General features: G+C 41.1%; 1 protein-coding gene across 1 annotated transcript; it reads left to right on the top strand.

The window, feature by feature from the left end:
• The first annotated feature begins 13,769 nt into the window (after positions 1 to 13,769).
• stard8 (StAR-related lipid transfer (START) domain containing 8) lies at positions 13,770 to 75,864 on the top strand. Its single transcript, XM_043705304.1, has 13 exons — positions 13,770 to 13,857; positions 19,643 to 19,724; positions 28,819 to 28,882; positions 33,277 to 34,601; positions 40,753 to 40,926; positions 43,926 to 44,085; positions 46,572 to 46,770; positions 48,606 to 48,816; positions 53,895 to 54,009; positions 55,628 to 55,849; positions 60,659 to 60,876; positions 70,823 to 70,999; positions 72,236 to 75,864. The coding sequence occupies exons 1-13, from the start codon at positions 13,770 to 13,772 to the stop codon at positions 72,348 to 72,350; spliced, it is 3,150 nt and encodes a 1,049-aa protein (XP_043561239.1). The 3' UTR covers positions 72,351 to 75,864.
• Positions 75,865 to 135,112: the final 59,248 nt, after the last annotated feature.

Raw genomic sequence — 135,112 nt, 5'->3', positions numbered from 1 at the left:
GCATCCATGAACACCAACTAGCCACGAAACGACACGACCAGCTATCCTTAGTAGCCACACACGCAAATGACAAGCAACATGAGTTCGACTGGGACAACACTACTATTATAGGACAAGCCAAACAGAGAACAGCCAGGGAATTCCTAGAGGCATGGCACTCATCCACAGATTCAAATCAATAAGCACATCGACCTGGACCCAATATACCAGCCACTGCAACGGACAGCTGGAACTGACAACCGGAAGTGACAGATTCAAACCACTACAAATGCCGGAGGAAAGATCACAGAAGCACTTCACAGGAGGCTCCCCAGCACTGAGGATGTTACCTGGACAGGGGACGAAACGTCTGCAACACAAATTCCCAGCTCGGCGAACAGAACCACAACATTATAGGCAGACCGATCAAGGGCAACAAATATCTTGTCTGCTTTCTTGCATCTCTGCAGAAACTTGACGTCTGTGTTGGGATCTCTCTGCCTATAAATTGTCTGTGTGCTCTTTTCTCTCACATCACTTGATGAGAGGGCTGAGCTTTGAAAGCTTGTGATTTCACTTAAACCCCTGGTGTCATGTGGCTCCTGACTCTGCACCCCAATCCAACACTGGCTCCTCTACATCATGGTTCTCAAATGACAGCAAGCCTTGAAGCTGAATAAAAAATGCAAGATTCTAAACACTCCTCCCTTCCCCCATCAAACATTAAGGCCTGGCGCTGGGGTAATTGCTGTCTGTTGATGTCTGATGGGTTACCGGGGCGAATCTGTTCTGGGTGTGAGTGAGCTGCTGGAGGTAACTCCCACTGCTGCTGCTATTACAGAATCCACTGGGATTCCCTGAAATCTCCTTTCTCTCCATATCAGGGAAATCACTTGGTGTGCGGGTTGAACGGGATTAAAAGATCAGAACCAGGAGGGAAAGGGGCTTGTTCTCTGGGCTCTTGGCTGGTGAGATGATTTTGACCAGCTGTGGTAAGTCGGATCTGAGAGAACTGCCGAACTGTTCTTTAAGAGATTTATACCCAATGAGGGACTTGGCAAACAGAACTCTGGCAAAATCTTTCTCAGTGGGTTTAACACCCACCCGTGGATTCTTTATGGGGGACTGGGAATGGGGTAGACAGGTGTCAGTTTAAAAAAAAAGGATATCAAACGAGTGCAATTTGTGCAGCCAAGCTGTGACTGGTGAAGAGTGAATCCTCAGTGTGTCAGGGGGAGCAACAGATCTACAGCTCTAAGTCTTTCTTCTCACCCCTGCGCTCCGATATGACCCTGACCGCCTCGAGATGCATTCTCCTGGCTGATGATCAGAATTGAAAATCATGGCCACATTGTCTTGTTGGCTACACTAGACAGTGAGGCCAGTTATAGATCCCAAAATCCCTGACCCAGATCAGCTAGCTCAGTGCAGACATGGTGCCAGTCGTCATTTGGGTGCTGAGCTTTCTGCTGAATAACTGTCTTTTCGCTCAGCCACCAAACAAGCAGCATTTCATCTTCATAAATTATGATGCTTGTTTGTTTTAAATGATATTTGACCAGTAAAGAATTGCAGTAACAGAAACACATTACTCTGGATGTGGCTGACTGGCACTGTACATTAAACACATCTTTAAACACATCTGCTGACGATAAGACAGTCGTGGTTATAAATAGGAACTCGAGTCTCTCAGACAGTCAGACTGTGGTTTACAAAATGAATGTTGACCAGTTGTCATCTTCAGACGCTGAAATAAAAACAGCAAAGATTGGAAATTCAGAACAGATTTGTGTGATTACAAGAGGATGGGTTAACATGTGGGTAATAACTATTGATAAGAACTGGGCCAAAAGCAGAAATCTTGCAGATTCTGGAAATCTGAAACAAAACCAGAAAAGTCTGGGAAGACCCAGTACGCAGCATCTGGAGAGAGAGAGAGAGAGAGAGAGAGAGACAATATTGTAGGTTGTTGTCCTCTCAAAACCTATTTTATTAGCCCTCTTTATAAGGAGGGTGGGTGATAGTGAGGAAAAGTGTATCCTGGGTATTGGCCTCTGATCTGGCTGGGTGGGGTATTTTAGTCCACTAGACTTAAGTGAGCAGATAGAGGGGTATCTGGCTATCTTGCTGAAGTTATGGAGGCAGGATGCGCGCAGGTCTTAAATGCCTTCAGTATCTGACGTGTGATTAACAATCTGACATAGCATTTCTTTCAAGTTAGCAATCCCAATTGTACACAACCAGCAACAAATGGGAAATGTGAGTTTAATTCATGCTCTGAGCTGGTCATTCATAACATAAAGGAGAAATGGTCAAATGTTAGTACCCTTGCTATATTTAAAGAAGACACTGAGCAGTTGCAAGGATGAGGGTTGCTAAATTCAGTAGCATAGAGCATAAAATCAGCTAGGTGAAAATGAGGACTGCACATGCTGGAAATCAGAGTCAAGATTAAAGTGGTGCTGAAAAAGCACAGCAGGTCAGGCAGCATCTGAGGAGCAGGAGAATTGACGTTTCGGACAAAAGCCCTTCATCAGGAATGAGGTTGGGCGCCTCTGGGGTGGAGATTCTCCTCCTCGGATGCTGTCTGACCTGCTGTGCTTTTCCAGCACCACTCTAATCTTGACATAAAATCAGCTGTCTGGGGAGGATGTATTATCCTTTTTTGTGAATGATAATTCAGTCAGTTTGTGTGAACGTGTTGTGATATGCTCAAGTGGCAGCACAATAGAGATTGTCCCAGTTCTTGATATATCCTGCTTGCTGCACAGGGACTGGCTGTTCCCTAAAATTTCAAGTCAGGATGAATGGCAAATAAATTTACAATGAATTAGTGGTTTCAAGCTTCACGCTTAGTTCCTCCATCTCTGGAATTCTCTTCTGAGGCAATTATCCTATGTGCACAAGATTTTTGTGGGGTCATATGCAAGATGTGGTTGCAATGCAATATATGATTACAGAAATAGATGTAGACTAAGTTGAAGCTCTCTACCCATGCAGTGGATCTGTGCTGCTGAGATTGAAGAATGTTACTTGGAAGAAAGTATTCAGTAATGTGTATTTGTGCATAGACTGGAGTTTTACTTCAGGATTGTTTTGGGATTTCGGAGTATTTATGCAGAACTTTTTCTCCATGTGGATCAGGTAAACTTCATAATGGATTGCACATAATCTGTAGTAAGAATGGGACTGATGAGCTAGATGTTCTTTTAGCGCTAAGCTTCCTTATGTTTTGCATGTTTATTGAATTAAATCTGTTGGGCTGCACCTTTTTAAGTGTTGGGTAATTTAGCTTGCTTGTTTTGCCCAAAATACAATTTTTCCACATTCTTCTGTGTCCACAGTAGTTTCCAGATCTTGGATTGATGGGCACTGATCCTTGTTACAGTGTACGATGGCCGCAACATTCTATTACTGTACAAAACGTCCTAGTCTGTTTCTTTTCATAGCCTAAGCCTCCCTTTCACAAATCATATCAATTCTACTACACACCCCCATTTTGGAGGTGTATAAGACTGGTGGGAGGTTGCAGACTCCTTCCACCTGCCCCGGGATATGTTTGCATGAGTTGATATTCCTGGCATTAGAGAAAGCAAGTTAACGCACCCTTGATACCATTAAATTATAAACTGATTTAGTAGAGGCCTTTTTTATCTTTCACATGGATGTTGGACTATCTCTGTCCGTAAACATTGCCTTGATTTCTGTCAGTTCCATTGCTGGGTGAATGTGGAGAGAAAACTAAAACCAGTGAAAAGCTGGAAAAAATGATAAAACATAGATAAGATCAAGGAAAGAATATCTCTGATGCATTTTCTTTGTTATTTGAGCCCTTGGTTATATGTCATATAATGGAAAATGTAATGCTTGATACTCATCTATTATTGGCAGTTCAGTGATGTATGTACCTTGCATATGGGCCACTCCTATTTGTACGCCAACAATAACTTTTTATTTATTTATTTGAAAATAATGAGATTGATCACTGGATTCATTCTGCCTGCTTCAGATGGGGAAACCTTTCATACTGCAATTGTGTGTTGGGAAAGGGGCTAGAAAAGGTAATCTGAAGAATTTTGGAGTGGGAACCTGATGGTAGTGAGGATTTGCAAGCTTATTGTAATACTAAAGCCAAAATCTGTTCCTGCTGTGTGACTTGTTGGAATTCTGCAATATAAAAGTATACTAACCAGCATTGTGGTGTCCTCAGCTGCCTTCAACCATCCTTTGATAAAGACTTTGCATCCTTTTATAATCTTATAAAAACATGTGTGGCTTCCTTTCCCACGACATCGGTTTCTTGAATGTGAGACTTGAAGTGGGGGAGACAGGAAGCTAGCTCCTATTTCTGTTGCTGTAACATTACAAAAAATTTAAAATATAGGTGGCCATTGTTTGTTCATAACTAGTTTAATTTGAGTCTGTTCCTGCTCAAGTGTACTGATGGAGTTCATTGTTTTGATGCTTTGTTTTCTCCCCATGGTTCTTAAAGACCATTCTTGTAGCAACTCCCCACATTGTTTGAGAGCCTGTAGAATGAAGATTAGATTTTCCAATCTGTATTACTAACGTCAATTTTAAACTATCGCTGACTTGTGTTTCAGTGCAATGTTGAGATTTGCAACAGGCGGATAGCTAAGACTGATTATATACTCCTTGAACATCTTTTCTCACAATTCAGCACTAAATAATGAGGCTTAGTTGTCCTTCTCCCCATCTTATCCAAAGATCTCTCCCATTCCCTTTAGCTGACCCCTAGAGGATAGTAATATGACCACAAACTAGGAGTTGAATTTTTGACTTCCCTGGCTTGTAAAGCTCAAACTCTTTTTAACATAGCTAGTAATTAAGTTGTTTCCTGGGATTGGTTGAGTTCAGACTGTTGTAAAATTCCACTCTAATTAACTTTCATTAGAGCCTTTCCATTGGTAATGATCAAGCACAATTCTCAGTGAAGTTACCAGTATCAACTAGTAAATGGTGTATGCCAAGACTGCACCACAGTCCATCAGTTTTAGAGTGGCTGCTTGGCAGCAGCAGGACAGTTTGACATTGGTTCATTTTGTCAAGGTACAGGGAATAAAAGATTAATCTAGGTGGTCACAGTCAGTACCAGTGAGATACTGCCTGAAGGATAGGAGACAGGCACAGAAACCCAATATTCTCACTGTTGCATACAACTACTTCCCTCACTTGCTCTTACCCTCTCAATCACCCCCACACCATTAGCTCTGCAATGGTCTGCACATTGCCTACTCACTCACTGGGGGCACCTCTCTTGGTGCACTATGCTAGCAGTGACATCAGATGCCCACATTCATCTCATTCAATCCTGCCTTTCTCTCAATCCAGGAGAAAACACCATACTAAATGGCAGAACAAGCTAAGGGAGGTGCCCAACATTTGGCTCCTCAATCTCCATGAGGAGAGGATTCTAACCCTGAGCATGCCAAGTGGTCAACCAAGTGTTAGAGCTCTTGGACTGATGTTAGATGCAGCCCTTGACCATGTTGACACATTCTGACTGAAGGTTGTCTCCCTTGATTGAGGACTACTAGCCTTAGACTTTGAGAAGTGGCCATTTGTTTGAGGAACATGCAGTGTTTGCCATCAGTATTCCCAATAATTCTGTTTTCGTCTGCATTAGACCTTTGAGATCTGTCCGTGGCAGTGATTTCAGGAACTGGAAATCAATGCTGTGAATGGTGTCAGCACACTGATTGCTGTGCAGCTTTGAGGGAGTGTTGCTTGCCATTATGCTGCTGGCACGTAGTGCAAGTGTGAGATTGACTAGCATTGTATAGTACAGCAAAAAGTCCATCTCCTTGACTAATGACTACTGACAACCCTGACCAGCTGCTTGGGTTTGTGCTTGCATTGAAAAACAAGTTAAAAATTTAAAGTACTGTCAGCATACTATCTGTGGCTGAGGGAACAAAGTGCTAAAAAGCAAGGCAAAGAAGAGATGCCATCAGCATCCAAGTAAGGGCTAAGTAAGTTAGTGTGAAGAATGCAAGTAAGCAGCCTTAAAATATAACCTGGTCCAATCTATAAGGAGGATTCCTGTTCCTGCATGCAGTAGCATTCCTGTGGTAGTTGCTGGTGTGCCCTAAAGTGTAGTGTTTGTTGTGCAAATGTACAGTGGAAGTGGATTGGCAGTCTTCTATGATGGTGTGGATATACTGGCACATGTCCGATGTTATCAAAGGTGTGATGTGCGTGTGGTTGCTGCCTATGGAGCAGACTTGAAGGAACTTGTGCTGGGCATCCAAGACTGACATCTAAGGAAGAAGCAATGAGCTGGATTTGCCAGGCATCTACTCCATCTTTCATCCTTGGGAATTCTTATCACCAAACTAAACCAGCAGCCAAGTTGGGAACTTACACACTAGTGATCTGAGATTAGCTAGTGCTGAGGGTGATCATGATTGATAATCCTGTCAACAGGCCTTGCTGTTTGCTAGCAAGAATCTTGTCTTGATGCCCAAACTTCGTTTGGGAGCAACAAGTTGCATTTGCTATGTCAAGGAAAGCTTCACTCACTGACTCATGCAATTCATCCACACTTCTCCCCATGGCCCACGTTCTTCAGGATCTGGGATGATTCTTTTGGTGTCAAGTGACGTCTAGCTATGTATAACATCTGCATCTCAGTCTGTAAAAGTTCACATCATTTGCAACCTTTCAGCATTACAAGCTTGTTGAATTCTCAGCAGTCTGTCATGCTTTTACTTTAATGCTGATAGCTTTACCAATGGTATTTCCCCCAGATAAGGCAATCTTTATCTAGCTACCTGGTACCAAAGGATACTTGTGCATGCAAACTTTCTTCTATTAGTATCCTTATCAAATACACAGTAGCTTTGGGTGCCTAGATCATTCTGGAGAGGCTCTCTAATCCAATCCAGACAGTTTTATTGATAGTTGTGTATTTCATGAAGCATAGTTTTGCCCTCAGATAAGCTAGATTGTGGGAAACCCACAGGTAGGAAGATGTCTCAGTTGTGCTGCACCAAACACGCAGCAACAGCAGCGTGAAAGGTTATTTGTTACAGATTACAGGACATGCCAAATAATTAATATGACTTTATACGCTAACTAAATTGTTCATAGTCTGTACAGATGAATTTTGTGGATGGGTCCTTAAGGAATAAATTGAATTGGAGCTCACATATAATTTTTTAAACAAAAAGGCTTTGATAAATTAAGTGGTGTACACAAATCAGGTATGGACGTTCACACTGCTGAGTTGGTCATCCACCCTCCCTCTTTATGCTCATTAAACTCTAAAGTGATGGATGTCTTCCCCATGACATGTCTACATATTGTGCATACTATTAGTCACAAAAAGAAAACAGCACACTTGCTTCAGACCATAAGGCCATTTGGCCCATCAAGTCTGCTCTGCCATTCAATGTGATCATGACTGATTTGATCCTCAACTCTATATTCCTGCCTTTTCTCTAGACCTCAATTCCCTTACTGATTAAAAACCAATCTCTCAGCCTTGAATGTACTTAATGAGGCAGTCTTTACATGCCTCTGCCGTAACTAATTCCACAGTTTCATTACCCTTTTGAGAAAAGAAATTCCTCCTCCTCTTTCTCTTCAATGCTCAACCCCTTACTCTGAGATTATGCCCTTTGGTCTTTGACTCTCCTACATGAAGATACAATTTTTTTAAAAATTGAATCTGTCAAGTCCCCTGAGGATCTTGTACACTTCAATAAAGTCACCACTCATTCATCTAAATTCCAATGAATAGAGGTCCATTCTACTCAACCGCTGCTCATGAGACAGTTCCTTAATTACCAGAATCAACCACGTGAACCTTTTCTGGACTGTCTCTAATCCAGTATATCTTTTCTTAAATGAGGGGATCAAACCTGTTCACAGCATTCTAGGTATGGTCAGACTAATGCCTTGGATAGTTTTAGCAAGATTTGCTGCTGCATATGTTGAGATCCCATCATTAGGGAGTTCTGCGAAATTGTAATCTTTACGTCATTAATTGACTGTACGTTGCACTTTGGGGAATGAAATTGGATGAATGACTGCATTCTTGGTTGACTTGAGGTAACCTGTTTGCTTTACATGTAGGACTTGGAAAAAACTATGAATCCTCTTTCCATGGAATCCTTGCCAAGAGAAACCTGGGTTTCCTTTAATAAAATGCCACCTGGCTGATGCCATTTATTGAAATTGATTGCATCCGCAGTGGCAAGAGTGCTCAGCTATTGAGAAAATGAACTATTCTAAGCTCAACACCACAAATCCAGTCATGTATCTTAACAGAAAAATATCCTGGCTCAAAAATATATCAGGATGACTTACTCACTCCTCCATTTGTGATGACTTCTGACCTCACTCCATATTTCAGTGGAGTTGAAAATACTGCAAATAACATTGACCTGGAGTTTGGGTTTGAGGCACAACTCATTTTAACAGAAAGTTAGATGAATTAGAAAAGAAGTGATCCTGATATTGGTAAATTGTGCAAGCTGGAATTGTAAGAAAGCAGTGCTATTTATTTTGTTACTTTTTTAATTTAAGTAGATCAATATGCACCTCAAGATCAAACTACCAGGATTTGTTCTTAAAAGTGCTCAAGGCATCATTTAGTCACACATGGGGGCTTTCACTTAGAACTAGCATCAATCCCCAAAGGGTCAATTGTCTTTTTCAGGCTTTTGGTGATGTTGCATTTGGCCAATATGTTCCAATTCAGATATCCTATTTGCTGCACCGATATTAGAATCAAACTAGGCTTGTGATACTCCACTTAAGGGCTTCTATTAGAATATTATTTAGAATTTTAGCAAGAAAACATTGATCTTTCTTCATTCATCTTGTATTCGGCAGCTGTGCATAAAAAGATCGAAATAGTTTTCATACTTTCCCTCCCCAACACTAACAAATCTGGACATGATATGGAGATGCTGGTATTGGACTGGGGTGTACAAAGTTTAAAAAATCTCTCAACACCAGGTTATAGTCCAACAGGTTTAATTGGAAGCACTAGCTTTTGGCAAAATCACCTGATGAAGGAACGGCGCTCTGAAAGCTAGTGCTTCCAATTAAACCTGTTGGACTATAACCTGGTGTTGTGATTTTTAAATCAGGACATTACACTTCCTTTATAATATATTTAAATGAATAAAAATCAGAACAAATGTCTGTTTTTCAAGATGCATGTTTTATCACCTTTAAATTCTGTCAACACAGGTTAACACTGCTTTATTGTCTCATTTCCTCTTGAGTCTTCATTGTGTTGTAATCTTGCTCAATTTTCACTGTGACTGACCTCTCCCAGTTTATTATTGCACTCTAATCTAGGTGGTAGGCTTCATTTCATTACAACCTTGTTTCTGGCACAGTTTGATATGCTGTAGCCCCGTCTTCTTCTCGACCCACCCCCTTCCCTAGCTTGGAGCTGTTACAATGTTGTTTGAACACTCTTTCCCATCTCCTCCAAACGATTACTGATTTATGTTGTGAACTTCTCCATAATTTACACTTAACTATGCTCCTCACCCCCCTCCCCTAGTTTACACTATGTTGTCATTCTGGCTCTTTAGACTTCACTGTAACCGAGCGACCTTACTCCTTCGTATACTCTCAACGACTTTTTGTTCCTGATCTCCAGCATTGGGTTGCATCTTGAGGCAGGCCTGCCCATTCAGTTGATAACTGAAACCTGCTTCTGAATTTGAATAAACAGGAAACTCTCAGAGATTATGAATTCTAGACAGAGGCTGAAGTCAGGAAGTTAAAAATCACGCAACACCAGGTTACAGTCCAAGAGGTTTATTTGGAAGCTCTAGCTTTCGGAAATTCTGTGTCTTACAATCTTATTCTCCACAACCATCTGATGGAGGAGCGGCGCTCCAAAAGCAAGTCTTCAAAATAAATGTGTTGGACTATAACCTGGTGTTGTGATTTTTAAATTTGTACACCCAGTCCAACACCGGTTCCTCCAAATCGAAGTCAGGAAGGTTTCTGATTTTCCTACAAGGCAGACAAAGGACTGTTTTGTACAGCAGCTTGCATAGTATTTCCAGAATAAAAATTGCTGGAAGCACTCAGTATGTCTGGTATCTGGAGATACAGTAAAGACTAGATTCTTTTGCTTCCTGTTGGTAGGTTTGAAAATCAGCTTCCACCTCACTTGTACCAGCAGTGGAGGTAGTTATTGGTGGCTGACCCAACACTGGGATAATTTGAGGCACTTAAGTGGGTAATTAATGGGGTCAGTAAAGGGTCTCATCCTATGCAGTCAGGATTTCATCAGCCGTGGGAGAGACTCATTCCTACTGTTAGCCCTGCAGCTTTTCCTGCAGGGGCTAGGGTCAGAATGGGTTGTTTCTTAATAAGTCTGCTTGACCTATTGGAGGGTCTCCCCCCTCCAAAGTGTTACTACCCCCTAGTTTCATTACCTTCCATAATACCGCAAATCCTGGCCCCTCCAGCCACTGCCAGGAGCTGGCTAGATTTCCTGAAAACCCGGCAAGTTGAATGACATCATGGAGAGTGAAACTGTAAAAGTTTAAGTTAATGACCTAAGTTTTCCATTTGCTTTCATGAATCTGCTAGCAACTTTTCAGTATGAGTAGCTCAGAGACCTTTGCCAGTGTATACAAGTATACCTTTATTCATTAATCTTCAATGGGATGAATCTTTGGTTAATTTTTGGGGATATACTCTACAGTTCAGATCCTGTATGGAGTGTAGTGATTTTTATTTTGCAAAGGTTATTTAATTATTATAAAGGTTGAACTATATTGTTTCTAATCTAAGGTCAGTCTGAACAGCTGAAGTGATTTTATCTCATGGATTAATTTGAGACATCAGTTTGGGGTGAGCCTGTTTATCCATAGTGCTGTCAGTGATAGATCAAACGTTCTTTGTCTCCAGAGAAAGCGTTCATTGGAAAAGCCCAAATCCATGTTGGAGAGATTCTTTTTCCAACGAGAATGTTGGATGTGCACTGAGCACAAACCCTGGAGATACAGATGTTCTCTGGTTTTTAAAGTGAGTCAAGAAGGATTTGAGCAGAACTCCTGTGGTGCAGTAGTCATGTCCCTACCTCTGAGCCAAGAGGCCCAGGTAAAAATCACGCCTCCTCTAGAGGTGTGTAGTAATGTCTGTGCACAGGTTGGTTCCTTTTTGATAAGGATTAATCAAAAAAGCTTCAGTATTTGCTCAGTCTTGCTACCGATAATTGCTGTGACAAGTGATCATTGTGTCCACACAATGGGTATGTCATGTAGGTGGAGGAGGGTGGTTTGAGAGTTGGGGAAATGCAATTTGATGCAATATTTCAAAGAAATGAAAATATGAAGGGTGGATCAGTAAATTTGCAGACGATATGAAGATTGGTGGAGTTGTGGATAGTGAGGAGGGCTGTTGTCGGCTTTAAAGGGACTTAGATATGATGCAGAGTTGGGTTGAGGAATGGCAGATGGAGTTCAACCCTGTCAAGTGTGAGGTTGTCCATTTTGGAAGGACAAATAAGAATGCAGAATACAGGGTTAATGGTAGGGTTCTTAGTCAGGTGGAGGAGCAAAGGGATCTTGTCTATGTTCATAGCTCTTTGAAAGTTGCCATTCAGGTGGATAGAGCTTGTAAGAAGGCTATGGTGTATTCGCGTTCATTAGCAGAGGGATTGAATTCAAGAGTCGTGAGGTGATGTTGCAGCTGTACAGGACCTTGGTAAGGCCACATTTGGAGTACTGTGTGCAGTTCTGGTTGCCTCATTTTAGGAAAGAATTGGAAGCTTTGGAGCGGTGCAAAGGAGATTTACCAGGATGTTGCCTGGAATGGAGAATAGGTCATACGAGGATAGGTTGAGGTGACCTTTAAGTGGCAATTGGATAGGTACATGGATGGGTGCTTAATCTAGGACAAATGTTCGGCACAACATCGTGGGCTGAAGGGTCTGTTCTGTGCTGTATTGTTCTATGAAGGAGAAACTGAGCTACACAACAGAAATCTGTTTCATTCCTGCTCTGACCTAAACCAGGCTGGCATTTAGGCTGAAAAAGAAATCAATGAACAGTGGATGCTAGAATTCCGAAACAAACACAGAAACTGCTGGATAAACTTAGCAGGTCTAACCGCATTCTGGAGAAGGGTCACTGGACTTGAATGGTTAACTTTTTTCTCCACAGATGCTGTCAGACCTGCTGAATCTTTTCAGCGATTTCTGATTTTGTTTGTGGTACTTGGGCTTGATGGTTTGCTTCTGTGTTCCTGATCTTAGAAGAGAAACTCAGTCCTACAGCTTCACTGTTCAGTGAAGTTTTAAGAATATTCAGCTGACAATACCTTGGTAATATATATGTCAGTTTATTCATGCAAACCTATTTCAAGTGCAATTCTGGATGAGCAACAAATGCTGACCTTGTCAACAACACCCACGCTCGATCAAAAAAAAAAGGAATGTCTGGTGTGTTGAAACTACATCTCATATCAGTCAGCAGGTTCAGGAGGAGGAGGCAAAGCTGAAAAAAATTTTAAAATGCTGTAGTGCATTGACCAGACCATTGCCTTCTGCCTGCGTAATATTGTCTAGATTCTGATATCTCCAACTGTACTGCACATGCAATGATTCTCAGTGTTATTTTAGTATCGCAGTTACCATTTTGCACACTAATTTCACATTCTTTCAGTAATGTTCAATTTGTAGATATCAAGAGGACAATTTATTTTGTATATTCACAATGTTAAAACCTATAGAATTTTTGTCTCATTGAATGAAAGGTCGCTAAAGCTTTTCTCTGGCTATCTGATGCACACTTTGACCCTTCACAAACTTGGAGTAATGTAGAGGGAGCTTGATGCTGAACAGAAAGGATCCCATTCTCCAGAAACACAATTTGCTCAATTTGAGAAAACAATTTATTTTCTACTGCGAAAGTTGAACTGCTGATGTCTATTTTGCAAGATACCACCAGTATTGAAAAAAGGAGAGAAAATGACATAAGAAATTAGCAATTAAGTGATACTAAGTTTTGATTTTAAAAACTAATTCATTATTCAACAAAAACATTTTGATAAAGGTAATTATTCAGGTTCAGAAAAGATGGCATTAGAGTAACAGAAAATAATGATCTAACAGTACAGTAAGGAAACTATCGAACTATCCAAAAAGATTGAGGTTGGGGTAGTGGCGTCTTTGGAATCATCTGTATTTTATCCTGATAAATCCCCTCCTTCACTCTAAAGACTTAAGAGGTAACCAGTCACTCTTTAGAGTGAACTGGGGATTTGACAGGATAGACATACAGAAGATGTTTCCGACTGGAGTCGAGTGAAACAAACCACGAGCTGCTCATGTAAGATGGTTGCAAAAAAAGCCAAAAGGGAATTCCAGAGAAACTTCTGCACCAAAGTGTGTCAAGAATATGGAATATGCAACTATAAGGTATCAAATAACATGGATGCAATTAAGGAGGTTATGGATGAACTCATGGAAAACAAATTGAAAGCTATGTTTATGGGTTAATGAGAAAGAGTGGGAGGAAGTTGATGTCTGTCTGGCATAATTGTAGATGGAAATGTGTTGCTGGAAAAGCGCAGCAGGTCAGGCAGCATCTAGGGAACAGGAGAATCGACGTTTCGGGCATTAGCCCTTCTTCAGGAATGGCATAATTGTAGGCATGGACCAAATTGGGCAAAATGTTTCTGGGCTGTAGGTTCATGTTTTAAATCAAAAATATTTTTTTGTTTTGCTGTTTGTTCTCACATTGTGTAACTTTCAACTTCATGGCTTCGCAAGAGTTAATTGAATGAACTCTATTACAGAGCTGAAGGCTAAGGAAGTGTGTGATTGGCTGCGGGCAGCAGGATTTCCTCAGTATGCACAGCTCTATGAAGGTAGGTATGGTGTTTGTGCCTTATTTATTTGTTTTAATTTGGTTTTTATAAAGAATGTAGGAGTAGAGGCCAGCCAATGGGAAAAACTCTGAGAAATTTGCTTAGCTCTGCCATTATAACATGGGATGCACACTTGATTTTGTTCCCCTTTTAAAATTACCTACAAACAGGATCTTTCCCCTTTGTTGTCTGTCTTTATTTTTCCCTATGAGGATTTTCCTTAAGCTAAACAGTGTTATTTATTTGAATGTTATTCGCAACACCTTGGTAATTATGGATAAGGATGGTCACATAGCTTCAGTTAATCTGTCTAATTAAAGACCTTCTAACATTTTTCCCCCTGACCACCATACATTGCTCATTTTAAAAATATTTCCAAGTTTTTGCCTCCATCTGATGCGTTCTTTCAAATGTTGATTTACACTGTTAAGAAGAATTTCCTAAAAATGGTCCTAAAATCACATTTTACTGGTTTGAAACTGTGTCCTTTTGTTCCCCTCCGTGGTTTAATTTGGAGTAATATTCTGGCTTAATTTTTTCTATGCTGATAAGAACCTTGGGCAACCTTTATGTAAACAGTTCTTTCTTCACCGGAAATACCCTGTTTATCTAGTTCATATGTTGCAACATTTAAACAGGTATCCTGGGATTTTCCTGAGGGGCACTTCTGATCGATAACTTGAATTTTTGGATACACAAGACCCGCAAAAATTTTGGCAAATGCGGCTTTCAGTTAATTTTCCACTGCTATTACAGCTGTTCATTGAGCATCCACTGCATTAGCTTTTGTATAGATATCTGTGGAAGTCTTGTTGTAAATCTGCATCATGTTGTAAAATTCCTGACAGTCTTTGTTAGGCAGATGTTTGTCAGGCAGAATCTCTATTCCGAATCCATATTACTTTTTAAATGAGATGTTTCTTGTACAGTTGATCATCAGTTTAATCCAATTACTTAACAGCTTAAACTAAATAGGGGAATGGGGTTCAATTTCACGGAAAAGTAGGAATCAAAGTTAAAGGAAAAAGTAAGGCTGCAGGTTAGTCGTGGGGCTGATTATTAACAGAAAATATAAGGAAGGGACAAAATGTGTGGATATGATATTGCACCAAAACATCATCATAATGTAAGGGAATTTAATTATAGTACAACTTAAAGGTTTTGTACCTGAATGCATGCGGCATTCAGAACTAAATTAATGAGTAAACAGTGAATGGAAACAAATGGGGATGATTTGGTGATAATTATGTAGTTTCAGGCAGAACAGGTTTGGGAATGAATATGGAAGCATTTTGTGTTTCAGAAGAATAGACAAGAAAGAAAAGGTTGTGGAGCAGTTTTGTTAGTGAAGGAAGGGGAGTGCTGCAATGAGAAGTGATAGATACTGGAAATCAAGACGTAGAATCAGCCTGGTTAAAAATGAGAAATTTCAAACTGGAAAGGAGACCGCTGTGGTAGTAATCGATAGGTTCCCAAACAGTTGATTTGATTTGTTGTTGCATGCACTGAGATAGTGGGAAGTGTTGTTCTGGTGCCAGTACAGACAAATTGTACCATACAAAGTGTTTCAGGTTAGAGGAACAGAGTGCAGAATACAGTGTTACAGCCACAGAAAAGGTGCAGAGAGAGAGTGCTCAACATGAACCTTTTGAGAGGTCAATTGAAAAGTCTGATATCAGCAGAGAAGGCACTGTTCTTGGATCTGTTGATAAGTGTAAACAAAAATCTTTTATATCTTCTGCCTGATGGAAGAGAGTGTAACTGGGGTGAGAGGGGTCTTTGATTATGGTTGTTTTCTCAAGCAAGTGGAAAGTATAGATGGAGTTAATAGATGGAAGGCTCGCTTGTGTGAAGCACTGGGCTGTGTTCACAGCTCTGTAGCTTCTTGTGATCTTGAGAAGAGCAGTTGCCATACCACACTCTAGTGCATCCAGATATGATGCAGTATAGAAAGCATCCCATAAAAATTGGTAAAAGTCCTTATGCCACATTTCCTTAGCCTGCTGAGGAAGTAAAGACATTGCTGTGCTTTTTTTGACTGTCATGTTGACGTGGGTGGTTGAGGACAGATTGGTGATCATCATCACTGCATGTCGCTGTATCACACAGCGACATAAACAGGCTTCACGAGGTATCACTTAACTTGTTTTCAGAACATTCTACCATCTCTTTAAATCCCTGGTCATTCTCATTTCAGTCCACTGTTTTAAAACACAGAAAAATTGAGAGACCCAGTCTGTAAACAAATCTTAGTCCCACTGTTTTCTCTTTCAAACTGGATGTAAAATTCAATCCTATTACAATTGCTGTTGCCTAGAGGTGCCTTTAATTCTGAGGCTCTTAATTAATTTGGTCAGGTTACATAGTACTATGTCTATAGCTTCAGGCTACAGCATGCATATTGTCACAGTATCTCAGGAAGCCAGTCAGCTACTGAGAATCAGTTTGGGAATTTGCCAGCATTCTAGAGGGGAGATGATTCTCTACCTGTCTCCTTGTTAACCTGTGGGGCAGCTCTGTGGTTTGGACCTGCCTTCAGCAGAGGACTCCAAGGTAGACAGAGCAGAACTGATTCCGCTAGTGGTATGAGTCCAGAACAAAGGGGTGGAACTCTTATATTAGTGCTCGGCTGTGAGCACTTTTCACAAATGGTTCTGCAACTTTCACTCTGCAAAGCTCTTTAAAGCTTAATGGGGATATGGGATAATAAGTCATCCGGTGGGGTGGCGTGGTGGCTGAGTGGTTAGCACTGCTACCTCAGCATCAGGGAATTGGGTTCGATTCCAGTCTCTGGTGACTGTGTGGTGTTTGCACATTCTACCGGTGTCCGTGTGAGTTTCCGCCAGGTGCTCCACAGTTCGAAGACATGCAGGTTAGGTGGATTTGCCATGCTAAGTTACCCATAGTGTCCAGGGATGTACAAGCTAGGTAGATTAGCCATGGTAAATGTGGGGTTAAGAGCGATAGGATAGGGGGCTGTGACTAAGTGACGTACACTTCAGAGGGTAGGGATTCTGTGATTTTTGAGGTGAGAGAAATTACTTCTGTCAAAAGATCTCAAATCTGTAGACTTCAGCATGTGATAGATGTGGCACATTGAGTAAATTTAAGGGGTGGTAGATTTTTAATTACTAATGAGTTGAAGAATTATAGGGACCAAATAGGAAAGTGGAGTTGCAGTAGAGTTGAGATCAGCCATGATCGTACTGAATGGCAGAGCACACTCCAGGGGCTGAATTGCCTACTCCTAGTTCATGTTAAGAACATGGAAAATTATGAAGATTAATGGGTTTGGGTGCTTGACAAAACAAGAAGTTTGGTCTTTGTTTTTGATCTGGAAACCATTTTGGCCATTTTCCAATGTACTGCTATCTTCCCAGTGTCCATTATGAGCCAAGCTTTACTTGGTACTGCTGTAATCTAACTGACTCCTGGAGATTAAGCTCCTTACATTCAGCCACCCCAGCCTACAGTAACATTGGAGAACCTGTGTGCCTCACTCTTGCAGTCTGCATCCTCTGCAGCATGTGTGTGCATCTCCTTTTTAAGGTGTGCAGCATTCACTTGAGGTTTTAGAAACATCTGATTTCCTGCTATCACCTTCACTTGAGTCTGAATCTCCTCTCCGTACCAGTGTCATTTAAGCCTTGGGACTATCTGAACAGATAAACGCACACTGTTATATTTACATTATTGGAATTTATGAATTGTCAAAAATGGCTGAGTTCACAAAAGATTAACTTGTACAACTACTTTCACTTTAAGTATTTGTTATCTCCTGCAATGGAATTTCCTGCTTTAGCCTAAGTCTGTACAGTACTTGAAATGTTTAATTAAGGCAAAATGTTTGTAGCAATAAAGGTTTGACTGCAACTTTTAAATGATCCTGGAGGATTGACAGAACAATTACTGGAAGTAGAGCATATTGGGAAAATGATTTTCAGCCAAATGTCCTTTCCATTAATCCGTTTTCACCTTCAGACTAACAGCTTGGGCCCCATGTGAGCATACATTGACTGCTTCCTTCAGGAAAGTTGATTGCATCCCAAAAATATCCCAAATGTTTTAGCCTAGTTTTCGTGTGATACAGATTTCCTCTTTGAACTGGCTTGGAGTCACTGCTGGGAACACCAGATGTACTGAAATCATTGATAGAGTATTGTTGAGATGTTGGCAGGTGGGAGAAGGTGGCTTGCTGGCTGCCTCTCCAGGGAAGACCCAAAGCACTCACTATCAGCCAGCAGAGGGGTTACTAATGCACCTTCCTTTCGACATTGAGAGTCTTGACATGAAAATCCTAACCAGTGATAGCAGCTGGCCCATCAGAGGCTACTGTCTTTTCTGTTTAGCATTAGCACAGAGATGGCCATGGCTGCTTCGGGACATACGACTCCATCCTCAGAGGTCCAGGATTGCAGAGGACTTGAGGCAAAGTGTGAGCGATAGTTCTTGGGCTGGGGGACATAAGGAGAATAATACGTGGGAAGTAAGGATACAGTCACGCAGAGAGATGGTCAGTGGCTTCAAGTAGGAAAGTAACCTCCAAATCTAATGTCCAGTCCTTTGAGTTGACAGTTGATAACCACAGATAGTGGTTATCAAGAACACTGCATGATGATATGCCTATGTGCCACTGGGTTATTTCTCATTGGCAATCTGAACCCCTTTGATCTTTGCCCACATAAATACCTTATTTGCAGTGGGGCAGGAAGGTTAACTCTATGGCTTCATGCCCAGTGCTTAATTCTGGTGGAAGTGAGATGATAGCAAGGTTATATGTGCGACCACCTTGGTGAATACGCACCCTTGCCACCTCTAATCGTATCACCTACTTGCGCCGAAGATTCTCTCAAATGTTTTGTTTATTTTGGCCTCTGCTTTTCTTATTTCTTCTCTCCTGCCATACAAATGCATTTTTCATTATTTAGTTCCTTTGGACATTGCAGATGTAGTTCATCTAATGTCTTTAAGCTGACTGACTTGTTCAGGTGATCTGTGATACCAGTGTAGTCACAATTCTCCCTTTTATTTGCTGCATTTATTTTTTTCCAGATTTTGTTGAATTAATTCAATTGTTGCTAGAGGTCTAGCGCTCTGCAGCTAACTGACTCTCAGTAGTACAGTTCTGTCACAAAAGCTGAAGCTAGTTGAAATACTCAATAAATTGTGATGTCAGATGGCTTATTGAGTACTTCTAACATTTTCTGTTTTAATTTCAGATGTCCAGCATCCACCATATTTTACTTTTGTGGATTTTTTTTAACTGTATTGTTGAGATGTTGTGGTAGCAAAGTTCTATTGTTATACTTCTCTATTTGTAATCTGTCAACCTTCAATTCAGGGTAATTTTGTGACTTTTTGTCACTCACTTGCCAGAAGTGAATTGGGGATGTTCAGGTGTAGCTGTGGCTGGTCTTCTGACCATTTCTTGAATTAGTTGGAATTAGTTGGAATGAAATGGTGTTGCATTTTCACTTTAGTTTCCCAGTGGATGAGCTGCTCTTCTAAAGGTCCAAGTTCAGTAAATTCAGAATTGCCTGTGTTTAAATACAAAAGATGCCCATCAAAAGTGCTATTGGAGGGTTTCTTTTGTGGATGGAGCTGTATCTCTGAGATTCAGCACCTGAAGAAATGTTAAAATATTCAGGACCAGCAGAAACTCTGAAAGAATAAGAGTTTTGGTTTTAGTGATCCTTCAGTAGATTTGAGGAAAAAAAATGACTAATTTTCAGTGATAGATGGAGTATATGAGAAGGTGATTTGTAAATGTGTTTTTTTCTTGTAGATTCTCAGTTTCCTATCGACATTGCGGCTGTCAAGAAGGATCATGATTTTCTCGACAGTGATTCTGTGAAATCCCTGTGCAGGTAACTTTTTTTTTCTGAAATCGAGTGTTTACAATTTTAACCCCACCACCTCTCTTTGTGGTATAATTGTAACGTTTAAAAGGTGTTTGGATGGGTATATGAATAGGAAGGGTTTGGAGGAATGTGGGCCATCTGCTGGCAGGTGGGACTAGATTGGGTTGGGATATCTGGTCAGCATGGACGGGTTGGACCAAAGGGTCTGTTTCATGCTGTACGTCTCTATGACTCTATGTCAACTCTTTGGTATGTTGCCAGTAGTGTGGTTAATTGGGGCTGATAAGATTTAGCATGCTCCATCCATAAGTGGCTTTTCTAGATTATAGGGAAGTAATATCCAGATCAGAGACCATGTCAGTTTAATGCAGGATAGCAATACTATGTCTGGGTCAAGGTTGTTAAATGAATATTTTGACATCAGTAACTGAAAGTCTGCAATTGATGCATAGATTGCTCTTAGGGCAGTGTTATGTGACCTTTAGCAGTTAGTTCCAGTATGTGGTTTTTGGTTTGCAAGGTTATCTATCATGTAAGGAGAAAGTGAGGTCTGCAGATGCTGGAGATCAGAGCTGAAAATGTGTTGCTGGAAAAGCGCAGCAGCTCAGGCAGCATCCAGGGAACAGGAGAATCGACGTTTCGGGCATAAGACCATCTATCATGTAAACCGATTTAATATGGTAAATAACTTCTGTATCTGCAACAGACTTTCTGACATAGTCCCAAGTACCTGCACATACATTTGATGTAATCTTCTTTTAAAAACTGGTTGTGAGCCTTTTCAACTATTGATTTTATTATCTCTTTTTTGTCATTGACCGCTTCATTCTTAGGGTCTAACACTCCAGCTGCCCTTGCTTGCTTGGGTTCTGGGGATCACTGATTCAGTAGGAGCATCCATAATGCTGTTATGAAGGGAGCTCCAGGATTTTGACCCAGTGACACTGAATGGTGAGGTATTTCCAAATTAGATGGTGAATGGCTTAGAGGGAAATGCAGGTGGTGGTATTCCCTCCGTATCTGTTGCCCATGTCTTTATGGATAGTCTGTCTCAGTAGGTTTCTTGAATTTCTGTTGTGACTCTTGTAGAAAGTTGCAGCATTGTGCATGGAGTGTCTGGTGGAGGGGGTGTATGTACCAATCAAACGGGCTGCTTTGTTCTGGATGCTTCACACTTGTTGCACGATTTCTAGCATCTTTCCAGCTATTATCGCCACAGTATTCGCATGGGTAATTCAGTTCTATTTCTGGTCAGTGGTAACCTCCGAGGATGTTAGTGTATGAATAAGTGGTGGCAATGCCATTGAACAGGTGATGAATAGATTCTCTTGGTGGAAAGAATCATTTCCTCACACTTGTGTACCATGTGTTGCAACTTGCCACTTATCAGACCAAGGCCAGATACAAGCATGCTGCAATTGGGCATGGATTACTTCAGTATCTGAGGAGTCGTGAATATGCTGAACGTTGTGTTAACATAGGTGAACATTTCCACATCTGAATTTGTTTGAGGAAAGCTCATTGGAGCAGCCGAAGATATTATCCTGAGGAACTCCTGCAGACATCTGGAGCTGAGATAATTGACCTCCATTGCTTATCTTCCTTTGAGTTTGGAATGAGTCTAACCAGCAGAGACTCTTGCATATGATTCCCATTGGCTGTAATTTTTGCTAAAGTTCTTTTGTCAGGCTCTGTCAAATACAGCCTTGATGTCAAGGCAGTCACTCTCACCTCACATATAGAACTCAACTCTTGTCCATGTTTGAACCATGCCTGTAATGAAATCGTGGGCCTGGCAGAATCCATACAGTGTCTGTGAGCAGGTTGTTGCTGAGCAAGTGCTGCTTAATGACATTGGCCTCTTCTACCACTACTGCTGATCGAGAACAGATGGATAAGATGGTAATTTCCCAGGTTGGGTGCATCCTGCTTTTGTGTGAATGATATTATTGAGCAGTGTTCCACATTGTTAGATACTCGTGTTGTATCTGTACTAGACCAGCTTAGGTAGGGACATTGTTCCAAGTTCTGGAACACAAGCCTTCAGAACCTTGTGGTTTTGGTAGTACCTACCACCTTCAATCATTTCTTGACATCACATGGAGTGAATCAAATGGGCTAAAAATGGCATCTGAAGTAAATCTGTGGAAGGGGCTGAGATGAATCATTTACTTGGCACTTCTGGAGGAGGATTGTTGCAAATGTTTCAGCCTTATCTTTTGCATTAATATGCAAAATTATCATCATTTGAAGATAGGCATGTTTGTGAGCTGCTTTCTCCAATGAGTTTTGTAGTTGTTCACTATCATTCACGACTGGATGGAGCAGGACTGCAGAACTTAGATCTGATCTGTTGGTTGAGAAATGCTTAGCAAATGCAATAATTTGCTTTTTGGCGTACACACACTCCTGTGTTTGGCCTGCCCTGGTTTGAGTGGCTATATCTGTTGGAAATTCTGTCCCATTAAGCATGATGGCAGTGCTGCATAACACAATGGATGGTATTCTTAATTTGAAGACAAGATGTGTCCCCGTTATGACTGTATGACGGTCTCTCCTCCTGATACTGTCATGAGTAGATGGAGCAAATGAGTCAAGTATATTTTTCCCTCTTAGTCCCTTTGCCATCTATCACAGACAGAGTCTGGCAGCAAGGTCCTTTAGGACACTCCGCCTCATCAGTAGTGATGTTGCTAAGTCCCTTTTGATGATGAACATTGACGTGCCCCACCGAGGGTGTGTTCTCCATTCTTGCTGCCTTGGTGCTTCCTCATCATTCATCAGTTGGTGGAACAGGGATGGTGTTGTGTGGGAACTAGCTGTATACTCAGAATTATCATGCTGTAAGTTTGCTTGCTCAGCTGGTAGATTTGTTCTCCGATGTTTCATCACCATGCTTACATACCTTGCAGACAATGTCAGACTATTGCTTGAACAATTTTGGCACTCACCCACGCAGGTTAGTAAGGAGCAGTTTGTAGGGTCAGCAGGGCTGTGTTTTGCCTGTTCTAGTGCCTAGCTGTCCAGTTTCATGCCTTTTTTAAAGATACTTAGCCATTTAAATACAGCCTACCAGGGCATTTAAGAGTTAGCCTCATTGTTGTGGGTTGGGAAACATATGTAGGCTGGAACAAGTAAGAAAGCAGATTTATTTCCCTAAATGACATTAGTAAACAACATGGGGTTTTATGGCAATTGACTATGGTTTAATTGTCATTGTTAGACTTTTAATTCCAGATTTGAATTCCAATTTCAGCATCTGTTATGGTGCAATTTGAACCATGGTCCCTCTGGCCAGGTCTGAGTTTCTAATCTTGTGAAATTCTCACTATGCCATGTGTTTGGAAGGGCAAGGACTGATTTAGGGATAGAGAGCATGACTTTGTGCATGGGCAATCATGTCTCAGGAACTTGATTGAGTTTTTTTGAAGAAGTAACAAAGAGGATTGCTGAGGGCAGAGTAGTGAAATTGAAATGTATGGATTTCAGTAAGACATTCAATAAGGCTCCGCATGGGAGACTGATTAGATCTCACGGAATACAGGGAGAACTAGCCATTTGGATATACAACTGGCTTGACGGTAGAAGACAGAGGGTAGTGGTGGATGGTTGCTTTTCAAACGGGAGGCTTGTGACTAGTGGTGTGCCACAAGGATCGGTGCTGGGTCCACTACTTTTTTTTGTTTATACAAATGATTTACATGTCAACACAGGTAGAGTTAGTAAGTTTGCAGATGACACCAAAATTGGAGGTGTAGTAGGCTACAAAGAAGGTTACCTCAAAGTACATTGGCCCATCTGATCTAGATCCCAATGGGTTGAGGAGTGGTGGATGGAGTTTCATTTAGTTAAATGGGAAGTGATGCATTTTGGAAAAGAAAATCTTAGCAGGACTTATGCACTTAATGGTAAGTGCATGGGACATGTTGCTGAACAAAGAGACTTTGGAGTGCGGGTTCATACCTCCTTGAAAGTAGAGTTGTAGGTCGGATAGTGAAGAAGGCATTTGGTATGCCTTCCTTTATTGGTCAGAGTATTGAGTACAGGAATTGGGAGGTCATGTTGGGAGGTTTATAAAATCATGAGGGGCATGGATAGGATAGACATACTAAGTCTTTTCCCTGGGTTGGGGGGTCCAGAACGAGAGGGGATAGGTTTAGAGGGAGAGGGGAAACATTTAAAAGGATCTAAGGGGCAATGTTTTCACGCAGAGGGTGGTGCATGTATGGAATGAGCTGCCTGAGGAAGTGGTGGAAACTGGTACAATTACAGCATTTAAAAGGCATCTGGATGGATTTATGAATAGGAAGGGTTTGGAGGGATAAGGGCCAAGTGCTGGCAAATGGGACTAGATTTAGGTTAGGATGTTTGGTTGGCATGAATGAGTTGGACCGAAGGATCTGCTTCTGTGCTATACATCTCTGACTCTTTGACCTCCCAATTAATGTGGGGTTTGTTTTTTCTTCCTCTTATGGTGCATCTAGAAGATGAAATGAGAAATAGTGTTGATGTGTGACTTCCAACTGTAATGATGTGGTCCAATGCTTCCATGATATTTGCTGACAGTTTATGAACCAAGTGAAATATAATAGGAACTAGTAATTTGCAGCTGCTCTAGCAGTTCCCAATTTCTAACATTGTGTATGGCGTCCTTCCCTAGTATCTGTTCTCATTCTGGTCTTGTGGCTTGCCTTCTGCATCAGATGAACATGAAAAGTGAGAATGATCCTTGATTGTTGTGAGATAGCAATAACCCATAGTTGATGTCTGATTCCTCTAAAGGATATGTTGAAATACATATACCAAATAATTGAATTCCAAGTGAAGTCTAAAGTGGGATGATTTAATATAAGGCTGTAAATTATAAGCGACCAGTAATAAGTAAAATTTGAGAGCATGTGCTTTCTGGGCATTTTGAATAACTACTTCAGGGCAGATTGATCATTTATGGGCAGTCTTGTTCCAAGTATGTTCTTGGAAGATGTCACTAACTCTTCGTGTTGCATTCCTAGTCAGGGCACTAATATTTTTTGCACTGACTTGTTGGCTTAGGGACAGCTGAGTGCCCTTGCTTCCTGCACTGTTAGTAAATTGCTTTGTGAGCCATTGACACTGTTGCCCTTTGTCTAAGTGAATGCAAGGAAATTTCTATAATATTCATTGGTGAATCTAAGATCTCAAGAAAAGTATCTCAAATATTCTTGAAATTACTGAATTTCCAGCGTTGTTAGTACATCTGCCTCTCAGGACTGTGCTGTCAAACTGTCAATATCACAATTTCTGACCAATTTTTACTTACTTGCATTTGGGGTCATTAGCATTTGTGCAGTAGACTTAGAGGTATACCCATTGCTGTAAAGTGAGGTTAGTTTTAGAAAAGTTTTGTTTAATTGCAGAGAGTTGGTGTCTGTAACTAGTACTGCATAGCTTCTGTCATACTTGATTAAAGTCCCTTCTGTCCTCAATTTGAAGTTTGGAGTTGAAATGATGGGAGTCAGGATTAGGTAGTATGTTGACTCAACGGCTGGACTACTTCCAGTGACAACTAATCAATAACCAATAGCTAAACCAGCAAAATTTTTCTTCCTCTTATTTAATAGAATGTGTACCAAGCAGACTCTGGTTCAAAATTTGATGCTTCCAACCTAACTTTTTTTTTGTCTCTTCACCCACTTCAGGTGATAGTCTTTGCTGCCTAAACATTAATTAGAAGCAATCTCCATGCACAATGTGAATTATCCTGTTCAGGTAGTTCACAGATAAAGGGCCAAAGCTTCTGAGTAGTTGTGGTCACCAGTGGTTGCCACTCAGCACCTGCTTTTTAACCCAGTGACAGAGCTTCGTGCTTTTGGCCAGGATTTCTGAACCTGGCCTTTTCAGAAGTGCCAAGTTTTTGATTGGATTCCTTCTTTGTAATGCAGGCTCATTGGGTAAAGCCAATGCTTCCCCTGACAGGACTAGCTGCCATATTCTAGAAAGCCTCATTCACTAATGCACTGAATGGCTTTGGGACATTTAAGTAGCTTTTTAGTATGTGAGTAAATGGGTATGCAGTGAGAGAGTAGGATGGCAAGGTGACAGGGTAGTAGGATGGATAGGGATATTTTTACTGGTGCATTCATCTACAGGATAACTTACTGTGTTCATTAATCTGGTGTATCTGTTCCTTTTTTTTTGTGCAGGGGACCACATTTTGAATGTGAACTAAACATAGCTCACTTCCTGGAAAGGGCTGCAGACTTGTCACGTGAAACATTTGTGTGGTGTTGTTGTAGTCAGCAAGAGATTTACATTAATTATTGCAAAATTCAGTATCATCTGCTTTGTGGTGGCCTTTATGTTTCAAAGTTTATTCAAGGTTACTTCATCCCCACCCCTTTCCAAATCTGGTTGACTCAAAATCTGATTAATGGTCATCAGTGCTTCTGTGTGACTGAGAAATAAACTATTGTTCTTCTATCTTCCCCTACAGGATTTACTAATATGTGACACATGCAAGAGCACTTAATCATTTAAAAGAATTGACACAAACATCAGTAGTATGGTGAACTAGCGATATCAGTCGGTAAAATCCCAAGGTCAGCATTGTGCCCTTGGCTGGGAGCTTCACCAGTCACAATTTATTGACACAACACAAGTCCAAGCACACACATCTGGTAGCTACGGAGTTTTCTGCTGGACCTGACTCTGTGCGAGTTGTCAACCACTTCATTGAGAAAGAAATGTGCTCACTTGCCAATGGACAACTCATGACTACACTGTTCGTTTATTAGATTAGATTCCCTACAGTATGGAAACAGGCCCTTTTGACCCAACAAGTCCACACCGACCCTCCAAAGAGTAACCCACCCAAACCCATTCCCCTACATTTACCCCTGACTAATGTACCTAACACGATGGACAATTTAGATGGCTAATTCACCTGTTCTGCACATCTACGGATTGTGGGAAGAAACCGGAGCACCCAGAGGAAACCCACGCAGACACAGGGAGAATGTCTGTCTGGGTTTTGCACAGTCGCCTTAAGTAGGAATCTAACCTGACCCCCTGGCACTGTGGGGCGGCACTGTGGCTCAGTGGTTAGCACTGCTGCCTCACAGCACCAGGGTCCCGGGTTCGATTCCAGCCTCGGGCGACTGTCTGTGTGGAGTTTGTACATTCTCCCCGTGTCTGCGTGGTTTTCTTCCGGGTCCTCCGGTTTCCTCCCACAGTCCAAAAATGTGCAGTTCAGGCGAATTGGCCATGCTAAATTGCCCATCGTGTTAGGTGCATCATTCAGGGGGAAATGGGTTTGGGTGGGTTACTCTTTGAAGGGTCGGTGAGGACTGGTTGGGCCTGTTTCCACACTGTATTGAATCTAATCTAATCTGTGAGACAGCAGTGCTAACCACTGAGCCACTGTGCTGCCCATATTGCAGGTTACCTGCATCAAAGTAGGGTTTAGCATATTCCTGGTCTCCTGTAGTCCTCCAATTGTCACGTGCTCCATCAGCTGCTGCAATGCATTTGAGATTGTGAGCCACAACCTAATCATTCCCACTGAGATAACTGTTAGCGATTGTTTGAGAAGAGTTATAGCTCAGGTTGAGGTTCTGGATGTAAGCTTGCTTGCTGAGCTGGAAGGTTTGTTTTCAGATCTTTTGTTACTGTACTAGATAACATCAATGAGCCTCCGGTGACGCGTTGGTGTTATGTCCCACTTTCTATTTGTGTGTCTTGGTTTCTTAAGGTGGGTGATTATCATTTCTGGTTTTTCCCAGAGGATGGTAGATGGGGTCCAAAGCAATGTGTTTATTGATAGAGTTCTGGTTAGAATGCCAGGCCTCTAGGAATTCCTGTGCGTGTCCCTGTTTAGCTTGTGTTATAATGGATGTATTGTCCCAGTCGAACTGGTGTACTTCATCTGTATGTAAGAATACTAGTGATAGTGGGCCATAACTTTTGATGTCTCATTGGTGTTTGTTTATCCTGGTTACTCACTTTCTGCTTATTTGTTCGAATATAGTGTTTGTTACAGTCCTTGCATGTTATTTTGTAAATGACATTCGTTTTACAGTTTTTTTCCCCATTCATTCTTTAGGTTCACTAGTCACTCTTTAAGTGTATTGGTAGGTTTGTGGGCTACCATGATGCCAAGAGGTCTGAGTAGTCTGGAAGTCATTTCAGAGATGCCTTTTGATGTAAGGTAATGTGGCTGGAGTTTCTGGGTGCATTGTGTCAGCTTGTTTGGGTTTGATGTTGAGAAATCAGTGGACTGTGTTTATTGGATATCTGTTTTTCTTGAATATGTTGTATAGGTATTTCTCTTCTGTTTGTAGTTCTTGGGCACTGCAGTGTGTTGTGGCTCATTGAAACAATGTCCTGATGCAGCTTTGTTTGTGGGTGTTAAGATGATTGCTTCTGTGGTTAAGGTGTTGGAGAATATGGAGGAATAATGTACTAGTGCAAGCTTGTCACCTTCCTTGAAGATGTACTGCCAGTTTGCTATGGTCTGTGGTGTCTCTGAACTGTGGCACTTGTGCGATGGATCGGAAAAAAATCATTTATCTTATAATTTAAATGTTGACATGCCAGGATACCCAGTTCATTCCAAATTCCGGCTTCTGACAGTTTAACGCGCTGCATACTGCAGAGGAAACTTTGATTCTGGATCTGTGCTGAGTTATCCGATCTCAGTAGTTCGAGATGTTCCTGGGCTAGACTGGAAAAATGTGCTAAATGTTTCTGATCACAATCATGAGTCTTGGTGAAAATTAAACATCCGGGTGTAGACTGTAGGCTTCAGTTATGATCCAATTCAGTATTTGTCCATTATTTCCATTCTCAATCATAGGAAAGGTGCTGGCGGACAACTGGTACCTGTTGAATTGTACAGCAGCAAGAGTCAACGTCATCTAGAGAGGACAGGAAATTAAAGTGGAAAAAATCTCTGGGGAATTGCAATGCAGGAAATGTCAGCGTTACAGAAGTGAAGCTGCTGACTGACATTGTCAGCAATAAATCTCACTTTGAAGTGGATTTATAGATGAGGTCTTGTAGTTGATAATTTGCGAATCAGACGTGTGGATAAAATGGCTTAATTTAATTTTTTTCTCTTCAGGCGGCTGATGACTCTAAACAAATATGCTTATATAAAGCTTGATGTCAACATTAACAGGAAGTCGGTAAGCATTCTCGAATAATTGTACTGGCCACTTTTCTTTCTAGCCAAGCTTTCCTCATTTTTTTTTCAAGGTTGGAGGTCTAGTTGCCAGTTGCAAAGTTGTTTTTGAAAATGAGATGACTTTTTTTCATAATGCTTTGCATAATTTAGTAAAGCTGCATTGGCATTTTTTTCTTTAGAAAAAAGGAAAGGCTTTGATAGGAGTGTCTGGTGTAAATGAAACTAGATCTAGGTAGAATCATTGAGTCCAGAGACCAATTATTAAGACCATAAGATGTCACAGCAGAAATAGGCCCTTCAGTCCATCAGGTCTGCTCCACCATTCAATGAGATGATGCCTAATCTGATCATCATCAACTCCATTTCCCAGCCTTTTTCCATCTCCTGTGATTCCCTTACTGATTAAAAACCAATCTATGTTGACCTTGAATATACTTAACAGCCCAGTCTTACAGCTCTCTGGTTAAGAATTCTACAGATTCACTACTCTGAGAGAAGAGATTCCTCCTCATCTCTGCCTTTTAAAAAAAGGGCAACGCCTTACTCTGCGATTTTGCCCTTTGACCTGATATTCTCCCATAAGAGGGATCAACTTTTCTGCAACTACCCTGTGAAAGAGTTAGGGTTAAGGTGAGTCAGGTTTGCTAAGAATCTTGTATGTTTCAATAAGGTTGCTTCCATTCTTAGCTCCAGTGAGTACATGTCCAACTGACTTAATGTCTCCTTATAAGACAGTCCTTCCACACCCAGAATACATCTAGTGAACCTTCTCTGGGCTTCCTCCAATCCTAGTATATCTTTATTTAGATAACATGCCCAAAACTGTTCACTATATTCCAGCTGTGTTCTGGTGAGTGCTTTGTATAATTTTAGCAAGATCTCCCTACTTACTTTTAATATAAAGACCAATATTCCTTTTGCCTTACCTATTACCCTCTGATCTTGGATACGAGCTTTTTGTGATTTATGCATGTGGCATCCCAAATCCCTCTCTGATGTAGCTTTCTGTATTTATATAAATCATCTATTTTCCCTGCCAAAGTGCTGCATTACCTCCAATTTTCCCACTATATATTCCATTTGCCAAGTTTTTGCCCATTTGCTTAATTGATTTATGTTTTTCTGCAACCTTTGTTTCATTCACGCCACTTGTCTTCACCATTTTTGTCATCCACAAACTTGACTAGTAATTCCATTATCGAATAATTATAAATAATTGTGGCCACAGCAGGGCCTGGCACTTCTAGCTATAGCTTCCTTTCCTGAAAAGTACCTCCCTTATCCAACTTCTGTCATTAATTAGTTAGCCAAGCCTCCTTCCATGCTAATATACTACCTCCAGCACCATGGTGTTTTTGCATAGTCTCTCATGGAAAAACCATCTGAAAATCCAAACGCATTACCTTCACGGGTTCCCCTTTATTTATCCTGCTTGTTACCACCACAAAGAATCCTAATAAATTTCAGGCATAAATTCCTCATTATGAAGCTATGCTAACTCTGCTTGATCATCTTGTCTGTTTTTATTGTATAGCCACTCTTGGAGTCCTATAGACTACTATCAGTTTTGTCATCACCTTTTTACTTCCCTTCAGTTCCTCTCTATAACCCTAGTTATTTGATTTGCCAGGGTACAGGTCCCAGCATGGTTCAAGTAAAGTGTGTCCCACAGAAACTGCTCCCTTCTGCCCCAGTGCCAGGGCCCCATGAACCAAATCCTATTCTATCCACACCAAGCTTAGAACCACGTTTTTTTCATCAGCACGAAGTGATGCAAGTCTTATACACATTGAGCTATTTTTAAATAAATGGAAGAAAACCCTGGAATCTCATCACAAGCTAAAGACCCTTTACTTTGAAGGCTAGAAATATTAACCTGTTCTACTCCCCAGTCAGCTCCTTCCCTGAGCGGGCATCACTCTGTGGTACATGATGCTGCTCCATCACTGGCCTCACTGCCTCTCAATCCACCCTTTTATCTGCGCTCTCATTCAAGAGTTTGCTTTTTGTGCTAAATCTTGGTTAACACACTCCTGTCCCCTTGGAACTGAATTTCCAGCAGTATATTGATTTGGCTTCATCTCACTGCAGCCAAGGTCTCCTGTGCATTCACCATGCTCCTTCCTCACTGGTGCAAGCAATACCTTTTCTCATCTGGATCTAAGCAGTTGCTTCTTAGTTCCAGTGATCATTACTCCATTTAGAAATCGAACACTTAATTCTTTTTGTCTAACTCCCACAGTCAGGCAGTTACCTCGTTTATTTAGGCTACTTTAGCTTAACAGCTATTGTCTCCCTGTCTCTGAGCCAGAAGAAGGGTTTATGCCCGAAACGTCGATTCTCCTGTTCCCTGGATGCTGCCTGACCTGCGCTTTTCCAGCAAAACATTTTCAGCTCTGATCTCTAGCACCTGCAGACCTCACTTTCTCCTCTGAGCCAGAAGGCCTGGGCTGACGTTCCACTATGCTTCATGCATGTCATTACAAGTTGGTTGAAAAATAATCTAAAGGCTATTGTTTGGATCTAACTTTATTTCTAAAATTGAACTTGAAAAGGAAACACCATTGAATTTCTGCTTTGAACCAAAATTCTGGCAGTGCACTCATTCAGCCTTTGTCTCTCTCGAGCTATAGTGTTCTGTACTCTGACCATGCTCTCTTTGAGTCCTATACCAGTATAAAGAGCTCCTACTCCACGTCCTGTTTTCTAACCTAAAGTCACTGTTCCACTTTCTAATCCTTCTGGGATGTGCCTACGCAAAGGAAGTCTGGAGAGGAATGCAGTGGTGTTTGTCGAGGTTTGTCCCGAGCAGCTCCGTGACATGGGACTCCGTGCTCTACGGTCTATTCCCTGGGACGCACATAGAGACGAACATCAACTGTGCCTGGAGGATCAGCAACTCGGTCAAAGACGCTCTTTGGTCTGTCCGAAACCTGTTGATCTTCCAGCTGAAGGAGTTGACTCTGACTGAAGGATGTGCTGAAGCTTGGGGCAGCTGCCGCCAAGGCGCGGTGGGGAAAGACCAGCGTGTAAGGTCTGCCTGCCTAAGAAGAACAGGGGGCCCACCCAGTAATCGGGCCCCACTGACATCTCAGCAACATAACTGGATGGTCAATGTACAGACTTGTACATATGAATGATTAATTCTGATTTCTGTATGTAAAGAAATGGAATGTATACATATGTATGGCATCACAAATTGTATAGATATCAAAACAATTTTATGAATGAAGTATATTTTTGAAATTAAAAAAATCCCTTAACTATTTAAAGGCCCCCTCCGTCCCCTCCCTCTATTCCCTGGATTATGTAACCAGCTGTACACTCAATATCCACCTGCAGACCACAAGAAGTTCTTCCACCCAGACTAGTGTGTCAGTGTAAAAATGTTCCATTTAAGTTTAGCTTTGGCATAGAGTATAACTGCCCATAGAGGTTGAACTCCAGCAAAGATCATTGTTGAATGATAAAGTTGGAAGATCTGAAATAGAATATTTGGAAGGCTCAATGTTAATTTTATTGTCACTCTTCAGACCTAATCGAGCATTCCTTTGATTTGCTAGGTTGGGTGACTAAAAGTTTTCAACATTAACTGGCAGCATCACGAGTTCAGCACCTGCCTCAGTTTGTCCTGTAGTGAGTTGATGATGAGATGGCACTGTTGAGCCTAGCCATAGGGTGCAACAGAGGAAAACCACACGTGGGTGTGAAAATGTTGGCCTGAAAGTCAAAGTTCTGGTTTGACTGAGGCTGCTTTTTTTATTTATGGTATGGTGGCAGCCTGGAGGAGGGGAGCTTCCTGCTGTCTGGTAAAGAGAGATTTTTATTTTGGAGTGGTTCAGGAAAGAGAGGGACAAATATCCAAGGAGGACTTATGATAGTTTCCCCAATGTGTCACTAAATAAAACCCATTGCAAAAGACTATGGGGTGGAATGTAACAAGGTATTGAACATGTTCTGCAAAAGAAACATTTGAGGGAAAAAAAGCACTTGCATAGATTTTATAACCTCAGGACATGCTAAAATGTCTTTTAGTCACTGCAGTACAAAATATTAGAAACAATAAATTTTCTCAACTATACTTGTCTATTCCTTGAGTTAGTTGACACAAAATAGGTCAGAGCAGTTTGCACCTGTTACTATTCAAAGAAATGAGTGCAAAGGCCTCACTTTCATGGGATTTTCATTGCTGTTATCTCCCAAAATAGTCAGGTACAGATATTACTAAGCTGTGAGGTACGATTGTGTTCTCTGCTGCTGAAGAGTAAAGGGATAACATTTGTGTTTCAATTGGAATCTGGGACCAGGTAGAACACAATTAAAGGCTGGATTTTCTTCTCTCCTTTTCCCCTGATGCGACTATATATTGTAACTACTGTGGCATTATCTTTCTAGGGTAATGATTCTGAAGAAGATGATCTCTGCGCAATCAGTGATCGCTGGGCGTTTCAGCAAGAAAGCAAAAGATGGTCTCGGTTGACAACTGTTGACTTCCTGTCGAACCGTGCTGAGATCCTGAGCTCAACAATGAAGGAATCAGCCAGTCGGGAGAGTATGCTGTCTGACCTTAGTGATCCTGAGCCTTGTTCTGAGCATTGCAGTAACGGCAGTGCTGGGAGCATCCAAGAGGAGTTGTTAGGTCATTATTCAGGCAGTCAGCTGGAATCAAAGGAAAGTCCAGGGAGTGTTTTGATGGTTCATTCTCAAGCAGCACAAAAGAATAATGATTGCTCAAGTGACAACTTTGTTTCCACTGGAACACAAACTACTCTAGACATCTTGGAGAATCCCAGAAAACACAGGACTAAGAGTTTTTTGAGGCGAATTGAATCTCTTCGTTTTAGAACTCTTCGGGGTAAAGACAAAGCCCTTTCAAAGAGCAAAGAACGAAGAAGTGTCAAGATAGTATCACAACAGCACCATGAACCTTTACAGAACACCAGTCCTCTGAAAACACTTAATGAGCCAGCAAAAGGCTTGGCGAAGGATGTATCTCCATCAAATCTTGCAAAGCTTGTTGACTCTGGACACACAAAGGTCTTCAACTCCAGAAGCAGCCACAGCATAATGCATGGTGGACTATACTTAGAGGACTATGAAATGGGGCTTACGGCCTCCAACCATAATAGAAAAGATGAGCCTTATTCTCATGAAGACTATGTTGTCCGTGTCCCCACAAACCACAAAGTAGGGACCTTCCCCAAAGCCCTTTCCATAGAAAGCCTGTGTCCAGCTGCAGGTGATCATTTAGTGGACTGGAAATCAGAAAATTTGCCCTTTGGAATGTCTGCATGTAGTAGCATCAACAACTTTCAAGGGCTTCTGTTTCAGGGGCGAAGGGGTTCATGTAGCTCCATTGGGAGCAAGCGAAGTATTTATGATAATGTGCCCGAATCTCATCCATACAATGGTGCAGTTGGGCGTGAGGACTTCTTCAAACAATTAGATGATGTTATAAAGCATGTCAATGGGTTACAGGAGTCTGTGGGCCTCTGGTCAAAAACTGTATGCACAGAATTTAATGACACAGAATCTGATTCCACTGGTGAGACCGTTTTTCCTTCGCAAGGTCTGAATTTTGAAGACCGCTCTATGTCTGATGTGGGGACCTCTGCAAGTGATTTTGACAGTACTGGGAATTCATTAATTGAAACTGAAGAGATAGAGATCAGGGAACGGAGAGATTCTGGAGTAGGGGCTTCATTAACCAGAACAAACAGGTTAGTGATCTCTGACGCTTTGTTGATTTATCATCTGGATCATCAGTAAAATAGCCTTTTTCAATATGTTTTGATTTTCTTCACCCACTTGTAATAATGAGCCCTAAAGATTGGGGAAGTTTATTGCTCAACACTGGTTTGTCCTGAATTCGGTAATCTCTGCCAAGGTGGCAATAGATATTCTCCAGTCTGCTATCAAACACTATTTCTGATCTTTAAACATTGTTAATTTTCAAATTTCTCGCTTGTAATTGTACATTTTGTGAGCATTGGATAAGGAGAAGAGGAAGTCATCTCTGATGCATTCCTCAGATAACAGCCTAATAGCTATCGCTGAAGCTTTCATGTGAAGAATTGTTTTGGAGTGGGCGTAATGGTCAAGCAATTTCACACCATCCCAATCTAAAGGAACTTAATTTAGCTGTACTGTCCTTAACAGCCTGAACTGAAATCAGCTATCTCTGCACAGATAAGAAATCCAAACTCGTGGTCTGTTTTTGAATGTTTCATTTACTGAACTTTCCTTCCTTTCTGGGGAAGGGGGAACTTCAGAAGGACTGGATACTGTACTTTGATCACTGTGTACAATAGTGTGCCATCGGTGGGGAATTTTCAAATTGCAACTCTCTCAATGTATATTGTCAGGTAGAATCGAAAAAGGAACACCCGGTGGGAAATTTGCAGGACAGAACTTAACAGCACAAAGACAAATCTGATTGTGATATTGTGTGTTGTATCATTGGAAATGATTACCTATATGTCACTTGTGACTAAAATTGTCTCTGATTAAAAGTGACTGTAAATTGCTATTCTATTTGATTATTACTATTTTATTCCTCAGGTAAGATGATAGATTGAGATCCTGGTAGTTCGGATGAAGTTCTCAAAGTACAGTTTGCTCTGTCCAGCATTCTCATGTTATGAAAACTGTTGAAAATGGATTATGTTATTAAACAGATATAAAAAGAACAAATTTTACAAATTTTAAAAGAACAATGTTGCTGCATTCTTCATCTTAACTGAAGTCACTGTACTTGAACTCTGAAACATTTTTAAGTCTTTGAGTGACCTGATGTACTCTAAGAATGCAAAACTTTCTTGTAACCAATTCTTTCTGAATATTTATACAGATTTACATAACTGTAATTTACATCAATTCATTAACATAGATGTAAAAAATGTTTTGACGAAGTCTTGATCCTGATCCTGACACATGCTGAAAGCATCCATTATGGCACAGCAATTGGCTGCTCCTTCCCTATTGGAATATGAAGGAAGGAATTCAGCTGGGAAAACAAGCACAATGCTGGAGAAAACCCCAAGTTTGGCAGCATCTGTGGGGAGAGAAATAGAATTAATGTTTCAAGTCTGGTATAATTCTTCAGAACTGAGATTCTCCAGCATTCTTTGTTTTGTTTTAGATTTTCAGCATCTGCGATATTTTTGACCCAAAACTAGCAGGCTTCATGTTTTATCATTGCCCTGCACCTTCTCTCATACCAGTTGGCGTCAGCAAACCACAACCTTATCATATTTCTTCTCTGCATAACTCGGTGCACCCCATTGTCCCTTCAAACACTTCATGTGTCCCTGATCTCCAATGTAATTTGCTTGCATCTGTCAGGCATTGTTGCACATGGGAGACAGATACGTCTCCTGCATCAGTGCAGGATGCATCTTAACCTGCTGCCTTGCCACTCATTTACTTCTGTGTTTAACTAGAGGTTTCCAGGAGTTTGACTGCAGTCACTCAGGTGACAGATCTTACCACATCTGGGGATCCATGTCCTTCCTGTCTGGTAAATCAGGCTGCAGTCAGTCCTGACGGTCAAGTGCAAGCATAGAGTCACAGTCACAGATGTACAGCACAGAAACAGACCTTTCGGTTCAACTTGTCCATGCCGACCTGATGTCCCAACCCAATCTAGTCCCATCTGCCAGCACCTGCCCATATCCCTCCAAACCCTTCCTATTCATCTACCCATCCAAATGCCTTTTAAATGTTGCAATTGTACCAGCCTCCACCATTTCCTCTGGCAGCTCATTCCATACACATCCCACCCTCTGTATGAAAAAGTTGCCCCTTAGTTCTCTTTTATATCTTCCCCTCTCGCCCTAAACCTATGCCCTCTAGTTCTGTCCCCTCTCGCCCTAAACCTATGCCCTCTAGTTCTGGACTCCCCCTACCCAAGGAAGAGACTTTGCCTATTTATCCTATCCATGTCCCTCATGATTTTATAAACCTCTATAAGGTCACCCCTCAGCCTCTGATGCTCCAGGGAAAGCAGCCCCAGCCTATTCAACCTCTCCCTATAGTTCGAAAGCTCCAACCCTGGCAACATCCTTGTAGTTGGTGGATTTACAAGTAGGTCGTTTAAGATGCTGTTGAGATGCCAGTCCAGATAGTGAATTGGGGTCAGTCAGGGCTGTCCAACCATGTAAGTCTGGGATGTGGCCTCAAGTGTTTCATCAGTAATGGTCAGGAGGCTCATTAGGGAGCAGTCCATAGTATCCTCTGATAAAATGGCTAACTCAAGGCTTTCGTGTACTGGGGTACGGAGGGAATGGTGACTGTGATAGGGACAATTGAAAATAGGCTGGGCCCTCAGTAAGTTGGAGAGGAACTCCGTTCTGGAATGGACAGGGGTTCCAACACACTCCAGCAACTAGCCTCTCGATATAAGGCCAGAAATGTGACGCAAAATTCCAAAGTCAAGAGCTTTGTGGGTAAAGTGGGCATATATTAATTATTACACAAAAGGCTAATTGGAAATGGTGAGTGAGGGGGGTTGGGAGGGATGGTTAAAAGCTCTCAGGAGTCACAGGAATAGTGAGACAAAATGGAGCATGAAGGATGGGAGGGGACTTTGTGCATCGCAAGTAGAACGTGCAAGTCACTTGCACAAAAACAAAGTTGAGAATTGATATGATAAATTGAAAGTCAGCTGCATCCAATAATACTCAAAATGACTGTCAGTTCATGGAAAGTGTGTGGAAAAGTTGCTTTTCTTAGGGGCAGAATAATACTCATGGAATTTAAGATGCTGCAGTAATCATGCCTCCATTACTTCAGTAATTCCATTCACCTGGCTTCATTTTACACCTCTTCGGGGGCGGGGAAACAAAATTTTTTAAAAAACGTTGTCTCTAACCATCATAATTACGTTGTGCTCAATAATTATCTCATATCAACTAATCAACTGTAATGAGAATAAGCATTTAAAAATTGAAGCCAAAATTTCCATTTCCTAATTATATTTCAATGAACATTGATTTGTAAGTATTCAAGGACATGGCCTATGATATGGACTAGACTTGGCTTTTATTTCTTAAGGAGTCGGTGAGGGGAAGTGGGTAGGTGTTATCATGGTGGCTTAGTGGTGAAAATGTACTCCCAATGTTGCTTGAAAGGTTTGGTTGTAAAATGTGATTGAATAAGGTCACATAACTGAGCTCTCCACAAACCATAATATGGCCTTCTTGACAAACCTTCATGCCACTGTAGGCATAACATGAGGCAACAAAGTTATGGATTTGAGAACTCAGGAGTTCCTTTCATAAAATTGTTATCTTGCTAATGTTTCTGGCTAATTATCTGCTTACTGACCTTGTAGACCATGCTGTCGTTGGTGTCATTTTGGCTTTGGTACTATTCCAAAGAAAACTTTGAAATAGTAACAATTGCTCTTCAGAGGGTCAGTGTGAACTCGAAGGGCTGAATAGCCTGTTTTTACACTGTGTGGGGATTCTATAAATTAACTTTTGTCACCAAGCCCAGCTGGACTAATAACTTCCAATCACTGCTGTACAGATTACAGAAGGAGCAGAGGCAGGTGAAGTTTGACCATGGAGGTAATAGAGAATGATGGGATCAGGCATATACAGGCTTGCTGTCATTTTCTTTGACTGTCTGCTATGCTGTATTGATGTTGATTTAAGGGGGTTCTGGTTTGTTACCTCCAAACTGTGTGTGTTGTCTACTGGTGAGGACTTCTACTTTGAAGGACTGGATGGCAGTCCCATTCCAGTGATCATCATGATCGCAACTTATTTGAAGGTATCCTGGGTACAGCCATGACTCTTCCATATGAGTACTGTTTCCTGTCTCCTTCCAAAGTTATTAGGCCATATAAAGATGGCTGTTGAGAGACTAGAGATCTCCCTTCCAAACATGTCAATGGATCTTCTGAGCATTCAGTAGCTTCCTCTTTTGGAGGTGGAGCTGAGAATCTCCAAACTGGCCTCTTTGCAGTGTTTTGCTGGATGCTGTATAAGAAGAGATGGAATTAATTGTTGCGGATGGATAAAAGCTAGTGCAGATTAAGATTGAGTTAGTTCTTGTGGTAAAGGGGCAGCAACTGCACCTCAGTGAAATTTTATTAATTCATGGGGTATGGCTTTCATTGATGAGGCCAGAATTTATTGTCTATCTCTAATGCCCTGGAAGATGTTGGAGATCTTTCATCATGAGCTACTGCTGTCCATTTTCTGTAGGTAGACCACAGTGCTGACAGGGAGGGAGTTCCAGGATTTTGACCCAGTATTAATGAAGGAACAGGAAGATATTTCCAAGTCTGGATGATGAGTGGCTTGGATTAGAATTTGCATGACATGTTGTACCCATGTATCTGCTACCCTGCTAAATGTTAGTAATGGATTTAAAGGTGTTTCCAAAGTGCCTGGGTGAATTTTTGCATCTTGTAGAAAGCACGCACTGTTGCTCCTGAGCATCGGAGGTGGAGGGAGTGGATGCTTGTGGATGTGGTGTCAGTCAACCGGACTTTGGGGGTCCTGGATGATGGCAAGCTTCTCGTTGGAGGCGCACCCTTTTCAGGCAAGTGGGGAGGATTCCATCACACTCCTGACTTGACTTGTACAGAGTGGACAGGCTTTGTGAGTCAGGAGGTGAGCTATTTGTTGTAGGAGTCCTAGCATCTGACCTACTCTTGTAGTCATTGTTTATATGGCTAGACCAGTTTAGTTTCTGATCAATGGTAACCCCTAGAATTCTGATTGCTTACTGAGTTTTTTTGGCCATTGAGATTTCTGTATCTGCATGAGTGGTTGTACTGTTCTCCCAGTCAAATCTAGAAGGTTGTGTAAGGCTTGTTTAGTTTTCTACTCAATGTCTTTATAAGTAGCTCAGGTCCAAGTACTGATCCTCCATGTAGCCTGTGTGTTCATAAAGTGAGCAGAGTTCATAGTTAATTATTGTGACCATGGCTTCTAAACTTTCAAGGTTATTAAATAAGCACATGGCGCCTTGATGCAACTCATACGTTTACACTCTTTTCCGTTCCCAAAGCTTGGTCCGCCATGTATTGCAACAGGAGTACAATGATTCTGGCATTCTTCAGAACTCTTTGAATCATAAAATCCCTACAGTCTAGAAACAGGCCCTTCGGTCCAACAGGTTCCCACTGCCCCTCCGAAGAGTGTCCCACCCAAACCCATTCACCTACCCTATACTCTACATTTACCCCTGACTAATGCACCTAACTTACACATTCACGGACATAATGGGCAATTTAGTATGGACAATTCACCTAATCTGCACATCTATGGATTGTGGGAGAAAACCGGAGCACCTGGAGGAAACCCACGCAGACAGAGTGAATGTGCAAGCTCCATACAGACAGTCGCCCGAGGTTGGAATCAAACCTGGGTTCCTGGCACTGTGAGGCGGCAGTCCTAACCAGTGAGCCACCATGCTGCCAGCAATTCACTTTCCGTTAACATGTGCAAGAGGTGAATTAAACATAACAATGGGGTTACAAAATGGGGGTGCAATAGCAAAATGTAATGTGAAAATAAGCTGCTTTGGACATAGTTGAGTGTTAGATAATGCCTAGGGGAAAGAAAGAAATAGATCCCTTTTTGAAAGGAACTGAAAAATTTTGTGGCAGTCTGTCTTACACCTGGCTTTGCTAGAATCTGTGACTTCTGCTTTGTCCCCTGTAATGATTCAGGATTCTCACTTGGAGAATATTTAAATTGGAGCTTTTCTCTGACCATGTTCGAGCATGTAAGGCAGGGTTTTGCATTGTTGTCTTGTGAAACTTATGCTGGCAGTTTGATCCTGAGTATCTTGCATGTGTTGGTAGCCTTGGTATTTGGTGTCTGACTTAATAGCTGCATTTCTGTTCCCCAGAAAGCTCCGCTGGCACAGTTTCCAGAACTCTCACCGTCCAAGCCTGAACTCTGCTTCTTTGGAAATCAATAGACAGTCGGCAGCTCAGCTCAACCTTCTGCAACGATTCTCTTTATTGCGTCTGACTGCCATCATGGAAAGATACGCTGTCCGCAATAAGCAGGGCTGGAACTGGTCAGTACCCAAAATTAATACAGATAAGACAGGGACTCAGCTTTCTCATTTGCTGCATTTGTCTTGTTCTTGTGGGCTCTGTAGCCCGCAGAGAAATTGCAATGTTTATCTCTTCACTGCTTGCACTATGTGACAGAGCTAGGCCTGTCACTAATTCTGATTAGGTATTAACTGTATGCCTTTCAAAGCAGATGTGAAAAGTGACGTATTGACTACATATTACAGACCGTATTAATAGTCTGTAACAAAATCTAGCAAGCAGATAAATGCATGTAAAGGAACGGAAAATCAGTGTGTCTCAGGCTGAAATGTGATTGGTTATAAGTGGTTTCTTTGTAGAAAAACAAATGGTCCAAAGACCCATGCAGACAAGCATCTAGTGCAGAAAATTGGCTAGTTGATTATCAATAATCAATCTCTGTTATAAAGGCCATCAGAACCTTTGGGCAATCCTATCTATGAAACTGCTGAATACTCAATGTGCACACCTCTATTCAGAAATATCACGCAGGCACAGTTCTCAGCAAAGTGATGAGGTGAAGGCATCTGGTTATAGTTTTTTCCTGCTCTGCTTAATCAGTTATAGCACTTTCATAATCACCCCAGCTGATATGATTTCATTCAATACAGTATAGTCATGAAAAACTTCTGTGGTGGCTTTGTTCTGTTATATTCATCTGAGGTATTATGAGACAGTTGTTTTGTTGCTTTCTCTCATGCTTTGGTCACCAGGTCAGATGAAAAATAAGCTGCCAGACTCCTTCCTTTAAGGATGTGAATCCAGCCTCCAGGAAATGTCTGGGAAAGGTGTAGGGGTGACTCTGCCTCTGATAGAATCTTGATCCATGTTTCATGTCAAACAACCCATTGGTGTTCATCGAAATTTGAACTTGTGACCTTGGAGCTGAAGTAAAATCAGATAATTTGCATTAGTAAACTGCCAAAATAGCACCTCCCTTGGGCATTCAATAACTAGAATTTGTTTAGTAGTTTCAGGAGCTGGCTATGCATTGTTACTGAACTGCATCCTAGTGATCAAGAAGATTCATCCTTAATGTTTCCTTTGAAGATAAAAAAACATCCGATTGGATGTGAACCCTACTGTTGTCTTGTCACATTTACTGTAACCAGACAAAAAATACACAATAGCAGGAATCCACAGGTCTTGGAGGTAGTCCAATTGCAGCCTTTGGTCCTCCAAACTTTGCAGATGGTTTCCTCCTTGCAGCTGTGGGAATGGACGTAGGTTATATCATATGACAGCAGCGAGAAGGAGAGGAAATATGGAAAATGAGCTTTGTCGTGGGGCTGGGGGCTATGGTTGAACTGTTCTAAAAGCTTACAAAGGGTGGAAACAGATTGAAATTCTTTGTGCAAAAACAAAAGAATGGTATTCTGTGAAGAAAGGGAAACAAAGGGAAGGGACTTGGAAAGCAAAACCGGAACTGGAGGACCGGATACAGAAATCAAAAGCTGAAAGCAAGATGTAGGGTGTGGAATTCAACTTTGGTAGCACTGCAAAATGATTGATAAATTTTCCACTCGCCAAGAACCTCATCACTTTTCTCTTGAAGTCAGAAAGGGGGTGAAAAAGAATTGGTGAACTGTGGTAGGTGCTGGAACAGAGTTCAGATGTTCATGAAGTAGAATGGGATATTCAAAGCTCTCTCTACAAGGCCACCCCCAAGGCTTCCAGCCTCCTTCCTGATGAAGGGCTTTTGCCCGAAACATAGATTTTCCTGCTCGTCGGATGCTGCCTGACCTGCTGTGCTTTTCCAGCACCACTCTAATCTTGACTGGGATAATCAATATCCTATTTCAGTTCCTTAGTAGTTACACCAGATGTAAATAATTGATGTTGAGCATTACATTGACTTACATTTGTCTGAGGGTCCCAATGTTAACTGCAAAGAGATGCTTACTGGTAGTTCGTTGTGATGGAATCTTCTTTGGGTAAATATGCTGCCACCGATACCCCTCCTATAATACTTGTCTGGAGAGATTAATAATATTGAATGGTGAAGAATTAACCACAAATAAGTCTTGAGCAGAAGAAGCACATACTTGTGTAATGAGTCTACATCAACTTAAGATTGGTCAACTATATTAACAATAGTTAAGCAAAATTTTAGATTCAAAGATAGTACCCAAGTATATACTTCATGGCTATTGACTGTAGAACTGACTAGCTCCTCCTAGAAACATACATATTATTTATATATCAATGTTCATTGAATCCATTCAGGCCGAGCTGCTGACATGACAAAAGGGAAGTGGAATATTTTTGTTTCTGCTTCCATCAAACCATTGGGTTACACAGGCCTGCTGCTGTGCTCCACTTTCTTTCTGGTGCAGACACAAATCTGACCTTGGCTCAGCCTGAATGGATGTCCATCCAGTGCTTGGCTAGGAAGGGATTTGAACCCAATTTATTGGAATTTAGGAGAAACGAATAATTTTGAGAAAAAAAAATAGAAAATGCAACAAAGAATTTTTTGGAGACACTGTCCAAAGGGATTAAATTCACCTGTTAGTTAGATTAGATTAGATTCCCTACAGTGTGGAAACAGGCCCTTCGGCCCAACCAGTCCACACCGACCCTCCGAAGAGCAACCCACCCAGACCCATTTCCCTCTGACTAATGCACCTAGCACTATGGGCTATTTAGCATGGCCAATTCACCTAACCTGCACATCTTTGGACTGTGGGAGGAAACCGGAGCACCCGGAGGAAACACGCGTAGACACGAGGAGGATGTGCAAACTCCACACACAGTCGCTCGAGGCTGGAATCGAACCTGGGACCCTGTGAGGGACCCTGCTAACCACTGAGCCCGTGTGCTGCCCCTGAGGCGATCATGAGGCTGAGGGAAAATTCATCAAAAACAAAGCGAATTTTAAGTGGAATTTGTCAAATTATACTTATTGTAATTTTACTTTTAAATGTTGTCATCAATGGACAGCCTTTGGTGCATTATTAACTCTTGTGCTCTTTCATAGGGGTGTTCCCAAGTTCATGAAAAGGAGCAAGGAACCAGATTACAGAAGCAAGTATGTGTTTGGTGTTCCACCAATTGTAAATGTGAAGAGGTCAGGTCAACCACTCCCTCAAAGCATCCAGCAAGCCATGCGCTATCTACGCAGCCAGTGCATGGGCCAGGTGTGTTTGAATGTTCTGATGCAAATCTGAACTTGTTGTAATGTGCCCGAAAAAATTTCTCTTTTGGTAAACATTGAATCAATGTACCTCATTCCTGATGAAGAGCTTATGCCCGAATCGTCGATCCTCCTGCTCCTTGGATGCTGCCTGACCTGCTGTGCTTTTCCCACACCACGTTCTCGGCTCTGATCTGATCTTCAGCATCTGCAGTCCTCACTTTGTCCTCCTCGATATTACTCAGAACTGGATACCATGAGGTTTAGAGAGGTTTTCTTGCTGGATCCTTGAACCAGTGGGGGTCTGTGAAGAGACTGACATCTCAGATAGTCAGATAACTTCTGGATTTTTGAGATCTGTTTTTGTTAGTGTTGTCAGTATTTGACACTTTTGCCACTAGGGTGGTACGATGGCTCAGCGGTTAACACTGCTGACTCACAGCACCAGAATCCTGGGTTCAATTCTAGCCTTGGGTGACTGTCTGTGTGAGGTTTGCACATTCTCCTTCCTGTGTTTGCCTGGATTTCCTCCCACTGTCCAAAGATATGCAGGTTAGGTGGATTAGTCATGGGGGTTGCAGGGATGGGGTAGAATGCTCTTTGAGGGATGGCACAGTGGCTAGCACTGCTGCCTCACAGCGCTAGGGACCGGGTTAGATTCCAACATCTGGCAACTGTCTGTGTGGAGTTTGCACCTTCTCCCAGTGTCTGCATGGGTGCTCTTGTTTCCTCCCACATTCCAAAAATGTGCAGGTTAGGTGAATAGGCTGTGCTAAATTTCCCATGGTGTTCAGGGAGGTGTAGGTTGGATGCATTAGTCAGGGTTAAATATAGGATAATAAGGTAGGGGAATGGGTCTGCATGGGTTACTATTCGGAGGGTCAGTGTGAACTTGTTGGGACAAAGGGCCTGTTTCCACACTGTAGAGATTCTATGATTATTCAAAGATTCCTATTCTGTGCAACATGAAGAGGATATTCTTAAATAGGGTTTCAGTGGGACCCCAAGAAATTCGATATTACTGGAAGGTCAGCAAAGTTATGACAATAATTGTAGGGAGTTCTGGGAAATATATTAAGTTATAGCTGTTCCTTAAAGATTCAATAAACACTGATAACATTACATTGCTGACACCTTTGTTTCACACTGGACAAGATTCTGGTGAAAATTTCTTAATGAAATTGTGCAGTGGTGCAGCTTGTGCTTTTCCAATGTATGTACTTCTGTAAGTGTTGGATATGAATTGACAATCTTCACTCTCAGTAAGTCATGAGCTACGTTTGGCAGGAGGATAGAAATGTCATAGAGTCAGAGCCATACAGCATGGAAACAAACCCTTTGGTCCAGTTCATCTGTGCTGATCAGACATCCCAATTTGACCTAGTCCCATTTGCCAGCATTATCACTCATATCCCTCTAAATCCTTCCTATTCATATATCCTTCCAGATGCCTTTTTATATGTTGACATTGTACCAGCCTCCACCACTTCCTCCAGCAGCTCATTCCATGCATGCACCACCCTCTGCGTGGAAAAGTTACGCCTCAGGTCCTCCTCAAAATCTTTCCCCTCTCTCCTTTAGCATAGTCCTGGGAAAAGACCTTGGCTATTCACCCTAGCCATGCCCCTAATGATTTTATAAACCTCTGTAAGGTCACCCACTGTAAAGGCCTCATTAGGTTAAATTCTTTTATCTTCAAATGGCTGAGCAGTGAATGATCCAGATTGAGATTTGGATATGTGCATCTTAGAGTCCAGCTAATGAGTGAGTTACAAAGACCAGAGGAGGAGCTGAGAGAAATTACTTTAAGAAACAGCCGGAAATAATTTGCCTTTTCCGTAAAGAGCAGGCAATTATCTGCTATCAGATGGAGCAGTGTATTGAATTTAGTAGTTTCACTGCTTAAAGCAGCTGCAGAATCTCAGAAATGGCCTGACACAGTGAGGCTGGGCATCGGTATGTTGTATTTATTCAGGTACCTGCTTTTAGCTGTGGTTTATCTTATTTGTCTGGTATGTTCCCATCACAATTTAAAAAGGAACAGCTAGTGCTAAACCAATAAAGAAGTGGCTAAGATAGAGTAAGCTAATTATCTCCTGTACTTATTTTTAGAATTCACTTTTCCCAAATGCTACTTGCACCTTTTATACGGGGCTTAAAATAACTCTGCTTCCTCCAGCTGTCTCCTGGACTGGTGCAGTCACTGATGAGGATGAAAGTGCTAAGCTCCCTAATCTTTGGTTTAGGTTGTGTCCTTTTATTCCCTGTGACAGATTGCGACATTTGATTCTGATATACTACTGGCTAATTTATTTCGCATGCAAGGTTCTTTGCAATCTTTCAGAATGCCCTTCCTATTGTAATGACTGGATGTCCATTAACTCTTATGAAATTAATGTTGCCCATTGTTATATAATTGAAAAATCTTCTACTCAGCAATGATTAGAAATATATGTATGGGAAAGAAACATTTTTTTGTCTTCTAAACAGGTTGGCATCTTCAGGAAGTCAGGTGTAAAATCCCGAATCCAAACTCTGAGGCAAATGAGTGAAAGCAGCCCTGACAATGTTAATTACCACGGTCAGTCAGCATTCGATGTAGCAGACATGTTAAAGCAATATTTCCGGGACCTTCCGGAGCCTATTTTCACCAACAAGCTGACAGAAACCTTTTTGCAGATCTATCAATGTGAGTGAAATAGGAAAAATATACATCTTCCCATTGTCTTTGTTATGTATTGTAATGTATTCTCAGTAAGCAACTTATATTATGGTGCTGAGGAATAAAATCCTGTTTAATTTAGATTACCAAGAGTCAATGTAAGTATATTTATGCTGAGCATAATTCAGGAAGCTGCAGGGTAAAGCTTCCTTTACTTTGAAACAAGAATGTGCCTTTTGTGCCAGAATGAGATTTCCATTTTGGACTTGCTACTTTATGAAAGAAATGTTCATTTACTGCCAAATTTTTCAATTAGACCATGCTCACTAGAAACTGTGTTGCGATGATTCAGTATAATGAGATACTCCGTTCATGACGATCACATGGTCAAGAATATTCCATTCTGCCAGTTCAGCTGGCTATCATAACTCAGAGCTGTTGTGTATCAGCTGTGACTCAGTGATAGCAGTTTCCAGGACTTCCGCACAAAACTCCAAGGAGGACTACATTCAGATGGCATCTTTAGGATGAAACATTAAACTAAAGTACAATTTGACCCCTCGGAAGAATATAAAAGATCCCACGGCAATATATTGAAGTGGTATAGGAAGGTATCATTTGATATCCTGAACAATATTTAGTAATTCAATACTTCAGAAGCCGCTTATTGGTCATTATTCCAGTGCTGTTTGTGGGAACTTGCTGTGCAGAATTTTTCCCACACTTCTGAAGATCTTCACCGACACTGAAATTCTTGACAGTCATGAATGGTCTTGCAATTTTTCATAATTCCAGTGCTTAACTTGCTTTGCTGTCCAGATCCCTGAGGTTGAGCTGTTTTTGATGGTGAGACCAAGAAACTGTCACTCCCAATGAGTGTTTACCGATTAGATCATCAACAGGTTACCGCATCACTATGAACAGTACTTGTTTTTGAGGTGCTGTAACTCTCAAGAACTAAACACAATCTCCTGCTTAATGTGATGTTTACAATTATGCTAATGGCATGTGTTGCAGTTATTTTCTTGAGTATTTTATTCATTTACGTGATGCAGTGTCACTGACAGGATGTCTATTTATTGTGATTCCTCATTGCTCTTGAAGGTGATGGGGCAATGCCATCTTTTAATTACTGGTTTGGGTGATGAAGTTACTCTTAATGATATTTGTTTGGTCACAAATTCCAAGGTTTGAACCATTGTTAATGAAGAAACATGGAAATATTTCCAAACTAGGTTAGACCTATAGGGAAACTTTGAGGTCATGGTGTTCTCATGTTTGTGGCTTTTTACTGAAATGGTAGAGGTCATGAGTTTGGGAGATGTTGTCAGAGAAGCTTGGGAAGCTGCTACAGTGCAGTTTTGGATTACTAGTCCAGATAAATGGACCATTAGCCCCTGGGACATGCATTCAAATCCAGTCATGACAACTGGGGAATTTAAATTCAGTACATGAAAGAAATCTGAAATGTAAAAAAAGCTAATATCAGTTAGATTGACCACTAAGCTAATGGATTGCTGTAAAAATATAACTGGTTCACTAACGTCCTCCTAAGTCTGTCTATTTGATCTGGCCTGTATGTAACTACAGATTCACAGTAATGTGGTTGACTCATAACTACTCTCTGATGTTGTCTGCCAAGCTATTTGGTTGCATCTCATAAGCAATTGTAGGTGGATAATAAATTCTGGCCTTGCCAGTGACATCTTCATCCATGAATAAATTAAAGAATATGGACATAATTTTTTTTTATGTGAAGTTAGTGCGTTTTATTACACTTAAGACTGCAGTAGGAGTTCTGTTCAGAATTTTTAAAATGTTAAATGAGCAAGAATGTGTGACTCCTCCTTTGTGTATCTCAGATGTGCCAAAGGACCAACGCCTCCAAGCCCTTCAGGCTGCAATTGTGCTGTTGCCAGATGAGAATCGTGAGGTGCTTCAGTCGCTACTGTACTTCTTGAGTGACATTGCGTCAGTGCAAGAGAACCAAATGACTGCTGGAAACCTGGCTGTCTGCCTTGCTCCATCTCTATTCCACCTAAATGTGCCAAAAAAAGAAACTTCCTCACCAAGGTGAGCTTTGCAATTTCCAGTTACTATGCAATTGGATTTCTTTGGGAGTGAAGGAAGAAGGGCATTCCAATGACTTTGATGTGTTTGAGGGATGATGCAGACTTTTCTGCTTCACTGATGGCTTCAACATTCTGGGCAAATAGCTGGATCAGAGTAATGAGAAATAGTTAGCAACGTGTGTGGACTAAAATTTCTACCTTCGTTTCTAGTGGTAAAAACTGGAGTTAAAAATTAGTGGGAGGCAGATTTTGGGATTTTTGTTTTGCCAATTGTTTATCGTCAGACTTGAATAATATGAAAGAGCAAGCTGTCATGCTAGGTTAACTGACTAGGAGTAAAATTATGAAATGGAGTCATTAGAGATGTACAGCACGAAAACAGATCATTCGGTCCAACTCGTCCATGCCAACCAGATATCCCAACCCAATCTAGTCCCACTTGCCAGCAACCGACCCATATCCCTCCAAACCCATCCTATTCGTACACCCATCCAGATGTCTCTTAAATGTTGCAATTGTACCAGCCTCTACCACTTCCTCTAGCAGCTCATTCCATAATGCACCACCCCTGCGTAAAAACGTTGCTCCTTAGGTCTCTATTATATCTTTCCCTTCTCACCCTAAACCTATGCCCTCTAGTTCTGGACTCCTCCACTGCAGGGAAAAGACTATCTATTTATCCTATTCATACCCTTCATGATTTTATAAACCTCGATGAGGTCACCCCTCATGTAAAAATAAGTGATTTGACAAAATGCCATTTTTCCTAAAACCTGATCTACAATTGATTACTGCTGGAATACATGATTTCTGTTCGGTTTTGACAATGAAGCTGCTGTTTTATACCAGATTTGTCCCATTGATAGCAATGAAATGAATGAGCAGTCAAATCTGTTTGTTGCTTGATGGAGGATTGCTGCTTTTAGACACTGTGAACATCTTTGCTCTGACTTAACTATGCCATTGGATGTTTAGTGCCAACTTGAACAAATAGGAGGTCGTTTTCACATCTCAGCTGGAAAATGGTGTGATCCTTAACAATTGTGATCCTTTTCTGTTCCTTTTGGATTGTGGAGCTAGATTGAGTTTGGTCCTATAGTTATGCTCCATCATTTGACCTTGAATCAGGAAGGAAAGTGTCACTGACCGATAAAAGTAGAGAACCAGTTGGAGGCTGAGCAACTACTAGAGAAACAGCATTCACATTATATCTATTTGCTTGGAGTTTGGTTTGTGTGAAATTATTTTGTTTGCTTTTTGATTGCTGGGCACCTCAGAAATAAAATAATGTCAATTTACCACCCAGTTGTATTTCAGAAGGAGGAAACCTTCACTTTCCTCATTAGAGCTAGATTTAAGTTATCCTCCCTGAATTAATTCCGATGATGCAAAAGAAAATGAAAGGTGTGGAGAAGACAGAAAATTAAGGAAGGCAGGAGATCAATGGTGAAAATACAGACTGGAAGGCAAAGATACAATCCAAAGGCCTGTCATTGGATCATTGCAAATGAGAACTAAAATGCCTCCCATTCCTTGCACATGCAAACAAATGAATTAAAAGCATAAGCAGACCATTCAACCCAAGAGCTACTGTACTATTCAGTAAGTCAATTTGTTTGATCTCTGAGTTTTGAGCTCTACGTTCCCATTAAATCGTGATAAATTCTTGTCAGGTAAGGGAATCAATGGTTATGTACCATTAACTTCAAAGTATTTAATGACCCATGCTTCCATTGCCTTCTGAAGCAGAGTTTAACAGTTGCATAGCCCTCTCAGCGAAAAATATCTGTCTTAAAAGAGAAATGCCTAAATTTTAAATAATGCACTGTAGTTCTGGACTTTTCCATGTGATTCATTGAGGATGTGCACTGTTATAAGCTCTGTTATTCCCAGAGTCGTCACAAAAGTTAAGTTTTTAAAAGAAATATGCAAAATTCCTAAACTACTTTGTTCTGAATCAGATTAGTAGATAATATCGACCAGGTTTCTGTACTTGTCAAGAAATGCTATTTAGTACAGCTAATTAGATTCTAGCTACTGTAAACAGTTAAGCTAAATTAAGCAACCTCTTCAAATAAAACCCTATCTTCTAAAAACCCAACTCTTGCACACAGACAAAAATAAAAACACATGGATGGAGAGAAAGCTAGAAAAACTGTTCCATAGTCTTTGGTCGCAAGATCTTTTGGGTTAGCTCTTGCAAAGCAATGGGAGCATTCTAGAAAAGAAAGGGTGAGGGCCAACCTTTGGAACAGCAAGAGGCATAGGGCGCTGGTTTATTTATGAAAGGGCTTTGACTTGTCCCCTTCAAAGTCACAACTTGGGACATCAACTGAAGGAAAGATAAGCTTGTTTCCTTCTGGTTTAAATGTCTTACTGCATTGTGTGTTTTTTGGTTGCTGTAGACCCCTTAGTTTCTCATTTGGTCTGACTAGCTTCTCTGTTTTGTTCACAGCTGAAGCTGTTCAGCTACTTGACAACCAGTCACAGTCTCTGGAAGGCAGAGAGCCCTATTAGTAATTGGCCACTAGTCCAGATCAATCACAAACACACCTATTATTTCTTCATTCAAAATTGTGGTTACATTTAGGGGGCCTGTAGACCATTCCACCAGTGACTTAATTCTCCTGCTGTTCCACTGATGCTGATTCTGCATCTCAGTCTCCTGGACCAAGGTCACCTCTAACTATCACATGGTACTACCCTTCCACATTTACCCAGCTTCCTATTCTTGAATGTCTTTTGTCCCTCAATATTCAGAATCAAATCCATGCCACCATACAGCCCTGACTGCATATCTGTGTCTAGATCATATTTATTTAACTTGATGGGTGCCATAAATTTATTTACATAGTTATGAATGCAGTGCACGTTGAAATATGGAGACTTTGGTTTTGTCTTTCTGTTACCTTTGTAATATCAAGTCTCAGTCGTTGAAATATTCTGAGGCTTGTTTTCTGTCTCTTCCTGCAATTCTCTAACCTTTTTTATTACCAACATTAGTATTTTGCTCTCTGACCTCGATTTTTATTTGTTACATCTAGCCAGATTTGGTCCTTCATCAATGTTGTTTAGTTTTGATCTCTCTATTTACCTAATTGTGTGATTTTCCAGCACATTGGTCTAGCATGGTTCAGATGCAGACCATCCCAATGATATAGCCCTCTCAATGGTCTGAGGAGTGGCAGTTGGAGTTTTTTTTAATTAGATTAGATTTACTTAGTGTGGAAACAGGCCCTTCGGCCCAACAAGTCCACACTAACCCTTCGAAGAGCAACCCACCCAGACTCATTCCCCTACATTTACCCCTTCACTTAACTCTACGGGCAATTTAGCACGGCCAATTCATTTAACCTGCACATCTTTGGATTGTGGGAGGAAACCCGCACAGACACTGGGAGAATGTGCAAACTCCACACAGACAGTTGCCTGAGGCGGGAATTGAACCTGGATCCCTGGTGCTGTGAGGCAGCAGTGCTAACCACTGTGCTACCGTGCCGCCTATAATTTGGATAAATGCGAGGTATTGCATTTTGGTAAAGCGAATAAGGACAGGACTTATACATTTAATGGCCATGTCCTTGGCAGTGTTGTCAAACAGAGAGACCAAGGGGGTTCAGGTACATAGTTCTTTGAAAGTTGTGTCGCAGATAGACAGGGTGGTTAAGGCATTTAGCATGCTTGCCTTTGCTCAGACCTTTGAGTAGAAGTCTTGGGACATCATGTTGAGATTGAGATTGCACAAGATATTGTTGAAGCCATCTTTTGGAGTACTGTGTACAGTTCTGGTTGCCCTGTTATAAGAAGGATATTATTCAATTGGAGAGGGTTTAGAAAAGATTTACCAGGATGTTGCTAGGGATGGAGGGTTTGAGTTATGAGGTGGAGCTGATAGGCTGAAATATTTTTCACTGGAGCATAAGAAACTGAAGGGTGACCTTAGAGGTTTATAAAATCATGAGGGGCATAGATGATGTGAATAGCAAAGGTTTTTTCCTTTGGGTTGGGGAGTTCATATGAGGGGCATATTTTTAAGATGAGAGGGGAATGATTTAAAAGGGACCTGAGGAACAACTTTTCACATGGTTCATATGCGAAATGAACTGCCAGAGGAAGTGTAGATGCAGTTCCAAAGTTTAAAAGATATTTGGACGGATACATGAATAGGAAAGGTTTAGGGATAATGGACCGAATGCAGGGAAGTGGGTGAGGTTGGGAAATGTGGTTAGCATGGATAAGTTGGACCAAAGGGTCTATTTCTGTGCTGTACAATTATGACTCTGATTCTGTGACTCCATACAGATACTTGTGCCCCACAACTGGAATCCAATTCTCCCACATCAATCTTCAAGCTACATATCCATTTCTCAAATCTTATGTGCCCCCAGCCAATTGGCTTGAAGCTCAGATAACAATCCAGAGATTACCATCCTTCATAGGCTCATAGACTGAATGGCCTGCTTCCACACTGTAGGGATTCTATCAAGTTCACAACAACTCTCCGAAGAGCATTCTAACCAGGCCCACCCTGTAACCCTGCATTTCCCATAGCTAACCCACCTAACTGCACATGCCAGGATGTTATAGGCCATTTAGCTTGGGAAATCCATCATTGGACTGTGGGTGGAAACTGGAGCACCTGAAGGAAACCCACACAGACAAACTCCACAGAGTCAGTCATCTGAGGGTGGAATCAAACCTTGGTCCTTGGTGCTGTGAGGCAGCAGTGCTAACCACTGAGAACTTGTGCTGCCCTTGAGGATTTCCTTTTCAATTTGTTGCCTTTTGCTGATCTTGGAAACAATGACTAGCAACACAGCATTTAAAATGTTGAGGCAATAAGGAGATCAGTACCACTGCAGAACAAAAATTCCAATCAGAGAGTCAACCTTTGTCTCCATTGCCTAAGTGAATTTGCTTACTGGTGAAACATGGAAGATTTGTATTGTAGTTCAATGTTATATCCATTCAACTGCTTTTTGCGGGATGGTAACAAAGCAGTTAGAGACAAAAGTAGTGAAGTTTGTGTGAGGTTTATATGGGTCGTCTTAAGATTTGTTTTCTTGACCTTATTTGTAGGGTGATTCGAAGAAGGGGTGTACTGAACAAACCTGATCAGAGGGACCTCAATGAGAATCTGGCAGCGACTGAGGGACTGGGTCACATGATTGCAGAGTGCAAGAAATTATTTCAGGTACAATCAAAGATAATTTGAGTTCATACTTCGAATCTTTTGACCACACTTGGGAGTGAAAGAGGGCGATGGAAAGGTTAGAATTGAAATGTGCTGTATTTGTTCGGGATGGGACCATTCGTCACAGCTGATTCGCTGCTGCTGATAAGCCACTGCCCTTTGACCACCGCGGGCACTTAGCCACCGGCCATTGGCCACTGAAGACGATTCGCCACCACAAATAGAAGTATATACAATATTGAATGAACCCCATCAAGTCTTTTTGCTAAAATACAATATACCTGAGAGAGTAAAATAGGGGCTATGTTGTACGTGCCATCCACAGACCAGGTTGACTCTTCTAAATGATGTATCCAAGATTCCCTACCGAATATGATTATACGATTACTTTCTTGATCATCCAACAGTGTATATACGTCTACCAAATAAGCAGCGTTCAATATACGTATGCATGTTTGAAATGAAGTCCTTGGTACCTAATCCCAGACCACAGTATATCCATTGTGACTTTGAGTAGGCAGCTATCAATGCTATGAGAGAATATTTTCCCGAAGTTAGAATTAGGGGCTGTTTCTTTCATTTGGCACAAAGTATGCATAGACATATTGCTGCAGTTGGAGCAACTCGTCAACACAGCACCGATCCTGATTATGCTTTAAAAGCAAAAATGATAATTGCTTTGGTTTTTATCTTTATAAATAAATAGTGCATGACTATCAAATGAACTAAAATTTCATTGTTTAATATTAATGAGATTTTATGGCCATTATAAAGATTTTTAAAATATATTTCCTTTTTCAGGTTCAAGTTTGTAACTCATTTTTATATATAAACCAATAAAATGATATTTATTTTACCTTTTTTTTTATCAATGTGAAGTATGTAGTTGTATAAATAAAGGGGACTGAGAAGTATGAAAGAACAGGCGGGAGGGAAAACAATCACTATTCGCCACCGGAGAATTCGCCTCCAGAGGTCAAACCACCCCAGTGGAGAAACGCTGGTGGAGAACTGGCAGTGGCTAATCATCGGCGGTGAATCTGCCGTGGCGAATCGTCACCAACCCGTATTTGTAAGGCCTTTTCTGAGTGTCTCCCCTAGCCTGCACTCTGCTAACAGGTTCACCTGTTGCTTGTCCTTCCTCGTTTCCCAGCCTCCTGATTCCGCTGTCCCTCTCCCTCCAGTAGTTCCTCCACCGGAAGGAGTGAAGGGAAACACATTCAATGATAAACAGCGAGTACTTAATGTCTGAGGGGGAAAGAAACCATGAAAGACTAGGAGGCTCAGATCTGTCTGTTAGGGCAGATTGAATTAAAATGGGGATCCTGATGTGGTTATCTATTGTTCTGCAAGTTTTCTTGCTATCTGTAACATGAAGATTTTCTTGTCTCAGAAATGATTTAGTTGCTTCTGTTAAAAATTGAAGGAACATATGTGGATTTAGCTTGTGAGGAAGACTCAATGTCTCATGTAAATAATTTTGTTATTGGGCAGTATGGGCACACTGTTGAACATAAGGTACTTGCAGCATTTATACGATTGGCGCAACTCTAGACAAAATATTTAGTGGACCACAAATTTGACCATTGAAAATTTTATCGATTTTTGTTTTTGACAGATCCCACATGATATAATGGTGCAGTCTCGAAACTCCTACATTGCAGGTGATGCGCATCCTCTGCCCATGGACAGCTTAAGGGGACATCATGAAGGCAAGGATAAAGAATATATGATCTGCGTGGAAGACATTATTCAGGACCTACAAAGGGAGGCTGGAGAAAAATTCAAAGGCTGGACTAGTATCCAAGGACCTGTGAACACAGAACTTTCTTACAAGAAGGTATTTTATTGAAGTTTCACATGTTTAGACCCTTGAAATGGATTATCATCTTACAAACACATTGTGCTTTCAAGGTTAAGTTTAGGCCAAGTTTTGCTTACCAAATTATCCCTCTATTTGGATTGAAGTGGACAATTTGCAAAAGTGAACTTTCACTTACACTTGAATCATATCTTCACATGCATGTATAACTTTATTTTGTGCTTGCCATCTATAGTTTGATTAGTTGACTGGGTGGTACATGTGTGGAATGAACTGCCAGAGGAAGTGGTGGAGGCTAGTACAATTGCAACATGTTAAAAGGCATCTGGATGGGTATATGAATAGGAAGGGTTTGGAGCAATATGGGCTGGCTGCTGGCAAGTGGGACTGGATTAGGTTGGGATATCTGGTCAGCATGGACAAGTTGGACTGAAAGGTCTGTTTCTGTGCTGAACATCTCTATGACTCTATGGATAGTTGGTTTGCATGCAGACTAATGTAAATAGGGTGGATTCAATTCCTGAGGTGCCCATGATGGACACTCCTTCTCAACATATCCTGTTGCCTGAGGCATGATGACTCTTGGGTCAAGTTACCATCAGTCATGTGTCTCGAACGAGAGAGCAGCTCTATGATCTGGTGGGACAATGGTGACTTTACTGTTATGAGAACACTAGTACTTTATATTTATGTTCTTAAAATGATAATGAATGTTATATCCTAAAATCGTTTTTTATTTTTTTTATAGAATTAAAAATTGTGTTACTGTTAATGTGATCTGTATTTTATGACGTGAGTTCACATTTGTAAAACCAAGACTAAATGCTAGGATTGCAATTGTTGTGCCCTCTAGTGTCCCTGTGTCACATACGGGGTGGCACACTGGTTTAGTGGTTTGCACTGCTGCCTCTCAGCGCCAGGGATCTAAGTTCAATTCCAGCCTCAGCCGACTGTCTGTGTGGAGTTTACACGTTCTCACTGTGTCTGCGTGGGTTTCCTCTGGGTGCTCCGAATTCCCCCCTCAGTCCAAAGATGTGCAGGTTAGGTGAATGGGCAATTTAGCATGGCCAATAGTGTTAGGTGCATTAGTCAGAGGGGAATGGGTCTGGGTGGGTTACTCTTCAGGGGATTGGTGTGGACTTGTTGGGCTGAAGGGCCTGTTTCCACACTGCAGGGTATCTAATCTAGTCTAATCAACCTTTACTGTGAAGGCATTCAAGTTTATCAGTGCCTCTCTGAACTGGCTGAAATATGTCTGGATAGTCCCTTCCTGTTGGGATTACCAATTTCCCTGTGCTGCACTGTGTTCTAATTAGAAATCAGTGCTTCCACTGAAATATGACACCAACCACTTAAATGTATCATCCATAGCTTTCTAAACCTTGGAGCCATTCCAACCTCCATTTTCCTATTTGTGTTTTGAAGAGCCACATTAATACTGGAGTTCCTTTTCCAAGAAGCCTGCAATGTTCAGATTGAGTGCTAATACCTTTTTAAGGACAGTGTAGAATGGGTCGGAAACACTGACCTTGCAGACCAACACTCCCATGACTTCAACAAATCAAAGTCTGTAGGCTATTCAGTTTAAGGGAGGATCAGTCTTATAGTCACTGTTTTTCACTCAACCATACATTCACTCAGTCAACAATACATTTCAGTAGTCACAGGCTGATTCAGTTTTTCCTTGAGCTGAAGAGGCTGCTTTGACAGTTCATTAGCTTTTCTAACGGCTAAATGTTGTGCAACTTCTTTAACCGCTGGTCACAAGTATTTTCAATTGCTGGATTTTTTGGGAAGATTTTGATGACTGTACAACTGTCTCAACAGCAGAGCTTTGGGACAAGTGATTAATATAGAAACTAACAGAAAAGAGGAAATCAGTTAAAAGCTTCAGTCCGCTTAACAGATAGTGTATATGGTACTTGTGGGTTATTTATGAGATAATCCTGTTCTCTAAGTGTGTTTAAACCACTTCCAGCTTTTTTTCTTGCTAATCTATCTGGCCAGACATTGTGATCTCAGCCACTGATTTTTTTTTTTCGGATGTAGAACTGTAGATAAAATCATGGACTGTAGGAAAACAAAATTGTCTACAGATAGTGAATACACAAGGGACCAGACTTTGTCTGTTCTACCATTAAGAATGTGGCTGGTTAGTTCAGTCAAGCAGGACTATCCCATTTGGTATCATAAGTTAAAATATCCACTGAATCATCGAGTCTGTGACTGGAATAGTTGATGAGAATTATTGGTAACACAGTTGTAGTTGTTTATGCCTGCCTTCAGACAGTACAACAAATTTAACAATTGGCAATGCAATGTGGTTAATGTTTTCCATCTGGAGCTGCTTTTTACTGATGTATTTTATAAACTATCAGAACATAAGAGCAGGAATAGGCCAAGCAGCTCTTTGAACTCACCATGGCTGATTATCTACTTCAATATAATTCTCTTGCACTATTTCCATATTTCTTGTGTTTTTTTAATAGTTGAAATCTATCCATTTCAGCAATGAACAGGTTCAATGACAGAGCCTCTAAAACCGGCTGAACCTGAGAATTCCAAACATTCGACATCCTCTGAGTGAAGAAATTTTCCTTGTTTCAGTCCAAAATGGCCTACTCTTATTCTGAGACTGTCTCCCCTGGAAATAGATCCCCTCAGCTTGAGGAAGCATTCTTACTGCATTACCTTGTTAATCCCTGTATGAACTTTCTATGTCTGAATGAGATTCTTGGAAACTTCATAGAATGTAAGCCAGGCTATTTAATCTTTCCTCCAAGGACATTCTCTTCGTTCCAGGAATATAGTGGTGAACATTTGCTACACTACCTCTGTATCAAAAATACATTTCCTTCTATGATGAGGCTAAAACATATCTTTGGTGAGATATAGTCTCACCAAAGCTTTATGTAATGAGAGTAAGGCATTGCTGGTCCAATGTTTAGCCATGTTATAAAGGGTAACATACCATGTGAAGTTTTACTGCTTGCTGCACCTGCATGTTAATTTTGGGTGACTAATATATAAAACTTACACCCTCCCCAATTATATCATCTGCAAACTTGGAAATATCACATTTAATTTTGATCATCAATCATTTGATCTAGATCATAGATAGCTAGGGCCAAAGCACTGATCTTTGTACCACCTCACTAATTGCAGCCTGGCAATGAGCCATTTACTCCTACTGTTTTCTGTCTATTAACTGGTTTTTAATCCATGTCAGTATATTATCCCTAATCCCAAGTATTTTTATATTTGTTTACCCGCCTTTTGTATGGGACTTTATGAAAGCCTTCTGAAAAAATACAGCGTTTTCATCAATTCCCTCTTATCTATTTTGTTAGTTACATCCTCAAGGTTTGTCAAACATTTATTTTTCATAAATTCATGTTGACACTCGCTTCTCCTTTTAAATAGTAGCATGAATAGTAACAAATAGCATTTGTGACCTTCCAATCTATGGGATCATTCCAGAGTCTCTAGAATTTTGAAAGATGACCTCTAACGCATTTACTCTGTCTACAGACACCTCTTTCAACACTGACATAGATGATCAGGTCTCATTACTATTTTAAAAAAAATATGAATAACTTGCAGTTTGTAATTTACCCTAGTTGTCAGATTCTCCATTATTTTTGGGAGGTTTTTTGTATCTTGCTCTGAAGGCAGACAAAGTATTTGTTTTGTTTCTCCACCATTTTCCTATTTCCCATTATAATTTCCCTTGATTCTGCTTGTAATGGACTCTCGTTTATTTTTGCTCAGCTGTTTCTCATCCCTGTGGAAGCTTTTTAAGTTTATTTTCACCTGGGCTAGTTTACTGTCTCATTCTATTTGTTCTTTTAATCCTTTTTATTGATTGTTCTTTGCAGAATTCTTAAAATCATCAAAATCCCCAAACTCACCATGATCTTTGGCAGCTTTATACACATTTTCCTCTGATATAACATAATCCTGGGGGTTTCTTGCATTAGATGTGCTTGTGTGATAGAGGAGAGCTATCCTTATTGCATGAGGTAATGTAGTGATGAAGTGATCTAAGTACTTGTAGAGTGGGAAGGTTTCCTACATGTTGGAATTGGGCTAGGGAGTAGTTTTCAAATAGGCATGACTTAGCAAGAATATTTCCTGGAATGCCCTGAGTTTTAGAAGAAAATAAATAAACTTTGGGATGGCTTTTATTTTTGGCTCCCTCTCTAAAATTGTACAAGACATTGGTTTGGCCGCATTTAGAATACGGTGTACAGTTCTGGTCGCCACATTACCAAAAGGATGTGGATGCTTTTGAGAGGGAGCAGAGAAGGTTTACAAGGATGTTGCCTGGTATGGAAGGTACTAGCTATGAAGACAGGTTGAGTAGGTTAGGTTGAGGAGGGACCTGATTTGAGGTTTACAGAATCATGAAGGGTATAGACAGGGTGGATAGAGACCAGCTTTTTCCCAGGGTGAAGGATTCAATAACCAGAGGTCATGCTTACAAGGTGAGAGGTGGAAAGTTTAAGGGGGATACACGTGGCAAGTACTTCAGAGTGTGTGGTGGGCGTTTGGAACGTGTTGCCAGCAGAGGTAGTAGAGGCAGGCACGATAGATTAATTTAAGATGTGTCTGGACAGATGCATGAGTAAGTGGAGAACAGAGGGATACAAATTCTTAGGAATTGACCGACAGGTTTAGACAGTACATTTGGATCGGCTCAGGCTTGGAGGGCCGAAGGGTCTGTTCCTGGGCTGTAAATTTTCTTTGTTCTTTGAAAGGGGATGACAATCTCTCTCTCTGTAACATCCTAATATGTTTTCCTTCTGTTCTACCCTGTGTTGGTAGGTTGGTGATGGACATCCCCTTCGTTTATGGAAAGTGACAACCGAGATAGAAGCAACTCCTAATTCTGTATTAAATCGTCTGCTTAGAGAACGCCACCTTTGGGATGATGATGTGCTGGTTGTAAATGTTGTGGAACAATTAGATAAAAATAAGGAGATCTGCCATTATGTTCTCGATAGCATGGCGCCACATCCCAGGCGAGACTTTGTTGTTCTAAGGTAAGACTGATTATTGGGTCAGCATCAGTCCTTCATGAAAATGTGTCCATAACTAAAGTGTAGCATTGTAATTCATTAATACTTGTAATTGGCACATTGAGAAACCTTTTACTCACTAGAATCCTGTCCTGAGTATTATATGTAAAATAACTAAATACAATTTTAATGAAACATTAAAATTGCATTAAATGTTGAAGTTGTTATGCTGCTTGATGTTTCTTTCTCAGCATAAGATCAACATCAGGAAATAGAGTAAATTGTTTTATGTTCATAAGTTATTTTGTGGTTATGAATATTTTACAATGGGTTCAATGGCCAGAGAGTAATTTGCACATCTTTGGGTACAGCTATTATTTTGTGAATGAGAATAATTAGATTTAGGCACAAGGCCAAGCATGCTACGTGAACGATTTCCTCTGCTTAGTATTTTCTCATTGAGCACATGTATGAATCTTCTGCATCAAGTGACTTGAAACAATCTTCATGAGCATATTTATGATGTGTTCCTAAAGAGCTGCCAAAAATATTTACATGATCAGCAGACTTGGAGTTCAAATAAACAATCAAAAGCATTTTTTTTTTAATGGTCTTGAATAAAGTTACTTTATATGTGCCTTTTACTTTACAATGTCAGATGCATTTCCTCATTAAATATACAAAAGTTTAAACTGCTTCAGGTTTTGCTTAGGATTCAAGTTATCAACTGTTCTGCTTGATTTTCACTACTTTTGTGATGGTCCTAAGGTTGTTTTAGATATTTTAAAATTTGTCGTTCACATTACCCTTTAGCTTTGCAAACTCAGTGGAATATACAGCAAGTTTCTACAACATCACTGTAATCTTGAATCACTATCATCTTGAAATGTCAATACTTAAGTGGTCCAGCATTGTTAGGAACATAATGTAGGAGCAGGAGTAGACCATTTGTTCCCTTGAGCCTGTTCTGCCATTCAGTGAGATCATGGCTGCTCTGTGACTTAATTCCATATATCTGTACCTGACTTTGGCTCATATCCCTTAATACTTTTGCTTAACAATTTATCTTTCTCAGATTTAAAATTAACAACTGATCCAGCATCCACTGTAATTTGTAAAATAGAGTTCCAAACATTGATCACCCTTTGTGTATAGAACTGCTTCCTAACACCTCTCTTGAGCAGCATGGTGGGTCAATGGTTAGCATGGCTGCTTCAGTGTCAGGGATCCAGGTTCCATTCCACTCTTGGATGACTGTCTGTATGGAGCTTGTACATTCTTCATGGGTCTCCTCCAGGTACTCTGGTTTCCTCCCACCGTACAAAAATGTGCAGGTTAGATGGATTGTGATGCTAAATTGCACAGTGTCCAGGGATATGCAGAAAAGTTGAATTAGCCATGGGCAATGCAGGCTTACAGCATTAGGGTAGGGAGTGATTCTAGGTCAGATGCTCTTTGGACGGTCAGTTTGAACTTGATGGGCTGAATGGCCTACTTCCAAGTTATAGGGATTCTGAGTAGACTGGCCCTAATTCACACTAATATCTCCCAGTTGTAGAGCTCCCAACTAGTGTATAGAGTCATTGAGATGTACAGTACTGAAACAGACCCTTTGGTCCAAACCGTCCATGCTGGTCCGATATCCTAAATTAGTGTAGTCACATTTACCAGGATTTTGTCCATATCACTCCTCAACCCTTCCTATTCATACACCCATCCAGATGCATTTTAAATTGGACCAGCCTCCACCACTTCCTCTGGCAGCTCGTTCCATAGAGACACTCTGCATGGAAAAAGGTCCTTTTTAAATCTTTCCCCTCTCACCTTAAACCTATGCCCTTTTAGTTTTGGAATCCCTACCCTGAGGAACAGTCCTTATCCAATCACCCTATCCATGGCTGTCATGATTTTCTAAACCTCTAGAAGGTCATCCCTCAGCCTCCAACGCTCCATGGTAAATAGTCCCAGCCTATTCAGTCTCTCCCTCAAAACCCTCCAACCCTGGCAATATCCTTGTAAATTTTTTCTGAACCTTTTCAAGATTCACAACATCCTTCCTATAGCGGGGAGATCAGAATTGCGCACACTATTACAAAAATGGCCTAACCAATGTCTTATACATCCACAACATGACCTCTCAACTCCTATACTCAATGTACTGACCAATAGCGGAAAGCACAGCAAATATCGCCTTCAGTGTCCTGTCTAAATGATCTGGAGGAAGGTATGGGTGGTTTGATTAGCAAGTTTGCAAATGGCACTAAGATTGGTGAAGTAGCAGATAGTGAAGGGGACTGTCAGAAAATGCAGCAGAATATAGATTGTTTGGAGAGTTGGGCAGAGAAATGGCAGATGGAGTTTGATCTGGGCAAATATGCGGTGATGCATTTTGAAAGATCCAATTCAAGAGTGAACTATACAGTAAATGGAAAAGCTCTGGGAGAAAATTGGTATACAGAGAGATCTGGGTGTTCAGGTCCATTGTACCCTGAAGTTGGCAACATAGGTTAATAGAGTGGTCAAGAAGGCATACAGCATGCTATCTTTCATCAGATGGGGTGTTGAGTACAAGAGTTGACAGATCATGTTACAATTGTGTTGGACTTTGGTTCGGCCACATTTGGAACACTGCATAAAGTTCTGGTCACCACGTTACCAAAAGGATGTGGATGCTTTGCAGAGGAGGTTCACCAGGATGTTGTCTGGTATGGAGGGCGCTAGCTATGAAGAGAGGATGAGTAGATTAGAATTATTTTGACTAGAAAGACAGAGGTTGAGGGGGGGAATCTGATTGATTGATTGATTGAGGTCTACAGAATCATGAGAGGTATAGACAGGGTGGATAGCAAGAAGCTTTTTCCCAGAGTGGGGGACTCCATTACTAGGTGTCACAAGTTCAAAGTGAGAGGGGAAACGATTAAGGGAGATGTGCATTGAAAGTTCTTTATGCAGAGGGTGGTGGGTGCCTCGAACATATTGCCAGCGGAGGTGGTGGAAGTGGGCACAATACCGTCATTTAAGATGTACCTAGACAGATACATGAATGGGCAGGGAGCAGAGGGATTCAGATCCTTAGGAAATAGGTCACAAGTTTAGATAGAGGATCTGGATTGGCGCAGGCTTGGAATGCCGAAGGGCCTGTTCTTGTGCTGTAATTTTCTTTGTTCTTTGTACCTAGGACTCCACTTTCAAGGAACTATGAACCTGCACTTTCAAGTTCTCTTTATTTAGCAACACCTTATCAATAAGTATGTATGTCATGCCCTGATTTGCCTTTTTCCAAAATGCAGCACCTCACAGGTTATCAGTGGAAATAGAGTAGATAAAGATAAACTGACTTTTCCTGTTAACACCTTCAAAACTTTGATCAGACCACCCCTTAACTTTCTATGTTCTAGAAAACAAGTCCAATTTGTACAATCTCTCCTCAAACTTAATCTCTTGAGTCCAGATACCATTCTTGTCAACCTACATTGCACTCCCTCCAAGGCCAATATATCCTTCCAAAGTTTGTGGTGCTCATATTTGCTCATAGTACTCCAGGCGGGGTTTAAGCAGAGTTATGTATAACTGCCACATGACATTTGCAATTTGAACTCCAGTTCACTAGATATAAAGGCCAGAATTCCATTAGCTTTCTTGATTAATTTTCTGTATCTGCTCACATTTTAAAATGTATGCACCTGAACCCCAAGTCTCTTAGGACATCATCCACTACATTTAACTTCATATGATCTGGAAAGTATTCCTTGTGGAAATCTCTCACACCCTTTGTGGGACACCCACAGGTCACGTCCTGCCGATTTGAGTACTTACCCAATATTGCTATATTCTGACACCTGCCACTCAACCAATTTCACAGGTCTGTTAATAATTTGCCCTCCATTCCATGGACTGTTACCTAGTTAACAGTCTCTTAAGTGGGACTTTATCAAATGCCTTCTGGAAGGCCATAAAAATGTAAAATGGGAGACTTTAAATAGTTGGTAGGCCTTAATTAGTTTTTGCTAACTGCACAGAATTAGAAATTTTATTTTTGATGATTGAAACTATCTGTTGTTTTATGCTATTGCAAATGTACATCTCCAGCAGTGACTATTTCATGCTACCTCTTCAAGTAGCATGCTCCCTAACGCAAGTTAAAGCACTGGCTTGTTCCCTTGTCAAGAAAAAGTGACCTGGTTTTTTTGTTTATGAAAAAGATAATATCTTCCAGCTCTCATGCCCTCCTACAAAAGAACAATCACATATCTCTGCCTATGCCATCTCATGGCCTGTACCCACCCCATGGCCCCTTATACCTTCCACGTCAACTTTAGCCCCTTCTTCCCACTCTCTTGTTTGTAGTCCTCCTTGCCAAGCTAGATTTCTCTAAGCATGTCCTTTATAGCCCCGAGGCTCAGTTAGTGCCACCTTTTCCCCCCTCAACCTCCATGCCAACAGAACCTAGTATCCATCATGAGCAGACCTCGGGATAATGCTAAGACTATAAAAGCTTCTCAAGTGTTCATTTACTCACTGATTATTTAACAAAAAAGTCTATAACCACTTGGAGCTGTCCATCAAGCTGCGAGCTGGCAGGCAGCCCAATATGATGATGAGAGGTTGTGAAATGGGTCATTCAGCATGAATCATGTAGTGATTGACCTCCGTCTAATGTCAAGAGGTGCAATTGCAACCACTAGGGAAGCAGTACTGTGTACATTGATGGAACTGCAGTCTGACAAGACATCAGGTCTTGGTTGACTTCATCCTAGGTGTTAATTTTAGACTTTTGAGGCACCTGGTAGATTTGCAGATGATACAAAGATATGTAGTAAAGTATGTTGTAAAAATTACATAAATATGCAGACAGATATAGAGAGATTGGGTGAGTGCACAGAAATCTGGTGAATGGAGTAGATTGTGGGGAAAGTTTTAACTTGGTTTTAACAGGACTTCTTTGTTTTAAAAAAGAGCAGTAGTTAAACTGAGAGCAACTACAGAAATCCAAGGTGCAGAGAGGCCTAGATGTGCTAGTACATATCACAAAGTTAATATGCAGATATAGAAGGTTATTAATGGAATGCTATCTTTAAATAAGAGAACTTGAACTTAAAAGTGAAGTTTTGTTTCAGTTCTGCATGATGTTGAAGAAACCATATCTTCAATATTGTGCGCAGGTTTGATCTAAACATGTTCAGGTGGTTCAGAGGAGGTTTACTAGATTGACACATGGATTTGTTTGTGGTATATGGAAGGATTGGACTGAAGGGCACATTTCCATTGGAGTTTAGAGGAGTGAGGAGGTACTTTCTTGAACGTAAGGAGCAGGAGTAGGCCGTCTGGCCCTTGGAGCCTGCTCCACCGTTCAATAAGATCAGAGCTGATCTTATCATGGCCTCAGCTCCATTTACCCACCCTCTGACCATAACCCTTAATTCCTTTACTATTTTTTCAAAAAAATTCTCCATCTTAGCTTTAAAAATATTCAATGAGGAAGTTTCAATCACTCCACTGGGCAGGGAATTCCACAGATTCTCAACCCTTTAGGTGAAGAAGTTCCTTCTGAATTCAGTCCTAAATCTGCTGCCCCTAATTTTGAGGCTATGCCTGTTGTCCTAGTTTCACCCACCAGTGGAAACATCCTATCTACTTCTATCTTATCTATTCCCTTCATAATTTCATATTTCTAGAAGATCTAACTTCATTCTTCTAAATTGAGATGAATATAATCCCAGGCTACTGTCTCTCCTCATAAGCCAACCCCCTCAACTCCAGAATCAATATAGTGAATGTTCTCTGCACCCCCTCCAATGCCAGTCCATCCTTTCTCACATCAGAAGACCAAACTGCATGCAGTACTTAAGGTGTGGCCTCACTAGCACCCTATATAGCTGCAACATAACCTACCTGCTTTTAAATGTAATCCCTTTAACAAAGAAGGTCAAAATTTCATTCACTGCCTTAATTACCTGAAGTCTGTAAGGTCCTGAACTATAACAAGGGGAACTTGGAAAGGATATGGGTGACTCTAAAACAAGGAGGTACTTTTTTTTTTAAGAAAAAAGCCTGTTACCCTTTAAGGACAGAAATGGGGAATTTTTCTAAGATTTGCATGACATTGAAATTCTGTCTCTTAAGGTCTGGGGCTGGATCTTGAGATTCCAGTTTCTGGTGTAACTTTGGCTAAACCAGTGATCCCCTCTATTTGTGAAAAATTCAAGTCACTGTTATGATCTGGATGGGTGGTGAAAGCAGATTCATAGCAAATTGCGCTCAGGTATCTTGATTTGAAACTATTTGCAGGACTTTAGGAAAAGTGCAGTTGAGTAAGGCTGATTGGAGAACAGATATGATAGTCTGAATGGTCTCCTATGCTCTGATTCAGTTACCCCACCACCAGGAGCATAGTTCAAATATGTTTGACTGTAGAAATTGTGTTCAAAGCCTCTGTAGTGACTCTGAAATAAGTAGCCTCTGGTTGACTTCTGATTATTGTTGGATCTTGGAATTCAACTGTTGACATCATGGCTAAATGTCAAGTTATATAGTTTTTTTCATTTCAAATTAATGCTCGGACTTTCAGCCCAGTTTCTGACAGTATTGTTTCAAAATGTACTTTTATCTCTGATTCTGTTCCCCACTGTTTTTCACCCTTCAGCCTCACTTTTGCTATTACTAAGAATCTGAGTTTGGATACCTTTGCTAAAATAACCATTTCTTCCTCTCATCGTGTTGCCCTATTTTGTGAGTGTTGTGACCCATTTTAGACCCAATTCAACCTTAAAGATACCATCTTGATTCCTCAATTTACTCTATAACATTTCAATCCCTAGCTTCCACTATTACTCTGGATCCTCTGACATTTGTTTTACTTTCTACCTCCCCTCCGTTGGTTACTGGCACTCACTGTTGTGCTGTGTTTGGATCCATTCCTCCTTCCACGTTAGTATTGCTGTTCCATTTCCTGATCACCTTCCTTGCTTTCATTTCTTTATTTTTCTATTGTAGATTTGATTGTGCAAATTGCTTTGTTTTTGAGTCCAGTATTGATATTTAACGCCAAACTATTCCAGATCCTATTACTTCTGTCAAGTGCCTCAATGTATTCTGGATTAATGCATATCTATAATATATCTTGGCTATTTTTTTAAAACCTCCAACATTTTTTTTGCTATGCTTATTCCCAAATGTATATTCCAAATATTTTTATTACTCAAATCACCAGGGCCTGATGATCTACATTGCAGAGTAATAAAGGAAGTGGCCCTAGAAATTATCACAAAGCTAGTCCTTTTGTTTTCTCTAAAAAGCTTGTTCATTTTCTCAAGGATACTGTGTCCTTGATTTTTTTTTCAGAGGGGTCATAAAACCCTTCGGGCTCCGAAGCATCTAATTCGTTACAGAGATGAAAAAGGATTTGTTTATTATGTACACAGGTGAGACCTCAGGCCAAAATGGTCAGGTTTTAGAAGTGACCTGTATACTGTACTGAAAGGGGAATGGTCAGCTCTCTAGCTAGCAGTTCAGTCCAGAACTAGTTAGGAGTTCAGCTGTGTGGAAACAGGTTGCTAAACTTTCTCTCTCCTTCTGTCCTTCTAACTTCAACCTATAAGCACTTGTTTTATTTTTACTGTTTCATGGGGTTTGCTTTTTGGGACTGTTGTGTATAATTGGAACAGCATAATTGAGTCTAGTTTGGATAGACTGAGTTCTGTAAGGGGTCTTTATTATGTTTGTGTTTCATTGTGTAATTTTGTGAATAAATTTTTGTTTTCAATCCTGGCCATCAACCTAGCTAACTTGCTCTGGGTAATTTTCATTGTACCGAAACAAATTGCACAGTTATGGTTTGTGCTGCCTGCTTAAGAATGTTTTGTGTGGTCTGCCCTAGTCTATAACAAAATATTGGATGTTTTGGAATCTTCCAAAATTCCATAGCCTCTGAAACATTTCCTACAGATTTGAAGATGACAAGTGTAGTCCCACTGTTTAAAAAGGGAGGAAGAGAAAAACAGAATTACAGACCAGTTAGCCTAGTCTATTATAAATGGTAACAACATATAGAAAGCATTAATGGGTTTGAACAAGGCAAGCTTAACAAACCTGTAGACTTTTGAGGATGAACCTAGTAGAGTAGCTAATGGAGAACCAGTGGATGTGGTGTATTTAAAATTTCAGAAGGTATTGGATAAGTCCCATAGATTAGTTGTCCAAATAGAGCACCCAAGCTAGGGTGTAATATATTTTGCATGCATCCAGGGTTTGTTGCCAAACAGTGTAGGGGAATAAATGGGTCGTTCTCAGAGTGGCTGGTTGTGACTAATGGGGCATCTCCAGGATCAATGGAGGGCCTCAGCTATAACGATGAGGGAACCAAATGCAGCATTTCCAAGTTTGATAATTATGCAAAACTAGGGTGGATTGAGAGTTGAGGAAGATGTATGGAGGCTTCAATGTGATTTAGACAAGTTCAGTGAGTAGGCAAACACATGGCAGATGCATTACATGCTCAATGTGAAAAACAAAGGAAGAATATTATTAAAATGGTGATATTTTGGGAAGTGTGGTCATACAAAAGGGATGTGGGTTTCCTTATACACTAGTCAAGGAAAGTAGATAGGTAGGTGCAGCAAGCAACTCAAAAGGCAAATGATTTATTGGCTTTCATTACGAGCGGATTTGAGTTCAGAAGTAGGGCTGTTGTACTGCAGTTACACAGAGACTTGATAAGATCACCTCTGGAGTATTGCATCAGTTTTGGTCTCCTTACCCAAAAAAAAACTTGCAATTGAGGGAGTACAGTGAAGGCTCACGAGGTTGATACTAGAGATGGCAGAATTGTGCTATGAGTGTAGATTGGTTTGACTAGGCCTGTATTCACTAGAGTGTGGAAGGATAAGCGGAAATCTGATTGGAAAGTGCAAAATTCTAGTAGGGTTGGACAGACTAGATGTAGAGAGGATGTTTTCCCTGATTGTGTCCCTTGGTTCTAGATTCCCCAGTCTCAGGATACTGGGTAGAGTTTTAGGACTGAGATGAAGAAAAGGCCGTTCATTTAAACGGTAGTGAACCTATAGAATTCTTTATCACAGTAAAGGGAGGCCAAAACACTGAATATACTCAAAGTTGTTTTTAACAAGTTGTCAAGGTAAGGTGAGAAAGTGGGAATATGGCAATGAGATAGAAGATCAGCCATGAACGTATTGAATGTAGGAGCAGGCATAAAGGGTTGAATGGCCTACTCTTCCTGGTTTATGTGCTTCTTGACAATCAAAGACACATTTGATACTTACTTTAAAAGCCCATTCTACAGATTTTTGTTTCTCTCCAAGTATATTTTGATTGGGCACATCACATTTAAAAATCTATTCTGAAATCCTCACACTAAAATTACTGATTTGAATATTAGGCAGACTTCTTTCTATGAACGTGCACGTCTTTGTGGCTGGCTTTAAAAATAATTTAGTATACCAAGTGGAGAAGTGTGAAAATCTGCCCCATGTACCTCTTATTTACTATTGGTGCCACCAATGGCTATCTACTGGTACCATCAAGATTAAGTTACAAATTAAAGGCATAACAAATTAGGATACTTCCCATTTCATTTAATTCATCATAAACTTATTGCCTGGCAACTATTGTGAATATACTTGTATATTCAGAAACATTCCAATCCTGTTGGATTTGATTAATGTAATAACAAATTATAATGTGTATTTTCTTAATAGCTACTCCAATTGGCATTGACTCAGTCCACACTCACTCAGGTGTGGTGTGTCACGGTTCTTTGTTATTCAATGATTTTTACCACTTATTGCAACATGTTGGTGCATTCTCAGTAAGCACCAAGCTTCCTTTGAGTGGTCTTTACTATCAGTGACAACAGTTTACTTTTGTGCCTTTACTTTGTGTCAAATTTTTATAGTTAGCATAGCAATGTCCAATCCACTGTCACAATGTACTTTTTGTTTTATCTCTGATGTAGGGCATGGCGGACTGAATTACTGAAAGAAGCATGCATTCTGGTAGCAGTTTCTGTTGAGCATGATGCAGTGCCCCTGGAAGGTGGTGTGAGAGCAGTAGTCCTGAACTCGCAGTACGTGGTTGAAGCTTGCGGCCCAGGCCGGTCTAGACTCACATACATCTCCAGGACAGACCTGAGGTTTGTGTTTCACATTGTTCCTTCCATTCTGAGATTAAACTATGCAGGAACGTGAGCATCAATCGAGAGAGAGCTGTCCTGGTGGCTCTCATTCTTAGGCACTGGGGTTACCCTTCATGCAGATCCAAGTGCATTAGTTGGTTAAGCTTCAAGAATTCTCATGGGTACTAAATGGAGTGAAAGATGCACTGTCTCTAACAGCTATTGTAATCAACTAAAAACCTCAAAGTCTAATTTTGAATTAAATTCTGAGATATTTGTCTCCTGTTAAGATCATTTTTCTTCTTGGGTATGGGTCATCAAACACTTCTCATGAATATTCCACTCCAGTCAGCTGCTGAATCAAGCAGCTTCTGTTTTGATCTGTGTATTGTATTGTATTGCATAAAGTACATTGTATTCTACAAAGATGGAGTTTGATATGGACCTTTTCATGGTATAGGAATGTTTAATTCCTTTCATTTCAAGTAAGTACACCTTTACACAAACGTTTAGAATCACTTGTTTGGAGTAGCAGTGACAGCGATTAGAGATGTTTCAAATCAAGCTGAATATTATATTGGGAGAGTTATGTTACTGATTTGGTTTATTGTCACGTGTACATAAGTACAGTGAAAAGCATTGTTTACGAGCAGTACAGGCAGATCATAGCAAAGACATACAGATCATAGGATGGAAAAAAATTTGACAGGCATACAAACTACGTCGCACAAGGGGTGTGCTGGGCGAGATCAACATTTAGCAAGATCAACGTTATTTGAAGTTCGAGAGTCCATTCATCAGTCTAATAATGGCAGGGGAGTAGCTGTTGTTGAACATGCGTGTGTTCAAGCCTCTGTATCTTCTGCCTGATACAGGTTATAGAAGAGCTTTACTGGGGTGGGATAGGTCTTTTGATGAAAGTCTTTCCAGGGGAATGGTCTGGGTAAATGGAATCCGTGGATAGGAGGTTGGCTTCAGTGATGATCTGGGCTGTGCACACAACCTTCTGTCGTTTTAGTTCCTGGGCAGAGTGGTTGCCATACCAGGCCATTATTCACCCAGTCAGTATGCTTTCTATGGTGTATCTGTAAAAGTTGGTGAGGGTCCTTATGAACATGCCTGAATTTCCCGAGCTGTCTGAGGAAGAAGAGGCATTCTTATGCCGCCTTTACCATTGCATCTATACGGGCTGAATATTTTTCTTTTTCTTGTTGTTGACTTTTCTTCTGTTTCTATTTTCTTTTTATCTGTCAGGGGTCGGACTCCAGAATGGTATAACAAGGTCTCTGGGTACCTCTGCGCAGTAGAAGTTGCGAGGATACGGGATTCCTTCCTGCCACCAAACTCACGAGGTCTACATCTGCAATGAGCTAATACTGCAAGCAAGAGAAAATTGTATTTAATGAATATTCCCTCTTCACAACTGTCACTAATCTGTGTCTTCTATCTAATCTAACTGGACAAGATGCATCACGAGAGGTCCAGATGAAGATGGATCTTCAGCCCATTCAGCATTATATTTACAATATACCAGACTTTCTGTCATCCCTTCATAGTACCCAACTGTTGGTTTAATGTGTCCGGTATCCTGGTTACCACCATGCTTTGTGTAAAGATATCATTCCTGACGTGGGACTCAATAAGTAATTGTTATTTGATAATTAGATTTTAGCAGTAACACACTAATGAGTTGGTGAGATACATTAAAAATGACATTGTTCTTCTGTCCAGTGTCTTGGTTTTAATCTTTTGTATGGCTTTAATTCATTAACTGCTGTGACATTCTTGCACCCATAGATCTGGGGTAAAGAAAGGGGTTATCTCAATTTGTTGAAAGTAAACCAGCCCAAAAGAGCAAAATGTCTAAATCTGTTCACTGTGATATTGTCAACCAACACATTCAACTAGCAGGAAAGATAAATGCAAGGAAATGTCTTGGAATTATGGGGTCGAGACCCTTAAACAATGGAATAAGGAAATGAGAGGTGTATGATTGTTAACTTTCAGAGAAGTGTTTACTGTGTATGGGGAAGTGCTGGGGATGTTGATGGGAGCATGTGTGACTTGGTTGTGGAACTGAAGTGGAATGGTGTTTTTAGGAAGTTGTGTGGGTTGCTGCTGACTGGCCTGCAAATAGGTTCTTTCTGTAGCAAGAATAAACATTTAAACCATTTGAGGTTATTTTATTAAACTTCATGCTCATACCTGATCTTGTATACTCTTGTAGCGTACTACATTGACTTGCTGCACAAATAAGATCCTTGTACTGTGCAAATACCTAGCATTTATATAGACAATTTCTTGTCTTATTTACATAAAACAATCTTGGAGCTGGAAATCGGAGGAAGACTGTCTCATTGGCAATCTAATGAATCTAGTTTGTTCCCTTTCCAATTGGCTGTGAGAAGATGCTGTAAGGGAGTGCAGGGCTACATTTTGACCAGAGCGGTCATGATGAATCTGCAGAAATATATCTGACCAGAGATGGCAACCGTAGACCTACTCCATTCTTTTGCAATGCTCTGGATGCCTTTCATAAGAGGGCATTGATGGAACGTCTGTGCGATTGCCCTCTTCTTATTTCTCTGCTTTGAATTTGTTATTTTAATTATCCAAATTTTATTTTAAGTAGTTTGGATAGGTCATTCCACTCTAGGTCTTTGAGATGACAGTTTTAGCATCCCAGTGCTGGCTTAACACCCTTATAGTTCCAATTTAATATTATTTTCCATGATACAATCCTTGTAATATGGCAGTTTGTGTATTAATTTTGTTTGAGGACTTTTAGCACCGTGCAAGGGAAGAGCTTGATGCATCTTGGTTGATTGGCTACCTAACCCAGTGGTTATGCCAGTATATGAACATTACTGATTATGTTTATCTTGGGTATTCTGGTAATAAACCTCAATTTCATTTAGTAAAAATACAATTTAATTAATAGATATAAAAAAAAGTCCCATATAGTTTGTTTTTGAAAAAATGCAGTTTAAAACTTAAACAACCCTTTGAACTACAAATGAGTGAATGCATTTAATTTAAATTGGTGCACGTTGGAGTATTCGTATTTTCTTTTGCACAATGCTATTTATGGTCAAAGTAGATACTTGTCATTACCTGGTGCTTTGATTTCAGCCTACTTGCTGCTGGTCACTGTAATATTAGAAATAAATTGGCATTTGTATTTGCATGGTTTTGATGTATAGATTGTGTTGCTCTCGAGCTCTGTTAGTAGTTGCATCTCTGGTCCAGCATTCTCAGTTGGCCTGATTGCCATAAATTGAACAATTCTTCAGCTTTCAAAGTGGAATGGTAATTTGGCTGGAATGCTGATATTTAACATTAACTGCTAGTTGTTACATTATATTCAGTCACACTTTTTTGCATAGCAAAACTTTAAATACTGTTAGCTTTGTCTATGATTCATATATCTGCATTGTTTAACTCTTTCTTTTGATTTGAAGGAGCCTTGTTGAAGGAGAAGTTGGTGACCATATTTTAGCTATCAGATTCTTTTAAAAGCTGGCGTGGTCATATCTTCAATTAATAAATCCAATTTAGTTGATCGTTACAATCCCAATTTTTAGAGATTAGAAGAAATTGTTTTATTTTAGAGTTTGAATGGACTCTTGCTTGAATTTTATTGAACTATAGGTGAAACAGCGTCACGTTTAAATTGTTAAATAAGGAAGCAAAATTAAATATCCCTGCCAGGAATCTTAACTTTTCAATTGCCACATTTCACCTTTCTATTTCTTCCACATACCACTTATTGTGAAATTTTTGCTTAATCACAAGAATAAAATTGGGGGCTGTTATAGAATTTTAATCACTGTCAAAAGACTTTTGTAGATGTGATTTTCTTAAAAATTGAATATAGTTGACCTTCAGGCCTCGAGTAAAAGAAATCTGACAAGTAGTTGAGCTGTGTTGTGACAGAAAATGTGAAAAATGAGCATTTTATAGCAATTCTTAAATTGACTGAATCTTGTGATGCATCTAATGAGCTACAAAATGACCAAACGCATCGCAAGATCAACAAAGTTGATCTTTTGAGTACGGTAGAGAGGTTTTTAATCTGTGTTGAAAGAAAGGTATACTCACTTTTAAAGGATGAAATGTGCTAGTCATAGGAAGCTGGAAGAGGAAGGATGTGGGAAAGGAAAGAAGTAATCAAAACAATGTGTGCTGTGAGGATAAAAGATCTGCAATCCAGATGTATTACAGCAACCAACTGCAAAAACTATATATCTTCATGAACAGAAGTGTTGCTTAAAAAAAAATCACTAGTGAGCCTAGCATAAGGATTTGGATGGAGTCTCAAAGTACGTACCATCATCTTTTGATCAAATGTTAAGTTCTGTCAAAAAGCCTTGCAAACTGTAAGAATCATTGATCTGTCAAACCAAGAAATATAATTATAAAGAGACATGATGTTGTATAAATAGTTAAATATTCTGGAATTGTCTCTGGTTCCCAAAAGTGAATTAATGCAATTAAAGACAAAATACTGCAGATGCTGGAACTCTGAAATGGACAGAGAATGCTCGAGAAACCCAGAAGCTCTGGCAGGGTACCAAAATCATACTGGACATGAAACCTTAACTGTTTCTCTCTCCACAGATGCAGCCAAAACTGCTGAATTTGTCAAGTATTCGGTGTTTAGTATTTAGACAGATCATTTCATCAGGAGATGGAATGACGGATAGATAGGTCATCATAAAATATTTTAAGGTTCGCAGAAGCTTCAAATATGCTGGCAGAATCATATTTTTCAATTTTTTTCAAATCAGTTTTTCAATTCCTGATATCTTGTATTCCAAACTCCCTTCTCTGACCTCTGAAATTGCTCACTGTTCCAAGTAAGGTGTTTGGGAAAAAAAATGGGCTTTGTGTGTGGGGTTGGCAGAGAGTATGCTATTTGACTAACATTACTGGACTGCTTATACAGGATTGTGCTTTAGGTGAACAGCCTAATCCATTAAGAGTAGTTTGGAAATCACAGATGCGTTTTATATAATTTTCCATTCGTTACAATCAAAGATTGGAAAAATGTGAAGATCAACCCTCAACCTAGTTCTACCTTTGTGTTTATTAAGGCATTGTATTCTCATGTTGAGAGAATGGACATGAAGAATGCATATGTACAACACAAGTTCTTGTATGTTAAATTAATGGATATTACCAGTGCCCAGCGCATTACTGTAGGACGAACATGTGTGACTGAGTATTCATGGATTGGAAGACCTTGAGGGATGTAGAATGGCACAGGTTCTATTTAATATTGAGTATTTTTGATCTCAGGTATTTATCTTGTTGAGTTTTTGTTGCCAATTGTACATATTGTGTTTCTATAAAATCTGTCCAATGTGAAACATTTGTATGGATTTTTTAAAAAAAGACTTGTATTAAAATTATATTTTTCTTGACAATTTGTCAAATGTACAGATCATTTTAATAAATATTACTTCAGGTTAAAATGTCTGAAATGTTTTGACTACTTATTTTAAGTGAGCTTCCTGACCCTGCCATAATATAGTTGGCAACATTCTTAGCCAGATCTGTCTTAAATGAGGAAATCTGGATTGTGTGGTGCTATGGGGACAACAGTAATCCTACCAACTGTCAAAGGCAAATAAAATTAGCCAGGAATGCAGCTTTCTTTACTCTGCATTGTTCAATATCTTAAAACAAAGACAAATCACAGTCAACTTCTAACCTCTTCTTTATAGTCTTTTATTTGTATTTTCCATCTCCAGTGGAGAGAAGTTTGACTTAGTGCAATGGCAAATAGTTTTAACACTTTTGCCCATTTAACACTTCTGCAGTCAAAATTATCAAAGGTCCTTCCTACTACAACAAGGCTTTAAAATTCAATAATTGACTTCACTGTGCTTTACTTCTATGGCCTTTGGCCTTGTGACCTCAGTTTCACAATGAAAATTAAATCCAGTCCTGGTCGAACAGTCAATTAACATTGAAGTTGAAAAACAAGCTTGTAATCCTCATTGGAGTTGCCCTGAAAAGATTATGAATGATTGTTGCACTGCGATCTCTGCTCTGAGGTTTCCAGCTTGCCTTGTTAGAGAAGCTTCTCCCTGTCCCTTTTGATTGTAAAGATGATATTGAGTTGGAGTCTGGTGTGGGCACTCTGGAGGAGTTCCCATTGCATTGGCACAGCCAATAGCCAGTGTGATAGTGAACAAAGGTAGATCCAGTGAAGGTATTCACGAGGACAAGTGTAGGATTCCTTTGGCATCAGCAAAGATACACATTTGGAATGTAAAGATTCACTCCCTTAACCAAGGGTCAGGGAGGTTTGCCATTCCAGTTGGGTATGATTCCTGGAAAACACAATTTACCTCCCAATGGTAGGTGAACATAGGGGAGTCCAGTAAATATACCAGACAGCATTGGAGATCTTTGAAGTGCTATTTATTACAGCCTGACCTATGGGAGAATTGCCTGTCCACTGTCACCACAATTTTCAATGAGATTAACACTGGGCATGTGAAAGAACTCTGCTGTTGTCAATTCAGAAAGAAATCTTGATGTTTATCTGCACAACTTCCCAATGTACCAGGGAACTGTAATGTTATACAATGTGTAAATTTACAGTGGAGAAATTAGATTCATTTACAGCTCAAAGTATTTAATTTCACTTAGTCATAGAGATGTACAGCACGGACACAGACCCTTCATTCTAACTCGTCCATGCCAACCAGATATCCCAATCCAATCTAATCCCAACCCAATCTAGTCCCATCTGCCCCAAATCTTTCCTATTCATATACCCATTTAAATGTTGCAATTGTACCAGCCCCCACTACTACCTCTGGCAGCTCATTCCCTTCACATGCCACCCTCTGCTTGAAAATGTTGCCCCTTCGGTCTCTCTCATATCTTTCCCCTCTCACTGTAAACCTATGTCCTTTAGTTCTGGACTCCCCCACCTCAGGGAAAAGACTTTATCTATTTACCCTATCCATGTCCCTCATGATTTTATAAACCTCTATAGGGTCACCTCTCAGCATTCCACGCTCCAGGAAAAAAGCCCCAGCCTATTCAACCTCTCCCTGTAGCTCAAATCCTCCAACCCTGGCAACATCCTTGTCGATATTTTCTGAACCCTTTCAAGTTTTACAACATCCTTCCGATAGGAAGATCAGAATTGCATGCAATGTTCCAAACTGGCCTATCCAATGTCCTGTACAGTTGCAACATGACCTCCCAACTCCTGTACTCAATACTCTGACCAAGAAAGGAAAGCATACCAAATACCACCTTTACCTCCTGTCTACCTGTGAATCCACTTTCAGGGAGCTATAAACCTGTGGTGCTTGTTCAGCAACACTCCCTAGGGCCTTACCATTAAGTGTATAAGTCCTGCTAAGATTTGCTTTCCCAAAATGCAGCGCCTTGCATTTATTTAAAATAAACTCCATCTGCCACTTCTCAGCCCATTGGCCCATCCGATCATGATCCTGTTGTAATCTGAGGTTGCCTTTGCTGTCCACTACACCTCCAATTTTGGTGTCATCTGCAAACTTACTAACTATACCTCCTATGTTCACTTCTCAAACATTTATATAAATGATGAAAAGTAGAGGACCCACTACCGATCCTTGTGGAACTCCACTGGTCACAGGTCTCTATCTGAAAAACAACCCTCCATGACCACCCTCTGTTTTCTACCTTTGAACCAGTTCTCCCTGTATTCCATGAGATCTAACCAGTCTCCCATGGTTAACTTTGTCGAACGCCTTACTGAAGTCCATATAGATCATGTCCCCACTCTGCCCTCATCAATCCTCTGTTACTTCTTCAAAAAACTCAATCAAGTTTGTGTGTGGGAAATCATGTCTCACAAAGCCATATTGACTATCCCAAATAAGTCCTTGCGTTTCCAAATATATGTACATCCTGTCCCTTAGGATTCCCTCCAACAACTTGACCACCACTCAGGTTAGGCTCACTGGTTTAGAGTTCTTTGGCTTGTCATTACACCTTTTTTAAATAGTGGCACCATGTTAGACAACCTCCAGTCTTCCAGCACCTCATCTGCGACTATCGATGATAGAAATATCTCAGCAAGAGGCCCAGCAATCACTTCCCTAGCTTTCCACAGAGTTCTAGGCTACACCTGATCAGGTCCTGGGGATTTATCCACTTTTATGTGTTTCAAGACATCCAACACTTCCTCCTCTGTAATATGGACATTTTTCAAGATGCCAGCATCTATTTTCCTACATTCAGTATCTTCCATGTCATTTTCCATAGTAAACACTGATGCAAAATACGTGTTTTAGTATCTTTCCCCATCTCCTGCGGCTCCACACAAAGGCCGCCTTGCTGAGGGGCCCTATTCTCTCCCTAGTTACCCTTTTGTCCTTAATACATTTGTAAAAGCCCTTTGGATTCTCCTTAATTCTATTTGCCAAAGCTATCTCATGTCTCCGTTTTGCCCTCCTGATTTCCCTCTTAAGTATGCTCCTACTTCCTTTATACACTTCTAAAGATTCACTTGATCTATCCTGTCTATACCTTACATATGCTTCCTTATTTTTCTTAACCAAACCCTCAATTTCTTTAGTCATCCAGCATTCCCTATACCTACCAGCCTTTCCTTTCACCCTGACAGGAATATACTTTCTCTGGATTCTCGTTATCTCATTTCTGAAGGCTTCCCATTTTCTAGCCACCCCTTTACCTGTGAACATCTACCCCCAATCAGCTTTTGAAAGTTCTTGCCTAATACCATCAAAATTAGCCTGCCTTCAATTTAGAACTTCAACTTTTAGGTCTTGTCTATCTTTTTCCATCACTATTTAAAATCTAATAGAATTATGTTCGCTGGTCCCAAAGTGCTCCCCCACTGACACCTCAGTCACTTGCCCTGCCTTATTTCCCAAGAGTAGGTCAAGTTTGCACCTTCTCCAGTAGGTATATTCACATTCTGAATCAGAAAAGGTTCTTGTACACACTTAACACGTTCCTCTCCATCTCAACCCTTACACTGGGACTGCCATAGTGTTATGTTTGGAAAGTTAAAAACCCCTACCATAACCACCCTATTATTCTTACAAATAACTGAGATCTAGGGGTCTATAATAGAAGCTCATTAAGGTGATCATCCCTTTCTTGTTTCTCAGTTTAACCCAAATAACTTCCCTGGATGTATTTCCAGGAATACCCTCCCACAGTACAGCTGTAATGCTATCACTTATCAAAACCGTCACCCCCCTCCTCTCTTGCCTCCCTTTCTGTCGTTCCTGTAGCATTTGTATCCTGGAACATTAAGCAGCCAGTCCTGTTCATCCCTGAGCCATCTTTCTGAATCCCAGTCCCATGTTTCTAACCATGCTCTAAGTTAATCTGCCTTCCCTGTTAGGCCTCTTTCGTTGAAATAAATGCAGTTTAATTTATTAGTCCTACCTTGTTTCCTGCTTTGTTCCTGCCTGTTTGACTCACTTCAGTTCTCAGCTGTACCAGTTTCAGATTGATCTCTTTCCTCACTATCTCCCTGGTTCCCCCTCCCCACCCCAATCTCCCAACTTAATAGTTTTAAACCTCCGAAGCAAGTCTAGTAAATCTCCCTGCCAGTATATTAGTCCCCTTCCAATTCAGGTGCAATCCATCCTCCTTGTATAGGTCACTTGTACCCCAAAAGAGATTCCAATGATCCAAAAATGTGAATCCTTCTCCCATATACCAGCTCCTCAGCCATGCATTCATCTGCTCTATCCTCCTATTCCTGCCCTCGCTAGCTCAAAGCACCATGAGTAATCTAGATATTACTCCTCTCGAGGACCTCCTTTTCAAATTCCTGCCTAACACACTATTCTCCCTTCAGAATCTCAACCTTTTCCCTTCCTATGTCATTGGTTCCAATGTGCACAATGACCTCCTGGAGGGCCTTCTTTCCCCTTGAGAACATTCTGCACCTTTCCAGAGACATCCTTGATCCTGGCACCAGAGATGCCACACACCATTCTGCTTTTTCGCTGCTGGCCACAGAGATTTCTGTCTGTGCCTTGGACTTGGGAGTCCCCTAACACAATGAATCTCTTTGAACTTGATGACTCCTCATTGCATTAGAGCCAGTCTCAATACCAGAAACTTGACTGTTCATGCTATGATCCCCTGAGTGTCCATCACCCCTACATTTTCTAAAACCGCATACTTGTTTGAAATGTGGATAGCCACAAAAGACTCATGCACTACCTGCCTACCTCTCTTACCTTTCTTGGCATTAACCCATCTATGTGACTGTATCTGTAACCTTTCTCCCTTCCTATAACTGCCATCCATCACATCCCCTTGCTCTTGTAAATTCCTTATTGCCTCTAATTGTCACTCCAACTGATCCATTTGATCTGATAGGATTCGCAGCCAATGGTATTTATTGCAGATATAATCCTCAGTAACATGTAAAGTGTCCCTAAATTCCCACATCTGCCAAGAACGTATCACTCTACTAAAGGCCATTTTTGCTTCTTTCAGTTTACAGACCCAGAAAATAGCACTGTCTTATTGCTCTACAAAACACTGCTCCACTTATACTTATGGATTATGTTTTTAAGTTTAATCAAAAGACATATCCCAATAAAAACATAAAATTAAGAAAGAACCCACTCTGCTCACTACTGCAGACTTACTGTCAGGCCACATTTAAAAATATTCACTTATCTGTTTCTGTGCTGTGACCTCTCCTAAACAGGTCCTTCAAGATCAGTTGTGAATTTCACTGTTTGTTAGTTTTCCAAGACATTCTCTCACGCTCTCGCTCTCTCTCTCACTCTCTCTCTCCTGCACTGACCTCACCATGTGCTTCCTTTGTCTGTCCCTCTCCTTTTTAAAAGTGTTTTTTTGACTTTTTTTCTCAAAAGTTCCAAAACAGTGCAACAGCATATAAAACAGTAATTGCGACTCCTGGAATTTGAGGAAATCACCTCCAACAATTAAAATACTTTTAAAAAGGAGCAGCCTGTTACAGCCAGAAATGTTTCCTGTCCTCCATCTTGGATTACTCAGAATGCGTTTTAAAACAAGATGAATTTTAAAACAAGATGAATTTTTTAGGATCATTATCACGTTGTGGGCAGCACGGTGGCACAGTGGTTAGCACTGCTGCCTCACAGCACCAGAGACCCAGGTTCAATTCCACAACAGGCGACTGACTGTGTGGAGTTTGCACATTCTTCCCGTGTCTGCGTGGGTTTCCTCCGGGTGCTCCGGTTTCCTCCCTCAGTCCAAAAATGTGCAGGTTAGGTGAATTGGTCATGCTGAATTGCCCATAGTGTTAGGTGAAGGGGTAAACATAGGGGAATGGGTCTGGGTGGGTTGCGCTTCAGCGGGTTGTTGTGGACTTGTTGGGCTGAAGGGCCTGTTTCCACACTAAGTAATCTAATCTAATCTAAACGTTTCCATAAACTGCCAGCATGTTAGACTTAATGATGATAAATATACTCTGCTGAATATTGTGAAAGCCCCAGTGGTTCTCAAAACCTTTTCAATGAAGGACTGGTTTCCAAACGTATGATTAACCACAAACCCACCTCCACCTAGAGGATCATAAATAAATGCTTAGTGGTGCACGGGTTAAGCATTGCTAAAATATTACTTTTTAAACTTTTTATTTTGCACTCATCAAAAAAGGACATGGAACAGGGTGGGCTAAGGGTTGAAGAGACATCGTTTTATAAAGCATGACAAATGGGCATCGATAGGTTGGTCAATCACTGGAATGGAGAGCAAGAGCATTTAACTGTCAATTTTAATCCTCCAAGCAGGTAGATTGATTGGCAGGTGGTTGCCATGGGGATGCAATGACAATTGGCTGAAATCAAGACTTTTTTTGATAAAGGTGCAGTGTTTGTATGCATTCCTTTTACCTACATATAACGAGGGCCTACGTACATCTATATTTAGCTTCTAGCACTCCCAAATGCATTAAATTGTGAGTCTGATTGATTAACTTAATGTTGCTTGTTAAAGTCTTGTTGATGGTCCAGCTTGTTCCTTTAATATTTGGATTGCTATCTTATCAAACAAGCTAGATGTCAAAAAAAAATTATATGGAAACTCGGGCAAGCACATGACAGATTGATCATTGTGTTGCCTTGCCTGGTAGTGCATTTGCTCTTTAACCAGAATCAAAGGCTGTCACTACTGTCTTATTGAAATGGTCTATTGTACAGACAGGCTGGGATGTTATGCTTGTTAGTAGGGATCAGTCAAGGAGGGATGGGGTGGAGTCATCTTGATGATGGGTACACTGGGACATTAATCTAACACCTAAAGTACATGCCAAGTGCTTGTGTGGCAAACACATTGCATACTAAAGCAAAAGTGAGGACTGCAGTTGCTTGAGATGAGAGTCAAGCGTTTGGTGCTGGAAAAGCACAGCAAATCAGACAGCATCCGAGGAGAAGGAGAATCAACGTTTCTGGCAGAAGCCCTTCATCAGGAATGAGGTGTGAGCCGAGGAGATGGAGAGGTAAGTGGGAGGGGGTTGGGGCTGGGGGCAAGGTAGCTGACAGTGCAATAGATAGATGGAGGTGGGGGTAAGGGTGATAGGTCAGAGAGGAGGGTGGAGCGGCTAGGTGGGAAGGAAGATGGTCAGGTAGGACAGGTCTTGAGGGCAGTGCTGAACTGGAAGGTTGGATCTGGGATAAGGTGGGGGGAGGGGAAATTAGGAAATTGGTGAAATCCACATTGCATATTAATTCCATACTAATGTTAGAAACTGATGAGGGCTAGTCATCAATTCAGTCAAAGGAGGGATGCTGTCAGTTAGGGGGGCCTGGCATCATGAATTACAGGAATAGTGTGCACACAGTGCAGGTCAGTTATTCATTTGGGATACTCACACTGTCAGTGCAGTCTGAGAGACATTCAGCAATCAATCCTGAAGGAGAGCACATTCCCTAAGAGATAGTATATCGTTAGGCAGAGAGCTGAATACACTGTGGTCAGTTATGTCTACGATTGCTCATTAGTTGGTCAAAGGTCTGGAGAACATATAGCCCTGGATGTCCTTCTGTTGATCTTTCAGGAGTGTTCTGTGAGGGGGTTGCTCATAAGGATGGGGGAAGTCAAGGCTGGGAAGGTGGAAAGCAGTGGCATTTATAAAGGTGGGGGTAAAGACAGTCATAGGAGGAAACTTTATATGGGGGAGGAGGGTCTGCAGAACCTGGTAGGCTATAGAAGGGGTGGAGGGGTGTTAATGACAATAGCCACTAGTGTGACTTCCATAGGGTTGGAGCAGAGAACCAGGATGGGCTTCATTATGGTGTAATGCAGGTGCACAGGGTGCAGGGGGGACAGTCATAGTCAAAGTTCAATGTGGTAGGGGGATAGTTTGAAATGGGCTGTCAGGCTAGTATAAGGTAAAAAGGATATGGAGGCTCATGGGGTATGGAGTACCTGGTGATCAGGCAGAAGCCAGTGCTGATGGTGTCCACAATGAGATATGTTCCCCGTCATCACTTGCTGTTCTCTAGATGTGCAGTGTTACTAGAAACAATGCTAGGGTGGGTTGAGTAAGTGTTAGTTTGACTGGGGAAAGACATTGGAGCAACAAATACATGCAGCTGTTTGCAAACCCCAGCTATATTTCATGTGTAATCATTTCATCATCTATTTGCAATGCAAGCAGTGTGAGGGTGCTCAGGCGTCAGATGCTGATCAAAGGTGATTTGCAACATGCCAATTTGTAACATAATTGTAAATTAAACTTTGGCATCTCAATAATGTGGAAGTGAGCAGCAGTGACATTACAAAAGGCCAATACTGGTTGAAGTGAAACCACTATTTGTCCAACTTCCAAGGATCCTGTGTGTGTCAGATCATTGTTACACTTCATCTGTCATGTAAGTGTAACAATGGTCTGTGGTGAATGCAGTGAGAGACTGAGTGTTTGATCAAGGTTTGGGGTAGGTAGTGTTTTGGATTGCTTCATGTACTCCCTTCTTCATGACACCGAGTGGTACGGATCTGGGTCACACCTTCACTGAGTTGTTGCACAGACTGAGCCTGAATGTGAAAGGATGATGGGGACATGTCCCTCAGGGTGTGGCATGTATCCCTGTGACCCACAGTGTGGTGAAGTGTACTCCACTCTCACCTCCAAACTCTTGTGTTTCTTCTGCTCCATTTTAGGACATTTCCGCTGAAAGCCATGGGTCTGGTCGTGGGTGGCATTTGGTCATTGCGGCTGCTACCTAAGAAGGTAAAGAGAGATACTGGAGGACCAAGGCTGGGAGAAGCCCAGGAACAGCAACAGGCTGACAGGGAGGAAGAGGTGCAACAAACTCAGGGAGGTTTCACTGCTGCACGGTCCCTCAGGATGTGTGAGGTCTGAAGGACGCCCAGTATTTTCTGGCACTGACTACCGCGCTGATGCAAACCCCAATTGTCCTGGGACACTGTGACAAACTACATCGGATGCTGATGTGGAACCTGAGGGCGGCAGGAGCAGGAGGCCATCCTCTCCTGGTCACCGTGAAGTTCACAGTGGCACTGAAATTTTATGCTACTGTCTCCTTCCAGGGCATGATGAGTGACCTGTGTGGCATCTCTCAGTTTTGCACCCACAAATATATCAGGACAGCGACGAATGCTAATTCTGCAAAATCACACTGGTTCATTGTGTTCCTTATGAAGAGGTTAGGATGGTCAGTCACATTCAGAAATATAGCTACCTTCCCCCAGGTACAGGGGGGTGCCATTGACTGCACACACGTGACACTGAGAGGACTGTATCACAATGCTGCAGAATTCATCAAAAGGAAAGGGTTCCATTACACTTCCAGGAGGTATGGGCTCACTACCTGGTACCTGCCCTGACTCCGACATCCTGGAGCAACTTGTGTACCTGCTCCATCTCAGGCTGCAGGGGTATTTGAGGCTCAAGGAGCAATTTTGAGCATCTGGTATATTTGAGGCTCCAGGTGTGTTACAAAGCTTGTTATCAGGGGAAAAGATTTACCAACTGTAAAGATCAGGTCTACTTATTTTTCTGTATTTTGATTATGGACTGAAACAGGGAAAGGATCGTTTTAAAAGCAAATGATTAAAAAAGGATTTGGTGTACTTATTGAAAGCATGATTTGGAGATGCCGGTGTTGGACTGGGGTGTACAAAGTTAAAAATCACACAACACCAGGTTATAGTCTAACAGGGTTAATTGGAAGCACACTAGCTTTCGGAGCGACGCACCTTCATCAGGTGATTGTCAGTACATCAGTACAATGACGTGACATTGCCAAACAGACAAGGCAACAAAACTACACCACATACATGCCAAGGACAAAAAACTGGAGAAGCTTGGCATTCTTACCAGTAATAGCAAAGCCTGCCCTGGAACCACAGTAGACAATATTATCACTGCGGGGAAATCTATTGTCAACTTATGACAATCACCTGATAAAGGAGCATCTCTCTGGTGTTCTGTTTAAAATAATAGTAGCCCATATAAAGTACAGAAACCTTGTTGTGCTTTCTGTTAACTTTGGTCTAAAAGGACAGATAAATTGAAGAATTTTGAATACTTGGTAAAATTGTGAACTTTTGTGACAACTCCAGGAATAATGGGGCTTAATTTTCAGTGCTGTACCCAATGAGACGTAAGACCACGATGACAATAGCTCATGGTGCTATTTTGCAGCTTCCTGGCTGATGCAGATTGCAGGTTTGTTATCACCAATGAGGATCATTAGTAGGAAGCTACAGTCGAGAGTGTGGAGCTGGAAAAGCACAGCAGGTCAGGCAGCATCCGAAGGGCAGGACAATCGACGTTTCGGGCAAAAGCCCTTCATCAGGAACCTGTAAGAAGCTACAGTTGTCCCTGATAGAGGTCGGGTGTGTCAGGCACTGTAAGCCAGACAGAATATCACTGACACCTGCTTTCAAGAGATGACAGCTGGGTGCAATAGACCATCATGGACTGTAAAATATTTGTTGTTCATGATGCCAAAATATGGTTTCCTTTGTCAGGGTGAACCTCAGCAACTATTGGTTTTCTTTGCGATTACTTGTGCTTTCTGTAATTACAAAGTCACCTTTGTATTTGTCCGATTACATGCCTGCGTGTGATGTCTCCATACTCCATACGAGGGTCTACAGTGGGGATAGGGTTCTGCTGACTTAGAGGGTGTTCAAACAGAATGTACCTATGGACAGGTAGAGTGTAGAGTGGCTGGTGGTTACACTGTGACTAAGCTGAGAGAATGGGAGATGAGTATTTGTGAAACAGTGCCAGCCTTTGCCATGAATATGTTGTGACTAATGTGGCTTTGTGGCTGGTGTGCAATCATGTTGCTGGTGTGGGACAATACTCGTCAGGGTGCACAGCAGCCTTTCAAAGGTGGTGCCAGTGCAAGGGATGCCAGTCTTTCGCTGGATAACTGTCAAGTAGTGAGTTGATCTTGGATTGGCAGAAGGTGTAATGGGGTCAGAATTAGAAGTGACAGACATCATAACGGCAGAGTAGTTAGATAAAACAGCTAACAGCAAGTTTGGTAATGTATGGTCAAAAAGCTTGTTAGGTCTTGTACTGGGAATTCCTCGAAAAAGCTCAACACAACTCAGACTTAGCTAAAAAAAAGATGGACAACGTGATTACCATCTGCCATGTAGGCTATAGCCTGAGCCTGTTGGAAAGAACAGGAGTGGATCTCTGCTGCCACCTGGTGTGAACCATGGCAGCTGCACCCAGCAACTGGATGAAAGTTTTAAGCTGCTTAGCTTTTGAGTTAAAAATCAAACAAAACAGGGTAATAGTTCAACAGGTTTAATTGGAAGCACACTAGCTTTCAGAGCTTCACTTCTTCATCAGGTGATGAAGGAGCGACGCTCTGAAAGCTAGTGTGCTTCCAATTAAACCTGTTGGACTATATCCTGGTGTTGTGTGATTTTTAACTTTGTACACCCCAGTCCAACACCAGCATCTCCAAATCATAGCTTTTGAGGTCACGCTATTTTACGTTCCTAATCTTTGAAGCTATTTTCATTAATGAAAATCTTAATGAATACCTGAGGATGAAAACCATCTGTGGATTGTGTGAAACGGCTTCCAAAGACACTTTCTGTCATCGCTTTTCTACTTTTATTCATTAGCTGTAGTAGAAATGGGAGGAGGTACAAAGCACTCGGGTCACTAAGCAGACGGACCATGTTCGAGGAAAAAAGATCAGTGTCTCAACACTGGATTACAGTTAACTGAGTGGTTGATGAACATTTCTCTAGTCAAAATACAAGACAGAAAATTAAACATCTCATTCAGCATGAGGTAAATGAATTAAAAGAGCAATAGCACAGATCAGGTCCAGAAGCATTAATTAAAATATTTTAAGCAAAATACTAATTAGTTTCTAAAAGAGGAAATGGACCTTATTTTTAGTTCATGGTCAGGCATCTGAGACTTGCTGTTTGCAATTTCTGCTGCTTGTGAAACTTCAGGACATTCCACGTGTTTTGGGTGGTCATTTGTGTCGGAAGTATCTTTAACCATTCGAATTTGAGCTCAGACTTCTGTGCTAAAGTGATAGCTGAAGCCGTGCCTCAGGGAGAGTAACACTTTCCTGGATTGTACTTTCCACAAAGTAGTCAGGATGGCACTTGGATGGCCATCCAGATTATCTAGAAAGGCAGGAGTTACAAGCATTTTCATAGAGTGTGTAACTCAAGATAGTCAGCATTGGAGACTGTTGTGAGTGGTGACATCTCAAATAAGTGTAACCCACACCATGGCACCAATAGGCAAGAGATTGCACTTGAAGGAGCAGCAAAAAGAAGAAATTGCAGTCATTGGAGATCTCCAAGATTTCATCGTTAGAGGATGGGAACAGGCAGGTCTGTCTCTAATCTCCCACTGCAGCATCACACTGTAGAACAAAATAACATAGTTATTTTCTGAAGAAGAGTCCCTGAATCTGAAGGGCTAACTTCGCTTTCTTTCCACAAGTGACAGGAATTACACGTAATTGGAAAGGCAAGGACTGATTAGGGATAGTCAATATAGCTTTGAAAAGTAACAAAGAGGATTGTGTTCTATATAAACTTCAGTAAGGTGTTTGACAAGGTTCCACATGGTAGACTGGTTAGCAAGGTTAGATCACATGGAATACAAGGAGAAGTAGCCACTTGAATACAGAACTGGCATGAAGGTGGGGACAGAGGGTGATGGTGGAAGGTTGCTTTTCAGACAGGAGGCCTTTGACCTGTAGTATGCCACAGGGATCAGTGCTGGGTCCACTGCTTTTCATCATTTATATAAGTAATTTGGATGTAGACATAGGAGGTATAGTTAGTAAGTTCTTAGATGACACTAAGATTGATGGAAGATTACCTCAGAATACAATGAGATCGTGATCAGGTGGGCTGATGGGCAGAGGAGTGTTAGTTGGCACTGAGTGTTAGTTTAATTTAGAAAAATGTGAGGGGTTGCATTTTGGAAAGGCAAATCGGGGAAGGACACATACACTTAATGGTAAAGTGCTGTGGAGTGTTGAACAAAGAACTTGGAGTGCAGGTTCATAGTACTTTAAGAGTCGCAGTTCGACAGAATAGTCAGAAGGTGTTTGGTGTGCTTACCTTTATAGGTCAGTGCATTGAGTATAGGAGTTGGGAGGTCATGTTGCGACTGTACAGAAAATTGGTTAGGCTACTTTAAGAATAGTGTGTTCAATTCTGGTCTCCTTCCTATTGGAAGGATGTTGTGAAACTTGAAAGGGTTGAGAAAAGATTTACAAGGATGTTGCCAGGGCTGGAGGGTTTGAGCTATAGGGAGAGGCTGCATATGTTTTGTTTATGACATAGTCATTCTCACTTTACAGACAATAATACTTTATCTAAAATTTCTCAGACACTCCCATCACCATTCTCGGGTATTTCCCATCCCATCAGTAGGACAGGTCCAGCAGAGTGATGAAACAATGGTTATACAGTCAGGAGAGAGTTGCCTTGGGAGTCCTCAATATTGAATCCATATCTAAGAAAGCCTCATGGCACCAGATGAAACAATGATCAATGAAACCTTCCTGCTTCATCCTCCCTCAGCTGATGAACGTGGAGGAAGCAGTGGATTGCTGTGCCCGAGGGCTGTGCCTGGAGAAGGGACTCCTGGCTGCAGTAGGCCTGAAGCCTGGGACACCTTGCAGAAACCTTGTAGAAGCCTGGAGCTGTGTTTGAAGAAGCCTTATACAGAAGATGAACTGAATTTACATAACTTCTTAAATTCTTTTTGTAACTCAAAATGGTGCTGGATTGTGGTGACAAAACATTTTTTGCTGTATCTTTCCAGATATGTTTGACAATGAATTACTCATAATAGCTCATAATAACCTAGGCAATATCTAGCCCTGAGCTGACAAGTGGCAAGTTTAATTTGTACTGCACATCAGGTAGCCCACTAGATTGGCACCACTGCCACAAACATTGACTCCCTCTACCACTGACATACAGTAGCAGCAGTGTAGACTATTTAGATGATGCACTGCCGTAACTCACCCAAGCCCTACTAGACGACATGTTCCAAACCCACAGTCACGATCATTTAGGAAGACAAGGGCAGCAGATACATGTGAATACCACCACCTGCAAGTTCTCCTTCAAGCAACTCCCTATCCTGACTTTAAATACATCATTGTTCCTTCACTGTCATTGGGTCAAAATCCTAAAAATCCTCCCCAAGGGCATTGTGAGTCAACCTACAGCATGAGGATTGCATGGTTCAAGAAGGAAGCTCACCACTACCTTCTCAAGGGCAATTAGAAACTGGCAATAAATGTTGGCCCAGCCAACAAAGCCCATATCCTCTGAATGAATTAAAAAAAAAAGTGTAAGTGTTGGATATTTCAAGCAAAGGAAATAGCATCATAGTGGATTGAAAATACTAAGAGAAGTCTAAAAAAACCGCTGTAGAATTGAGACATATAACTCCGTGAAGATCTGAAAACGAGTCATACTGGACTTTGAAACGTTAGTCTGTTTCTCCCTCCACAGATGCTGCCAGACCTGCTGAGTTTCTCCAGCAATTTCTGTAGTTTCTTTCGTTATTGACTGGTATCCTCAGCATTGAAGAGTGTAGATATCTTGGAGTTCTCATAAATGCTTTTAAGCTTTTATCTCCAGTTTTCTTTTTCATACATTGTAGGCCTTACAGAATACTCAGTAGCCTGAATAGAATGGACATGGAGAAGATGTTTCCATGAGTAGGAGGTTCTAGGACCCGAGGATACAGCCTCAGAATGAAGAGACAACTCTTTATTAAACTGAATTGAAGAGGAATTTGGTAAGAACACCAAAGCTAAGGTGGTGAAGGAGGTACAGAATGTAATGAAACCATAAAAGAAACCATCATGCAGTACAGGTGAATTCTTCAAATCAGAAATACTGCAGATGGTAGAAGAAATGAATGAGGTGGAAGTAGCATATACTGAATTGGCTGGTTATGCCCAGGCTAGATAATGGCATCATCTGGATCAGTTGCCTTCCAAGTTGTAAAAGGAAATGAAGGTGGAGAAAATGAAACAGCTGCCCATGAAGCTCTGATCTTGACTGGATACAGAGCAGGTGCCAGAGGACTGGAAAAGGCTCAGGTCATAATGTCCTGAATCTCCCATCTAGTTCCCAAGAGCAAAGTCAACAGATTCAAGTATTGGATACAATGGAGAACAGACTGTGATGCCAGATTGGATATGACATTTGCTTAAGGACAGAAAATAGAGAGTTTGGAAATGGTTGTTTCTTGGACTGGAGACTGGTGATTCTAAGGTTCTCCAAGATTCAGTGCTGGAAATAACTGTTTTCTGATAAATATAAAGGATATTATTAAATTGGATCTGGTTCCCAGAGGAGATGTACAAGGACGTTGCTGGGGCTGGAGGGTTTGAGTTACATGAAGAGGCTGGGACTTTTCTCATTGGAGCGTACAAGGATGATGGGTGACCTTATAGAGGTTTATAAAATCACAAAGAACATCGAGAAGGTGAATAGCAAAGGTCTTTTCCCTAGGGTAGTTGAGTGCAAAGCTAGGCGGCTTATTAATAAGGTCAAAGGAGAAAGATTTATAAGGGACCTGAAGGGCAACTTTATCACACAGAGGGTGGTTCATACATGGAATGAACCACCAGAAGAAGGGGTGGATGCAGGTACAGTTACAAATTTAAAAGACACATTGGACAGGTACATGAGTTGGAAACATTTAGAAGGATTTTGGCCAAGTGCAGGCAAAAGGGAATTAGTTCGGGAAACTTGGAGGCATTGACAAGTTGGACCAAAGTGTCTGTTTCCGTGCTGTCAGCCTCCTTGACACAAGGGAGGAAGATTTGTGTTGGAGGGCAGCCATTGTGGATTTGTGAGTATCTCACCTCAGCTGAAAGCAGGAACATGAGAGTATAAGTAGGCCATTCAGCCCATCAGACTTACTGTGCCATTCAACATGATCATAGCTGATCATCCAGTTTCATACATTTTCCCAAACTATCCTCAGATTCTTTTCAGACTTTGATTAGTAGGAATCTGTCAGTCTCCATTTTCAACATACTTCATAACTCAGGCTTCTCTGAATAGAGAATTTGAAAGATTCACAACCCTCTGAATAATAAAAAAAAACTTTTCATCCTCGTCTCCTATTGCTTTCCCCTTTTTAAAGTTAATTTCCCAGTTTAGACTCCAAAACAAGGGGAAGCATTGTCCCTCCATCTACCCTGTCTATCCCTTTATGTATTTTGTAAGTTTCAATGAGTTACCTTCTTATTCTTTGAACCTCTAGGGAATACAGGCCCAGTTTGCCCAATCACTTTTCATTGGACAGACTTGCCATTCTCCAAAACAGATCTGATGAACCTTCATTGCTCTCCTCTATGGCAATAATTTCTTACCTGAGATAAGAAGTCCAAACCTGCACCCAGTACCCAAAGTGCAGTCTAGCCAAGGTTCTATGTGACAAAGTGTTTCGGCTCAAAATGTTGACTTTCCTGTTGGTCAGATGCTGTCTGACCTGCTGTGTTCTTCCAGCTTCACATCTATTGGCTTCTATGTACTTGAAGCAAGGCTTCACTACTCCTGTACCCTCATCCTTTTGCTATAAAGACTAACATGCTGCAATAGCTTGCTGCACATGCACCTCCATTGGCTTGGACATCCAGATCCTTTTGTTCATTTACACTTCCTAACCTCTTACCATTTAAGATGTAGACTATATATCTGTTCCTTCTAACAATGTCTTGATAGTTAAAGATCACTGACTGTGTATGGCACGGCTATGGTACAATGTGTAATGCGTGAGGTTGGTGTCAGGGTGTGTAGGGTATAGGTTGTAATCACTGGCTTTCACCGTTCCAGTGAGGCCATTAAGCTTCTTTCAGATCTGTATCCAGGTCCACGGGGCTACATTCCTCGAATTAAGCTGTGACCAGTTACTTCCATCCCCTTCACAATGTTTGCCTGAACCTTCTGGGCTTCATTGGAGAATCCAGCAGTCCCTCTTTGGCCTAACCCATTTACTCTTTGCTCTTTTTAGAGACCCTTTGGTGATAGTTTCACCACTTACTGCACTGCAGTTAGAAAACACCTCTCCGTTAAGCAGTGCAGCCTTGTTTTAACTCTTGTCACTCCAGCATGCACATGAAATTATAGTTGAATAGCCATCAGCAGCAGATTTAACATTGAGTTACATGCAAGCAGCATGAAATTTGTGGACCTTGACTGTGCAAGGGAATTATTAAAATATTCAAATTCCCGCATTTGAAACCAGGTCTTTCTTGTTCCTTTTGTCTTCATCTTTGACCTTCTCACTTTCTGACCATCTCTCTTTTATCTGTCTGTCTTTACCTTTGGTTATCACTGCTATGTGTCAATCCATCTTCATCTGTAAGTACTAAAAATTGAATTTCCCAGCAAAGTTCAGCAGGTCTGGTAGCGCTTGTGGAAAGAAATCAGAGTTAATGTTTTGGGTCCAGTGACAATTCCTCAGAACTGATGGTAGCTAGGAAAACATCTGTTTTTAAGCAGAGGATAGGGTGGTAGCGGGGAGAGACGAGGGGGAGGTAAGGAGTAAATGATGGGTGGAAATAGAGCCCAAAGAGAGAGAACAGTCAAACAGACAAAAGAGTGGATAATGGTCAGTCTGCAGAATGAATAGCTACAAATGGGGACTATTAGTGGCTAACAATGGATTTTGAATGAAAGCAGACCATGTGATAACAAGGCCTGGTGTGTGGGGATTGGAATAAAGATATGGGAGAAGGTGCCTCAATTGTTAATCTCGATATTGAGTGCAGAATGTTGTAGAGTTCCCAAGTGGAAAATGAGGTGCTGTTCTTCTAGCTTGTACTGGAACACTGCAGCAAGCCTGAGACAGAGATGTTGGCCAGGGAACAGGGTGATGTGTTCCAGTAACAGGCAACTGGAAGCTCAGGGTCTTTTTTGTGGACAGAACGTAGGTATTCTGAGAAGGGGTCACCAAATCTAGGCTTTGTTTCCCAATTGTAGAGGAGATCACATGGTGAACAGCAAATGTAATAGACTAGATTGAGTGAAGTGCAGGTAAAGCGCTGCTTCACCTGGAAGGTGTGTCTAGGCCTTTGAATGCTGAGGAGGGAGGACGTAAATGGGCAAGTGTTACACCTTCTGCGGTGCCATGGGGCTGTGGGGGCTAGGGTTGTTAGGAGTGAAGGAGGAGTGGACGAAAGTGTCCCAGATGGAACAGTCCTTGGGTTTTTGTTTCTGATTTCCAGCACTGGCAGTTGTCCAAGTATGTTTCTTTTTGGGTCCCTCAAGCTGCTGTTCTATTCTTTACCATAAGGTGGTGCTTTCACACTGCAATTGCTGCAAGGACAATTTCCAGTGAGGAGCTGGTCCCATTACTTAAAACTCTCAAGGATTGTAAACACTTCCAGTATATCTCTTCTCAACCTTTCCTGCTGTAAGGACAAATGTGACTAATAATATCAGCCCTAGTTTTGACACCTCCACTGTCCTATAAGTAGTGATTCACTGAGTGTTAGTCCTTGACTAAGGAACTGGAAGGTGTGGGCTTCCTGTATGCACCTATGCCAATGAGGGAAACAATGCCTGTCAGAGAGCAAAGGGGATAATTGGAAACGGAAATAAAACTGGACAAGACATTTCTAATGTACTTCACATGGATTGAGCAAGATTGGGTGGTGAGGGAGGGAGCCAAGGAGAAGGTACGGGCTGTCCTGGATTATAACAGATGGCGGCAGTTCTACTGTTGGGCAACAGACCTTAGGAGTAGTTTAATGACACACCCACCATTTCCCACCGTTAATGTTTCTGTTTCATCTAAACTATTGAAATTGCTTTGAAAATATGATACGAAGTTGTGCCTAGTCAAGGCCCATAGACATTAAAATGTCATTGGAATAATGAACTCATTTACCAGATGTTAAATCCATTTACTGCCAAATGCTTTATAAACTAAATGTTTAAAAAAAAAATGAAGCACTGGAGCTTTCCTGATGGCGCTGTGAGTAACTGAGCCTCTCAGAGTGGAAAGTCCTAATTCCATCTTGGTTTGTGCAGATTCAGCTGATCTAAGCCAATGAGGTGCTATAATTAGTCTCAAACCCCTGGTCTGTGACATGGAAACGATTAGCCATTTTTCTTCAGATTCCTGTTGGTGTGCGTGAACAGCCAGCAAGAACAACAGCCATCTTTATTATGATTCAACCGTGTGATTGAATGTCCTGCTGATACACTATTTTATATTTGCCTGAGGAATTGAATGAGTGTGGGTGCCTGAGGAATGTACCATTGCAGTTTGGAATGCAGCAGGAACATAGGAACATGAACAAGAGTAGGCCATTTAGATCCTTCTACACTGTTCAGTCAGTTCATAGTTGATCAGCATCTCAACTCCACTTACTCATTTTGGTCTATATCTCTTGATACCTAACCACAACCTATTCATCTCAACCTTGAATATTTCCTACGACCAAACATCCACAGCCTTTGGGGATGGGAGAATTCCAGATTTCCACTATGCTTTTTCTATGGAAAAAAAATGCTTCCTGCTTTAACTGCACAATTTTCTCATGCTCATTTTAAAAATGTACCCCCTTGTTTTAGATTCCTGCACCAGAGGAAATAGTTTCTCTATTGGGGGTACAAAACCCAACTTTAGACGTGACTTATAGTGTGCATACATAAGGTCTCAGTTTATACACATCTGGCTTGTTCCATTGAGATTCATTCAGTGAGTGCAGTGCAATGAGTGCTGTTGTGTTTTTGACTCATAGAAAGATACCACAAATAGCAATTAGTTGAATGTCTGTCTTGCTATTTTTATCTGTGTTTGCTGACGGTGGAATTTTTATTAGGATTCTGAGAAAATTCTCTGTTCTTCTGAAATAAATAGCTGGAAAACTTTTAGGGTATGAATGTTCTCTTGAATATGATGCTTTCTCTACAATGGGACCAACCAGATGTGTAGCAATGGTTTCCCATCTTTCTCAGCACTCCTGCTGTTAATATGAGTAGCAACATGGAGCTTTAGCATTCACCTGAACAGTCAGATAAAACTTTAATTTACTATCTAAAGGGAGAACCAGTGCAGTACTCCCTCAATAGTGCGCTGAATGTCAGCCTAGATTATATACTCAAGTCTTATCATGGGTCTTGAACCTAATGCCTTGTGATTCAATTACTAACTGAGCCAAGCTGACATTCATTGCAGTGATTATTGAATGGGCTTCATGACATCAATATTAGGTGTCAGAGATGAGCAATATATCACTCAGTTAGTTTGAGGTAACAATATTTAACAGACACAGATGGGAAAATGTTCAATGAGAGAGTTAAAAAAAAGTAATGCATTCAGAAAGAGCTCAGCTATATTTATGCAACAATTCTGTGCTCCGAGTGTGTGACTGCACTGTAAATTCCTTTCTCTCTTGGCTGCATCAGAAATGTTCACTGAGCCACAAACAATTTCTGGAAGAAACATTTGACCCGAGAGAATATTCTAAACGATAACTCAGATTATAAACAGGCTTTTGTTAATATTTACAAGATTGAAACCCAGAGGGCAGGATAGGTGGGAGGTGCACTGGACTAAACTCAAGACGACCTAGTTACTGCGTGTGTGAGGTCTTTGGTTTGTATCCTATTAGATACACAGGGGGGAGCCCTTGTATATAGCTTGGTATATTGCCTTGTAAGCCTGCAGTTTCACTACCTGAGAGCAGCCAAATCTTCAGGTTATACAGGAGTCTAATAAAATTGCTCAAGCTTGTATTTGTGTTTCATTATGGCATTCAGATGCCTAGAACATGGATGTCAAGGATTCTAGATCCTTTTTAGTTAGTGGTGAAACAATGAGTGTGACGGCATCTTAACCTGCGTGCAGGCCCATTTATGTCAGCCACCAGAGTTTCGAGAATGGATTACTATGAACATCATCATAACTTATCTGCTATTTAGAAAACATAGCTATCAGAACTTTATTTAAAACTAACTTTATTTGTTGTGTCTTTGACTACTGGGTCAATCGTGGCATTGGATGAACTAAGTGTGAGACACCATCATAGAGTCATAGAGAAGTACAGCACGGAAACAGACCCTTTACTCCATCTTGTCCATGCTGACCAGATAGCCTAACATAATCTAGTCCCATTTGCCAGCCCTTCACACATATCCCTCCAAACCCTTCCTATTCATATACCCATCCAGATGCCTTTTAAATGTCATTATACTGGCCTCCACCACTTCCTCTGACAGTTCATTCCATAGATGCATCACCCTTGCATGAAAAAGTTGCCCCTTAGGTCCCTTTTGAAGCTTTCCCCTCTCACTCTAAACCTATGCCCACTAGTTCTGGACTCCTCCACCAGGGAAAGACTTTGTCTATTTATGCTATTCATGACCCTCATGATTTTATAAACCTCTGTAAGGTCACCCCTCAGCCTCCGTGCTCCAGGAAAAATAGCCCCAGCCTGTTCAACCTCTCCCTATAGCTCAAACCTTCCAACCCTGGCAACTTCCTTGTCAATCTTTTCAAGTTTCCCAACATTCAAGACCTCTTTCAAGTTTCCCAACATTCTTCCCAAAGGAGCGAGATCAGAATTACACACAATATTCCAAAAGTGGCCTAATTAATGTCCTGTACAGCTGCAATATGACCTCCCAACTTCCTATACTCAACGCTCTATCCAATAAAGGAAAGCATACCAAACGCCTTCCTCACTATCCTATCTACCTAAGACTCCACTTTCAAAGAACTATGAAACTGCACTTCAAGGTCTCTTTGTTTAGCACCACTCCCCAGGACCTTACCATTAAGTGCATAAATCCTGCTCTGATTTGCTTTTCCAAACCATTGGAGAAACTTTAGTTCCCAGGCTTTATTAACATACTGTCAGGTGACTTCCAGCTTCTAGAATATTGAGTGTGAAGGTGTGTGTAAAGGAAAGAACGTAGGAGAATCTTATGTCACAAAATGGGAAGGAGGTGGACTTTTACCTTCGTTCTGCAGATTAATTTAACACAAAATGGGAGCCATGTTAGAAGGTGGCAAACTGTCCAGGCCTTCACAACGTGAGACTCAAGACATAAGTAATTTTCAGGGCCTGAGCTTTGGCCTTTTGAGAGTGCTTCCTGTCTGGAGACCTGGTGGACAGGATCAAGATATCAGGAGGCAGTGGTTCACCCCTCAATGCTTCAGGAGAGACTTGCAGACAAGAAAGGAGTAAAAGCCCTGGGATAAAGAAGACCCCAAGTTTCCTGATCTTTTCTGGACCTCAGGAAGCAATTTTGATCTCATCTGTCCCCTAGTTATGCTGCCCAGGGACACCAAAACTGTGTTACCTTACTGGGCTCCCTTCACTGACTATTACACAGATTTTCACTTGCTCAGGAGATCAGGGTCAGAGTACAGCACTTGGGAAGGTAGTGGGATTTCTGCAGGTAAGTTATTGACCAGTCTAACTGTCTACCCAATTTCCATTGAGTACCTCTTTCAATCTAGTCGGATTCCTGCTCAAATAGAAGGAAACAGCCCATACTGCCTGGGTTCAGGCATACTGTTGGACAGCTGCCAGCGTTTATAAAATGATACCGGCAGTAAAGATCAATACTTTCAGGAGAAGTGAGGAAAGAAGTTTGGAAGAAAATGACATAATTATTGTGCAGATGTTTAATGATAACAATGGTGGTGTTTACTTTGAAAATTGGAAAGGTTTTGCAGTATTGAGAGGGTTAAGAGGATTGGTAATACCCAAATTGTTTATCTTTTTGTGAAAGTTGTGATCCTGATCTGGGATCAGAGTGTTTTCATTTGCACTCTTTACCCCTTATATTCTTATTCAAACCAGCTGTAAACTTGGAGGGGAGGTTTGTAATTGGCTTGAGCTCAAGGTTAGAAAGGACACACATTGAAATGGGAGGAAGTTCTTTGAAAACAGATGAACATTGGGCAGGGCAGATAATAATTTATTAACTCTTTCCTTCTGCTCAGATATTCGTCTTCCCCTTCACTGAAGGAATACCTTATTGGGCAATAGCAATCCACTCAAATATGTGTGCGAGGGGTGGGGGTGCAGTGGGTGGAGGGCAGGTGGGGAATATGGTTATAGAGTTGTTTTTAGGAAAAGTAATTATTGCTAAACAAGCCTAATCCTTTTTGATAACTTATAACCCATCTTACCACTTACTTATTGCAGACATTTTCTAGTCAACTTTGTCAGAGATGTTAATATGTTACTCTGGAGCTGGTGGAACTTCAAGCCAGCTCTCCTGGTTCATGGGAAGGGACTCTACCAGTTCATCACAAGAGCCCCATCATTTGCTTACTGTATTTTTTGTTCTTTTAATATAACCAACTGAGGTAATTTTGAGTTTGGGCAATGATGTAACACAGGTCATGTGAATTGACAGGTTGCTTTGTGTCTGTCACATTTTGTTTCCATTGGGTTCATATCAGGAGAGATGTAACCCCACTAATCGTGGGTTAAATAGTGCTAGTCACTCAGGATGTTGTATGTCCGACTGATTCGTACAACCAGGGAAGAGCTTTGGCTGCATTCAGCAATAGTTTCAAAGAGCAATAACCTCTGCCTGCAACATGATGAATGAACATAGATTAATTGTGCACCACAATCCCTATGCAAATTTCTCCTACTTTGTGAGCTAAATTCTTCCTTGTGATAGATCGGGCATTGTACATCTTCTTTTGTTTGCATAAAAACTGGGAATTGGGGACTGCCTCTCATCAGGCCTGCAGAATTTGTGCTTCAGAGTAATTGATTGTATGTGAAAAACCTTTAATATGACTGGAAAGTCAAACATTTGGAGCCTGAATTTCTTTGCACTTCAAAACAAGGGCAATCAGTCCGTTCTGAATCCCAAACCTATATCTGAGAGGTGGTATGGGATGGGGAGACAATCGAGAGGGGCAGGGACAAGGTGGGTAGTGACTGTCAATTGTTTTCTGAAGTTAGGCAAAGCAATTCAGCAGCAGCTAAGTAATACTAAATATTTTCCAAGTTTGGGGACATTCTTGAGGCTGTTCAACAATTGAAATTACCAGTCAGAGTTTGTACATTATGAACACTGCCTATGCTAAGGTGATGTAGGATAAGAGTCTAAAAAAATTACTGAGTGTTATTTCAATTTCAGCAGCAGGCAAGATCACTTAAAAAAAAAGCCATTAATTTAGCAATGTCTCCCTTTCCTGTGTAGATTAAGTGTGGTCTCAGCTTTACTAAATTGGCTAATGTTGCATATGTTTTAGACCCATATACAATGTGCAATATCATTAAACTTGGACAACTCATTGTAAACTTTTTGTTTCTTTAAGATAAAACTATTTCAGTTAGAATTTCAATTGCATTTTGGGGAAATCTTTGTCTTTTGCACTTTGCCCTAGATAAATCTTGGCTGGACAAATGGATGGTAATTGGCGACTTTGGTTACAGGCATGCAGTCAACCACACTGATTATCCTCTGAGCTGTTCAGAAAATTATTTGCCCTCAAGCCCAAAGAAGCAAATCTTTTCTTTCCTGCCCCACTAATGCACCCTTTTCTGGCAATGCAAGAGAGGAAAATGCAAAAACGTTTTGCACTCAGCCAATTGCAGTCCTATATGTGCTTAATTCGCATCAATTAGGCATGTCTGAGTTGGGAATATTTTGCGACTATTATGGATTCCATTCTTCCTTGAATAGGTTGAAGTCTGAAGAAGTGGGTGATACGTCTGTTCAAATATCCAGAAGAGAAACTGGATCTAAACCTGGTTCTGTGGAGCTAAAATGAAAATAAAACTAATACAGAGGAAACATGGACAGCGAAGAGGGTTACCTCAGATTACAACAGGATCTTGACCAGATGGGCCAATAGGCTGAGAAGTGGCAGATGGAGTTTAATTCAGATAAATGTGAGGTGCTGCATCTTGGGAAAGCAAATCTTAGCAGGACTTATACACTTAATGGTAAGGTCCTAGAGAGTGTTGCTGAACAAAAAAACCTTGGAGTGCAGGTTCATAGCTCCTTGAAAGTGGAGTCACAGGTAGATAGGATAGTGAAGAAGGCGTTTGGTATGCTTTCCTTTATTGGTCAGAGTATTGAGTACAGGAGTTGGGAGGTCATGTTGCGGCTATACAGGACATTGGTTAGGCCACTGTTGGAATATTGCGTGCAATTCTGGTCTCCTTCCTATTGGAAAGATGTTGTGAAACTTGAAAGGGTTCAGAAAAGATTTACAAGGATGTTGCCAGGGTTGGAGGATTTGAGCTACAGGGAGAGGCTGAACAGGCTGGGGCTGTTTTCCCTGGAGCGGCCGAGGCTGAGGGGTGACCTTATAGAGGTTTACTAAGTTATGAGGGGCATGGATAGGGTAAATAGGCAAAGTCTTTTCCCTGGAGTCGGGGAGTCCACAGCTAGAGGACATAGGTTTAGGGTGAGAGGGGATAGATGTAAAAGAGACCTAAGGGGCAATGTTTTCATGCAGAGGGTGGTACGTGAATGGAATGAGCTGCCAGAGGAAGTGGTGGAGGCTGGTACAATTGCAACATTTGAGAGGCATTTGGATGGGTATATGAATAGGAAGGGTTTGGAGTGATATAGGCTGGGTACTGGCAGGTGGGACTAGATTGGGTTGGGATATCTGGTTATCATGGATGGGTTGGACCAAAGGGTCTGTTTCCATGCTGTACATCTCTATGACTATGACTCTATAAAGGACAAGAAAAGGAACAAAATGGCAAAGTAAGGTCAATCCTGTGCTCATTTCAACTGTAGTCAGTTCATGAATCTATCTGATCACCTTATATTCTATTTCAAATTTTCTGTCTGATGTTTCATTTTCCTGAAGACACTGTCTTGTTGGAGTACAGGTTCATGGTAATTAGCATTCTGGTTTTTCCCAAATGTTGATCTGGACAATACCTATTGATAGTTATTTGGCCCAGTTCACCTTTGCTCCATTTGATTCCACACGTGTATTTTCCAATAGATGTCATGGAATAGGCCCAGGGGAGCTGACACTTTTAAAATTCATTTATGGCGTGTGGGTGTCATAGGCTGGGACAGCATTTGTTATCCATCCCTTATTAGCCTTGAGAAGATGCCAGTGAGCTGACCGTTTGAACCTCTACAGTCTTTGTGTGTAGGTGCACCACATCATTAAGATGCCAAGGTCAACTTTCGTGTGTCTGTGCTGATTAAGGTCAGAGACGGATGAATCTTGGATGCTCTGAGACTATATAACTCAGTTATGCAGACATAATGATGATCCAATAGCGATGCAGCGCCTCTCTGAACTTATATATAGTTTGTCTAAAATGATATAGTCTTGAATCTAACCTCAGTTTATGCTAACATCTGAATTGCAATTTCTGCTCCTATGAAGCTAGCTCTTTGCAATATTCTCTTTGAGATTGATTTTGAGTCTGTATTCACAGGCTCTCTAGTAGTAAGCTGAAGCGACCTTTGGGTCCACAGACAAATATTACAAGATCATTGCTATCCATACTGGGTCAAAAAAAAACCCCGGTTTTGGTCTCCATTCCTTAGTGCTAAGGGAAGTGACCTGTGTTTTTTTGTTAAAGAAACCTTACAGGAGGTGGATCAAACCTAAAAAGGCATTGCAGGCTTTAATCTCAATGCTGATGATAGTTAGGTATAATTCCTCTGCCCTATTTGTGTACAAGGGTCTGTGTGTGTTTGAGTTTAATGTCCACAGCACTTGGTCCAGGTGCAATTGAACACCACTTCCGTCACACACCATAATTAAGCCTTCCTCAAAAAGGTGTAAGATAAGGTGCCTGTGTTAAAGCCCCAAATCACGTTGTCTTTTGTTTTCTGAGTCAGGCAACATGATACAGTAAACAAGCCGAACAGATGGAGGTGAGAGCCAAGGAAGCTATCCCACAGGGGCATTGTCCAAAAGCCGTACAGCTCAAATCCTGGCTTATTTTGCTTCTACTGGACAATAGGCCATGGATAGAACAAGTTATCCCAATTGTCTGAAATTAATCATTCTCAAATTTCATTGCACAAAGTAAGGGAAATTCAAGACCTGTGACTTATGCTGTTTTTCTCTGTAGCTTTTTAAAAGTCTGAGTTCAGGGCGAAGAGACAGAGTCTATAAAGTAAAGCTGAAAATTAAATGTTTGCTGTCTTTTTTTTGACAAACAAATGAAAATCCCTTGGATGAATTACTTTACAAAATGTCTTCATGATTCCATTAGGTCATCTGGGGTTGGGATGGGATCAATAATGCTTTTGATGGGCACTTGTAACAAGATGGGTACATCTTGGGCACACATTATAAGAGAAATGGAAGATGCAGGATCAGGTGATCAGTTGATGATTGTTGGGGAAGGAGTGATGCCCAGAGCACCATAGGTGCAATATTAGTAATAAACAATAATAGAAGTTGCTGAAAAACCTAAGACCATAAGACATAGGAGCAGAAATTAGGCCATTCAGCCCATCGAGTTTGCTCCGCCATTCAATTATGGCTGTTAAGTTTCTTAATCCCATTCTCCTGCTTTCTCCCCATAACTCTTCGTCCCCGTGATACTCAAGAACCTATCTATCTCAGTCTTAAATATACTCAATGACCTGGCTTCCACAGCCTTCTGTGGCAATGAATTCCATAGATTCACTCTCTGGCTAAAGAGATTTCTCCTTATCTCTGTTCTAAAAGTCTTCCCTTTAAGGATAAGCTAGGGAACTATAGACCAGTGAGCCTGATGTAGGTGGTGGGCAGGTTGTTGGAGGAAATCCTGAGGGACAGGATGTACACATATTTGGAAAGGCAAGGACAGATTAGGGAGAGTCAACATGGCATTGTGTTTGGGAAACCATGTCTCAAGAACTTGATTGAGTTTTTTAAAGAAGTGACAAAGAAGATTGATGAGGGCAGAGTGGTCAACATGATCTATATGGACTTCAGTAAGGCGTTCGACAAGGTTCCCCATGGGAGACTGATGAGCAAGGTTAGATCTCATGGAAATCAGGGAGAACTAGCCATTTGGATACAGAACTGGCTCAAAGGTAGAAGAGAGAGGGTGGTGGTGGAGGATTGTTTTTCGGACTGGAGGTCTGTGAACAGTGGAGTGCCACAAGGATCAGTGCTGGGTCCACTACTTTTTGTCATTTATGTAAATTATTCACAAGTGAACATAGGAGGTATAGTTAGTAAGGTTGCAGAAGACACCAAAATTGGCGGTGTAACAGATAGCGAAGAAGGTTACCTCAAATTACAATGTGATCTTGATCAGATGGGCCAATGGGCTGAGAAGTGGCAGATGGAGTTTAATTTAGATAAATGTGAGGTGCTGCATTTTGGGAAAGCAAATCTTAGCAGGACTTATACACTTAATGGTAAGGTCCTAAGGACTGTTGCTGAAATGCAGGTTCATAGCTCCTTGAAAGTGGAGTCACAGGTAGATGAGATAGTGAAGAAAGCATTTGGTATGCTTTCTTTTATTGGTCAGAGTACTGAGTACAGGAGTTGGGAGGTCATGTTGTGGCTATACAGGACTTTGGTTAAGCCACTTTTGGAATATTGCGTGAAATTCTGATCTCCTTCCTATCGGAAGGATGCTGTGAAACTTGAAAGGGTTCAGAAAATATTGACAAAGATGTTACCAGGGTTGGAGGATTTGAGCTATGGGGAGATGTTGAATAGGCTGGGGCTGTTTTCCCTGGAGTGTCGGAGGCTGAGGGGTGACCTTATAGACGTTTATAAAATCATGGGGGGCATGGATAGGCAAAGTCTTTTCCCTGAGGTGGGGGAGTCCAGAACTAGAGGGCATAGGTTTAGGGTGAAAGGGAAAAGATATAAAGAGACCTAGGGGCAACTTTCTCATGAAGACAGTGCTGCATCTATGGAATGAGCTGTCAAAGGAAGTGGTGGAGGCTGGTACAATTGCAACATTTGAAAGGCATCTGAATGGGTATATGAATAGGAAGGGTTTAGAGGGATATGTGCCAAGTGCTGGCAAATGGGACTAGATTAGGTTGGGATATCTGGTCAGCATGGATGAGTTGTTTCCGTGCTGTATATCTCTATGACTCTAAGGCTGTACCCTCAGGTCCTAGTCTCTCCTACCAATGGAAACATCTTCCCAACATCTACTCTGTCAAGGCCATTCAGTATTCTGTATGTTTCAATTAGTTCCCCCTCATCTTTCCAAATTCCATTGAGTATAAACCCAGAGTCATCAAACATTCCTCATATGTTAAGCTTTACATTCCTGACCATTTTCATGAACCTCCTCTAAACATTATTAATATTGCATAAAAACTGAAAGAAGTGCGGAGTCAGAGAAAACTTGATTGGGAGGGCCAGAGTGGAGACATGCCAGGCCATACTTTGAATTTTCCGAAATGGTTCTTGCTTTTTGCCTTTTTCTCTGGGTCAGGGACTCATGCTGGGTCACATGCTGAACTTCCCTAAAAGTGATAGCAGGTTCACACTTTAGATTTCCCAGATTCCCTTGTCAATTTGCCAATGGAAAAGAGTGCTCTATGCTCATTCTGATCCTACACCTTATAGTTCTTTGAACTCACTGAGACCCACTGGCCAGATTGCACAGCCATGGATCCCCTGAATGAAAATATGCTAACTGGACATTTTAACCTGGCTCATCCCATTGATTAGTATGAAAAGGCTGTTTTTGACTTACTGCACTGCCTCCTCACCCCCCTCCCCCCCTCCCCCAAGCTAATGGATGCCTCCATGAACTATAGTGAGGACAATCCCTTTAAGATTTTGAGCCATGTTGCTTACTTGCTTCCTGCACATGTAAGTGTTTGCAGTATAAACTGGGGGAAGCTGTGAGATTGACAGAGCATAGTCCTGTGCAACAAGGTGTATGCTTCTTGATTTAGAAGGATGAGGTGGGATTTGATTGAAACTAATAGAATACTGAGAGGCCTGTATACAGTGGGCATGGAGAAGATGTTTCCAATTGTTGGAGAGACTAGAATCTGAGGGCACAGCCTCAGAACAAAGAGATGACCCTTACGGACTGAGATGAGTTCCACAGAAAAGAAATATTATCCGGAGGTGGGGGTGGGGTGGAATTAGACAGCCATGGTTGACAATGGAAGTCAAGAAATATATCAAAGAAAAAGAGAGAGCCTATAAAATGGCCAAGAGCACTGGGAAATCATAAGATTGGGAAGAATACAAAAACAAACAGAGGATACCAAAGAGAGAAATAAGGAAGGAGAGGATCAAATATTGAGGTAAGCTAGCCAGTAATATTAGAAATGATAGTAAAAAGTTTCTTTCAATATATAAGAAACAAACGAGAGGCAAAAGTAGAAATTGGGCTGCTTCAAATTGATGCAGGAAGACTAGTGATGGGACATAAGGAAATAGCTGAAGAACTTAATAAATACTTTGTGTCAGTCTTCACAGTGGAAGGCATGAGAAATATCCCAAATATTAAAGAGAGTCAAGGGGCAGAGCTGAGTATGGTGGCCAATACAAAAGAGAAAGTACTAGAAAAGCTAAAAGGTCTAAAAATTGATAAAACCCCTGGCCTTGATGGGCTACATCCTAGAGTTCTGAGAGAGGTGGCTGAGGAAATAGCAGACGCATGGGTTGTGATCTTTCAAAAATCACTGGAGTCAGGGAAAGTCCCGGATGATTGGAAGACCACTGTTGTAAACTTCTTGGTCAAGAAAGGATCAAGACAAAAGATGGAAAATTATAGGCCAATTAGCCTAACCTCGGTTGTAGGTAAAATTCTAGAATCCATTGTTAAGGATGAGATTTTTAAATTCTTGGAAATGCTGGGTTGGATTAGAACAAGTCAGCATGGATTTGTTAAGGGGAGGTTGTGCCTGACAAACCTGTTAGAATTTTTTAAAGGTGGTAACAAGTAGATTAGATCAGGGAAACCCAGTGTTATCTATCTAGACTTCCAAAAGGCCTTTGATCAGGTGCCTCACAGGAGGCTGGTGAGTAAGTTGAGGGCTCATGGTGTTTGAGATGAGCTACTGGCATAGATTAAGGATTGACTGCACGACAGAGGGCAGAGAGTTGGGATAAAAGGTTTTTTTTCGGAATGACAGCCTATGAGAAGTGGTGTCCTGCAGTGTTCAGTGTTGGGGCCGCAGCTGTTCACTTTATCTTTAATGATCTAGATGAAGGGACAGGGGGCATTCTGGCAAAGTTCACTGATAATACAAAGTTAGGTGGACAGGCAGGTAGCACTGAGGAAGTGGGGAGGCTGCAGAAAGATTTAGACAGTTTAGGAGAGTGGTCCAGGAAATGGCTGATGAAATTCAACGTGAGCAAATGTGAAGTCTTGCACTTTGGAAAAAGGAATACAGGCATGGACTATTTTCTAAATGGTGAGAAAATTCATAAAGGCAAAGTATAAAGAGTCTAGGATTCTCTAAAGGTTGACGTGCAGGTTGAGCCCATGGTTAAGAAGCAAATGTAATGTTGTCATTTATCTCAAGAGGGTTGGAATATAAAAGCAGCGATGTGCTACTGAGACTTCATAAAGCTCTAGTTATGCTCCATTTAGAATACTGTGTCCGATTTTGGGCCCCGCACCTTAGGAAGGACATACTGGCACCGGAGCGTGTCTAGCAGAGATTCACATGGATGATCCCTGGAATGGTAGACCTAACATATGATGAACGGCTGAGGATCTTGGGATTGTATTCATTAGCATTTAGAAGGTTGAAGGGAGGTCTAGTAGAAACTTACAAGATAATGCATGACTTAGAAAGGGTGGACGCTGGGAAGTTGTTTCCGTTAGGTGGGGAGACTAGGACCCGTGGGCACAGCCTTAGAATTAGAGGGGGTCAATTTAGAATGGGAATGAGGAGACATTTCTTCAGCCAGAGAGTGGTGGCCCTGTGGAATTCATTGCCGTGGAGTGCAGTGGACGTCAGGATGTTAAATGTCTTCAAGGCAGAGATTGATAAATTCTTGATCTCGCAAGGAATTAAGGGCTACGGGGAGAGTGCGGGTAAGTAGAGTTGAAATGCTCATCTGCCATGATTGAATGGTAGAGTGGACTCAATGGGCCGAATGGCCTTAATTCTCCTCCTATATCTCATGGTCTTATGAGGAAGAATTTCTTCAGCCAGAGGATGGTAAATCGATGGACGTCATTGCCACAGAAGAGGAGTCCAAGATTTTGAGTGTATTTAAGACAGAAATGGATAGGTTCTTGATTAGTAAATAGAATAAGGATTACAGAGAGAAGGCAGGAAAATGATAGTGAGAAACATATCGGCCATAATCAAATTCTGGAATAGATTTGATAGGCCAATTGGCTTAATTCTGCTCCTCTGCCTTATGGTCTTATGGTCTTTTGGAACGTCCTGTGATATAAACGTTTGCAATGTGTTTTGATTTTCTGTAATGAGTTACTTAATTATATGTTTCCAGCAGTGAGGGGTACCAGAAGGAACTTGAATCCACACAATGGCTATGATATTATCACATTGATATCAATCTTCCGTCATAGGTTTTTTCCAGTGTAGTGAATGGTGCATCAATTAATTCAGTCAGCTATAAGCAGCACAACAGGAACTTTCAAAAATAACACATCGACATCTATTGAAAGTGCATTAATGAGGCAACCTTTCAGGATTATCATTCAGGTGCAATGACTGATCAGGAAGAATGACCATATTCCATTACAAGGACACACTTTAACCTTGTGATTTTCTGTTATCTACTGTTGTCCATAAAGCCACTGCATCCATACACAGACAACGAACAATCATTTCTTAAAAGATTTACAGAGTATAGGTGTCCTGTACAATCCAGCTATTTCATGTGAATCATTCTTTCTACCATATTATTAAGATGACATGACTTCTGTCATAGTTGCTTCAATTTTTCCTTTAGCATTTATATAATTCATATGTAGTACTGATTCAGTCCATCTTGCATTTATATTTACCTTTGACTGAAAGGATCATTCAATATGCTTTTTCCAGCTTTTTCTCAAAGACTCAAGCCTACTTGACTGACCATCCAGCCTGTCTTTGTTACCTTCTTCCCAGTATCTCACCATCCTCTAAGAACATAGAACAAAGAAAATTACAGCACTGAAACAGGCCCTCAGCCCTCCAAGCCTGCACCAATCCAGATCCTCTAATAGAACCTGCCACCTATTTTCTGAGGATCTGTATCCCTCTGCTCCCTGCCCATTCATATATCTGTCTAGATACATCTTAAATAACACTATCATGCCTGCCTCTACCACTTCCAATGGCAATGCATTCCAGGCACACACAACCCTCTGCATAAAGAACTTTCCACGCATATCTCCCTTAAACTTTTTCCCTCTCACCTTGAACTTGTGACCCCTAGTAATTGAATCCCCCACTCTGGGAAAAAGCTTCTTGCTATCCACTCTGTTTATCCCTCTCATTGTTTTGTAGACCACAATCAGGTCCCCCCACAACCTCCATCTTTCTAATGAAAATAATCCTAATCTATTCATCCTCTCTTCATAGTTAGTGCCCTTCATACCAGGCAACATCCTGGTGAACCTCCTCTGCAACATTTCCAAAGCATCCTTTTGGTAATGTGGTGGCCAGAACTGTATGCAGTACTCCATATATGGCTGAACCAAAGTCCTATACAACTGTAACATGACCTGCCAACTCTTTTATTCAATACACTGTCTGCTGAAGGAAAGCATGCCGTATGTTTTCTTGACCACTCTATCGACCTGTGTTGCCACCTTCAGGGTACAATGGACCTGAACACCCAGATCTCTCTATGCATCAATTTTCCCCAGGGCTTTTCCATTTACCATATAGTTCACTCTTAAATTGGATCTTCCAAAATGCATCATCTCGCATTTGCCGGATTGAACTCTATCTGCCATTTCTCTGCCCAACCCTCCAATCTATCTATATTGTGCTGCACTCTCTTACAGTCCGCTTTGCTGTCTGCCACTCCATCAATCTTAATGTCATCTGCATACCTTCCTCCAGATCATTTATATATATCATAAACAACAGTGTTCTCAACACGGATCCCTGTGGAACACCACTGGTCACAGGTCTCCACTTCAAGAAACTCCTTTCCATTCATACTCCCTGTCTCCTGTTGCCCAGCCAGTTCTCCATCCATCTAGCTAATACACCCTGGACACCATGCAACTTAACTTTCTCCATCAGCCTACCAGGGGGAACCTTATTAAACGCCTTACTGAAGTCCATGTATATGAAATTTACAGCCCTTCCCTCATCAATCGACTTTGTCACTTCCTCAAAGAATTCTATTACGTTGTTAAGACATGACTTTCCCTGCAAAAAGCAATGTTGCCTATTACTGATAAGCCCATTTTCTTCCAAATGTAAATTGATCCTATCCCTCAGTATCTTCTCCAGCAGCTTCCCTCCAATGACGTCAGGCTAACATGTGTATAATTACCGGATTATCCCTGCTACCCTTGTTAAACAAGGGGACAACATTAGCAATTGTCCAGTCCTCTGGGACTTCACCCGCATTCAAGGATGTTTCAAAGATGTCTGTTAAGGCCCCAGCTACTTTCTCTCTTGCTTCCCTCAGTAACTTAGGATAGATCCCATCTGGACTTGGGGACCGGTCCACCTTAATGCCTTTTAGAATACCCAACATTTCCTCCCTCCATATGCCAACTTGACCTAGAGTAATCAAACATCTATTCCTAACCTCACATCTGTCATGTCCCTCTCCTTGGTGAATACTCATTTGGAATCTCACCCGTTTTCCCTGACTCGACGCATAATTTTCCTCCTTTGGCCTTGAGTGTGCCAACCCTTTCTGTGGTTACCCTTGTGCTCCTTATATATGAATAAAAGGCTCAGTTGTTCTTCCAATGTGATAATACAGTGTATCTGCAAAAAATGCAACACTTGTTCAGCAATCATCTTCCACAATATTACAGACAGTCTCAAATACTTTCACTGTTTATATCGTATTTACATCCTCAAATTCATAACCTGTACTTAGTGCTCATAATATGTCCTAAGCTGACTCACTATCACCTGTTTCCATCTGGAAATATGAGTTAAAATTGCCTGCATTACCTCTGTCATCAATTCAAATCCCTCCATTGTCCAGGCTTACTGTAATTACCTGTGCCAATTTTAGCTCACACATGTCTGCTTTGCTCTTTTTCCACTGATTTATTTATTGTTCCACACTACCTGTTTTAGTTCCAATTTTTGTTCTTTCAGTCTTCACATCTAGCCTTCTGGTAACTCTCCTTACTTTCCTTTGCCTTTGTGCCCCTTTCCCTAATTTCTAAAGCTTCATTAAATTCTAATTTTAATTGCATCTTCTCTACTTATCACATTTAAAAAAAAAATCATTTTCTTTAGCTCCTATGATCTTATATGTTGCCTTTATGTTGTCTTGTGAAGTGCTTTTAGACAGCTGATATAACTGGAACAGCATTGGTAGCTGATATTCTGTCTTCAACCTCATATTCACTCTTATTTTACAGAATGCCAAAAAGCAAACAAATCCATTTCACTCACCTTGCATAAAATCTTGAGAAACAAATCACTTTCTGATCCCATTGCATACAGTTTAATTGGGCAAAATCCCTTCCCATACTCTGGAAAAAAGCAAATTACTGCGGATGCTGGAATCTGAAACCAAAAGAGAAAATGCTGGAAAATCTCAGCAGGTCTGGCAGCATCTGTAAGGAGAGAAAAGAGCTGACGTTTCGAGTCTAACTGACCCTTTGCCAAAGCTCTGACAAAGGGTCAGTTAAACTCGAAATATCAGCTCTTTTCTCTCCTTACAGATGCTGTCAGACCTGCTGAGACTTTCCAGCATTTTCTCTTTTGGCTTCCCATACTCTGCCAAGTTATAGAATGAGCTGAAAATGTGTTGCTGGAAAAGCGCAGCAGGTCAGGCAGCGTCCAAGGAGCAGGAGAATCGACGTTTCTCCTGCTCCTTGGATGCTGCCTGACCCACTGCACTTTTCCAGCAACACATTTTCAGCTCTGATCTCCAGCATCTGCAGTCCTCACTTTCTCCTACAAGTTATAGAATGCCAATGATTAAACCAACATGCAGGTGAACTAAATCCACTTATATTGTACAGAGTTACAGTTTTTCAAATTCTTCCATGTTAGCGTTCTTGTATGAAATTTCATAACTTGTATCCCTTTTTCCATTCAATTTCTTTGTACAATGGTTGGCTGGACCAATCCACATTCTGACACTCTTGAGATTGACCATTCCAGCAAGAATTCAATATTTTATTTTCTGAACAGGCTTCATTATATTCTCCCTGTGTGTGTGGAGTAGGGGAAGTAATTCTGTGATGACCAGACACATTTAAAAAGAATCAATTTGATCAGCACAATTACATGCCTACGTAGATAATTGCTGAAATAGTCGCTAAGCCGTGACTTGAACTGCAGTGTGCCAGCTCAGTGCATAGTGTAATTTAGATGATGAATTGAGGAATGCTTGTTCAGTCACCCTCAGTGCCTTGCTGTAGAAATACTCATCCAGCAATCAAAGTGCTATATATTACACTGAAAATGACAGCTACTTTTTTTTTAAAAGTCCATTACAAACTGAAGAAAGAAAAATCAATCATTTGAGCAGTTCTGAGATAGAGATTGCTGTATTTACACAGTGTGATGATGGATCTGCTAGTTGACAGTATTAATCGCTCTCTCACACACAACAGGCAAACCTTGCTGTGTGCCACACTGAGAACTTGATTTGTGAAGTTTAAGGATAATCCGTGAGATTAGAAACTGAAGGCCTGATGAATTTTATTTTTCTGATATGGTTAGTGAGCTAAACAAAAAGCTGGGAACAAGATCAACAATATTAAGAACCAATACGGACTTAAACAAAAATGAAATACGGTGGATACTGGAGCACTGAATATAAAAGCATCTCTGCAGAAAGGAAGAGTTAACATTTCAGCTCCAAGAGCTTTAGTCAGAATTGGAAAAAGGAAACATCAAATACAACAAACATGATAATCCTGAGGGATTCTTGTCCTGATGGCAGCAGGCCAGAGGTGGAAGTGATGTGAAGGTGGATTAATAATCTGGGATTTCACCTGATTACTGTTGAGGATTAGGGCGAAATAATCTAATGATGAAGTAGATTATACATGGTCTGGAAAAGAAACAAGCCTGATGGGTCAAATTGGATTCCTTTCATTTCGTGCTTTTTAAAAATATTTGCATGACATGGAAGGAGCCTCTAAAATAGTAACTTCTGCTTCAGTATGGCATTTGGAATATGTATAGCTGATTTCCTGGTATAAGTTTTTTAATTGTTCAAGTACTGATGTGATTGGTGATTGGAAAATTGGTGATCAGTTTAGTTGGGCAGTAGCATTGGCACTGAGGGTTTTAATATGCATCAGCCTGAAAATGAAAACTAGATTTAAACTAAAACCATTTTTGAATGCTTTCAGTGAGTCTCTAATTTGACACCCTTAATTATCATCACCACCACCGTTCCTATCACCAGTAACAGACTTGTAACATCAGCTCTTCAAATCAGTGTTTTGAATTTCAAAATGTAGTCTATATTTGAAGGATCGAGTCTATAATTGTACTGCTTTCACAGTTTAAGTGGACAAAGTATGAGAATTTCATGCAATTACAATTAGACCATGTAGAAATTGCTAATTAATTTTTGAGTCTGATGTATTCTCACACAGGAAACCAGTGACATGCTCAACATACCAATAATGATACATAATAATTCTTTCTTCCATGTACTCCTGTGTTATATTAACCATTTACACGAGGGGACATGCTAAACTATTGCACTTGGAAATTCTTGAGCAAAGGGTCAGTGGGTAAATGTGCCACTCAAATTGTTACTGGTGCAATAATTCAGGTAGATCTTAGGCTTAACCCTATTCAGTGCTGAGTTGGTCAATTACAGCCAAAAGTAAAATACAGGTTGTTCTGTTATAATGTACATTCCATCAACGCAAATTCGCTGTAATGCGATTGATGAATTGGGGATGCTGTTTGTACATTGCGAACTTTTAAAACGTGTGTTGGCTATAACGTGATTACAGTGGCAACACTTTAATCACTGTTTCTAAAGTGCGATTTTTCTAGAATGCAGTGTTGCACAAGAACACAACATTCATGCTATAGAAGAACTGACTGTAATTGGGTTAACAAATAAGGGGAAAAATTAATGTGGTTACTGCTGTTAATCATTATCCACTGGCCCTAGGGAAGTGGGCCATTGGTGGGCAGTGAAAATTGGAGATGAATGACTAATCTACACATAAAACAGAGTGTAACTCTGAGTATACACCATTAAAACAAATCTGGCTTTTATTTCTGTGGTGGAAGTTAAGAAGAATAATGGAATAGAGTTTACATCACTTGCAAGCAGGTGGGGATAACTTTGTAACAGTACATGGAAAATTGTAATTTGTTCCACAATAACACCAACATTTTTTTCTCCCAAATTTTTCTTCTTTTCTCTTTAACCCTGTTGGTCAAACTGTCCCCTTCTCCATCATTGTCACATCTAGAACATAGAACATAGAACAGTACAGCACAGACCCTTCAGCCCACGATGTTGTGCCACGCATTTATCTTAATCTAAGATCAACCTAAACTACATATCCCTCAATTTACTGCCATCCATGTGCTTGTCCAGCAGTTGCTTAAATGGCCCTAATGTCTCTGATTCTACCACCACCGCTGGCAGTGCATTCCATGTACCCACCACTCTCTGTGTAAAGAACCTACCTCTGGTATCTTCCTGTACCTTCCTTCAATCGCCTTAACGTTATGACTCCTTGTGACAGCCATTTCTGCCCTGGGAAAAAGTCTCTGGCTATCTACTCTATCTATAACTTTCATTACCTTCTCCACCTCGATCAAGTCACCTCTCTTCCTTCTTCTTTCCAGTGTGAAAAGCCCTAGCTCACACAACTTCTCTTCATAAGACAAATCCTCTAATCCAAGCAGCATCCTGGTAAATCTCCTCTGCATCTTCTCTAAAGCATCTACTTGCTTCCTATAATGAGGTAACCAGAACTGGACTCAACATTCCAAGTGTGGTCTTACCAGGGTTTTATAGAGCTGCTGCCAAACCTCATGGCTCTTAAACTCAATCCTCCTGTTAATGAAAGCTATAACACCATATGCCTTCTTAACAACTCTATTAACTTGGGTGGCAAGTTTAAGGGATCTAGATGAGATTAGATTCCCTACAGTGTGGGAACAGGCCCTTTAGCCCAACCAGTCCACATCTACCCTCCGAAGAGCAACCCAGCCACTTCTGACTAATGCACCTAACACTATGGACAATTTAACATGGCCAATTCACCTGACCTGCACATGTTGGACTGTGGAAGGAAACCGGAGCAAACCCACGCAGACACAGGGAGAATGTGCAAACTCCGCACAGACAGTCACCCAAGGCTGGAATTGAACTTGGGACCCTGGTGCTGTGAGGCAGCAGTGCTAACCACTGAGCCACCGTGGCACCCCTAAAAGGATCTAAGTACATGGACCCCAAGATCCTGCTGTTCCTCCACACTGTCTAGAATCATGTCTTTAACCCTGTGTTCAACATTCAAGTTCAACCTTTCACATTTATCCAGGTTGAACCTCACCTGCTACTTCTCAGCCCAGTTCTGCATCCTGTCAATGTCCTGTTGTAGCCTGCAACAGCCCCCGACACTACCTACAACACCACTCACCTTTGTGTCATTGGCAAACTTACTAACCCACCCTTCCATTTCTACATCCAAGTCATTTATAAAAACTACAAAGAGCAGAGGCCCAAGAACAGATCACTGAGGGACTCCACTGGTCACCGACCTCCAGGCAGAATATTTGGTCTGGCCTTGCTCATTGCCTAGCACCCAACCCAATATGGCCTCTCCCCTGATCAGGCTAACTACATATTGAGTCAGGAATCCTTCCTGGACACGTCTGACAAAATCGGCTCCATCCAGACCATCTGCAGTAAGGATGTTCTAAACAATACTGGGGAGGTTGAAGTCACTTATAACAATATCTCACTTACATCTGTACATTTCCAAGATTTGCCGTCCAATCTGTTCTTCCATCTCTCTGCTGCTGTTGGGGGGTCTATACAAAACACACAATAAAGTAACTGCTCCTTTCCAGTTACTGACTTCAACCCATACTGACTCAGTAGACGAACCTTCCTCAACAACCTCCTTTTTTGCTTCTCTGATGCACTCTCTAATTAACAAAGCTACTCCCCTCCTCTTTTAAACCCCCCCCCCCACCCCCAGTTTTTTTCTAAGATCTAAATCCTGGAACATCCAGCAACCATTCCTGCCCCTGTGAAATCTCCATTATGGCCACAACAACAGTTCCAACACTTCCTGACACTCCTTTAACCCATCCATTTGCCCTATCAACTGTGTATCCTTGCTGACAGACTTCCTGCATTCTATTTTTGCCCATTCAACAACTACCCTCCCCTCTTACCTGTAGCTCTGGTTCCCATTCCCCTGCCAAATTAGTTTAAACCCACCCGAAGTGCACTAGCAAATCTCCCACCCAGGACACTGGTACCCCTCCAGTTTAAGTGCAACCTGTCCTTCATGTACAGGTCCCACCTTCCCCAGCAGGTACCCCAATGATCTACGTATCTGAAGCCCTCCCTCCTGCACCAACTCTGTAGCCACATGTTTAGCTGCACTCGCTCCCTGTTCCTTGCCTCACTAGCACGAAAGTAATCCTGAGTTTACTACTTTGCTCGTCCTGCTTTTTAGCTTCCAACCTAACTCCCTGAAATCACTTTTTAGAACCTCGTTCCTTTTCCTAGCTATGTCATTGGTGCCAATGTGCACCATGACCTCTGGCTGCTCACCCTCCCTCTTCAGATTCGATCAGAGACACCCCAGGCCCCCAGCACCTGGAAGGCAACATACCATCCGGGAGTCCCGTTCACAACCACAGAATCTCCTATCTGTTCCTCTTACTATTGAGTTTCCTACCATTAATGCTTTTCTATTCTCCCTGCTTCCCTTCTGAGCCACAGAGCCAGACTCAGTGCCAGAGACCTGGCCATGATGGCTTTCCCCTCAACAGTATCCAAAATGGTACACTTATTATTGAGGGAACGGCCACAGGGGAACCCTGCACTGTCTTCCTGTTCCCTTTCCATCCCCTGACTTTAACCTATCTACCTTTTCCCTGTATCTGAGGTGAGATTACCTCCTGTAACGCCTCTCAATTACCCCCTCTGCCTCCCGAATAATTCAACGTTCATCCAGCTCCGGCTCCAGTTCCCTAACGCAGTTTCCAAAGATCTGGAGTTGGGTGCACTTTCTGCAAATGAAGTCAGTGGGAACACTAATGGTGACCCTTACCTCCCACATCCTACAGAACTAACATCTGTTCCCACTGTTCTAAGAGACTATTGAGAAAACTGGTAACCATACTGAATCGGCGCACAGAACCATTTTTTCGGTGAGAGGAGGAGGATGGATGGGAGACACTATGTAAGCAGTGTTTCAGGTAAAGAAACCGGCCAAATATACTACCTCACTTACTTAACAGTCCTGTGTCTGCTCCTGCTCAGCTTGTGCTCTGCCAATTCATGAGATAAGTTATTAAAGGATTAATTTACCTTCCCAGCAGCCCCCTGGTTCTCACTCCCAACGCTTCCGCTGCTGCTGCCCTGCATTTCCAAATCCTTACCCTAACTTTTCAGCATTCCTAAATTTTCTGCTGTAGTACCAACTTTGCCTCCCTCTTAGATTAGCTTATATCTTCCCTCTATGTATCTCCTGACATACTCTGAAAGGACCACGCAGATGCCCTTTTCTATCTGTTTGTGAGCAGCAACCCTGACAGGCTCACTCTATTCTCTCTCTGACCTGCTCACAAGCTGGAGTCTGTTCTTGTCGATTTCCTTTATCTCACATTGAACCAGCCGAATTCTGACAGCAGATCATCTCCCTGCTCCACAGCTTCCTCTAGAATATTCCTTTACTTTAGAACAAGACCCTTGCCATCCTTGAGCTTGTTGTGAATGTTTGTAAAGATAGCATGACCTGATTGAAACCTGGCTGAGAGGTAATAACACCTCCCTTAGTAATGTTTTTTCTGCTTGCCTATACCTTCTGGACTAATTCAGCACATTGGCTGTGCTGCTGTAGTCACTGAATCAGATTTTAGACTGTCCTCCTACTCCTCTGGAACATTCAGATTTTAGACTGTCCTCCTACTCTGGAACATTCACTTTCTTCGACCACCCCAGATTGTTCCACAAATCTCATCTCTTGTTGTCTATTGCCCAAATACCACATCAAATATCACACTGTCCCAAAGGATTTCTCATTTTCGGTTCCAGTTCACTCATCAACCTTACAAGTTCAGTGTTCCCCTAACCTCGCCTAATCTCTTTCGGTACATAAACTTGCAAAGCGAATTTTCTGGCCATTTCTTTGACCTCACTATTTCACATATGCTCTCTAAATCCATTGTGTTCAATTACCTCTTCTTTATATTTCTCTCCAAACATACTTCCTTTCCACCTTCCAACCAAACTTGCTCCTGTGATCATCCCTGGAATAAGTTTCTCCCACAAGTCATTTACAGTTCCTCTTTCAAATTGTAGGCTTTGGCCCCCTGTTCACTCCTATATTTCTGCATTTACTAATACTTTCATGTCCCGCCTCAGTTTCCCCTTTGATATTCTTGGCCTCAGTTAAATGATTACCATCCCTCCCTCTGGTTATTCACCTCTCTGTTGCCTGACTCTGCCTCGGTCTCAACTCATCTGCTGATGAAACCCACTTCTGGACCTTTGTTACTCTTGACATGAATATCCTAATGTTCTCACGGTCCACTACCCAGGTTCTAGCATTAATCAATCTGCATTAATCTAAAGCTCTTTTGCCCATATCCTACATCATAGTAAGTATTGTTTTCCCATCACCCATGTACTTGCTTCACTAGGTTGATGCCTCATCTTGCAATATTTCAAACATAACATTCTCATCCTTGTTTTCAAAATTTTTGTGGTCTTGTCCCTTATCTTTCTAACCTTCTCCAGCTCTAGAGCTGTCTATATATTCATACTCTTCCAATTCTACCCTCTTATAAATCTTCCATTTTTTATTCTTTGCTGGTGACAGCTGTGTCTTCAACCAGGTCCAGACTCTGTCAGTTTTATACAAAAGCTTTTGATCTCTCTACCTCTCCTTTTTTTACTTATAAGATGCACCAAAAATCCACACTTTTCATCAAAATTTTTGTCATTTTTTAAATAGTGTTTTGTCGTTGTGTCCAATCTTTCAAAATGACATCATCCACAACCAGTTTCTTATGTTACAAGGGATAACATAAAGATTGCCAAAAAAATTGAAGAACTATGAATGCTGAAAATCGGAAACAAAAACAGAAATTGCTGGGAATGGTTATCTTGACCATACATCCTCACAGCCTGCTTCCTGCAAAGGTTCTGTTCCATTCTCCCAGTTTCTCTGTTTTATGTCGCATCTCTTCCAATGATACCAGTTTCTGCAATGACTACCATTTTCCCCAACCAAGGATTCCTCAGTACTATAGTTAACAGGGCTTCTGGCATGTCTGACCCATCTCCCACACTTTGGCCCTCATCCCCTCTTTTCCCTCCCATAAAAGTGAAAGGGTCCCCTTTGTCTTCACCTACCATTCCACCAGCATCCACATCAAGAGGATCATTATCTGCCATTTCTGCCATCTCCAGCATGATGCCATTATCAGATACATATTCCCCTCCCCTCCCTTGTCAGCCTTCTGCAAGGACTGTTCCCTCCAGCTCACACTGATCCATTCCTCCTCCACGTCTGACATCTCGCCACATCCCCATGGCACCTTCTCATGCATTTGCAGAAGGTGTAACCCCGAACAGTTTACTTCCTCCCTTCTCACTATCCAAGGCCCCAGACACCCCTTCCAGTTTACCTGCACTTCATTCAATCTGGTCTAATATATTTGCTGCTAACAATGTTGCCTGCTCTACACCGGGAAAATGAAATGCAGACTGGATGATCGCTTTGCACAACTGCAAAAATCACCCTGGGCTTGAGTTGCCTGCCAATTCAACACACTAACACATTCCCTGGCCAACAGTTCTGTCTCAGGTCTGCTGCAATGTTCCAGCAAAGCTCAATGCAAGCTGGAAGAACAGCTCCTCATTTGGTGCTTGTGGAACTTGTAGCCTTCTGCACTTAATATTGAGGTCAATAATTTTAGGGCCTAAACACCTTCTCCCACGTTCTTGCTCCAAACCCCACACACCAAGCTTTGTTATTATATGGGCTGCTACCATAAACAACTTATTGTCAGCTACGAATGGCCCCCAATTTTTGATTCCTCCAGGCTGACATTTACCCATTCCTTTGTCTCCTCAAGTGTTGTTCTCTCTATCTGAGCTCCATTTCTACCTATCATTTATTCCTTCCCCCAGCCCCACCCTATCTTTGGCATATATACCACCTTCTTCCTAGCTACTGTCAGTTCTGAAGAAAGGTCACTAGACTGAAACATTAACTTTGTTTTCTCTGTACAGATGCTGCTAGACCCTGTTGAGTTTTTCCAGCAATTTCTGCTGAGGAGTGCCACATCACGGAAAACATTTAAATTACCAGCTTCCTCCACTGAGTTGGGAAGAAGGATGGAGTGTTGAATCCAGAATATGCTAAAAGCAGATCTAAAGTGTATGGATTAATTTGGATAGCCAGGATATCTTGCCTGTCTGATGGATATGATTCTGAGACAGCTTTGGCAGGGGTAGGTATAGGGGGTTATCAGGTTGCCTTGAAGGGAAGAGGTCAGCTATTCTTTGGGATTGTTAACAGTAGAGATAAAAGATATATGAGCACATTGGAGCTGTAAAGATGTAACGTATATTGTCAACTACTGTCATAAAATATCAAACTTGTCAAAAACTGTCAAAAGCTCTCAAAATATGTTTTTATGAATGAGAATTCTGTTTTTAACAGTGACTTAGAATTTTAAGTAACATAACTTTTTTTTTCTCCTGTGTGCTTGAGTAGTTGTGGATATAAATGGGTTGACATGGTAAGTGGAGAGGGAAAGGGTGGAATTTTGAATTGACATTAAGTTAACATGGTTAGTATGAGGGATCATGGGGGATAGATAGAAGGACTTTTTTTTCATATTCATTCAAATTATTTGGTTTGTTGTGCTGGGGAAGCTGGTGGTGCACTATTTTCATTAACTGTTGGGGTGTAGGGACACCCACTGTATTGTTAGTTGGGAATTCCAGGATTCTGACCCAGCCACAGTTCCAGAATGGTGGTACAGTTCCAGGATGCTGTGTGGCTTCAAAGAGTACTTGTAGATGATGGTGTTCCCATATACCTGTTGATGTTGATCTTCTGGGTATCAGGTGTCCGGCATTGCCGTATTGTGTAGTTGATACACACTGCTGCCACTGTGCGTAGGGTAGCTTGGTGAAATGAGGGGCCTTAGAGAATGGATAGAGGTGAATAGAGTGACATAGTGGGTATAAGGGGCAATGAGACAGGGTAGATGGCATTAAGTGTTAACATGGATTGGGCATTGGGAATGTACAGGAGTGAGGGAATGTGAGAGATGAGGGCTGGAGTAATGTTTCATATTTTTTGTTTTATATTGGACCCTGAAGCAGGGATTCTGTCCAATTTGACTCAGCAACTGGCAGCCTCCTCAGGCATTTTTGGGTCACCTGACTCAATTTCTAATTCTTCTTGCCTCTGTGCAAATGGGAATGAAGTTTGAGGTCCCCCTGGCAATTGTTATGCAGAAAAGGTTACCACTTGTTTGAGATATCTAAGGGGTGCTGATGTGTGCAGGACACTATTTCGGTTAAACATGTCCATCATCCACAGGTTTCCAGAATCACAGATGCCAGAATTCAGCCAATAAAATTCACTCAACATGATATAAAGAAATGGTTAGAGGCACTGGATACTGTGAAAGCTTTGGTCTCTGACAAACATTCCAGCAATAGGACTGAAGACATGTGCTCCAGAACATCCCCCATATTGAGCCAAGCTTTTCCAGTATAGTTACAACACTGGCATCTATTCGACAATGTGAAAAATTGTCAAGGTATGTCCTGTACATAAAAAGCAGGACAAATCCAATCCAGCCAATTACCATCCACCAAATTACTCTCAAACATCAGTAAAGTGAAGGAAGGTGTCATCAACAATGTTATCAAGCAGCACTTACTCAGTAATAACCTGCTCAATGATGTCCAGTTTGGTTTCCACCAGGGTCAATCAGCTCCTTATTTCATTACAGTCTTTGTTCAAACATAGTCAAAAAAGCTGAATTTAGAGGTGAAATGACAGGGACAGTTCTTGATATCAAGTCCCTGTTCGTACAAATGTGGCATCAAGGACATCAAACAAAATCAATGGGCATCAGAGTGAAACCCTCCACTGGTTAGAGTCATGCCTGGTATAAAGAAAGAGGTTGTGATTGTAGGAGGTCAGTCATCTCAGCTCTAGTACATCTCTGCAGGAGTTCTTCAGCTGCTTCATCAATGACCTTTCCTCAATCACAAGACAAGAAGTGAGGATGACCACTGATGATTACATAATGTTCATCACCATTTGTGACTCCTCAGATACTGAAGCAGTCCATGTTTAAATACAACAAGGTCTGGACAATATCCAGGTTTGCACTGACACATTGCAATTAACACTAGCACCTCACACAAATGTCAAGCAATGACCATTTCCAACAAGAGAGCATCTAACTATCACATCGTGACATTTAATGGTATCATCATCACTGAATCCTCCACTATCAACATTGCAGTGGTTACCATTGACCAGAAACTGAACCGATGAGTCATATATATATTGTAGCTACAAGAGTAACTCAGAGGCTAGGAAAACTGCAGCAAGCAATTATCTTCTGACCCCCCAAAGTCTGTCCAACATCTAATGGTATAAATGAGGTCTGTGATGGAATGCTCCCCTGGATGCCTGGAAGAGTGCAGCTCTAACAATACTCTGGAAATTGAAACAATCCAGAATAAAACAGCCAACTTGATTACTACCATATCTACAAACATTCTGTCCCTTCCTCTCAGATGGTCAGTGACAGCAAGGTGCACCAACTGCTGAAATTTACTAATGCTCCTAAGACAGCACCTTTCAAATCCAGAACCACTACCATCTAGAAGAACAAGGGCAGCGGATACATGGGACCACCACCTACTGCAACTTCCCATCCAAGGTCCTCACCATCCAGATATGAAAATATATCTCCATTTCTTTGATAATGTCAGGTCAAAATCCTGGAACTCACTCCCTAATGGCATTGTGAGGTATGTGCACACAATAGGGCGCAGCGTTTCAAAAGGCAGCTCACCACTACCTTCTCAGAGACAATTAGTAAATGCTCACCCAGCCAGCAATGCCCACAACCTGTGAATGAATGAGCAAAAAAAAAGTCAACACTCTATAAGAGAAAACTTGAAAACTGTGAAGGTAGGAGGTTTTAAAAATATTGTTTAACAAAAACATGCACGTTTTCAAGAATAAAATTAGCACACTCTCACAATTAAAAATAGTTTTGCAACATTTTTTGAAATTCATATGCTTCTTCAGAGATGATTCTATTGACTCGTGGGAGTGTGGCTCATACTGTGAGGCTACAAAGTGGATTTGACAAAATGCATGAGGATGAAATATTCATCAGAATTGAACATCAAAGACACATAAGTGACTGGACCAAAGACCATCAGTGAATAAGGCAAAGTGCTCAAATGCATTAATGGACCCAGATTGATTATATACCAGATAAGGTTGATGTCAAACAATGATATTACTGTTGCATCATTATTGCTAGATTGAAGTATTGTTTATTTTCCCCCAAAAGACTTCTGGCTCTGCTTTGTGTTAGAATATAATGGCCGTGACAATGTCTTCCATACCTCAGTTAAGTGGCACTTTTTCATGTGTTAAGTTGGCTAAAGATACGATAGAGGACATTGCAGGAAGATGCATTCAGTCCTTAGCCACTTGCATATGACAGTAGAGTCATGGGATAGTGTTCAGGGTAATATTATTTGGATGATTCCTTACCCTCTCTAACCTGCAATAGGAATAATTCTAGTTATTTCCAGTACAGTCTCAAGACAGTATCTCCAATCTTATAACACATTGGATGGGCCAGTTTGAATAACTCCATATGTGGTTTGTCACCAAATTTCATTTGATGATTCACTTGTGAAGCACTTTAGGATTTTTTGCTATTTGAAAGGAACCATATACATAAAAATTGTTGTATTACTATCTGGTTCTGCAAAATGTGAATGAACACAAGCTGTGATATTAATTCTCTTGCAGCTGTCTTTTTTTCCTGGCCTTTAGATCTTTGAGGAGCTGTGATTCAAAAGCACAGGAACAAGAAATAGTGTACTTCTGAATAGGCAGAACGTTTTTCAAGGTTTCTCATTAACTCAGACATGAACTGCTGGAGGAGCAATAGATGCTTCAGTTTTCTGTCATGTCCCAGCATGGAGTCTGAAAAATGACTGGAGGACAACACAACTTTACATTCACAACTGAGTAGACATCTTTCGTAACTGGTGCTGGTGCTTTCTGGAGGGAATGAGTAAGAAATGCTGTCCAATATTTAACTAAATGAAGACTGAGACAACAGAAGGGGCAAGTGACAGGTAAAGAAAGAGTCTGACATGGAGACAGAAATAAAAGAGCCTTACCCAAATTAACAAGAAAGTTAGATGAAAAACCAGAGAAAACTTGAGATTGGTGAGGGATATTTGATCAACTTAAGTAGCCAATTGGTGAAAACCCCACATACACCACACAGGTGGAGTTTGTGTTGATTTTTAGGTGAAGTAATAGTAACTAATTGGGAAAGGTCTTGAGAAAGTCATCAGTAAGACTTCTCCTGACCTGCTATAATTTTGGTGGAATATCAACTGAAATGCGCTTTCTCTGGTGTTTGCCTTAGTCTTCAACTAAATTCAGGCCAATTGATCAGGAAAACTTGAAGAAATGATATTCTAGGGATAAAACAACAGGGATATAGAGTTGGGGATGCAGACAGAAGCAGAAGCAGAGATGGGGACAGACGTTTAAGCTAACAAATGGCTTTTATCAATCAGTGAATAAAAAGTGAATGTATTAGAACTACATTTCTCAATCCACTATTTTAATTAAGATGTCAACTTCTTTTAATTTTAACTTATTAAATATCTGCAGTAAAATTTCTGGTAGTGAATTTATATATATATTTTATATGCATTTAGTTTTTGCTTGTTAATATCAGCAGTTCTAATTCCTTAACTTAAGGGAGAGCAAAACTGAATGTGTGTGAGAGGGAAAGACAGTGATAGAAAGCAGAGTTTTGTGGATATCCCCATATCTCAGGAACTACAGCAATTCAAGCTTACCACTCCCTTCTCCAGGACAATTAGGGATGGATAGTAAGTGCTGGCTTAACCAGTGGTGCCCACATCCTATGAATGAGTAAAAGAAAAAAGTACATAGACACTTCATATTAATCTTCCATTCAAGTGAGCACTCAGTGGTAGCCGCTCTCATAAAGTAACATAGCACAGTAATCTCCTTCAGACAAAGTTCAACAGAAATATACCTCAAGGTGAGATGATATCTAACCAAAAACTGGCTCTTAAAATTACAAGTTAGTTAATATTTTGTAGATTTCTTTCCCTTTAACGTCTGCTCATCAACTGAAAAACATTGACACTATAGTCCCTGTTCTTTCCTAAATACATTTTCAGGAACTTGGCTTTCATTCCTACAGTGGCCCTATGAATTGACCCCTGCGTGCTGTCTGCCAATAAGGGAGGGCACTCTGGCATTTCACTAGCCAAGTAAAACAATTTCAAAATTAAAGAAAAACAAAATGTTTTAGGTTTTCACTCCGAACTCTAACTTGACTTCTAAGTAAATTGAGAGGGAAAGCTATGACATGAACAAATGGGTTTAGATAATTAGGAGCAGTTGTTGTAGGTCATTTTGATGCAGACAATGTGGAGTAAATACTCCATAAAAATATAGCTAATCCAGGGGGCTTTGTTTAATATAAATCATTGTTTGATGGGCACCTCTCTAACAATCTGATTAGAACTTTCAGCTCCTGATAATATCAGGCACAATACTGCCAAGTAGAGCAGCTTGGATTCAAGACGTTTACATCAAGATCTAAATATTCTTTTTGACATATTTTACCTCCTCGTAAGACTCTTACTGGGCTCAACATTTCATATGGCTGGTGTGCAGTTATCGGGATCGTGGCACTGTGGTTCACATTTTCAATAGATTACAGTGTGGAAACAGGCCCTTCAGCCCAACAAACCCACCCTCCGAAGAGCAACCCATCCAGACCCTTTCCCCTATATTTACCCCTTTACCTAACACTACACATTCTTGGACTGTGGGAGGAATTCACCTAACCTGCACATTCTTGGACTGTGGGAGGAAACCCATGCAGACACGGGGAGAATGTGCAAACTCCACACAAATAGTTGCCTGAGGTGGGAATTGAACCCGGGTCTCTGGCGTTGTGAAGCAGCAGTGCCAACCACTGTGCCAATGTGCCGCCCATTTGGGAGCGAGTTTCCTGAGAGTCCTTAATGTTGGATCTGGACCTCATAATATTTCATGGTACCAGCTCAAACATGGGGAAGGAAACTTTCTGCTGATTACTATAGTCCTCCATGTTGAATATCATTGGAAGAAGGAAAGGCTGGAGCAAGGAGAAAAAATGTACTCTGTTTGGAAGAATTAATTGCCTATAAACAAGAATGTCTCAGTAGATCCATTACTTACCAAACTAGGTGACTCATGAAACATGCTGGTGCCAGACTGGTCTTGAAGCAGATTCTGAAGGAACCAACAAGAAAGAAAATCCAACCTATTCTAGTCCCCACCAATTTACCTGTCACAGACGATGGGACAATCTTGGTAGGTGTGACCACCTCAGAGTTCTTGTGAAGGTGAAATCCATTTTCACACTGAGGTCACTGTCCATCATGTTATGGGGCACTGCCACTGTGTTAAATGAGATTGATTCAGAAATGACGTAACTACCCAAAATCAGGATTCACGAGGCACCCAAGGCAGCAGCAGATATTAAGACAAAGTTGATGATGCTGATGATGGTTACAGAGTAAAATCTTACTTATGAGACTATAAATGTTAGTTTTGCAGATTGTTTACCTTGGTTGTTGGTCACTGATCATGTTCACAGGAGGCTGCCAATGTGCTTTTAACAAAGTAACATTAAAGTTTATAAAGCACAAAATAAAAATAATCTATTTCAAAATATACAAGAAGTTGTATATAAAATCTTTAAATACAAATGATAGAAATAACTATTCAATTCTTTTAACCTCAACAACAACCTTACAGATACTCAACCTTAGTAAAGGGTCACCTTTTTTTCCACTTAAGAGATCCTTCTTCAGGTAACACATCTTTAGTTGGTTTCCTTCTGGCAAATCTTTGCGATCACTTAACGCTAGCTTGTTTACTTAACATCTCTTCATATGACCCCTAATCAAACTGCTCACACAGCTCATTATGTTAACATGTATTTTTTAAACTCCTCTTCCAACATCTTTCTATTTTGAATCTTCATCTTACTGACATTAAATCACTCAGGATTTAACTAATTTCTGGTAAGATTCAGGCTGAAGTGTCATTTTTGTTGTGTTTTATGGAGGTTTTTTTTCTGCAAGGCTAAGTGTGCTTTCTTATAATATCATCCCAACCTCACCACGTTGCTTATGCACCATTACACTATTGTGAACTGCTCATTATATTCTTGCACTTGTCATCGATGGATATATTTGCAACTACTAGGTCCTGGATCTGAGTCATTGGTGCTGTCAGTAAGTATGTTCTGTTATGCCTGGTGCTATTCACTCACAAGAGTGTAGATCTCACATTATCACGTGGTAGCACTGGTGACAGACCTATGGGAGTGTCAGCAGGTGGTATGATGTAAAGTGAAGTTAGACTGAATCTGTTGTGGGTTGCTATTGTTGTTGTGTCGCCGTAGTCTTACCAGACCATAGGGCTGCTCTCTTATTGGAGAGAGAGAGAGAGAGAGAGAGAGGACTGGTGGTGACTTAAGCTGAGGGCCACCATATCTCAGGGAGGGAGACATTGAGAAGCAGAGTCCTTCATGGTAACCTCAGCTGGTGATAAGAATTGAACCCATACTGTTGGCATTGCACTGCTTCACTCACCAACCATTCAACCAACCAAGCTTAACAAGAGAACACAAATCTATTGCACCAAAATCTCTATATATAAGGCAGTTTAGAAAAATATTAACATAGACAGCAAACCAAAATCACAACTGGTTTTCCAGTAATATCCATTGCAGATAATGACATTCAAGAGAAATATCACTCATATCTTTCATTTTTTTCCTTAGCTTAGTCTTCTCAGTTCTTTTCCTTGGACTTTTGAGACATTTTTACAAATTCTATTCAAGTCTGATAACATTAACCCGTGGGCCTAAACCTCTCTTCAGTTTGGATAGTTGGAACACTTCTATACATTTTTACTACCTGAATGATTCACAGACTACCAGCAGATCTACCAGTGTGACTGGTTCTTCTCAAATAAAATCTTCAACCTTCTGCACTGAAGTTAAATCAAAGCTAATGACTGTGATCTGTTTTCTTTTCCTGCCGTAAACTCAGCAGTATAAATGTTTCATCCATTAACACCACAAATACAAGACACTTAAATGAAATCTCATGCTTCTTGGAAATTATGCATTTATGTCACCGTTACAACTGACTTCCAATTTACTTCAAAGAAATTTTCAGACTTGATCAAAATTAATTTGTTTTCATCTTAAAATCCAAACATCAAGTGGTAATAATAGATATATATTTTGCACTTTTCATCACAATTATCAGCAAAGTGTTAAATTATCAACAGTGCTCTCAAGAGGAAATTATTTCCCGAGTTCCTGAACTCATTGCAGCCTTAGTCGAAATATGGACTGAAGAGGCGATTTGTTTCCATTTAAAAAGGGAATAAGGCAAAAGACGAATAATTATAGATCAATTATCCTAACCTGGGTCGTGGATAAGATCCTGGAATCCATTGTGAAGGATGAGATTTCTGAATATTTGGAAGTGTACAGTAAAATAGGGAAAAGTCAGCATGTTTTCATCAAGGGGAGGTCATGCCTGATAAATCCGCTAGAATTCTTTGAGGAAGTAACGAGCAGCTTAGACCAAGGAGAGCCAATGGATGTTATCTACCTGGACTTCAAGAAGGCCTACAAGGTGCCACACAGGAGACTACTGAGTAAGATAAGGGCTCATGGTGTCAGGGGCAAGGTGCTAGCATGGATACCATGAAGGACTGTCCTTACAACCTCAACATAGGTGGCACAGTGGCTTAGTGGTTAGCACTGCTGCCTCACAGTGCCACAGACCTGGGCTCAATTCCAGCCTCAGGCAACTGTCTGTGTGGAGTTTGCACATTCTCACTGTGTCTGCCCAGGTTTCCTCCAGGTGCTCCAGTTTCCTTGCACAGTCCAAAGATGTGCAGGTCAGGTGAATTGTCAATGCTAAATTGCCTATAGTGTTCAGAAATATCAGGGGAAATTTAGAGTAATAGGGTAAATTACTGGGTCGGTTTGGGAGATACGTTTTGGAGGGTTAGTGTGGACTTGTTAGGCCAAAGGGCCTGTTTTTGCACTGTAGGGATTCTATGATTTGAAAGTTCCTTACACTGAATCTTCCAAACCAGCAATTTCTGCCACCTAGAAGGAAAAGGGAGCATATGCAAGTGGACACTATCATCTAGGAGTTCCCATGTAAGACACACACAATCATGACCTGGAAGTATATTGTTGTTTCTTCATTGTTACTGGGTCAAAATCCTGGAAGTCGCTTTGCTAACATCCACTATTGACTGCAACAGCTCACCACTGCCTGCTCTAGAGAAACTGCTGATGGCAATAATTGCTGGCCTAACCAGTGATGCCCAAGCCTCACGACCATAAGGGAAAACTGCAGCAGCAGCAGCAACATCAACTCTTGTAGATTTTCATACGTTCTCAAAACTGATGTTCATTTCACAGTCTTACTTAGATGTGCCCAAGGCCTTGGAATATTAACCCTTTGTTGAGAGTGTGGTGCTGGAAAAGCACAGCAGGTCAGGCAGCATCCAAGGAGCTGGAGAGTCAATGTTTCAGGCATAAGCCTTCCATCAACAGTACTAACCACTGAGCCACCGTGGTGCCTATGGGCAAGGTTGTAAGGACAGTCCTTCATGGTAACCTGAGCGAGTGCAGCTTTAATGCTGAACATTATGCAATCATCAGCAAAAATCCTTAATTCTGGCCTCATTATGGAGTAAAAGTGATTGATCAAAGACCTGAAGATTGGCTTATGCCTGAGACATTAATTCTCCTGCTCCTTGGATTCTGCCTGACCTGCTGTACTTTTCCAACACCCCACTCTCGACTCTGATCTCCAGCATCTGCAGTCCTCACTTTCTCCCGATATTAGCCTTTTGCTCAGCTGCTTTCAGTTCCTATGCACCATGTACTTCTGTGCCTCTGCCATTTTCGAATCAATTAAACTCTTCTTGGATGGTTATGCATAAATGAATAGCAACAAAAATGAACAAACCATCTGGTCTCCAAGCAGTCATCAATAATCTTCTAAAGCAGTGGTTCCCAAAGTAGAATACATGTATCTTAGTGAGTACTACAGATATCTCCTGGGGCTACTTAAGAGAAATTGTATAACAGCAGATTTTCTTTTAATACTTTATTCATTGTATAACTACCAAGCGTTTTCACAACATGGTGATCAGAATTTAGCAATTAACTTCTTCACTGTAAAAATATAGCTTATATGCCTGCATATATACCTGTATGTATAAATGTAATTGTACTTCCAGCAGCAGCACAGCTCCAAGCCATTGTTGGGCCCAGGTACCTGACAGCAGAGGCATTCCAGCTGTGACAGTGTGCAGGGATTCGGGCCAACTGAGTGTTTGCAGACTGACGGATGGACTTTGTGGCTTTGTTTCTCTGGTGGTGAGGACTCTTGGTGGAGGTGGGGAAACGATCTGGACACTTCTTTTTCTTTTGGCTGTTTCTTCGATTTCTCCTTCTGTTTTTAGTCCTGTCTTTTGTCTACTTAGGTCGGGCCGGAGAATGGTGACTTTGTACACTTTCACCGTACTCCTGTACCCACATACACATGACAATAAAAATCTAATTTTTTTTTTCAAATGTATCAATTAAAGTACAATGAATGTAGAAAGTAAATACATACTGTTTACATCCGATGCGTATACAATATGGCACCAAACAGATTGCCCCACTAGAGGTTTTTCAGTTGAGTATTTTTCTATTTATAAAGGGGAAATTAACTACATGGCAAATAACAGATGGCTAACAGGATGAGTTAAAAAGAAACTACCAGTGATGAGAATGAAGCTGCAAGCACCAGTACTAAAATCCATTCGAATCGTACCATTGTCAAGCAACATTGATGCTATGGTGTATGTTTCCTGATTCAGTTAGTGAACTGAACAATTAGCAACAACTGTTTGCTCTGCAAATGGATGAGACTTCTGCAAGCCTGGCTCATTGCTTAGTTTATGTGAAATATATAAAGGGTCAATACAAGAGAGCTTTTTATTTTGTAAATTACTACCTAATTGAACAGCAACTGAGTATATTTTTAAACAGTGCTTCATCAACCAACAGGGATTTTTCTCGTATTGAAAATGTATTGAAATCTGCATTGCTGGGTCTAACTCAATGACAGGGTTGCACAGTGGAGTGGTGATATGTGTGAAATTACTTGTTCCAAATGCAACTTGGGTGTTTGCAGCATACACAGAAAGACACTTGCCACTAAGAACATGCCAGCCAACTTAAGGGAAGCACTAGATATTGCTGTGAGAATGGTTAACTTAATAAAATCCAATTCCCTCTCTGATGAATGAGAAATGAACATATCAATCTATTGTGTCAGACATTCATTGAGCATCTTGTGGTAAAATATTGAACAGGTTCTTTGAACTGTATATGAGATGAAGCCGTTCCTCACATTCCCACTGTCTGCATATCTGGATGAAAAGCCTTGACTCTAGCTTCTCGGTTACTTATCAGATACTTTCCCTCAATCAAATGAATATTGGATTCCAAGCACGGAATATGATAATATCCAGTGTTCAGGATAAAACTGAAAAGCTAGTTTGGTCTCATTGCGTGGACAAAAGGAACGCTGAAATATTTCTCAGTCTGTACAAATCCTGACAACTAATGGGCTATATTTGCAGGACAGTCTAAAAGCGACGTCAAGCACACCTACTGATGGATAAAACAAAGAACAGTGCTGCCCATTCTCAAATTTTCCCGTAGTTTCAACATCATAAGACCTGACTGTAAAATAATGAGAAACTCCTGCACTTAGCAACTAATGGCGCACCGAGATGGAGTTTTATCAAAAACAGTTGGTGGATTTTTGGGTCGTAATGCAAGCATATTATTCTCAGTCATCAGACAGCGTTGTCAAAGTTTTGATGCTGCTTGCCACAGCATTCATCTGTTGAAAAAGGATTTTTGGCACTCAGTGAAATGAAATCAAAGTATTGTCAATGTAAGTATGCTGAAAACAATTTGAATCTGAAATTGTCACCCATTTCTCCCAACTTCATGTGCTCATGCTCCAATAAACCAGCTCATCCATCACATTAATGGTAAGTAAAAATTATTATTATTAAAGGCACATTAACATGTACAATGTAATTATAAGGATTTAAAACATTTTGGCCAATGGGAGGAACATTTCAAATGGAAGACACTGCTTGTAAGGTTACACAAAATCTTATTTGGCTGAATTTTATGAAAGTTTGGTTAAGTGTCAATTGAATTGAGTTTCACAGATGATTTCTCTCCACAAAGCATGATAAGATTTATCACCATATCATCCCAAACTTGCTTCATTACCTACCTACCTTGGCCCCATGCTGCCCCTCTCATCTGAAGCTAGCCTGATTCTACCATTTACTGCAACTGAAGGAACTTGTCACTTCTCAGATATCTCAGAATGGAGTAACATTCCTGGTGCCTTTAAACACCAACCAAACACCCGAAAATGCACTGGCATTTTGGAGGTGCTCTTTACTGGCAATATAATGGTGTGGGATAACATCATGGCCCATAAACATCCGGATCACAGCAAATAGCTGACATGGTTGACACTTCCTGGCATAGGTAAAAACAATGACTGCAGATGCTGGAAACCAGATTCTGGATTAGTGGTGCTGGAAGAGCACAGCAGTTCAGGCAGCATCCAAGGAGCTTCCAGCTCAACACTATCCCCATGACTTGTCCGGACTTGTCCCACCTGCCTATATTCCTGATGAAGGGCTTTTGCCTGAAACGTCGATTTTGAAGCTCCTTGAATGCTGCCTGAACTGCTGTGCTCTTCCAGCACCACTAATCCACTTCCTGGCATATACTGCTACCTTTTCTTGCCCCAATCACTGTCTGGCCACCAGGTCACATAACTTACCTCTCCTTAGCTATGTCCCATTTTAACATCTTCTCTAATGACTGCTAGTCATTGACAAGTGGGGGATCATCACAGACAGGCATGCATTTGGATAATTCCAAAGATGAGCTTTTATTTACAGACGAAACAAAATTAATACAAACTGCAGTTCATCCCTGCAAAACAAATGAAATGCTGTTATGGTGACCAATGACTATCTTATATTCCCTAATTGTGTGCTGCACTTAGCTCTCATCTATTTGAATGGTGCTGGAACACATCAATCTGGTCCTTCCTGTCTCATGCAGCTGAACTCTGTCATGCAGAAGGATAGCATTCTCCTTCCCAGTGTCCTCATCCTGCTCCTTGAAAGATTACTCCTGTTCTCCCAGTTTCTCAGGAACCAGGATAGCACCTCTGTGCCTGATCCATTTCAGCAGAGTACAGCACACCAGGATGATACCGTAGACTCTGTCTGGAGCTTGTTTAGACTGTTCCAAGCCATTGTTTTTACCATAGACTGTTCCAAGCAATGGAACTGATCTTCAGCCATCCTACTGCTTGCTTCTCCATTGCCCTGGTTGAAGCACGAGCAGCATTGGAAACCCTGCTTTACAATAGTGTCATGAGCAAAGTTTACAGTGGTTAACCCATGTCCCCCAGCAACCGGCCTTGTCTGGCTCATTGGCTCTCAAATGCATCAAGTATTGTACATGACAGTTGTCCAGTATGTAGGAGGTATGGAGGCCGCCAGGTTAATGGGTACACACCTCCTGAAAGTGATTATAGTGATCACAAATCACCTGGATATTAATGAATTGGCACAATGCCCTTTTGATGAATTCTATAGCGTTTCCTGCGGGAAGCCACCAATATTTCTGATCTCATCATTGGGGAGCAAAATTATCTGATGTGATCTTACACAGATGCCATTTGTCACTGTCCAGATGCATTTGTTCTATGATTGACAGATCCCCCACAGGTCACCTTTGACTTAATGGAGGATGTTCTAATATGCTTTGAGAAAGGGCCATTGGCTGAAAAACCATGCAATTTGTTTGCTGCGCAGGCACATTGCATGTTCTGTAGATTTGATATTGATATCTGTC

The sequence above is a fragment of the Chiloscyllium plagiosum genome, chromosome 15 (assembly GCF_004010195.1).
Source record: "Chiloscyllium plagiosum isolate BGI_BamShark_2017 chromosome 15, ASM401019v2, whole genome shotgun sequence".
Taxonomy (NCBI): Eukaryota; Metazoa; Chordata; class Chondrichthyes; order Orectolobiformes; family Hemiscylliidae; genus Chiloscyllium; species Chiloscyllium plagiosum.
This window is presented reverse-complemented; position numbering and strand designations above follow the sequence as displayed.

What these genes read in the sequence shown, in the direction of transcription:
- stard8 (XM_043705304.1), top strand. Translation starts at nt 13,770, where the DNA reads ATGAACTCTATTACAGAGCTGAAGGCTAAGGAAGTGTGTGATTGGCTG. An exon ending in TCTGTGAAATCCCTGTGCAG is followed by an intron (nt 19,725 to 28,818) that starts GTAACTTTTTTT and finishes TTTTCTCTTCAG; the next exon opens with GCGGCTGATGACTCTAAACA. An exon ending in CTTTTTGCAGATCTATCAAT is followed by an intron (nt 46,771 to 48,605) that starts GTGAGTGAAATA and finishes TGTGTATCTCAG; the next exon opens with ATGTGCCAAAGGACCAACGC.